This window comes from Neomonachus schauinslandi, chromosome 9 (genome assembly GCF_002201575.2).
Source record: "Neomonachus schauinslandi chromosome 9, ASM220157v2, whole genome shotgun sequence".
NCBI classification, from domain to species: Eukaryota; Metazoa; Chordata; class Mammalia; order Carnivora; family Phocidae; genus Neomonachus; species Neomonachus schauinslandi.
Genome location: NC_058411.1, coordinates 105,002,426 through 105,144,915, shown reverse-complemented (window position 1 = coordinate 105,144,915; position 142,490 = coordinate 105,002,426). Strand labels below are relative to the sequence as shown.

The 142,490-nt window shown below is 52.9% G+C and overlaps 1 protein-coding gene across 1 annotated transcript; it reads right to left on the bottom strand.

The window, feature by feature from the left end:
• Window positions 1-50,590: 50,590 nt before the first annotated feature.
• Window positions 50,591-123,715, bottom strand: SMAD6 (SMAD family member 6). The gene is made up of 4 exons (XM_021693979.2): window positions 122,597-123,715; window positions 115,059-115,115; window positions 111,232-111,309; window positions 50,591-51,201 (listed from the first exon to the last, which is right to left on the bottom strand). The coding sequence occupies exons 1-4, from the start codon at window positions 123,414-123,416 to the stop codon at window positions 50,660-50,662; spliced, it is 1,497 nt and encodes a 498-aa protein (XP_021549654.1). The 5' UTR covers window positions 123,417-123,715; the 3' UTR covers window positions 50,591-50,659.
• Window positions 123,716-142,490: the final 18,775 nt, after the last annotated feature.

Below are 142,490 nucleotides of genomic sequence, written 5' to 3'. Positions count from 1 at the left end.
GGCTGCAGAGCTTGGAGCCCACAGGTCTGACTGCAGAGCCATGGGGCCGCCAGCTGACTCGGCTGCTTTGTTCCAGGCCTGGAGTGGTCTGAGCGCAGCTGAGGACTGTGACTCCTTCTTTGCTAAGAAGCCACAGATAACACAGGCGACAGGGCCTGATAAAGCGTCTGTCAGAGGCTTCCTCCCAGACAGGCCCCGCTGTTCCCGCCGGCCCCAAGGGCCCCTATAGCCCAAGCCTGTCTCCAGAGGTCAGCCCCTCTCCGGGCTCTCAGCCTTCCCTGCCAGAGGCTGAGGGACAGGCTGGCAGACCCCTCCCCACTCATATCTTCAGTCTGACTCTCCAAAGTTCCTAAGGCCTCTGGGCCCAAGAGCAGAATAAACTAATCCTCTGATTTATTCCCATGAAGAGAATGTCAAGGAATGTGACTCTCTCAATGGAATTCCAGACCATGGCTCCTGGGGATTTAGGGGGGATGGGAGTTGGGGATCTGGAATCTCTTCCTAGAGCCCCTCAAATGACATCCTGAGTCATCTCTTTCATGTCGCAAGAGCCTACTCTATGATAGGTTCTATGATGGGGAGCGGGCGCACAGGAATAAAGACATGGTCCAAGACCACTGGAGCTTCCAGGAAGAGGGGACAGGAAGATCGACCCCACCCTGACCTGACCTGGGCCTGCACCCCAGGCCTACAAAGGAGCCTGGCCTGGAGAAGGAGGTGTATAAGGGGGTACCTAGCCAGCCTTGGAGGTACTGGGGTCCTGAGGCGAGACTCAGTGCCAAAGGGCTGGAGAGCTGAGACCCGAGGCACCCACGAGCAAGGAGTCTCCAGCCCGGTGGAGGCCCCGCCCTGGGGAGGATCCAGGTTGGCTGCTAGGGGAGTTGGAAGACACCTTTCCCAAGGCCCAGAGAATAGGATTTCGGAAGCCAGGCCTCACAGGTCCCGAGCAGCACTGGGTACTGCCAGGGAAGATGTCCCCCGATAATGGCAGCCTTGCTCCCTGGAACTGCATGGGGACACTGGGCTCCTGGTTGAACCACAGGGAGAGCGTGGGATGCAGGGTTGGGGCTGCCTGCCACATGATGACCAACCTCTATAAGGCCCTTATGCTCAGTAGACAATGGGAGCCAGAGCCCCCCCCGTCCCCGGCCTCTACCTTTCCCCTGCTGTGTGACCCAGGGCAAGCCGCTGGCCCTCTCTGACAAAAGCCCCAAGAGAGAGTCCCAGTCCAGAGCCAGTGTACCTAGAGGGAGAAGGCCTGGGCTGCCTCCTTTCCCCACGGAGGAGGAATGTCTTGCCTGCTCTGCTTGGAGTCCCGTGGAGAGTGGGGACCCAAGCACTGCCTTTCCCTGAATAGTGGGGACCCCACACAATTTCCCAGGCAGGCCTCTGGCTCATAAAGGAAGGGCCTGAGTTCCCAGACACGGGTGTCAAGAGAGGCCTCCCGCCCTCCCCGGGCCTCCAGCCGGCTCCCTGTGAACCTCTGCAACCACACAGCCTCAGCCTCAGTGCTCCTTCCTGACACCCCCCCCTCCAGCCCCCCAGATTGACGCTTCCTTCCCAGGCACCCTCGCCTGCTGTCTGCCTCCCTGCCAGAGCACGTCTTCCTCAGTGGTCCGGTCGGTCCGCCCTCAAGCAGGGCACCCGGCCCAGAGGTGACCACGGCAGACACAGCTCCTGCCCTCAAGGAGCTGCCCCCCCATGGCCAAAGGCAGACCACAGCCAATCTCACCAGCGCATAGAGAGCCACCAGTGAGTGGTAAGGGTGTGAAGAGACAGAACAGGCTCTGAGCGAGCAGGGGACATCAGGCCAGCCAGGGGAGGTCTTTCTGAGGGGGTGACATTGACAGGGATACCTAAAGGCAGGTGAGAAAGGACAGCAGATCAGTTCCAGTGCTGGCCCTGGGCTGGGACACACTCACCTCTGGAACCTCTCCCTCCCTCAGGCCTCTGCACCTCACCCCCAGGACCCCCAGGAGGACTCAAGCCAAGATCACACAGGCTGAAGACAGGGACAGTCTGTGGTATGTCTATACAAGGCAAAAGAAGGAATGGCATAAAGGCGAGGCGGGCGGGTCCTGGATTGTGGCTCTGAGATGGGAGGGGCCGAGGTGATGGGGTTCACAGCACCTGGCAGAGAAGCCCCCTCTCCACGCCAAGTTGATAATAAAAGTACTCCCCCCGTTAATACTATAGATATGCTTCCTTCCTCTTCGGAGCAGGAGGCAAGTCAGACATCCTGGCTTTTGTTTGGGAGGGGCCCCGTCCCTGTGAGCAGGAGGGGGGAGCTCGGCTGGGGGCACAGGCGCCCAGGCCTTCAGCCTCCCGTCCTTCCCTGTGCTGCCTGGCTCTGCTGCAGACTTCCTGTGTGGCCTTGGGGAAGTCACTGCCCTCTCTGGGCGTGGCACCGTACCTTGGGGGCGGGGTGAAGTAGTACAGCTGTCCCCAGCCAGCTGATCCTGGGGGCATCGGGATGTGGGTGAATGAGAGTTATAGGGGGCTGGGGCTTGGCACTCCATTGCAGGGTGAACCCGGGGTCCTGGGGCTCTTCGCCGGGGACTGTTGCCCATCTCAGAGGGCGGGGGTTGCTCTCAACACTACCTCATAGGCTGCCGGCCTGGAAAGCAGAGTACTTCCCACTCTGGGTCTCTACCACACATTAAACGTGGGGACCTGACCTGCAGCTAGTTGCCACATTCAATAATGATAAAGACTATAAAGATTATAAAGACTATCATCATGAAGCAAAGCACCAGAAAAAAAAATAAACCAAAAGGCAAAAAGTGAAAAGCAATGCAATCCCATTCCATCTCTCAGTTGCACCCCACAGCATCATCAGACCCCCACGGAAGCCTGCTCCGCGGCAGGACAGATGAGGCAGGGGCCTGGGGGCCAGAGGGCATTCCTTGTCCCTCAGAGAGCACTGGGGAAGTAGGGAATGTTCCCCGGTGCCTGTCCTGAGACAGGCATGTCTACCTTCTCGCTCTTGGTCACTCTTCACCAGCTCTCTGGGCGGTACATGGGTTTTTTCCTTTTTACCTTCTTATTGAAATAGAACATACAGCGCCATGCACACCGACCTCAAATTGTTCGAGGAACTCAAGTTCAGTGAACTTTTCACATACACATAAGCCTGCGTGACACCAACCAGATGATGACAGAAGACACTTCCAACGTGCCAGAAGTTTCCCTCAAGCCCCTCGCAGTCAGCAGCCCCCACGGGGAACTGCCACCCCAGCGTCTCCCAGCACAGATTGCTCTAGCCGTGGTTGAACTTATGAATGGAAGACCACATACCTGTCCTTCGTGTCTGGCTTCTTCCACGCAGCGAAATGCCAGGTTCATCCATGTTGTCGCATCCATCCGTAGTTTGTTAATGTTGTTGTGTGATATTCCATCGTGCGACGATACCGTACCTTATCCAGCCACTCTTCTGCTGAGGGACATTGGGGTTGATCCCCTTTGGGGCTACTGTGACCAACCCCTAGGAACCCCTTAGTGCCTTTTGGGCCTATGCGCATTTATTTCCCTTGGTTATGGACCTAGGAGTGTGCCTGCTGGGTCAGAAAGTGAGCGTACACTTGCCTTCACAGCTATTTAGACAGTAGGTATGTGTAGTCCCATTTTACAGATATGGAGATAGAGGTTCAGAGAATTTAAGCAGCTTATCCAAGCTCATGGAATTACTAAGTAGAGAGGCCTGGTCTGGAAGCCAGAGAGATTTTCCTGACTCCAAATTCTTTTCAGGAGGGGTCAGCTTTCTTGCCGATCTTTTTAATCCTGCTTTCTAGAACAGGTAAAGCAGGTGCGAGGGTGAAGAAAGCCAAATAAAAGGGGAAGGAGAAGGGTGACTCTGATGGCCTGCTCTGCCATTGGCCCCTCGGGATGTCCAGGCCATCCTGGAAGGCACAGCTCCACCCCGAGCAGACACAGAAGAGGTGGCGGGGGTCTCTGGAGCCACAAAGCCACGCACAGTCCATCCCCTCTGCTCTTCAGTCTCATTTCTTCCTTCTCCCTCCCCACGACTCCAGACACATCATCCTCCTTATCTTCCCTGAAAATGCCAAGTATGTCCTGCATCACGGCCTTTCCACCTCAGCTCCCACTGTCGGAACCTCTTGCTCCAGACACCCACATGGCACATCCCCCACTTGGTTGTGGTCTCTGCCCATCACCCAGTGTAAGAGAGCATCGCCATCACATGCTGTCCCTTTACCTTTTAAACTCTCTCTTCACTCTGTCTGACCTAATATCCTGTGTATCTTTGGTTTTTGCCTGTCCTCCATCACAGAATGTGAGCTCCAGAGAGCCCAGGCCTCACCACCTTGCTTTCTGTTCCACCTTCAACAGGCAGAGCAGGCCTGGCACCTGAGAGGCTCTCTGGAAATACTTGTTGAATGAATGAATGAGTGAATGAATGAACAAAAGAGTGAATGAATGAATGAGTGAATGAGTGAAAGAGTGAGTTAACGAATGAGTGAATGAATGAGTGAATGATTGAGTGAATGAATGAATTGGCAAATGAATGAGTAAATGAATGAATGCATGAATAGCAACCCCTTGGAGCAGCTACTGACAAAAATCACAGGCCCAGAGGATACTGTGTTTGCAGTCCCAGAGGCTGATGTTTAAGTCCTGAGATAAGGCTCCCAACAGGGCATTGGTCTAGAGCCCTTGAGTGGGGTGAGGCAGTACCAGTCTGATCATGGTGGCCTCTAGGCCCTGCCACAGCTCAACCATCACAGCAAATTCTCATGGGAGCCAGACAGACAAGGGCAACAATGTGCATCTGGGCACCTTCTGGGCTGGTGTTGCAGGATAAGGGGAATTTTTGATTCTTGGGTGAGGAGGAGGAGACAATGGCCACAAATCTCCCCAAATGCCTTTTCCCTTGTGGGGGCTCAGAGATCTTTAAAATAGGTGGGGCTGGGAATGATATGAGGGATCCAGAAAAGTCCCTATTTCCCCCATCCCTATCTACCCTTGCTTAGAATACATTCTTCATTCCCCACTGCTACTCGCCCGCCTGGGAAGCCTTTGCCGATTCACATTATGGCTCGGGGCCTCAGTTGCTTCCTTCTACAAAATGGGTGGAAGTTGGCCATGAAGTACAGTGAAGAAACAGCCCTGGAACAGAGGTCTGCTGCCATGAATTCTCATGTCCCAGGACTGCTGTGTGTCTCTGGCAAAGTCTTGCCCTCTCTGGGCTTCAGATTCCCTATGTGTCAAATGAGGTAACGTGGCAGAACTATCTCCAGGGACTGAAATCCCCGCTCAGGTGTGAGCGAAGTGACTGACCTCCTGTCCTTTTCCCAAGGAAGAGCAAGTTCATCCAGGGAGGCAGGGAGACGGAACCAAGGGAAGAGGAGAAGGACATGAACTATGAACCTGGCCAGGGTCACAGCTTTGCCCTGACCTGCGCTTGCTGGACATTTCCTTTCTGAACCTCACTGAGTGCCTGGGTGAGGGGTGGACAGTCCAGGCAGGTGGGTGGGGAGCTGTGTTCTACTGCTTCTCTTTGTGGAAACAGGGCTCTGAGTTCCAGAAAGTTACCAACATCAGACCACTAGCTAGGAACCGTCTCCCAGAGTTTGTCCAAGCTGCTCACTGCTCTACGACTTGTTTCCCTGTGACACCAAGACGGGGCCAAGGTAAGTCCGCTTTTCACTCCAAGCCACAAAGAGATCCAATTTTCAGATGAAGAAACCGAGATCTTCCCAGGAATCCCACAGACCATTCATTTGGCCATGCATCCTGGGCTTACAACACATCAGCGTTACCTCATTGAAGCTGCACACAGCTCTGCAAGGAACACACCATTATTGCAAGAACGACCACTCAGAAAGATCAAGTGACTCGTGCAAGGTCACACAGCCAGGGAGTAACAGGGCCAGAATTAAAACTCAGGTCTAACTCAAGAGCAGCTCTTCATGCTTCCTTCCTGTGGACTAGTGGAAGAAAGGAGCAATCTTGTGCTTCAGGAGCCCAGGAGCTTGAGAGACTATTTCTGCTGGCAAGGGGTGGGGAGGGGGAGCCAGGGCCTCTGCACCTGCTGTTTGCTTGGAACAAAAAGGCTTCCCTTAGAAAATGGCCTTGCTCACTGCCACACCTCACTCAGGTCTCAGGCCAAAGGGCATTTTACCATGAAGACCTTCTTTCTAGGACCACTGAGTCTAAAATAGAACCCCCCCTCCCCCACGATGCCTTTTCCCTTTATACCATAACACCAATCACCATCTGAAGCACTATCTTGTCTGATGTGTCTATTTATTTGTTTATTGTTTGTCTCCCTTGAGAATGGAAGATTTTATCTGTCTTATTTATCACTATAACCCCAAGGCCTAACACAGTGCATGGCACATAGTAGGTGTGCAATCAATATTTGCTGATGGAAGGCATGCATGATTGAGTGCCTTTTTCCCCAATAAGTGAAAGAAAACGGAGCATCTATTATCTGCTGGGCATGGAGGAGAGGGCAGATCCATGCACCTCTCGTTTCTTCCATAGCCGTTGTTAACCCATTTCATGGATGGAGGAACTGCGGCTCCCTCCAGCATCAAAGACCCACGGAGGGTGAGTGGCAGATTAAGCAGTCCATCAGGATTAGGGCCTTCGACCCCGTGGCGGTCTGGCTCCAAGCTCAGGGCTCCTTCTAAGCGTGGGGGCAGTGCCCAGAAAAGAGAAGAGATGCCAAAGGCCCCCAGAGCCCTGGCAGCGTGTTGTCGCGGTGTGGCCACCAGGCTCTGGCCTCACGCCTGGCAAGCCACACCCTGGGCCGAGCAGCTCCGAATTCCTCCCGCCCCACCCCCGCCCCCGCCTGGCGCCACCCCCCACCCCCACCCCTGCTACCCCCACCCCCACCCTCCCTTGAGCGTGGCCCGGGATCCTGCCCCAGCAGGGCCACCCCGTGGTCAGGACAGGAGAACCGGCCTCGGGCCGCTCGTGGACGCCCCCCAACCCCCGAGGTTCCCCCAGCCCCCCGGCCCGCCCGCCCCGAGCCCCCAGACTCGGGGCGCCCGCAGGCCCCGCGGGTCAGCGGGAACCGGCAATTTCCCGGCCGCCCGCCCCGCCGCCCGCTCTGTACTTAGCCTGATGACGGGTTCCCGCGGCCCTAATAGCGGGGCGGGCGGCGGGTTCAGGGCGGGCGAAGCCGGCCCAGCCGGTCCCGTGCTCGGCTCTCAGGCGGCCGCCGGGCCTGTGTCATCCACCAGGAATTTCTGTTTTCCCCTCCGCGGGGCTGGAAGAAAAAACAATAATTAGGTCACTGGGCAGGCGGCAGAGAGGGTGTGGGACAGGCCAGTGGCGCCCTGTTGGGCAGGGAAAGGGTCTGGGAGGACGATGGGGAAGGAGAGGCCCCCACGTGGCCCCTGTCCCCTTCCTGCCCTCCCCAGGATGCCAGATGATAGAAGCAAAGGCATTCCTGACCAGCGGTCACTCTCGGGTCCATTCATTGCAGGCATTTACTGGGCATCTCTGTGCACCTAATTCCGTGCTGGGCACTGCGGTCTGAGCGCTGAATAAGAGAGAAGGAAGGACTTGGTCGAAAAGTCCAACCAGCGGCCTGCAGTGCTACACAGTGGGAGGCCTGCTGCATAGGGCAGAGGAGTTTTAGGGGACTATGCCTGCCAGACAAGTGGGGGGGGGGGGGGTGCAGGTAGTTAGGGAATTTCTCCTCCAGGAAGTGGCACCTGCACAGAGCCCTGATTGAGGAATAAGGATTGGCCAAGCCAAGTGGAGGGGGAGGCAAGAAAGGTATTGGGGGTGGAAGGAACAGCATGTGCAAATGCTGGGAGGTAGGACAATGCATGTTATGGGACTGAATGTACAGTAGAGAGGCATCGCATGAACGTTTCATTCCGAATGTGACTTCACTGATTAAAGATGCGTATTTTTGGTCCAGTGAGGCCCCTAGACACAAAGCAGCTACTTTGGTGCTCAGCTGAAGACACAGCCACACTGGAGGAAAATTATGTTGGACTTCCTGAGAGGTGCTAGGTCTAGGTACTGTACCTTTGGGCAGGTTAAAAGATTTTCAAGGGTCATTTGGATTTAACACATTGCTTACCTTTTATTCTGACCTTAGGACAGCTCCCTGGGAAAGATGCGGGGCCAGAGCAACCTTATCCGGCTGTGTTGTCCCAAGTATGAGTGATGGGACCGGGGAGGTGGGCAGAATTGGTGCATAGAGGGTTCTTATGAGTCATGGTAGGGAATTTAGACTTTATCTTAAGGGAAATGGGGAACAATGGTGTAAAGCAGGGTGGGAGGGGACAGGATCAGATTTCTGAAAACTAATAGCTGATAATAACCACCATTGATCTAGCTCCCATTATGTGCGAGCAGAGGGCTAACTAAGTGTTTTACACACAGCATCTCACTAAGCTTGATGACAATCTGGTGAGACTGTTTCTTAGTCTCATTTTATAGAAGAGGAAATAGCCAGGGAGGTCATTTGCCCCAGGCCGCCTGCCAATGAAAGGCAGAACCCGAACTGAAACTTGCTAGACTATGTTCTGGGAGCTCTGGTGGGAAAGACGGAGGCTTTGTCCCTATCCTCAAGGAGCTTGTTCTCTGCTGGGGAACATGGGAGCGTGATGTATTGGTCAGAGCCAAGTCAGAGTGGAGTTTACTCTCTCCTAGGATGACCCGGGAGTAAACTGTCCAGGATCGGGACAGTGATCCTACTCCCGGAGGTTGTCTAGGTACCCAGGCCCCTCCTACCTTGTTGTCTGCCATCTTGATGTGTCCAAGTTGGCTCTCCACACTACACCCACATCCTGGGCAGGGGGAGGGGGAGGGAAGGAGCATGCCCTTTTTCCTTAGGGACCTCACTTCTGTATCTTCACCTCCACTGGCACCTGCAGCTGTATCTGTATCCAAATCCATATCTCCATAAAAACCTATGTCTGTGTCCATAGATCCACCAATTATCCACTGTCCAAAGCATCAGCTCTACATGTATTGTGTTACAGTGTCCGTGGGTCAGGAAGTCTGCATGACCTAGCTGGCCCTTTGCCTCGTGGTCTCTCATAGGCCAAAATCAAGCTGGCGGCCAGGCCTGCAGTCGTCTGAGCTTGACCAGGGATGGGTCTTTGTCCAAGCTCACTCCCGTGCTCGTTGGCAGGATTTGCTGCCTCAGGGGTTGCTGGACTGCCCACCCCGCTTCCTCACTGATCTTGCCAGCCTCTCGGGCTGCTGGCCAGAGGCCCCACTCAGGTCCCTGGTGTATGGGCCTCTCTCCTGGGCAGCTTACAACATGGCAGCTGGCTTCATTCAAAGAGAGCAAAAGGGTGTCCCGAATGAAAGCCGTGGTCTTTTTGTAACCTAATATCAGAAGCGGCATTCCATCACTTTTGCTGTATTCTGTTTGCTGGAGGCGGTCACGAAGCCTAGCCCACACCGACAGAGAGGGGATTATTACACAAGGGCATGAATACCGGGAGGCAGGGCCACTGGGGGTCACCTTGGAGGCGCCCCACCACTCTGAGCAAAGTCCTCGGAGGGAGGGAGCTCCAAATGGAGGGCGATCCTGGGAGAGGTCAGAGAGCGGTGCTACATGCTGGTGCTCCAGGGATTCCTAAGACAGGGTCCCCAGTGTCTGCACACCCTGATTTTTATCTTCCCTGCAGGGCCTGTCTGATGGGGAGGGGATGGTATTTGCAGCCAGCAGGCGCTGCATTCCAGGGCTGGGTACTTAACATTCCAGAGGAGTGCTCAGCTAATTATTGCCTTGCCCGTCCCAGGCCTGGACCACCCGGCTCCCCCCCAGCTCCTGTGGCTTGGCCAGAAGACTCTAGGAGCTTTGCACTTGGGTCATCTTGAGAGGCCCAGAGATGGGCTGGACTTACACGGGGTCACGTGGCAATGAGTCAGTGGCAAGGTCAGGCCTGGAGCCCAGGGCCTTTTCCCCCCATGGCCTGTGGACCATGGGCAAAGGCAGCAGGGGGCTCGGAGCTGAGCCTTTGGAGGGGAAGGTGGACTAAAGCAGGCCTCAGGAGAAGGGCTACTTCTCTGAGCCCCCATTTCCTTGCCTGTAAAAAGGGGAATTTCCCCAAGATCCCATAACATGTGACAAAGACTGTCTCCTTGGCCAAACCTCAGACAGGTTCCTCTGAGCCTCCTTTCCACTAGGCCTCATCCTGGGGCCTTGTCTTTGGCCCGCCCAGCCCAGTGTTAGCAAGAATCCCCCGACCCTGGATATCTGAACACCCTTTCCTGCCTTCAGTAAGAACCTTGTTAAGTCAGTTTAGTAAGAAGACCCATACTCTTGACATCAGCTCTTAGTGATGTTCTATCCACTGCCCCCTAATTCTGCTTGTTGACTATAAATCCCCAGCTGTCTTTGCTGTGTTCAGAGTGCAGCCCAGTCTCTCTCCCTACTGTGATAGCCTTACCAGCTATCCCAATGTTCCTGAATAAAATCTTCCTTGCCCACTGTTTTAATCATTTCAGCTAGTGTCAAAAATAATTTTTCTTTAAAACATGCATCTTGTTATATGTATTCTAGTCCTTTCCCCATGCAAAGGGGTTCCAGGAGGCACAACATTCCGACCGCTCCCTGGGTGCTGAAAGGAGAGTGTAGGCTTGAGGCAGGCAGTCCATTGTCCCAACACCAGGAACAAGCAAAGGGCTTGGGCAGCAGGAGGCCTTGGGCCTGAGAAAGGCCAGCGGAGCCAGAATTCTCTAGAAGCTCTTCCCACCTTCTACTCTGATAGTTGGGCCCACTCAGCTCTGAGGACTTTACAGCAAACACTGAGGGCCGAGGCAGCAAGATGGCATGAGGAAGTCCTCTGACAGGGGGTCAAGGGAACACGGGGCAGAGGCAGGAATTGAGGGGGACCTTGAAAGCCAAATAGGACTTAGCATGTGGAAGTGGAGGCAGGGCATTTCCAGCGAGGATGCAAGTCTGGAAGAGGCGTGGAAGTGGGGGGCATGAGGAGCTGCAGGCCCAGAGGATGGGACATCACAGAAGCGGGAGATGCCCATGGCGCTGAGGATTCTGGGAGGCTGCTTCGTGGCTCCATTGCCAGCTCCATCCGGGGCTCAGTGTCAGGATCCTCTAGCAAGAGCCACAGGCAGGCAGCCCGGGCTTCTCCTCCATCTAGGGGGATGCTCACCTGCTTTTCTCCTTTTCCCTCAGCATCCAATCCCTGGGGTTCCCTCAACCTCCCCCAAAGAGTGGGAGCTCTATTATAAATCATAAAATTTGTGCATAGGTTCACATACACACGGCACAAATGTGAAACTTCATACTCCCTCCCTATTTCCCCAGCTCCCATTCTCCTCCCTGAGGCGGTCTTGGCTCGTACCTTATATACACTTTTTGTTCTTAACGCAAATAGTAGTTTACTACGTTCACGGTAGTACAACTTGCTTCTTTCACTTACTATTGTATCTCGGATTGTTCCATGCCAATCTATGTCATTCTTTTGGCACCTGCATAGTATTCTGTTTTATCAATATATCAACATGTATTTAGCCTCCAAAATGGTAGCAGATTCATCCTGGCCCCTAGACTTTTGTCAACAAACATGTATAGAGTGTCTCCTAGGGCTCCGGCACTCAGTACATCCTAGAGATACCCCGGGGATTGCCACCAGTCCAGGCAAATTGGAGCTCCCAGGCTCATGGAGGCAACAGGATGACTAGGCATTGCAGACGAGAGTAACAGCAAAAGGGTCATTCCAGGAAAGGATGCTTCTTCATTGGGCTGGGAGAGAGGGAGGTCTCTGAACACTTCAATGGGCTCTCTTTGAAGGGTAATTTGGATTTAGGTGATAGGACAGGGAAGGATAGCATTCTAGGCCAAGGGAACTGTAGGAGCAAATTGGAAGAGAGGGGACAGCCCGTGGCTTGTCTGTGTGATGAATGAGGACCCAGGGCCTGTGGATGGAGGTGGGATGAGGCTGTTTGGAGCATGAGTCTGGGGAAGCCTTGACTTTCAGGAGCAGGCCACGGTCTGATTCCTCCTATTCTCCCAGATCCTTCTCTGCGGTCACCTCCTCTGGAAAAGGGGCCTCAGGGAAGAGATTGGAAAGAAAAGAGGCCTTTCAGGGAGGAGGCAGGGCAGAGGCAGCTCCAGGCCGGATGGAGCAGTGGCTAGTGATTATTGAGACCTGCGCTGTGCATTTACTTTAATTTAATTAATTTAACTTAATTTATTTTAATTTTTGCTACATTGACTTTATCTCCGAGCCATTGGAGAATTAGTTGCCAACATCATGGTATTTTCCCCTAAGTATTTCAGCAACTATTTCTTAAGAAGGAGGACATCTTCCTACACAACCCCTACATAGTGATGATACTCAGGACATTTAACATTTTCATACTCTTATCTAATGTTACTGTCCATATGCAAATGTGCCCCATTGTCTCAATAATGTCCTTTATAGATTCCCTGTCCTACCCAGGATCCAATCAAGGACCACGCTTCGCATCTCCTATAATCCGGAATCGTTCTCCAGACTTTTTCTTTCTTTATCCTTTCATGCCATTGGCCTTTTTTGAAAAGTCCAGGCCAGGTGCTTTGCAGAGTGTTGCTCTGTTCGGTTTGCCTGACATTTCCTCATGACTAGGGTCAGGTTCAATGTTTTCAGCAGGAATCTTGGTACCGTATGCTTCTCAGGTGCATTTGCCCCATGATGAGTTCTATTAAATCTGATCCCTGGGTGGAGTTGGACAGGATTTCCCACACAGCGCATGAGGCATGTCAAGGTCACCTATGCTTCCTTTTGCAAATAAATAACCCAAAGCTCAGAAGGGTCCAGTGACCTCCCCCCTGCACACACATGTGCACACACACGCACACACACACAGCTAGAATGAAGGAGGGCTAGGATGCTAACCCCATTCTGACTCTTTTTTCTTTTTAAAGATTTATTTATTTATTTATTTGAGCGCGAGGATGAGCGAGTGGGGGAGGGGCAGAGGGAGAGAATCATCAAGCAGACTCCGCGCTAAGCTGGGAGCCTGATGCGGGGCTGGATCTAACAACCCTGAGATCAGGACCTGAGTGAAAACCAAGAGTACGACGCTTAATCACCTTAGCCACTCAGGCGCCTGCCCCCCATTCTGACTCCTAAACACTGCTCTTTGCTGCCCCTCCTCAAGTAATACATAATCATTATAGATAAATTAGAAAATACAGAAAAGCTGAAAGAAAAATAAAAGAAACCCACTAGGATTCCATTACCTGGAGATTACTTTTGTTAACTTTTCCGTGAATATCTTTCTAGATGTTCGCCCATGTGAATACACACATATAAATATATATTTATTTTTACAAAAATGGGGTCCCCTTGTTGTCCAAGCGGCTGTTTTCATTTAATACAAGACAGCCTCAGAAAGGAAGGCACAGGGCCATGTTTGTCACCTGTTCTCCCTGTCCCTACTGCCTCAAGCCTGCCCCAGCAGTGCCAGAAACTCAACATGCTCTTGAAGGCCCCAAGAAGAGGATTGGGGTAAGTGGGCTTGTCGCGAGGTGGCCCCCAGGCCCCTTGGCTACAGGGACCCTAGGGGGTTGCAGGTGGAAGGTCAGAAGCACAAGGGCCAAGACCACCACCTCTCTGTCTCCACAGCTGGCAGCCCCCCCCACAGGGCAGCCTGAGTATCTTTCCTCATATGGGTGTCCCTCCAGTCCCTAAAGGTCGCAATTCAACCTGCTTTATGCTTTTAGCACCTCCTGGATGTCACGGGGCAAAACCAAGCCAAGCAGTTGCCTGGTGAAGTGGGTGGGGCCCCACACAAGGCAAGTAGAAACCCAAGCTCTGGTCTCGGCTCTGCCAAGACCACAGAGTAACCTGGGACAAGTCAAATTCCTCCACTTTCCTCATTCATTCACTCCACAGTCTGCTCTGCACACCTGGACAGGCCCAGGCTGGCTGATGGGGATTCGAGGTGGCGCCGTGATGAAAATCCGGGGGGTGAGGGGGCGTGCTGAACTAGAGTCAGGGAAGGGTCCGGGTGCGGGGGCCTGAGCCATGTACTATTGAAGTATTGTAAGAATAAGAATACCAAATTATGAATGTAGACTTGGTTACAGAGAATTTGAGGGGACAGCCACAAGTAAGGAGCCCTGAGGTTGGAATTTCTTTAACTTCTGGGTAAATTCACCTCTGGTAGGAGGGCTTCCAGAGAGTGGACCTTCCCCAGAGGCCTCTGGGCACTAGCTTCTCCCCACCACTGCCCCACTCACAGTCACTCTTCCCGGGCCTCTAGCTGGGACAACATGGGCTAATAATCATGGAGGACCCTGGAGCCTTGTCTGCTCTGGACTGTTTTTTTTTTTTAAGATTTTATTTATTTATTTGACAGAGAGAGACACAGCGAGAGAGGGAACACAAGGAGGGGGAGTGGGAGGGGGAGAAGCAGGCTTCCCGCGAAGCAGGGAGCCGGAAGCGGGGCTCGATCCCAGGACCCTGGGATCATGACCTGAGCCGAAGGCAGACGCTTAACGACTGAGCCACCCAGGCACCCCTGCTCTGGACTTTAACGAGAATGTCTTTAGTATAGATCCCCCTCTGTTGGCTCTTGGGGTTTAGGCAATACTCTGACCATCTTTCAGATTCCTTCTCACCACTTCATCAGGAAGGGCTGCCAGTCAGCATGCAAACCTCTTCTACTATCTATTGAGAGAATTACATGGTTTCCCTCGACTGTCAATGTAATGAACACTGTTGGTGGAGTTCCCAATACTGACCATCCTTGCATTCCTAAAATAAACTCCTATTGGATTATGAGGGACTCTTTTCATTTATTGTTGTGCTAGATTGCTTTTGCTAATATTTTACTTAGAATTCTTATATCTACATTCACAATGAAACCAGTCCTGAGTTTTTTTTAAGCTGTCCAGTCTATTGACCGCTAGGCAACTATTAACAAGAATGACTCAGACCTCTGTTCATTTGGAAGAATGTCCGTAATCTATTTAATGGAAAAACAAATTGTATGTGTCATATAGTACGACTCCGTTTCTTTTGAAAACTCTTCATTCATAGAATTCAAATGAACGAACTTTAAAAGATTTTCAAAGGGCAGGGATGGCTGGTCCCCGTTTCTGGAGAGCCTACCGGTCTACACACGGCTAAGCCTATACCTGAGAGTCTTCCTTGAGCCTGCTGGAGCTGCCAAGCCCCTTGCTATTTCTCTTAGGACCCATATCTTCCCATGATCCAGCCCGTGTTGAGTCATCTCTCTCTATCTGACCTTCTAAAGTCAACCACCCACCCCTGGGGAGGAGGGGGCCAAGCCTATCCCAGGTGTCAGCTTTGCCCTGCATGGCTGTTCAGCAGGAGAACCCAAACAAGGGCAAAGTGAATATGACGGAGAACAGAGGAAAGGTCACGGCCACCTGGGGTCTCAGGGAGGACCATTTCTGCCCCAGGCTATCCAGGCTATCCATTACTCACAGGCAGCCTCAGAGCCTTGGCAGGACATAGAATCAGCCTCCTCTACTAGCCAGCCTGGTCTAGGGGCACGGCTGGGCTTTGCCTGGGCTCCCCCAGGAGGCCACCTCCAGCCCAGTACTGAAAACTTAAAGCCCAACCAGCGGGCTCTTTCTCGAGATGTACAAACTTATTTAATAGAACAGAGTCCAATAAGCCCAGACTCATGGGCTATGCAGGAGGCCCAGCAGAACTCCCAGGCCAGTGACTTTCAAATGCAACCCCTAACAGCAGGTGGATTGAGCCAGCCCAAACTCAAGTTCCTGTCAGCTGTGTGACTCTAGGCAAGTCGCCTAGCCTCTTTGGGCCTCAGTGTTCTCGCCCATCAACTGGAAATAACAAGACCTACCTCACAGTCCTCATAAGGAGCTAAGGAAATCATGCAGGTGAAGCTGCTGGCTCAGGGAGTGGCAGTCATATAAAAATAGATCTCACTGTGCTCCTCCTTATATCAGGTGGGATTATTTTCATTGCAACAGAAACTCACCTACACTAGCTGGAGCAAGAAAAAGAAAATGTTGGAGGAAGGGGCAGGGAAGTCCCTGAAAGGAGCCAGGAGTGTCTCCCGGAATCCCAGCACAGGACCCAGTGGGCCTCAGGAAAGGGCGCTGTCAGGGCTGGGAGCCCCGTGGATGCCCAGCCAGGCCCCCTCCCTCTCCTACCTTGCCGCTGTCGGCCAGCTCGGTCCACTCCTCTGGTCAGTAGTGGAAATCAGGTCCGTCAACAGCTCCCGGCCTGACGTGGCCTCTAGATGTAAAGACAGCTGGCCTTAGCTGAGGTCTTTTGGTTCTGATCCCAAATTCTCTGCGGAAGACACTGATTGGCTCCACGTGGGTCAGGTGCTCACCACCTGGGGAGAATCAATGTGGCAAATCCCACTGGAAATGTGTGGTTAATGAGGGTGTGGAGCAGCTCCAGCAAAGGGACAACATGAGGCACAACGACAACAACAAATACAGGTGTCTCTTGTATGCTTCAGATTCTACCCACCCGGGACCCCCACCCCACCTCCCAGCACAGAAGCGAAGCAGATGGCCTCTTCCCCAGGCTGGCTGATGTTCTCGGTCTGTGAAACACATACCCACCCTCCCCGCTAACCCGCACAGAGCAGATACCGTAACTGGGAATCCAGATCACAAAGCCTCCAACTTGCCATTCTGCTTTGTAGTCGAGTGTATTAAAACACTTCATTTGAATCGGGTGGGCACGTGCTTCCCAGTGTGTCATGGGCTGCGTGCCCGGAGGCTGCCACCCCCTGAGCCCCTTTGCACCCTGGTTGCCTGCCTGCTCCCTGTGCACGTGTGAGTGAGGAGTCCTACCTGAGTGTTCACCTAGCACTCAGGCTGTCCAGCTCTCTCGGCCACCTCCGCCCACACCCCAGGTGCATGGAATCCTGGCCTGGCTCCAGTCTGCATGTGGAGCTCTGACCAAGGGGACAGGAAAGGCTGGGAGGTGAGGAAGGGGTGCGCAGGTGGCCAGGGGCGGAGGCCTGGGAAGCCCCAGCGCAGGCCTGAGAAGGCGCCCTGTGCAAGGCCCTTCGTGCAGAATCTCCACAGGACACACGTGTGTGCACAGCACCTGACCTCTTGCCGAGGCCTTTCCCAGCCACCAACCAGAACCTTCATTATGCCCTTGAGAAGTGGATCGCCACTTGACAGATGGGGAAACTGAGGATTCAAGTCACCCAGCATGTCCAAGGCCGAATTGGAGCTCCATGCCTAAACCTTGCACCACAGGAGTCTCCCATTCCTCTGCCTCCAAGCCCCAAGCTCGCCCTGTGCTTCATCCTGCCCGCTCCAAGGCGCCATCCTCTGTGGCTCCCTTTCTTCTCCAAGAGCACTGACTCCATGGTCCCAACCTGCCACGACACACATAGGTGTGATGTCATCTGTAGGGACGAGAGCTCTCATCCCTCAAGCATGTGGCCCCTGAGGCTTCAGACCCCCTGAATGAACATGACGGCTCTCCTCGAGGGCCACCCAAGTGCCCACACCAAGCCACCTCCCGGCCTTTGTGTACAGCCTTCCCCTGGCCTGGGGGCCCTCTCTCTGCAGCCCCTCCACTCAGCAGCTCCAGCTCCTCCGTGAGCTCGAGCTCCTCAAGGGCGTCTCAGTTTCTCCCAGGAGGCACTGGGTGGGAGGGAGCCTCCAGAGCAGCAGGAGAGCTGGGAATGGGTGTGCTTGCCCAACAGGAGGCTGGTGGAAATGCAAGTCCCCAGAACCAGCCATGAGGAACCCGTGAATGCCTCTGCAGAGAAGGAATGAGGATCTCTGAAGGCCTGGTGAAGACAGAACCAGCCATGTGCCCCACATACACAGGCCTCTGGACGTGCCATTCCTTCTCGTGGGAACCTAGACCTCCAGGTTCTAGGGGGGTCCCCAAATCCCCCTCGGTAATGGAATACCCACTTCTTAGCTAGCTGGGCACAAGGCCAGCCAGAATAAAGAATATGTTCTCAGTCCCCCTTGCAATTAGATCAGCCATGGGATGAAGCCTTGACAATAGCTTGTAAATGCAGTGTAGACATCTGGGAGTGTCCCTAATGAGCCAGGTTGCTGGAGCTCTTGCAGCCACCTTGCACCAGGAGGAGAGCATGGAGGGGAAGCTATGCATGTTGGAAAAACAAGATAGAAGGAGCCTGGGTGCCTGCTACCGTGGAGCAGCCTAGGAGCCCTGGGCCTTCCACCACCAGATTCCTACTTGGGTCAGACATAAGCTTCTATCTTGTTTAAGCTACTGTTATTTTCGTGTTTGTGTTTTGGTTTTGGTGGTGGTGGTTGCTTTTACTCAGAGCCGAGCATAAACCTAACTGATAAAGCCAGCAAACTCCTTGTCAGTCTTCAAAACCCAGCTCCATTGTTACCTCCCTTAGGAAGCCTTCTTAATTCCCAGGTAGGATAAACCACTCCCAGACTTGATCCTTCTCCCGTTTTTATTTTTATCCCTCTGTATTGCAACATACCTATTCAGGTGTCAGCGCTACTCCTAGTTGGTGAGACTGGGAGCTCCTTCAGGTCAAGAACACTGAACTATCCAGCTCAGAATCCCTGGAACCTACTACCTGCTATTCCTAGAAGCAGCAGCAAGGGGAGTCGTGGTGGTAGTAGAAGTAATAGTCGTAGTAAAACAATAGATAATATTTGTCAAGGGCTTACGATGAGTGAGGCACTATTTTTTTTTTTTTAAGATTTTATTTGTTTATTTGAGAGAGAGACACAGCGAGGGAGGGAACGCAAGCAGGGGGAGTGGGAGAGGGAGAAGCAGGCTTCCGGCAGAGCAGGGAGCCCGATGCGGAGCTCGATCCCAGGACCCTGGGATCATGACCTGAGCCGAAGGCAGATGCTTAACAACTGAGCCACCCAGGCGCCCCGAGTGAGGCACTATTTTAAGAGTTTATGTACATTACCTCATTTAATCCTCATAGGAACTCAATGAGTAGGTATGAGCATTAACCTCATTTTACAGATGTGAAACTGAGGCACAGGGAGGTTGAGTAACTTGCCCAAGGTCACACAGCTAGAAATGGGCAGAGCTGGGACTTAAATCCCAGCAGTCTGACTGGCCAGAGTCCAAACTCATAGTCTGTTATTCTTATCATAGGAGCTCCATTAGCTTGTCATAGGAGCACCTTCAAAATGGGATGTGAGGAAACCACACAACTCCCTTCCCTCCCCTTCCCTGGCAAGAATAAAACAGGAGAAAAGTGCTTGCCAGTTGACTGGGAACCATGGGAACAGAGCTCAGGGCTCTGGAGGAGGTGAGAAGTCCCAGAGACTCCCAGAAACTAGGCGTCTGCCAGGCCACCTGTCTCAGTCACCTCTGCCGCGTAACAAAACATCCCACAACTCAGCACTTGAAATGACAGTGCTCTAGTCCCGCTCTCGGTTCTGCAGGTAGGCTGCGTGGAGCCCCAGCTTCACGTGCGATCGGTGTGGCTGCGTTCAGCCGGGAGCTCGGCTGGCCCCAAACGTCCAAGAGGCCTCCCTCAAGGCCCCTGCGCTGGGGTTTCTCCACCCTCCTTCTGCATGCTTCCTTGTCCCTGTCCTTCTGCCCGAGCTTCTTAACATGGCGGCCGACTTCCAAATGAGAGAGAGAAAGCAGAAGGCCCTGGGCCATTTAAGGCTACACCTGGAATGGGCACAGAGGCACTTCCACCACATTCTCTTCATCAAGGAAAGTCATGTGGCGGAGGAGACGGGCAAAAGGGGAAATGTGCAAGAATTTTGCAAAGCCCCTGCTTGCCCTGAGTCGGCTAACGTCCCATCAGCCAAAGCAAATCACAGGGCAGAGTCCAGAGCCAAGGACTGCAGAACATTCTACCCTGGTAGCAGAGCATTGCAGATTTACTGAGCAAAGCATGTGGATACGGGGAGGGGTGAAAAATTGCGAGGTCATAAATATAATCAATCTTCCAACTTTAACTGGCTGATTTATCTTCACTGGGCTAAAAAGTCTGTCCCAAGTTGGTTGGAGTTTGGTTGGAGGAGATGAGCCAGGAAACTCAGCCATTCCAGTTCTGTGACCTTGAGAAAAACATTTGACTTCCACTAAAGTCTCAGTTGCTTCATTTGTGGAAAAGGGAAGAGGGAAGGCCCCTCCCTCCCGTCCCCCACCCCCCTACCGGCCATGGCACAGAATTAGGGTAAACAATTGAAATCTTGGGTCTGCTTAGTTTCCTCATCTGTAAAATGGAGATGACAATGGCCCACATGGACACAGCAAGGACCCAGGGAGTCAGCATCAAGGACTTAGGTCACTGCCAGATACCCAGCAAGTACTGACCTTTGGGAGGAGGTGGCCCTTGTTAGGCACTCCCCCAACACCCCATCCCTTTCCTTCCTGGCACCTGTTAAATCTGAATCTGTACTGATGTATGCGACTCATTGGCGAAAGTCTTTCTCCCCCACATAAAGCAAAAGCTCCAGGAGGGCAGGCCCCATACTCAGCATGGTATCCCTAGTGCCAGACACAAAGATGGTGCTCACGGAGTATTCATGGAATGAGTGGCTGCATGAACAGGTGGACAAATGGGAGGGAGAATGAAGCGGGGGGCATGGATGGAGACCCATTGGAAGGTTTGGCGAGACTGGAAAAGGCTTCATTATGTCTATTTCAAGGTCTACTACCAAGCCCAATCTCTTTCCTTCCACAAATCCTAAATTCATAGGGAACCTGCTCCACCCACTCCTAGACCCCACGTGTGGGGATATACCCTTCTCCTACGAGTTGATCTTTGGGGGTAACAGCCCACTCTGCATTCCCATCCTTTGATGCCCTGAGCCTGAGATCTCTCCCCACAATAGTGGGAAGGATCACATGAGCAAACCACTGATCACTCTCCCTACCCCTCATAACACGCCCCTACCCAGGGAGCTAATGTGGCTACTGTCCCCATTTCACAGAGGAGGAAACTGAGGTTGCTAAGTGACCAAGCAAGTCAGTTCTACACCCCACAGAAATAGCCAAGTAACCCTCCCAGAGCACGCAGGTGAGTGGGCGCTGAGCAGAAGCTTGGGGGTCCACTGCCCTGCCTGAGCCTTCACCCCTGGAGAGAAAGAACCTCAGGCTGGAAGGGCTGACACAGATGGTCATGAGGGGGCTGAGTGTAGGCAGTTTCAAAGTGCCTGCCCCAGCCATCACTCAAACCCGGAGATGCTACACTTGCGAAGCCCGCCGACTGGCCCCCTCAGCAGGGACCACAGCCGCCCCCGGGGGTGTCTTGCTTACTTCTGCCTACCACAGTGCTGATGGGCAGTTATGATGGCCTTGGATTATTTAGAAAAAGGAAAGGAGGATTTAATCCATGTTGTTTGGGAGTAACACTGACTTGCCTCCACTGAGCCCTGCAAGTCTCTTCTATGCACATGGAATAGCCCCCACCCCCGAGGTGAGGCTCGTTATTTCTTTTCTTTTTTTTTTTAGATTTATTTATTTATTTGAGAAAGAGGGAGAGAGCATGAGCCGGGGGGAGGAGCAGAAGAAGAGGGAGAGAGAGTCCGGAGCAGACCCTGTGCAGAGCGCAGAGCCCAATGCAGGGCTCTATCTCACAACCCTGAGATCCTGACCTGAGCCGAAACCAAAGAGTCAGTCAATCAACTGACTGCACCACCCAGGCATCCCTAAGGCTCATTATTTCCATTGGCCAAGTGGGAATCTGAGGCTGGAGATATTGGCCCAAAGTTACCCAACGGGGCAAGCGATAGAAGCTGGGGTATCTTAATAGGCAGTGACCTTGGAACCCTTTCCCACTCATTGGTGCAAACTCAGTTGCCCGGTCTGCCCCCAGGGAGGAAGAGGGAGAGGCCGTCATTCCCTTCCGATGGCATTTTTCTTCTTTCGCGATGAGTCTGGCCAACATAAAATCTTTCAATATATGCGCTCTCATGGCAGGGGTGTCGAGATGTAGAATCCTCCTCGGTGGATCTCCAGCTCTCGCGGGGGACTCGAGTTCCTCTCTGGAGGCCCCTGGCCTCTGCCACCATCCCCGGGGATCCGGGAGCCCAGCACCTCTGAGGTCAGGCCTCCCTTCTGGCTAAGCATGCTGGGTTCGGCCTCCCTGGAGCTCCCAGACCCTGTCCTCAGCGGGGAGGCAAAACTGTTCCCCACAGAGCCAGCGGCCTCCAACTTGTCTCTCCCTTTTCTGAGGCCAGTCGCCTCTCTCCTCCCAGGGAGATCAGATGTGCTCGCCTAATGGGGCTGTGGTTTCCCCTCTGGGCTCCAAAGCCAAACTCTGTGGAGTCTCCCATATCCCCCAGGCCTGCGAGAAGGAAGGCCGCTGAGCGTGTCCGGGGAAAGGGCTGCATCTGGTCTGCCTTAACCAGTAGCTGCCACTGCCTCGAACCCTGTCGAGGAGCAGGGCCGGATGTGGGGGGACCACGCAGGAGGACCTGGCGGGACAGAGCGCAGCTCCCCGCCTCCCCCTGGCCGTCTCGTCCCTCTCCTGAGGACCGCGAAGCTCCGAAGGCCCTTCGTGACGCTCAAGCCGGATGTCCCACTTGTTAGGGTGGAAGCTGAAGGCTGAGGGGGCTCAGGCAGTCTTGTGGCAGGTCCGAGAGGCACTCGGGGCTTCTGATACCAGTGAAGACTTCTTTCCACTGCCTCATGCCAGATGCTCAACACCCAGTGGGGCCAGGGCAAGGCCTTCTCCACGAGGGGGACCCTGCGCTTCCTTGTCTGTCCCTCCCACCGCCTCGACACGGCACAGACAGGCCGGTGGCTGCTGGCCGCCCCCCGGGGAGGAAGCAGAAACTGGCATCAGGGGCTCCCAGGACTTCAACATGAGGTGGGAGAAACACCCAACCCGTAAGAAGAAGTGATTCACAGAAGGCACGAGGCTCCCAAGCCACCAACAGAGCAAGGATCTCTCCGGACACATGCTTTTTGACCTGCCCACCCCAGGCCCATCTTCACAGACCAGTTGGGCCCGCACTGCCTGAGCTCCTGGCCCGAGCTGGTGCTCCCGCCCTCCAACCAGGCCCATGTGTGCCCTGGCGGGTTCTCACAATGGCCTCATTTCACAGAGGAGGGAACCGGGGGCTCCCCTCTCTGAGCATGGGGATGCTGGGTTGGGGGGAGTCTGGAACTCCCTCCAATTACTTCTCTCTACTTCTGAGGCTGAGCCAGGGCACATGAGATCCCCCTCCTGGGATGCACTGGCTCTGTTTCCTGGTGCTTCCAGACCTTCGTCTTGGGGCTCCACCCGCGGTCCAGCTGGGCCAGGGGCAGAGCGCATAATGGTCATGACCTGATTTTGTTTGTGTGCTTGTTCTTTAGCCCCGAAGAAGTCTTCAGAACAAAGTTTTATATAAATAAGAAAGAGAAGGGGTGTGTTTTTGGAGCTGAGTTTTCTCCCACCTCCCCATCCACACCCTGCCACCCTAATGATCTGACCTTTTTTAAGTACAATAAGTTTAAATAGTGCTGGAAAAAATGTAAACAATGCTCACTCTTTATCTGCACTGCCTGGCAAAAAAGAAAGAAAGAAAGAAAGTGAGAGGAAGGAAGAAAGAAAGAAAACTAGAGACGGGCTCCTGGCTGGCTCAGTCGGAGGAGCGTGAGACTCTGGATCTCGGGGTTGTAAGTTCGAGCCCCACATCGGGTGTAGCGATTACTTAAAGATTGAAAAAACATCTTAAAAAAAGAAAAAGAGAAAGAGAGAAAGGAAGAAAAGGAGGAAGGGAGGGGAGGAAGGGAGGAAGGGAGGAAGGGAGGGAGGGAGGCGAATAAAAATGAAAACGTCTCCAAACTCAGGAAAGCACAGATTAGAAGTAAGGGCATCAGGAAACCTTGACACTGCACGGTGCAGACTGTGTCTGGGAGTAGAGTTATGTTGGCTCCTTGCTGCACCGAAGGATCTTTAAGAAAGTGACGTCCTCAGGGCACACAGCCCAGTCTAACGTTAATTCTCTAAACCTTGGGCGATATATTTTTTATTTTTCCCCATTATGCTTCTGAAACAAAATTAGAAATATCGAGAAAGTTGGAGAAGTGAAGTGTCAGTATTCCTACCATCATATTGCAAGCACCTGCACACACACGCGCAATCGTAACATATACACACAATTTGGTACATTACTTTTTTAACTTTATGAAAGACCATCAGCCCTGCACTGAAAGCCCAGCTCTGGGCAAGTCACTTCAGCCCTCTGCAGCCCGGTTTTCTCATCCGTAAAAGCAGGCGATGGGCGCTACCCCGGAGAGCACAGAGAGGAGGTGTGCGGAGCGTCTGGCCCTAGTGAGTGAGCGGCTCCGCGGTGGTTGCTGTTAGTACGGCTGCTGAGCTGGGCGCTGCCCCACCCCCAGACCCCCTGTGAGCACAGGGGCACCCCTGAGGGCCCCCATACCGTATTCATTCCACAGCCACGTAGAGGTTTTGTGCTATAGGCCAGGCCCTGCACTGGATGACAAGGGCACACAAATGAATGTGACAGGTCTTGTCCTCAGTCCAGAGTTCAGTCCAGGAGAGGGGGCCAGATATACACACCGGCAGGTGAGAACATGGGTGATGACAGGTGCTGTGGGACTCTGCACAGAAGGTGATGGAGCAGCCGGCTCACGAGAGAAAAGGCGGTGTATAGAACCAACATGTGGGAGGGCACTTCAGGCAGAGAAAACAGCAGGTGCAAAGGCCCAGAGGCCCCAGAGAACACGGCCCAGCCTGGGGTTAGCAAATCCCCGACTCTGGCTAGCCAGCAGATGTTGATGAGAAACACGGTTCAGGGGTCTGAGCCTTGCATGACATGGGGAGAGGTTTGGGGTTCATCCTTAGACCAACAAGAAGGCTTTTAGTGGCCAGGAGCAGAAAACCCTGACGCAACCAGCTTAGCAAACAGGAGATGTAAGAGCTCATATGTCAAGGAGATGAGAGGAATGGCATCTGGGTTTAGTTAATTCAAGCAGCTCAACCACATCTTCCAGGACCCCATTAATTCCTGCCTCTGCTCTGCCATCTTGCATGTGTCACACTGTTCTGAGACGTGTCCCCTCATGGACCTAAGGTGGCTGCCTTCGTTCCAACATCACATGCAGACACCACAGTGTCCAGAGGTGCTCCATGGAGCTCGCCCGCCAAACCCCATCTCTCTCAATCAATCAAGGAACTCCTTCCAGAATTCCCTTAGCTTCCCTCCACTTACAGGAGGGCCAGGAGGCATCCCGTCCTGTCCCTGAACCAATCTCCATAATGAGCTGAGACCAGAGCCTCCCCTGGGAACCTCCAGTTGTGGGATAAGGAAGACAGAGGAACAGCTTGCTGCTCTGCCAGCAAAGAAGACAGGCATTCAGGAGTGGGTGCGGAGGGGGCATCCACAGCGTCTGGTAAAATCCTGAAAGCCCTGGTGCCTCAGTTTCCTCAACGATAAAATGGGAATAACGGTTTCTGCCCCGCAGGGTTACTTTTAAGAATAAAATCGCGTATCTCCTGGAAAGCCCATGCTCAAGTGCCTCAACGTATTAATCCGTCATCAATCTCAGTCATCACTAAATTATCCTTCTCCCTAATCCAGACTCTCATTCTCTAAGTTCAGCTAGGTCCCAGAGAGAAAAATGTGTAGTATGACAACTGGGGTGGGGGCGTCCCTTCTTCCCTCTCTGGGCCTCAGGTTGCTCATCTCCGCAATGAGATGATTGGGCCAAGTAACCTCTGCACCCTGACCTTTTCAGCCATGACCCTTTGTGCAGTCCACAAGCCACACCAGACTGCTCACTCGTTCTGGAACCCACCATGCTTCCGCTTGCTCAGCCTGTGTTCTCAGTTTAGAAAGGACACCTGTCTTTTGGAGGCTACCTCAAATGCCCCGTGTCGGAAACCCTTCCCACCCTGCACCCCTGAACTCAGCTGAGCCTGCCTCACACTGCACTCCCACCTGCCGGGAGCTGGGGGCACCCACTCCCCAAGGTTGGAAGTGTGATGCATCTCCTGGTGGGAGCCCTGGAGGGGAGCCTGTGTTTGAGGTCTGAGTCTCCCAGTGACCAGCAGGGGGTGGTACCAGCAAAGGGCTCTGTACTGTGTTCCTTCCTTCTTACTAACACCGTGAGTGAGCAGGGAATAATTTTTGAGGCCTAACCTTGAGTTGAGGAAGACTTCAGTCACCTCCCGTGGAATGTCTTATTTCATCCTTATAACATCTTATCCATGAGGTAGTTAATATTATCATCCCCACTCTATAGATGAAGGACCTGGGGCTCAGAGAGATTAAGTGACTGGCCCAAGGTCACACAGCAGGTGAGTGATGGAGCCAGAATTGTACCCCATGCCTATCGGGCTCCAGAGGCCCTGTTCCCTAAACAAGAACTTGATGTCTTAGGAAATGGAACCAAATGCCCATCCCCCAGATGTTACCCAGATGATGTTCTTTTCAATTTGTTAAGGTGGGTTCAATGGTCCTGTATGTGGTCTATCTTGGTGAATGTTCCATGTGAACTTGAGAAGAACATGCATTCTGCCATTGTTGGATGATGTTTTCTATAAATTGAATCCATTTGATTAACGGTGCTGTTTAGCTCAACTATGTCCTTACTGATGTTCTTCCCACTGGATCTGTCCATTACTGAGAGAGGGGTGTGAAGTACCCCAAAATAATGGTGATTTGTCTATTTCTCCTTGCAGTTCTTCCGGTGTTTGGCCTCATGTGCTTTGATATTCTCTTATTACGTGCTGCACGTTAAGGATTATTTTATCTCCTTGAAGAATTTATCCCTTTGTCATGATGCAATGCCCATTTTATCCCCGATCTATTTCCTTGTTTTGAAGTCTGCTTACTCTGAAATGACCATAGCTGCTCCAGCTTCCTCTGATTAGTGTTAGCATGGTATATCTTTCTCCACTCCTTTTCTTTTCATGTATGTGCCTCTATTTTTAAAGTGGGCTTCGTCCAACTCTTGGTTTCAGCTCAGATCGTGATCTCAGGGTCATGAGACCAAAACCCGCATTGGGATCCGCACTCAGTTGGGAGTCTGCTTGAGACTCTCTCTCCCTCTCCCTCCGCCCCTCCCCCATGCTCACTTGCTCTCTCGCTCTCAAATAAATAAATCTTTAAAAAATAAATAAGTCAATAAATAAATAATAAAGCAGGCTTCCTGTAAACAACAAATAGTCGAGTCCTGTTTTTTTTTTTTAATCCCTCTGATAGTCTCTGTTTTTTAATTGGTATATTTACACCATTCATATTTAAGGTGATACTAATATAGTTGGATTAGTATCGACCACATTTGTAACTGTTTTCTGTTTGATGCACTTGTTTCTTTTCTTAATCTTCCCCTCTATTTCTGCCTTATCTGGTTTTATGTGATTTCATTTTCTCCCCGTTCTTAGTATATCAATTAAATTTCTTTAAAAATTTTTTTAGTTGTTGCCCTAGTGTTTGCAACATACCTTTACAACGAATCTAAGTTTACTTTCAATAGCACAGTACTGCTTCATGGTATCTAATAGCAATATGCTCCCAGTCCCTCCCTCCCATCCCTCGTAATATTGCTGGTATTCATTTCACTTATCCAAAGGCTATAATCACCCAATACTTTTTTTTTTTTTGGCTACTATTTCTGCCATTTTTTCTTCGAACAGTTATCCATTAGATCAATTAAGAATAAGAAAAATAAGGGGCACCTGGGTGGCTCAGTAGATTAAACGTCCGACTCTTGGTTTTTGGCTCAGGTCATGGTCTCGGGGTCATGAGATTGAGCCCTGTGTCAGGCTCCTCGCTCATCGGGGAATCTGCTTAAGACTCTCTTCTCCTCCCTCTGCCTCCCGCTCTGCCCTTCCCTCCACTCCCCCCCTCTCTCTCTCTCTAAAATAAATAAATAAGTAAAATCTTTTAAAAAAAAGAATAAGAAAAATAAAAGATTTTATTTGATCTTCATTATCCCTTCTCTGATACTCTCCTTTCTCCATATAGATCCAAGTTTCCGACCTACATATTTTCCTTCTCTCCAAAGAACTTCTTTTAACATTGCTTGGAAGGCAGGCCTACTGGTGACAGATTCCCTTAGTTTTGGTGACAGGGTGTTCCCATCATGCACAGGTTACACCTATTATAATTGTCCCATGGTTCTCGGATATTCTGTTTCTTTTCCTTTTTTTCCCCCATTCTTTTTTCTCTTTGCATTTCAGTTTGGGAAGTTTCTACTGACATATCTTCATGCTCACTGATTCTTTCCTTGGCCAACCCACTCTGCTCACGGGCCCATCAAAGACATTCTTCATTTTTGTTAGTGTTTTTGATTTTCACATTCCCTTTTGATTCTTTCTTAAAGTTTCCATCTCTCTGCTTACATTACCCATGTGTTCTTGCATGTTATTTCCTTTTTCCACTGGGATATTAATCATAGTTATTTTAAACCTCCTATCTGTTTAATTCCAAAAGTCTTTGTGATGGCTGAGTCTGATTCCATTATTGGCTTCGTCTCTCCAGAGTGCTCTTCCTTGCCTTTTAGCACGCCTTAGAATTTTTTGTGGAAAGCTAGACGGGATATATCGGGTTATAGGAACCAAGGCAATTAGGCTTTTAGTATGAGGCTTTATGTTAATTTGGCTAAGAGCTGGACTAGGTTTAAGGTTTGCGGTAGCCGTAGGTGCCAGGGGCTTCGGCGTCCTAGAATTTCCTTGCTTGTTTGCTTCCTGCCCTGTTGTCTTTGGGTTTCCCTAAGAACTTCGTCTGAAAGAGAATCTGTGTCTTGCAGCTCTTTCTGTTGTAATCCACTGTTAGTACACTGAAGACCTGCTGCATTGGTGGTAAATGTGGGAGGGGAAGTGTTCTGTACTCTTTTATCATTAAATCTCGGACTTTTTTGTTGGCCTGAGTCCCTGGGCTATGACCTTCAGAAGCATATCTTAGCCTTTTTTGTTCCCCTTAAATGACACGGGAAGGCTAGAAAGGGCTGGGATTGTCTAATTGTCCTGCCCCCGATCAGACAAAGCTCTGGGAAAGCAGTTTCTTCTGAAGGGTAGGTCTTTGTTATGGGAAAAGCTCTGGGCATATTTCAAAGTGTTTATTTCTTCTGCCCAAAACAGAAGGGGTTTTTCTCTGATCTTCACCATGTGAACTGGGTAGGGCTCCTGGGGGTAAAGCCCATGAAAGTATGGGCGTGCCTAGGAGTGGGCCAAGTTTGTAACTTTCAACCCAGTCCATACTCAGCTTCCAGCAGGTTATCAAAATTACCATTTAATAGCAACAACGCAATAATAATAACACATTAATAAAGAGAATGGGAGGAAATTTTGGAGACGATGGGGATGTATATGGCATAGATGGTGTTGATGGGTTCATGGATGCATACTTATGTGCAAACGCATTGAGTTGTATATGATAAATATGTACAGCTTCCTGTATGTCAATCATACCTCAAAAATGTGTTTTTAAAATTATCACTGGGGGGGAGGGAGGATAAAAAATGACCACTTAAGTGTTCCTAAGAGTTACTGGCTCTGGTGGCTCTGCTTCAGATAAGCTGATCGTGGTTGATTCTCCGTATTCACCCCTCTCGCCAGGTTTCTGAGGGCCAGTTTGCCCATTGACCCTCATTCTCTGATGCATCTAAAAGCTGCTGACTTTCAGCTTTCTCTTGTTGTGAGGATGAGAGTGACAATTTCCAAGCTCTTCATGCATCAGAGCTGAAACCAGAGGTACCCTCCCCCACCCCTTGCTGGCATTTTAACACATCCACCAAATGCCTGCCATCCAATCATGGGACAGAGGACAGGCAAACTGTGCTGGCAGAGTAAATCCAGGAGCAGCTCAACCCACTACAGGTCCATTCAGCACACTTGCCCTGCTCCTGCAAGAAGGAGGCACCACCCTGGGGAAACTGAGGCCCTAGGGAAAGAGCCACGAGCCATGTCCCCAGGCCCCATCAGCTTTCCCACTCCTCTGCCAGTTCTAGTCTCCTGGATCCCCTTATCTCCTTGAGGGACCAGAAGGTAGGGAAGGTAGAAGCATGGGGCTGCAGGGGCTGCAGGGAAGGTAGAAGCATGGGGCTATGGGGAGTGGGTGTGAGACTGAGGTCAGGCTGGCTGGGCAGATCCGCCAAGTGCTAGCTCCACCCTTCACTGACTGACCTTGGGCTGCTCACTGCACTTCTGGGGCCTCAAGACTTTGTCAGCTGGGAAGGGAACAGTACTTTCCACTGTGGAGAGGAGGGAAATGCCTGGCACCAAACCGGGCACATCACAGGTATCCTACAAACACATTTCCTTCTGTCCCCACAGGACCCCCTGTCACCTCCGGAATCCAAGCCAGTCGCCCTGCGTTGGCGCCGAGTGTTCCTCCGTCAGCAACCCCTTTCTTCCAGCCCCGCCCCCCAGCCCCAGGGCCGCACAGACGAGGGAACAAAGGAAGGCTGAAAGCAAAGAGCTTGTGTTAATGGAGTTATGTGCCAAGTACCGCTGTAAGTCCTTTATGTGTATCGGCTGATTTAATCTACACAACACAAAATGCATCATCTAGGAAATAGTGTCACTCTTATTTCACAGAAAAGGAAAGTTGAGGCACCAAGAAGTCTACAGCAAGACTCACCATCAGTAAATGGCAGAACCCAGGAAGAGAGGGTAGAGGAAGTGAAGATCCCTGACCTTGGGAGGAGGACACTTGGCAGAGGCAGAGTCCCTCCCACTACCCTGGTTCGGCTGTGGTTTTTAAGGACTCGGGCTCCAGGGTTTACTGAGCGGATATTGGTGCTAAATGGGGAGCTGGAGCCCCAAGGGAGCTGGGCTCAGGCTGGTATGGATGCCAGATCCTGTCCTCCTGTCCCCCTCTGTGGCAGTTAGGGGCTTGGGGACATACCTCGGTGCCCTACCCAGTGCTTCTCCTGTGTGTCTGCTGCTTCTCAAGCTTGAAGATGCACAGGAACCCCCAGGGATCTTGTTAAAATGTAGATTTGGATTTAGTAAGTTTGGGTCGGGGCTCAAGACTCTGACTGTCTAACGGCTCCTGGGGGATGTTGTTACTGCTGGTCGAGGGACCACGCTTGGAGAAAAAGAATTTGCGAGGCCCCACGTCTCTCCAGCCCAGCTTCCTCCTGTCCCTTCTTGTTTCTCTCACTCTACCTGCCTGGTTCCCTCTGTGTTCCCCAGTTCTGGAGTAAGGGTTCTCCCCACTGCCACCTCTGAGATGGCCCGGCAGCCTCTGACGGGCCCTTAGGAAAAGCTTCCCAGCTACGTAGGGAAAGGTCAGCCTCATAAAGCAGTTACCCAGTGTGGGCCAAGTCTGTGCGTCTGGCCCAGCGCCTTCCATCACGCCCAGATCCCAGAACACTGGCTTCTGACTCCAAAGCAGCACTTGGATCATCTGTAAACTGGAGAAATGATCACAGAACCTGCCCTCACAGGGCAGATGTGGGAATGAAATGAGTTCGCACGTGTAAAGCTGTTAGCCGGGGACCTGGCTCCCACTAAGCATTACCTCTTAATTTTTTGAATGAATAACCAGCAGATGTGGATTCGAAGGTGACTTAGAGATCATGAAGCGCAGTAGGCTGCAAACCTGCCCGTGCATCAGAATGGCCTGCAGAGTTTGGTAAAACTCCACCCCCAGAGTTTCTGACTTAGGAGATCTGGGGTAGGGCCTGAGAATCTGCATTTCTGACCAGTTCCCCGGTGGTGCGGATGCTGCTGGTCCAGGAGGCCATGTTGAGATCGTGTCCGATCTGGGACAACTCCTGCCCCTGCCCGATGAGGAGGAGCCTAGAAGCCAAAGAGGGGGTGCTAGGCCGGGTCACCCCGGGAGGCAGGAGCCTTCCCACAAGCCTGGGCTCCACGGATGTCAGCGGGGCTCTTGTGAGGCCCGAGGCCCCTCCACAGGCCTCTCCTCCAAGCCTGCCCCCTCTTGTCTCTGGCCCAGCGCCCCGGCCCTCAGAAGGCCCCTCCGCCTGCCTTTGTTTGCATTCCTAGAGCCTGCGTCAGCCTGGGCAGTGGGCATGTCTATGCGGGAGCCTGGTGCAGTCCTGGTGGCTGGCCCCGAGCTCCAGGCCTCCTGGGCCCGGGGCCGCGGTGGCCACGCAGGGCTCACTTAGCAGGCCCGGTGACTCACGCTTCCTCCTGGATTCCGGGAAATGCTTTCCCGCTGCTGCCGCCGCCTCCTTTCTCTTGTTAAATGAGAACTTCTCTGCAGACTTCCACGGTAACCTCAGGATGGGGAGGCAGTGGGAAAAGATGGACAAACCCATTCCCCAGAGGGGCCCCAGGAATTCCCATCCCATCTCTCTCTCTCTCTCTCTCTCTCTCTCTCTCACACACACACACACACACACACACACACACTCCCACCCTCTTGCCAGCCCTGGCCTGAGCCCCCAGCCCACCACGGAGCTTTGGTCCAGCCGGGCCAGCCCCAGAAATGCTTGCTTTTATTAAAAAGGAATGGCCTCACAAAGGCATGACTGTAGGAGAGGTTGTAATTTGCCCAAATAAAACTTAATTTGATCCATGAAATAGCTGTGGTTTATTGTGTAATAGATGTGCTATGTGTTTCAATTTAATAGAAGCCAATATAATAGGGGGCCAGCTGGGGCCTCCAGAGTCCAGCCTCTTTCCCACCATGCACAGTAGGGCCACATAGCCCGCCCTGACGGCGGGACCCTCCACCAGATGAGGATGGAGAAGGGCTGCCCACAGACTCCTGGCCCAGACCAGGGAGGCCCGTGAGAGAAAGAGCCCAGGGACAGACAAGTAAGAGTGTTTGAAGGGCGAAAAAAAAAAAAAAGGAAAGAAATGAAAACCACCCTTTTTCCAAAGCAAGGCTGCAAGTGTGTGAGTCTGAGGAGGGGGCTGGGAGCTGAGTCACTTTCCTGTCCCCTGCTGTAGTGGGAGGGGCCCCGCCAGGGGCTGTGGGAGAAAGGAAAATGGTATGTCACCTGGAATGTGCTTGGGGGCTGTCCCTCTGAGAAAGCCTTCAGGGATAGTCCCGGGGGCCATGGCCCAGGGACTGCCTTGGCCCCCTGAGCCTTTGCACGCAGCTGCCTGTCCCCAGGCTCAGCATAATGGCAGCACAGGCTAGGGGAGAGAGCCAGGGGTGGGGGGCCCACTCGGGTCTCGGGAGGCTCCCAGAGAGCGTCCAGCCAGCACCCCCTGACCCCAGCCCGCCCTGGTAGTCCAGACGGAGGCCCAGAGAGGGTACGTGAGCTGCACAAGGTCCAAGAGCCAGGAAACAGCTCAGCTGGCTCTCATTCCATGAATCCTTATGACCTACTGGTGTGGGTCAGGGGCAGGGACAGGTAGGGTGGGCTGCCGGGCTGGTCTTCCCTCCCCCCAGGGCCATTGCCCCACTGATGGAGGCCAGTAAGGAAGAGAAAGGGGGCAGGAGAAGCGGGAGCTCACCTCTGTCACTGTCTCCCGTGAGCCCGGGGTCGCTCCACGCATGTCACGTGCATGATCTCATTTAACCCTCCTGACACGATATGGGAGGTATTAGTGGCTGGGGTGGGGCTTGTCCAAAATCATAGTTACCCCTGGACCTTCTGAGGCCTCCTGTGGGTGGAGACAGTGTCCCACGAGCAGCCGGGCCCATTCCCCAGTCTTTTCCAGCTCTGGGGGCTCTGATCCTGGGTCCAGGTTGCTCCTGACTCATTCTCCCCATAAAGCTTCTGTAAAAAGGCCTTTATTTGGCTCCATGTGATCTTGGACACACCTCTGAGCCCCAGTTTTCTCATTTGTAAAATGATAATAGTTGCATGTCCCCCACAGAGGCTGTTCTGGGGATTAAATGAGGTACCATATAAAAGCATCTAAGCTGCAGCTTGGCATTCAGTAGATACTCATTAAGTCCATCCGTTTCAAACAACTCACCCCGACAACACCATATGCCAGGTATGTTCTGGACATTGATTTGGGAGAGGGAACCGTCTGGATTTGAATTCTAACTGCCGTTTGCTTGCCGGGTATCCAGACAGGTCATTTAAACTGAGTCTCAGTTTCACCACCTATAAAGTGGGCAGAACACTACCTACTTCACAAGGACGGTGGAATAACTTAATGAGATAATACGTGGCATATAATAGGTACTCAGTAAATGACAGATGCTTTATTATTTCTTACCATCATTATTCCTCTTCTAAACTCTCTTCCGTGGCCTGACCTCCAGTGTGTACGACCCATATGCCTAGCGCAGCTCTGCCCCATGAGCTTGCCTGTGCTCTCCCTGCCCCCCACGGAGGGCTTAGTCTGTCTGCGAACTGGGGTTTCTGTGCTGAGGCTCAGAGAACCCTCCGCATCCCAAGAACCCCCAAAACAAATCGCACATGAATCTGATGACTGAACATAGTAGAAAGCAGTTACCTGGAGACACCTGCAGGACATGGCCTTCTGTTCTTTCAAGAACATGTCACCTGTTTGCCAAACCCACTGTTGGGCTGACATGGGTGGGTCTGCGGGGCATCTGGAAGGGTAGGAGCCTCATTAGTCAGGGTGGGGTCCTCTCTGAGAGCCAAATGAGGCGGAGATGTACCCCATCACCTCCTGAGCACTGGGGGCATCCTCCTCTCCTCCCCCCCTGCCCTGCCAACTCCCACCACTGCCTACTGGGCCATGGGGAGGGCAGTTAGAAAGTCATGCTGTGGCCCGGTCTTCTAAAGCCATGACGTGGGGCTTACACAAGATGGAAGCCCTCCAGCACTGTGGCTTCCTCAAGGCCCAGCAGACGTGTGTGTGGGGGGAGGGGGGTGTGTGTCCATTTTTTCCATAGTGTTTTGTGGAGTTCCCTTAATCTCAGTACCTTGCAGGGTGGGCCACAGGGTCAAGGGAGGGAGCCGAGTGTGGAAATGCACTATTGGATGATAGAAATGTGAGGATTCGCTCATTATCCTTCCATACACTCAGATTTCAATTAAGCAGAACCCTGGCAATTATAAATGTTTAATTTAGATTTAATGTCAAATCCCTTTTGGTGCCACATTTATTCTGGAGAATCTGTTTTTATAATTATATAATTTAGATTAAAGTTTAATGAAGCTCATACATGCTCACGACAGAAGATTTGAAAAATGTGGGAAATTTTTTTTTTTTTAAAGATTTTATTTATTTATTTGACAGAGAGAGAGAACTCAAGCAGGGGAGTGAGAGAGGGAGAAGCAGGCCTCCCGCGGAGCAGGGAGCCCGATGCGGGACTCGATCCCAGGACCCTGGGACCATGACCCGAGCCGAAGGCAGTTGCTCAACGACTGAGCCACCCAGGCGCCCTGAAAAATGTGGGAAATTCTAAAAGAGAAAAATGTGCAAATCATCCCTAACTCCACAACCCAGAAATATCCAGTTATATTATATATATATTAAAAAAACCAGAAATATTCATAGTTATATTTTATATATGTACATATACATATATATATATATATATATGCATCAATACAATAATAACAATGTGTATGCATACATCCGGTGCTTTGTATGAGCCAGGGGCTGAATTCAGTGCTCGCTGCATCATCTATGTATATAAGTAAATGAAGTATCATATTATCTATATCTAGGTTTATCACCTGGTTTTTTTTTTTTCCATTCTGCCTTATACCATGATAACTTTTCCAAATAATTAAAAATAATTCTAAAACATGATATTTTTCTTCATTAAAAAAACACACGCTTAAGACTGATGAATCATAGACCTGTACCCCTGAAACAAATACATTATATGTTAACCAAAAAAAAGCACACACGCACACTTATGGCAAATAGTCCAGAAAAATACAAAGTGCAAGGAAAACAAACCCACTTGCACCTTGATCTCCCCTCCCATCCTCCCAGGTGCAATTGCCTTAACAGTTAAGCATGAGTGTGTGTGTTTGTTTGTTAAGATTTATTTATTTATGAGAGAGAGAGAGAGAGAGAGAGACAGAGCTGGGGGAGGGAGAGAAAGAATCCGCAACACTCCCCGAGGAGCACGGAGCCCCATGCTTCGGGGCTTGATCCCAGGACCCTGAAGATCGTGACCTGAGCTGAAACCAAGAGTCGGACGCTCAACTGACTGAGCCACCCAGGCGCCCCGGTTAAGCATGAGTTTTAAAGGCTGTGTGATATTTTGTCCCATAGATGTGCCATCATTTCCGTAGTTCCCTGTTATTGGATATTTTAGAGTTTTTGCTGTTATATTAAATATATATATATATATATTTCTCAGGAAAGATCCCCAGAGACAGAATTGCTGGAACAAAGGGCATAAACATCTTTAAGGCTTTCGAGCTGTATTGAGAAACTGATTTCTTGAACGCCACCCCATTTAGAGTGCCATCGGCAGAGAAGAGCATTCATCTTGCTCGTCTCACTTTATCTCAGCCCCATTGAGCACTATTTTTTGACGTATATATAGTTTGGGTAAAGCAATACGTGAAAAATACCATCTTGCTATTTCAAACGAATCGTTTGTTTTCTAACGAGGTTACTTACTTTGAAACATAAACATAAACTTAGTCACTTACATTTTTCCTTTTGTTAATTTTCTTTTCAGGTCCACTGCCTATGTTTTTTCTACTGAGGTTTTTAGATTTTCTTTCTTTTTGATTTGCAAGCGCTCTTTACATATTTGTTTTTATTTTAATTCCATCTATGGTATGTTTGGATGTACAGAAGTTCCCAATTTTAAGCAAGCAGATATATACATCTTTTCCATGATAATTTCTTCCATTACCGCCATGCTTAGAGAGGCCCCTCCCAGCCAGAGATCAAAATCATCAACATTTTATTCTAGTTATTTCATGGTTTCATTGTTTTCACATTTTGCAGTCTCATCCATCTGGAATTTGTTCTGCTCTCTAGTGCGAGGTGAAGATGTAGCTTTCTCTTGTGTCCCCGCCCCCGACCATCCCGTGCGTGTTCCCAGCACGGCTCACCCTTCCCTAGCACAAGGGGACCTGGGGAAGTGCACGGCCCCAGGCATTCCGCTGTCACCACCGAAGACACATGCTTGCCCCATACCCTCGACTTACACTCACTGTGCCCAGAAACTAACAGGACACAGTTACCACCCTCAGGCAGCTCCCAAGCCAGCCACAGACAATTGCCACAAACAGCTTGAATGGGAGGGAAGTCTGGGTGCTGTGTGAGACTCAGCTGTCAGGGTTGACCTGGGCCAGGTGAGGGGGTAGCCATCAGGAGATGGGTCCCAGAGGAAAGGACAGGTCAGCCAAAGCACCGAGGAGTGAAGATATTAAAGGACACAAAGGCAGCCAACAAACAGGTAACACAAAGGGGTCTGGCTGGCTGGGGCTGGGGGGCGGGGAGGAGACAATCCTCACTATATGCCATCTTGTACCACGTGCATGTGCCTCCTAATAAATACATGAAATCTGCCTAAGGATTACTACTTTTAATGAATAGAAAGGAGTTTGACAATCAAGGCAATGGAGCAGGTGAGGGGCATCTAGAAAGAGGGAACAGCATACACAGAAGCTTGGAGTCACAAATCAGCCTGGCCCATTTAGGGAACATTCTTATTTAGGGAACAGGTTCCACCGAGAGGGGGTGGGGGGCTGCAGACCAAGGAGGGCCTTGTACGTCCCATAAGGAGCTGGACTTCGGTGGGCAGCCAACAGGTAGCTTTATGCAGGGGAAGGACTTGGCCAGGGCTGCGTTCTAAGAAGATCCCTCTGGCTGAGGCCTAGAGGGGAAGAAAAGGAGCTCCTGGAGGCCTGTGGAGGGACCCATCATGAGACAGTTGTAGTGACGTCAAAGAAAGGTTATGATGTACGAAGAGCCATGGTGGTCTGGGGCTGCCCCTCTCAGTCCCTCCTTGGAGAGAAGTCCAGCCTGTGGCACCTGGCCGCCAGTCACTTTGGAATCCCACCCACAGGGGAGGATTCTGGGCCCCCTGCGCCCAGGCCCCAGTCTCAGAGTGCTTGGCTTCTCCGAGGGTGAAAGCCAAGTGTATAAAAAACCAAGGAGCCCAAAGGCAACCAGACTCTGAATTAAGCACAATCTCAATCCAAACCCTGCCTCAGTCCCTTACCTCCCATGAGACCTTAGGCAAATGACTGAGCTCCTCTGAGTCTCATTTGTCCATACCTGTAAAATGGGAGAGACAGATATATAAAGAGGGTTAGTGAGTGTCCAGTGGGAGTATTCCATTAGATAATGTATGTAAGTTTCCCACACGTGGGAGGGGCTCAGGCCATGTAGGTACAGTCCCACTGCCCTAAAGGGGATGAGTATTTTAAAGGGAGAGTCTAGGAAAGGCACCGCTTACCCCAGAGGACTGTCCAGAATTTCAGGCACAGGAAGGCAGCTTCCATCACAGCTGACAACAGCTCATAAGGGAATCCCGGCCCAGGCCCTGTGTCTGATTGGCCCTTTCTGCTTTCTTTCCATCCCAGGCCCTCCACCAAGCCCTTCATTCTCTTCTACTGGTCCATGTCTCAGACCACATCAATGTGCACATCCGTACCTCTAGGTTTCCAAAGCACTTTCTGCTCCTGAGTTCATTTGTTCTTTGCGACCTGTCTGGGGTCTTAGACCCATTTCACAGATGAAGAAACTGAGGCCAGCCTCCCCATATGGGGAGGCGGTATTAGGGAGCCCACTGGTTACTCCAAGCTCCCCCAGCTTGCTAAACCTCCCAACCAGAGCCAGGGCCCCGGCTGACAGGCATGAAATTCTATGGACCAGTGTCCATGAGTCACAGGAAGAATCCCAGCACCTCGGAGGAGGGAAAACTAGCGAGGTACAACCTGAAAAGCACAGAAAAAAGAGGCAGGTAGACCTGGTTACAACCTGCACCATCCCTTGGCTGTGGGACCTTAGGCAACGGCTTGACTTCTCTGAGCTTTTGCTTCTCATCGGTAGGGCAGACATCATCCCACAGACGCCGAGGCATCACGCTGGGGGTGGGCCAGGGCAGACGTCTGGAGGCGCTGGGGTTGGGGCTACCTTACGCTGTTTCTCCTACATCGTGGTTGGGGAGGAAGGTTCAGAAAATTGGCTAACGAATCAGAGTTGGAGCTGCCTGGCGGGGGATGGCTAACCCAGCAGTGGGGAGACGGAAGGCACTCGCACGAGTGTGGGGGACTGCACAAGGCCCGGCCCATGGCGGGCGGTGGGGGAGGCTCTGACGTCTAAGGAGCTCCTTTCCCAGGTTCTGGGACTTCTGCTCTTCCTCCATGGCCAGTGAGTTCTAGTCTAGGGCCGATACCGCTCCATTGGTTTGGGTTTTTTTAAGATTTATTTACTTATTTGAGAGAGAGAGATTTTGAGCGAGTACGAGGAGGGGCAGAGGGAGAGAGAGAAACTTTAGCGGACTCCTCGCTGAGCCTGGAGCCCGACGTGGGGCCCAATCTCACGACGCTCACATCAGGACCTGAGTCACCGTTTCTCCAGTCACACCTATTTGTACCCAGACCTTTCTCTCAGAAGGACCAGGTGCAAGGTGGTCCAAATACCAGTGACAGGGTATTTTTTATAAAATTTAACCAGAATTCAGTTTGAATCCTCCTTTGGCCACACTACCAAGCATAAGGTTGCATTAATGAGGCTGGCTATTCGGGGAATGTTAAGAAGTAGCATGTCTGGGAATGGTTAGGACGGAATGGCAACATTCTCAGACCAGGTTTCTATAACCCATCACCCTTCTCATCCTGGTCATTCCCCAGGAGGTGGCGCCGCAGATGAGCCCTTTCTGGGGACAGCCACAATCGATGACCAACCTGCCTTAGTCAGGAGTTTGGACCAAGAGGAGGTGAGGGAAATTGAGTGGGGGAACTTTGACTCACCAAGACCATCCCTGCGAACGGGAGCGAGCGGGAAAGGTCACCAAACCCCTTGCCTGTCAGCCCCTTATGGAGTGCCTTCTGGGGTAAAAGGCACACCGTAGTCACCGTGTAAATGGCCCCGAGAGCTAAAAGCATGACACGATTCGTTTCAAGGGCCACAATGTTGTAGCTGGAATTGGTGGGCTGATCGGACTGGAACACCACACCATAACCTGGAAAAGTGTCAACAGCAAGGAGGCACCCGCCCGTAGTCACAAGACAGGGTCAAAGTTTCGGGGACACACCCGCCGCGAGGCAGCCAGGTCAGCTTTTGGCGAGAGTTCCAAGCGTGGCGTGCAGCGTAGAAGCAAGGAGTCCCTTACTTGTATGGGTCTCTGAGGGGAGGGGTCTGGCCGAGTTTGGCAGGGTGATAGGTCCAGGCAGCGACCGGGGGGGGGGGGGCGGTCTGGGCAGGGCAGCCACGCGGTCAGTCTCATCAGACCACACGCTCTCAGCAGGGGCATCTGCAGGAATGACGCACCCAGTTCAATCAGCAGCTCCAACCTCTTCCCACAGTTTGTGATCCCGTGGAGGGGGGGCTTCCATCTACCAGCCTCTGGTTTTCCAAGCGGTAGATGAAACAACCCGGTCATGGGCTCTACCCAGAGGACAGGAAAAAGACACAGAGCTTCATGGATTGGAGTGTTGGCTGGAGCGGTGAGGACGTTGACTTCCGCCCACCGAGCAGAGTGGCAGTGCCCATTTTCGGTTCTGCAGAGCTGGCACCAAGGCGGAATGGCCACGGCAGTCAGTGGCCACCATCGGGACAAACCCAACCCCAGAGCCTTGGGTTTCCTCTGAGACTTTGTCTGTCTTGGGCTAATTTCCCCAAGAAGGTCAACTTTCCCTTATGGCAGCAGGACCCGCCAAGAGACCTTTTCTTGTTGTCTCTGAATGGATCTGAAGTTGGCACCGTGGACTGCAAGAGGGGCCGGGTCATCCTTCTTCCTTAGCCGGTGTGACGCACCCACCCTCTTGTCTCCAAGTGAAGCAGCCAGAGTTCTAAGAACCCCTTTGGTTTCTGCCCACAGCAGTTGTGAATTCCCCTCCTGTCCCCTGGTGTGAGTGCCCGTCTGAAACTGCTGCCTGAAAGGAGCAGCTCCTCTGCCCCCCGGGGCGGTCCTAGTCGTAGCTGTTGGCACGGGGAGGAGGTGAGACCGGCCATAGGCTGGTGAGGAGGTCCCACCCCCGGAGGAGAGTCAGCTGCAACCGGGGCACGGTTTGGGCCACTCTCTGCGCCTCTTCCCGGTGCTCAGCCTGCAACCGCCTCCCCAGTTTCTGCTCATCAAAAGGCAGTAAAACAGAGGGTCATTGATTGCCCACTTGGCCATACAATTTGGTCAACATGTTTGCTACTGATTTTCATGGACTTCCCCCAAAATCCCATTCATTGTCTTGTGACGCCCTCATCTTTCCTCTTCCAGCACCCCATCCTCATCACTGTCAAGAACTGTGAGGATCTGAGATTTTACCCTATTTGCAACATAACAAGTTTGCTTGCCCCCTTTCCTGGATGCTGGCAGAGGACCCCAGATTCCTGAGTCCGAGACAACAGGTCTCTATTACTCATAGCACAGCTAATAGCATGAGCACCGTGCTTGCCTTGGTTTCCATGTGCAAAGAGAGAAGGTGACAGCTGCACACTCAGTGGGGGGCTTTCTAGGGGAGGAACCCTGAGCTTCAGGAACCCAAAACTTTTAGGACAGTTGGGCAGTCAACACGCCTGCCCTTTGCACAAAGGGGCACCTTCTAAGGCTGTTGGCTGTCATGTATCCTTTAAGAGATAATCTAGAACAAAGGCCTTTGCTTGCAGGATTTCCAGAGAGACCCATGGAGAATTGTTTCCCAACGCTCCATGCTTTATCATTTGGTCCCTACGTGGGAGAGGGTATCCTCGCCATTTCATGTATGAAATGAGAAGGCCAAAGCCCAGATGAAGCACGTGAAATGCCCGAGGTCGTGGAGACTGGGAAATGGTGGAGGCAGGATTGAAACCTTCGTCTGCAGGCTTTCACTTCTCTCCAGAGCTGGCCCTCTATCCTCAGCAGCAGCAGCTCCAGGGCATAAGGCTTGACGGTGAAAGCAGCAAAATCTCTGTGTTAAAAGATGGTCTTCGGCGGCTCTGTGGATGTCGGATCCCAAGTATCTCCTCCCTCCCCAACCCTGGCAAATTCAAGATCAGACTTACTTCAAAGGCCTGTGTCTTCTTCTGGTCCCTTGGGAGCCCACATCCACGGCCTAGAAACGGTCACAGAAGATGTCCGATGACACTGCCTGCTTGGGCTGGAGCCAGGCCAGCCAGAGCCCTCCCCTCGCGGAGCACCCCTGGGACTGTCCAGGTTTGGACTCAGACACAATGGGATCCCAAATGTGTGAACTGACAATTCCTCAACTTAAAACCCTCAAGCTGCGTCTCCTTCCCTGCAAACCACGGCGGGGACACCCTTTAGCATGGCTAGAGCTTGGCAGAGATCCTGACTGTGGTCCCAGATGAGGCCAAGTGGCCCCAGGGGTCAGACCTCAGTCCCCTGGAGCCCCAGAGCGAGGAGAGCCCAGGAGCCAGCCAAGGCCCGTCACCAAGGCAGACCCGGCGCCACTCGGCTTTCTGGGGATCTGATGTGGTTTTTGATGTTCATTGACATTATATTTGGGGCAGCACAAAGCAGAGGATTCTTAAAGAGTCAATATAGCTGCTGCCAGGGCCAGGAATGGAACCATCCTCACTCCATGGGTACAGGAGGATAGGAAACAAGGCATGGGGGGAGTCCATTTCCAAAGGGTCTACTTCCTATACACATACTTATACATTTTTTTTTTAAGATTTTATTTATTTATTTGAGAGAGAGAGAATGAGAGAGAGCACAGGAGAGAGGGGAGGGTCAGAGGGAGAAGCAGACTCCCCGCCGAGCAGGGAGCCCGATGCGGGATTCGATCCAGGGACTCCAGGATCATGACCTGAGCCGAAGGCAGTCGCTTAACCAACTGAGCCACCCAGGCGCCCCCTATACACATACTTAGAAAACACCAGAATGGGGCACCTGGGTGGCTCAGTCGGTTAGGCATCCGACTCTTGGTTTCGGGTCAGGTCCTGATCTTAGGGTCATGATCTCAGGGTCATGAGATTGAGCCCTGCTTCAGGCTCTGCACTCAGCGGGGAGTCTGCTTATCCCTCCTGCCCCCTCTGCCCCTCCCCTCATTTCTGCATGCTCGCTCGCGCGCTCTCTCTCTCTCTTTCAAATAAATAAAAATAAATAAATAAAATCCTAAAAAAAAAACACCAAAATGCTGCCCATCTTAGACAATTTTTTTTTAAGATTTTATTTATTTCTTTGAGAGAGAGAAAGTGGGAGGACACGCAGGGAGGGGCAGAGGGAGAGGGAGAGAGAGAATCTCAAGCCGACTCCGCACTGAGTGCAGCAGAGCTGGTCATGGGGCTTGATCCCACAACCCCGAGATCATGACCTAAGCCAAAGCCAAGAGTCAGATGCTTAACCAACTGAGCCACCCAGGCGCCCCTCATCTTAGGCAATTTAAGGAACTTGGCCAACACTGAATGACCTATGGAAGAGACTTTTTCTCTCCTCTACAAAAGATCATGCATGGATATGTTTTTGTTAAAACAATAAGGAAAGCGCGTTTAGGGCTGTGTGCACGCATGCAGTGTTGTTTGTGTGTGTGTTTTTCCAGCATTCCTAAAGCTACATTTCGTTCATTGCTCGATGATGAGGAATAGAAAGCGAAACTATTAAAAATAAACATTTCCAATTTGCCGGTTCAAACAAAACTGACCAAAAAAGAAAAAAAAAAAAGCTGGCGACAAACATAATATTTAAAAAATTCAACAAATGCTAGATGTTACTCACTACAAGCAGGCCCTATTCTAATTGCTTCACACATATAAACTCATTTAATTTAATCTTCCTAACCATGCTGTGAGGTGGGTACTATTTTTACATCCATTCTAACAAATGACAAAACTGAGGCTCAGAGACTTTAAGTGACTTGCCCAAGGTCACTAAGCTGGAGGCACAGCTGGGCCTGGAGCCCGGGGAGTTGACTTCAAAGCCTTCATGCTCAGCAGCTGAGCAAAGTCAAGTTGAGTTCTGCCACTCGCAGGGCAGAGGGTAGGAACACCAGCTCCGGGACCAGAGAGATCAAGGTAGGAATCCTAAGGGGCGCCTGGGTGGCTCAGTCATCGAGGTAGGAATCCTAGCTCTGATACTTACTAGCTGTGTGACCTTGGGCAACTTACTTAACTTCTCTGAGCCTCATCTATAAAAGGGATAAGGATCAGAATGAGATGATACAAAGTGCGTAGTATATAGCACATCCCTCAGGAAATGATAACATTATTATTACTATTGCCAAACAAAGTAAGTATTCTGCTACCAGCGACTGAGAGTCGGCCCCAGCCGCCCCTCTTGGGTCGTAAGATTTTGTGGTGCCCAGCAGGGACTCTCTAGAGGCACCAGAGAGCCATCTAGTTTAGACCTTTTGTTTTCGAGGGGAAACTGAGGCCCAAACAGAATGCGGGCCCCCTCATAGCATCACTCAGCCAGGTCTCCTCCAGGCCAGGGAGGTCACATTAAAAGCCATCTACCTCCTCCACTTGGCCCATAGGCTCCCGGTGGCACAGTCGGAAATTGGAGGCATTTTATCTACACTCCACCAGCTTCACCATGAGCTTCTCTGCAAATGATTAAAATGGCAAATTTTATGTTCTGCTCACTTTGCCACAATAACATAAAAAAAGAGCATGCGGAAGATGGAAACATTCCAGAAGTGGATGGTGGTGATAACTGTATGACAATGCAAATGTACTTAATGCCACTGAACTGTATACTTAAAAATGGTTTAACTAGCCAATTTTATGCTTTATCTGTTGTACCACAAATACAAACAGACAAAACCAAAACTGATCGGCACCTCTACCCTTCTTGCCTCTCAACTGCTTTGCTCAGGCCAGTGTTGGCTTCACCGAAACATTTGCAGCATCGCTAAGAGGCCAGCTCTGGAAGGAGCTCCAAATCATGAGCTTGGCCCCCACTGGCCACTGTCTCGCTGTGTGACCCCGGTTGGCATGCTGTCCCTCGCTGGACCTCAGTTCTGTGATAGTGATGGGACTAGAGGCACTCCAAGGACCTTTCCAGTTTGTTGAGTCTATATTCTAAGCCATCAAAGGAATACCCACCCCCAAACCAGGAATTCTTACCACCACACCCCTGAGAAGGTAGAATAAGGCTGCAGGACGCGAGCCCCAAGAACCTGGAGCCTGAGGATAAGTGAGGGTTCTCAGGGGTCTGGAAGGAGAAGCCAGCTGGAGTTGTCATAGAGACATAGGAAAATAATAAACACACCCCTCTGGATGCCCACTGGGTCCCTGAGAGTTTATCAAACATGCCCACATCCATTACCTCTGTGACCCTTTTATTCCACAAACATCCAGGGAGTCCATCCTCTGTGCCCAGCATGGGGCTGACCCAGGGCTGTGGCGGCAAACGGGACATGAGCTCTCTGGCTTCCAGGAGAGAGGAAAGGGGCAGCAATGTGACCAGAGCTTGGATTGGGCAGGCGGGGTCAGGTCAGGAGGAGGGACGGCTTGGCCAAAGGCGCCGGAGAGAGAGAGATCTGAAATGTGCTGTCTGAAGGGGGTTGGCAAGGTAGAGATGGGGCGGGGCCTCCCAGGCCACTCTAAGAGGGCATTCTCCATCCCGAGGGTACAGGGAGTCATCAGGGAGGTCACCGACCTGCGGAGGAGGGGCACCACCAGATTTGGGTGCACAGCATCACTCGGGGTGGAGAGTAGGTTGGAAGAGGCAGGAGAGGGGCAGGAGGCCCAGGGAAGAGGCCGCAGCAGCTGTCTGGGGGAACCCCTGGTGTCCCCGACGACAGATGTCCCAGTGGATCACGTACGTCCTTTCTCACGGAGGAAGCAGAGGTTCGCGCAGGTCAAGTGATTGCCCGATGCCAACAGCAAGTTAAGGGATCTGGATTTGGGTTCTTAATACTTGTTCAGTCCCCAGCCAGAGCTTTCCTTACCAGCCCGAGCTACCTTCCAGGCCCCAGATGATACTAGTGAGTTTAATTTGTAAGTGTACTTGCTGAGAGCTTAATACAAGCCAGTTCTGAGTGCCTAACGTGCGTTCATTCATTTGTCCTCCCAACAATCCTGGGAGGTGAGTACTCTTATTAATATTCATATGGGGAAACTGAGGCACAGAAAGATTAAGTAACTTACCTCAGATCACATAACTGGTAAGCAGCAGAGTCAGGACTGGGACAAGGCAGCTTCCACCACTAAGCCCCCTGAACCCTGTGAGTGGGGAGTGGGGGATGGGAGCTTCCAGAACAGGGGTAGGAGGGCATGAGGGGAGTTCTGGGAAGGGAACAGAGGTGTGTGCCGGCCCTCCAGAGCACGGATGCAATCTGCCGGACACAGGGAGCCGCCTGACCAGGAGTCCTGAGACCTGAGGTTTAGGCTCAGCTCTGCCCTGAACCTGCTGTGTGACCTCAGGCTGCTCACACCCTTCTCTGGGCCTTGGGTTTTGTCACCTGAAGCATGGATCAAGATCTCCAGGCTCACCCCTCTGTTTCTCTCACTCCTAGATCAACCCCTCTACCCCCACACCCACCCCCCCAGGCACTAAAGCAAGGGAGGGACTGGAGGCGGGGGTGGGCTGTGGAACGGAGAGAGGGGGCAGTGGAGGGACTCCCTTCTCTAAAAGCCTAGCAGGAGCAGGAAATCCCACCGTCCCCCTTCCAGGCCTGAGCTCGGGTTTGGAGGCAGTGAGCCGCACCCACCCCGCTTCCCAGGGCCTGCAGGGACCAGGCTCCCACCACACTCTCCGGAGACCGGGCCTTGTTTAGAAAGTGTCTCCTTTGGAGCCTGAGTCACCGGATCCCTGGGTGGTCTGGGGGAAACCGCAGAGTTACTGCGAGTACCTAACCGTGACTGGGAGGGGAGGGGGAGGGGGGCCTGCCCCTCTGTGACCTCGGCCCCTCAGCCTCTTGTGTCTGGGACTCGGTTTTCCCACCCGTAAACGGAGGGGCTGGGAGTCTCAGACCCACCACCTCTCCATGACACTCATGGCCACCCAAGGACTGAAGGGGGTTGGCCAGGTAGAGGCGGGGCAGGGCCACCCAGGCCACTCTAAGAGGGCATTCTCCATCCCGAGGGTACAGGGAGTCATCAGGGAGGTCACCGACCTGTGGAGGAGGGGCACCACCAGATTTGGGTGCACTGCATCACTCGGGTGGAGAGTAGGTTGGAAGAGGCAGGAGAGGGGCAGGAGGCCCAGGGAAGAGGCTGCAGGACGGGGCAGGCCTGGGAGCAAAAGAGCTGTGAGGTCGACGGCCCAGGGCCCCGGAACCCAGCGCTCCATGCTGGCCACTCTGCCTGAGGGACAGGCCTGCTCCTGCACAGCCCGTTGACAAGCAGCACCCAGGAGGAGCCCGAGCTGGCCTCTGACACAGAGGGCTTATTCCTTCCCAGGGAGCGTGGGCGAATGACAGCGTTCGTGTGAGCATCGGTTTCTCCATCTGTGTGGGGACATGATGGAGACCACGCTCGCCAAGGCGCCGCTGGAGACCAGGAACACGAACAGTTCTTAGCGTGTGGAAAGGGCTCACCAGCAGGGCCTGTTACCAGTCATTGCCTTGACGAGAAACCCAGTGACTCCTCGCCCACCCCCACGTGGAACAGCTCAGCTTGGCTCAGGGCTCGAGAGGAGGACCAAGGCCTGGGCCGACGGGACAGCAGAGCAGGGGTTGGGCCCCCGGAGGCTCAGGCCTGAGGGTGGCGGTGGGGAGTGAAAGGGCCTGGCAGGGCAACCAGGAGAAAGTTTTCCTTGAAGGACAGCATGGCCCGTGAGGCTTCATTCTAGAATCATTGTCATCTGGCTGAGTGGGCACCCTGAGAATCTGGAATAGGGCAAAAGGACGTCACTATCTGGTCTGCACAGAGTAGACCCTGTGGTGGGAAGTAGGCAATCCGGGTCGTATCCAAACATCCACGATTATGGGATTGAGGTAAGCACTTCCCTGCTCTGGGCCTCAGTTTCCTCATCTATGAAATGGGTGGGAGTGTCAATCCCTGTCCCTCTTGCTCCCTGATAAAGGGGGATTGTGATCGTTACTTCCACATCTAGGCATCATGGGGTGACCAGCTGCTTCCCCGGAGAGCAAAGAGTCCCTCTCTAGAGACTGGTGTTGGTGAGCCCTATGCGCTGGGGGGCCCCGGTGCGTGCAGGTAGGTCTCAGCTCACTCATTCCTGCCTGCAGCCTAGCCTTCCTGCTGGGAAGCCCCTACAAAGTGCTTTCTAAAGGCCTGCACAGGGACACCTGGGTGGCTCAGTCGGTTAAGCGCCTGCCTTCCGCTCAGGTCATGATCCCGGGGTCCTGGAATCGAGTCCCGCGTCAGGCTCCCTGCTCAGCAGGGAACATGCTTCTCCCTCTGCCTGCCATTCTCCCCGCTTGTGCTCTCTTTCTCTGACAAATAAATCAAATCTTAAAAAAAAAAAACAAAAAAAAAAAACAAGGCCCTCACAGACCCTGGCCCACTCAGAAGCCAGCGTCCCACCCCCCACCACCTGTCACCCCAGCTCCGAGTCCTAATATCTGAGGGCCCGCCTCCCTTTCCAGTCCCAGCCCTGTATTCCCAACAGCTGATATACACTGATGATGGACCAGGAATTGTGTGATGTCCTTATTTCTCCCAATTCGAACCCACTTCTCAGGCAGGAGCAGTGTTAGCCCCATCTTACCCACCTTATGGTAATACCGAGGCCTGATGAGAAGTCTCCAGAGTCACTCTAGGGGCAGACACCAGATTTGAACTCAGGCAACCTGGCTCCAGAGCATGAGTGTCTGAAGACTACCTTCTCCTGCCTCCTAGGTGTTGCATGCAACGGATGCCTCCTGGTCTCTTCCAGGCCCACGGCGTCACCCCTTTGCTCCTGTCCCCTCTGCCACCCTTAGCCTGTCACTTGCTCGTGAAGACCAGAGCCGTAACACCCCCACAGAACCGGCTCCTTGTTCCGTCTTGCACTCCGCTAACTGCCTGAGCCCGAAGTGCCCCCCACACTGACCCCACACCAAGAATACCCCAGTAAGGCAGGCACCCCCGATGGGCATCTTCAGGACAGGGCCTCAGTGTGGGGCGCCCTGCTGTGTCCGGGGGTTGGCACTGTCAGAAGCACCGGTATGCCTCGGTAAGGGGACAGGATTAGCAGGGGTGGGGACAAGGGTCCATCGGTAAATAACTTTGGGAAGCAAAGTAAAACGGTGCACTTCTCAGAGGATGTGGTGGCCACGATCCCCGCCTCCTGTCATTCACATTCTCCTGTAGCCCCTCCCTCATCATCAGCAAGAACCGTTCAGCGATCAATAGAATATGGCAAAGAGATGCATGTCACTTTCGAGCTAAGGTGATAAAGGATGGCAGCTTCACTCCTGGTCTCTCTCATTCGGATCCTTTGCTCTGGGGGAAGCCATGTCATGAGTAGCCCAGTGGAGAGGCCTGTGTGGTGAGGGACTGAGGCCTCCAGCCAACAGCCACGTGAGTGAGCTTGGACGCGGGTCGTCCGGCTCCTGACAAGCCTCAGATGACTGCAGCCCTGGCCGACAGCTTGACTACAACCTCACGAGACCCTGAACCAGAACCACCCAGCTGAGCTGCTCCTGCATTCTTGAACACAAGAAACTGGGAGAGATAAGAAATGTTAGTTTCAAGCTGCTACGTTTTAGGATAATTTATTACGCAGCGATAGATAATACACATGACTTCTCCGAGCACTTAATATGCTGATGTAAATCTCCAAGAAAGAAGATATACAATGTAACATTCCCCTTAGTTATCTGGCCAAGGAAGCCTTCTTTTTTTTTTGAGTTTTCTCAAGAGAGAAAACTGATTTAATATGGCTCTGGTCCTACAATTAAATGTGACTTCTAACCCTGATCTGTTATGAGCTAGTCATTTGCTCTTCCAGAATCTCAACTTTTCCCTTTTATAGAGTAGAAAGAAACGACCTGCCTTTGCATAAATCATAAATACAACCCCAGATGGCCTAGTTCTGAGCTCTTTGGTGAGGGGTGCGAGAGTGGGTTGACTAGGTCTTAAAAGGAGCTTCACCCTGGGGCTTAGGTGGGTTTTCGAAGGTGGCAGGTGGGCCCGAGGCCCAATGTATCTTTCTTCCTCAGGCCATTTCCCCAGAGTGATGAGAATTAGTGTCTTCTTGCAGCTTGTGCACAGTTCAGAGATGGGAGGCATGGACCTGAGCCTCCCCCATCAGACCTAGAAAGCTCCCTGCCCCCACCCCGACACACACCCCCAACCTGTGGACACAGTGCAGCCATGGGCAGGAGGGAACATGAGAACCTTCTCTGGCCTCAACAGTAAACATATGTCCTTCCTCCGTTCTCAATTTAACCCCTCTACTCTTTCCCTAGTAGAAGACTGAAATCAAGTTTCAGGATGCTGGCTGGGTCAGAGACCCACGGAAGCCCTGCATGTCCCTCTTTGTTAAAAAAAAGACATTAAAAAAAAAAAAAAAAAAAAAAACCATAATGCGAATACTTTATTATCAATGAGTGACTGGTATTAGCTTTTTGTCTGGGCATTAATATTTCCAAAACCATACACCAAACCCAGGCTTTTCCACCTAGCTCTGCTGTATCATTTTCTTTAAAAAACAAAAAAACAAAACAAAACAAAAACAAATAATAATAATAAAGAAGAGGAGGAAGGAGGAAAAGAAAGAAAATATATTTGTATTGAAAGAATTATAAGCCAAAGTGCGTCTTTCTTGTTTTGTCCATATACACACATTGCACCATACATAAATAATTACATTGTAAAAATGACTCCATAATTACAAGTATAATATATATTTCCATATAATATATAAAACTTTATATTAAATCTAGGTAGATGATATTTGGGGGGGTGTCGTCCGTGGGGGGCTGTGTCTCTGGGCGCTGGGGCAGGTCGCGGCGGGCCGCTATCTGTGGGTGTTGAGGAGGACCTCGAGCCAGCAGGGGCAGGAGGTGATGAACTGCCGTGAGTAGCAGGGCCCCCAGCCCTTGGCGAAGCTGATGCGGACGCTGTTGGGGTCGTAGGGGCCGTCGGCGGCGTCGGGCTCGGGCCCGTGCTGGAGCAGGCCCGAGCGCTCGAAGTCGAACACCTTGATGGAGTAGCCGGGCGGCACCTTGCGCACGACGAGGGCGCGGCCGCCGGGCGCGTCCAGCGTGGGCGAGTTGACGAAGATGGGGTGCTCGCCGCGGTTGTAGGCCCACACACCGTCGGGCTCCTTGCTGAGCACGATGCCGAAGCCGATCTTGCTGCGCGTGCGCCGCACCGACTCGCTGCGCTGCTCCAGGTTGAGCTGGCCCAGGCAGAAGCCGCTGCCCTGAGGTAGGTCGTAGAAGATGCTCACGGCCTGGTCGTACACCGCGTAGAGGCGGCCCACACGTGTCCGGTGCTCCCAGTAGGCCACGCTACACCAGTGGCTCGGCTTGGTGGCATCCGGAGACATGCTGGCGTCTGCGGGGCAAGCACAGGGCACGGGGGGCGGTTAATGGGGGGGGCACGTGGGGGGCAGAGGGGAGCAGAGGTGGCGCCGGTTGCTGGAGGGGGCGGGTCGGTGGGGTTTCCGGCGTTCAGCAGACCTGCGGGCACCGACGCCTGCCGGGTTGTCCTCAAGAACTGTAGCTCGCAGGAGAACAGCCCCCGACGCACACGCAAAGGGGAGACCCGCGGTCAGGAGCCCACAGAGAAGGCAAGTCGCCCACTGTGTGCTCCGGGCTCTGGGTACACAGACATGAACCACACCCGGCTCCTGCCCGTAGAATTTTCCAAGCTCAAGCTAGCAGGAGAGAGGGACAACACCGCCCCCCCCCCCCAACACACACACACACCCAAAGGAGGGGCTGAACACCGAGTACCTACAATGTTCCAGGTGCTGCACACTGCCCTTCTGACTCACTGGGTCCTCCCCTCACTCCCTGAGGAGGCCACCTTCTCCTCATTTTACAGCTGAGGATCCAAGACTTGGCAGACACCAGCAGCCTGCCAAAGGCCACACAGCTAGTGCGTGGCCCGGCCTGGGTCTGAGCCCCGCCAGTCCAAGCCTCCACCTGAACAGAGTGGGGTTAAGCTATTAGGGGGCGTAAATCACCACTCGAAGGGGACCCGGGCACAGGAAGACACGGTGGGGTGGGGGAGTTGGCCCCCAGAATCCCTTCCAGCCCAGAATGTTCCCAGCCTTGGCCTTGAGCATGATGCCTAGTTTCCCAGTAACCCCCACCCTCCACCCCTCAAGGTGGCTCTCTTGGCATTAAGTGCAGATTTTCACCCGAACTGCAGCCCCTTCCGTGAGACAGGGAAGCTGAGGGTCTCCGAATGTTAAAGCAAATTGCCCCGCAAGGGCTCCAGGGATCGCCAGCTCTCAAAGGTGTGTGCTGCTCCTCTCTGAGCCTCAGTTTCCCCATGGACAGCAAAGGGGTGGCCTGGATGACTGGAATTCCCTTCCCCTCCAGCTTGAGGCATGTCTGCATGTCCACAGGTCTGGATGAACAATTTTCTGACACCAGACCGAAGGCCACACAGAGGCCTGGGCAGCCCCATCTTTGCCGCTCCCGTGTGTGGCCAGCTTCTCAGATTCTGAAACCTGGTCTTTCAGAATCTGGTCTTTCCTTTGAGCTCAGAGTTCTGGGAAGCAGGTGGGCATCCGTGACTGCCCCGTGGGGGGACATGTTCCCACACGGCCCTTGGATGGGGCTCATGCACAGAGGGAGCGGTTCTCCCGAGAATGGGATGAGAGCACAGTGAGGCACTTCACGGTGTGGCTTCTCCTAGGGAAACTGATCAAAGTCCAACCAAACCCGAGGAAGAAAACACTGCTAACAACTTCATTCAGGAGCCTGGGCGAGGTCAGCTGTCTGCCTTCAGCCCAGCCCCGCCTAGAAGCCCCAGAGCGGCAGGGTGACAGGGCCCCTCCGATCCTCCCATGCGCTGGCAGGCCCACCCAGCCACCTAGCAGGAAAGTGTCTTCCTGAAGGGCGTCCTGTAGGCTGCCAACTCCGCTGAGGCCTTGGACTGGGCAGAGCCCCAAAGGGCGTGCCCCTCACCCTCTGCCTGGTGTTGAGGTCCCAGACACAGGTCCCCAGGTCACTCCTGATAATGTATTAATTTGCCTCCAAGTCCCCTCCAGGTTCTGGCCAGTGTGCGGGGGGGGAGAAAAGACACTGGTCCTTGCCCTCAGCTGACTCGCCCCTTGGCCAGCAGGTAGAGAAACAGCTCTAGCTTGGGTGGGCGACCAAGCTGCAGGCAACTAGGCAGGTCCCAGCAGGTGGGCAGCCAAGAACACTGCAAGCTATGGCCCCTCTCTCCATCCATCCATCCATCCATCCACCCATCCGGTACAGGTCTGGGAGTTTCCAAGAGGTAGGAAAGCAGCACGATCCCGGCCCGGCCGTGAAACTCCAGCGCCGGTCTTCTCATGAGCAGTGAGAGTCCCTTTAGTGTACCAGAAACAGAGAGGGAGGGAAGCAAACACCTGTGCCTGCAGAATGCTGGGTGACAGGAGAGGACACACGTCACTGAGAGCCTTGCATCAGCCAGGCACCTTCTTCCCAACAGCCTTGGTTCACCTCTATTACCAGCCCATTCCACAGGTGAGGAAACTGAGGCCCAGGGAGGTGCCATGAGCTGGTCGAGGGTACACATGAGAGATTGCCAGGGCCAGCCTCAGTGCCAGGCCACACTCCGGGGGGGCGGGGGGGCCGTCTCCACACTCCGGGTAGACTCCCCGCTGAAGCCCCTGCACTGAACAAGTCCCCTCCCTTCTCTAAGCCTCAGGGTTCCTGTGTGTGACCAGACTGCTCTAACGGTCTGAATCCTAGAGGTGCTCACCCACAAGCCGGTGAGTCACCCCCCCCCCCCCCCACCCCGTGAAAGGCCTTCGCTCCCCGAGGGCGCACCGCAGCTTCACTGAGTGAGGCTTACTGCTATCCCCCCTCTACAGATAAGGCTCAGAGGGCCACTCAGTCATAAAGTGGCAGCTCTGCCCCAGGGTGGAGCCACTCCATCATAAAAGGTGAAGAAGCACTTTGGCAGTCAGAAACAGGGGGTGGGGAGGAGGGGGAGGAGGGAGGTTGAGAGTAATGGAATTGAGGGCGGGTGGGGGGGGATACTTCCTGTCCCCCTCCTCTTAGCTCCTTCCACCCCAGCCAAGCCAAATGCCCCTCATCATCTACCCCCACCTCATCAATACCCATGTTCCAGCCTTGCTCTAGCACTCCTCATGGGGATCGGCTCCTGTGCTTGGGAAATGAACCCCACAGAGCTGCCTGGGCCCGGCCTCACCTCCTGCGCCCTCTCTGGTTAAGCAAACTGGGTAACACTTCATCACACCTGGGCTCCTGGCCAAGTCTTTCAAATTCCAGAAGATAGACGCTGCCTCTGAGAAGCCCTCTCTGGTTTCTCCCTCCCACGCACCTGCGGCCTTCAATGCAGTCACTCCCTAGGCCTGAGCAGGTGTCTGTGCTGTTGGTCAGTGCCCCTGGCCGGTCTAAACTTTCCAGTAGGAAGGGGTGGGCCTCCATCCTCTCTACCTCTGTCCCAAGACTGCATGGATCCCTAGGGTGCTCGAAGAACATGCTAAAAGGGAAGGAGGAAGGAACTAAAATTCATCCTAAGGGTCAGCCCACTGCCCTGACCCCCAGCTCCCATTGGATCCTGCCCAACAGGTGGGGCCGGTGGTCTCAGGCCCCAAGGGATGGTGGGCAAGGACTGAGGTCTGAGGTCTCCCGAGAGCAAGCCAGCAAGTGAGCACATCACCATGCTCGGGGCTCCCTGTCCCCACCCAGCTCTTGGGTTCTTCGGGCTCCAGAGTTTGAGGGACCCACTGACATCATCTTGTCCAGGGAGCCCCAACACTTTGGGTTTTCACAAACCAATACATTGTTTAACAGAGGGACTCTGAATGTACAGGGTTACTACTGTTTTATTTTGTCATGTACAGACTTATTAAAAACCCCAAGACCATCGACTACCACTAGCACAAAAGAAAGTATAATTTGATACTAATGAAATAGTTAGGACCTAAATCAGAAATGTAAAAGTTAACACAATTAGATTATAAGAAATTTTCTTATCTCTTTCATTGTGGACCAGTGAAAACGTAGAACAGAGACTGGCCTGTGAGAACCACTAATTGAATCCAATGTCCTTGTGCCCCAAGGACGGCACCCCAGGGGTCCAGGGGGACTCACCGAAGCACACACAGCAACAGATAGCAGAACTGGGACCAGAACTTGGGACCCTAGAACTCTAATCCAATGCTTGTCACATGAGCCAAAGGGTTTCAGAGTAAGACGGACCTAAGGCTCTCACCACTGACTGGATGTGTGGCCATGGACCAGCCCCTGAGTGTCCCTAAGTCTCAGTCTCCCCACTTGTAAAATGGACTTATTCATAATCCAGCGTCTCATTTATATAGTCCATCTTTGGATTTTCTGGAAACTCCAGCAGCAGATCAGTTGGGTGCAGAAAGAAGTGGCTGTCTGTTTACCGGCCCCAGAGCTGGCCCTAACCCTTCAAAGGCCAGGCAGGGCTCCTTAGGGGGTGTCGGGGGTCATGACCCAGGGTCACCACCATGGGAGGGTACAACAGGATAGTGGATGGCAGCATCCCTCACTGTACTGATGGGAAGGTTTAGCTTCTAGCCTGGAACCCGAGGTTAAAGAGAGGTGCTCACCAGCATAGGAATGAGGAATGGAGCAAGAATAGCTTAATGTCTAGAATAAAGTCAAGGGCCACTGTGGCTCGGTTTACACACACACACACACACACACACACACACACACATACACACCCCCGTGTGGATTCGGGTCTCAGGCAGTGTGGCTGATACAAGCTGACCTGCTTGCTCCCTGCAAATGAGAAGGCCGGCCCCCCAAACCTCTGCCCTCCCCATGGTGGCAGAGCCCCACTCCACCACTGTGCTCCTCGTCCTCAGCCTGGCTGCCGCTCAGGGTGCGAGGGGACAGTCTTTTGCAGAAGATCTTTTTCTCCTCGTGGCTCCAAGGCTGTGGTCCCGCCATCAACCTAATTAGGAACCAGCTCCTTAATTGCAAATAAATACCAGGGAGTCAGACCCGAGTGCACAACATCAAAGATGACCGCGCTCTGACCGAAACTCTTGCTCACTACCCCCTGCTCGGGGCCTGGCCTAGTTCCCAGCCAGACTCTGGGTCCTGGCTCGGAGGGCTCTGGGGTGGGGGGGGGGGGGGGGGGGGGGGGGGGATGCGGTCGGGCGCTGTGTCTGGGGCAGAGTGGCCCCAGGCTGGGGGGGCGGGGGGTCAGGAGTCCTGCAGTCAGGGGTCCTGCCTCTGGGCCTGCACTGGGCAGTTCATCTTCCTTCTCCGGGCCTCAGGCTTCCCATGTGAATCATGAGCTCGAGATCTCTGTGATTTAGTGAATATTCACAACAGCTCCACCTGCAGTCACCAAACCAGGCAGATGGCTCAGGTGTCCATCAACGGGAGGATGGGTATTAGGGCCTGAATATTTGTGAACCCCTGAAATTCAGATACTGAAATCCTAACCCCCCAGTGCGATAGCCTTTGAAGGTGGGGCCTTTGGGAGGTGATTCGAACCCTCATTAATGGGATTAGTGGCCTTAGAAGAGAGGCCCAGGAGAGCTCCCTCACCTTCTGCCCTCCTGGGGACACAGCAAGAACACGGCCATCTAAGAACCAGGAGCTGGGCCCTCACTAGACACCAACACTGCCAGCACCTTGATCTTGGGCTCCCCAGCCCCAGGAATGGTAAGAAATAAATACGTGTTGTTGAAGCCCCCCAGGCTATGGCTTTTTTGTTATAGCAGCCCAAACAGACTAAGGTCATGGAAACACAGAAATAACAGACATCCGTACAATGGAACGCGACTCACGGATAAAAAGGAACGACCTAGTGCAACACACAACACCCGTGGGTGAATCTCAAATGTATTGTGCTAAGTGAAAGAAGCCAGACACAGAAGATAGGCTGTTTGTTTCTATTTATAGAACATCCTCGAGTAGACAAAACTAACCTACAGTGATAGAAATCAGAACAGGGTTTACCTCTGGGGAGCGGGAATGACTGGGAGGGGGCGTGAAGGAACATTCTGGAATGATGGACATGTTTGATATCTGGCTCGGTACCGTAGGAACTGGGGTGTACACACCGTCCGAACGCACCACCTATACTCAGAGGAGGGGTGCATTTCCATGTAGGTGCATTTCCAAGGTGCATTCCTTGAAAGAATGAAAATGTGCTGCTAGGCCAGCCCCCTGTGGCTGTCTTGGAGTGGCCTCAGCAGGGCTCTGCAGTGGCCCAGGGGACAGCCGCTGTGTTTCCAGACTAGGCAGGGGTGGCCCAGCCTCCCGGTGGTGCCCACATTCCTGCCACCAGAGGGTGGTGGACGCCTGCGGTGGGCAGGAGGAGACTGGCCCACAATAGGCGCTCTCCCCTACACCGGAGCCAGCCCCTCCAATGGTTGGCATTCCTTCCTCTCGGCCTCTCTGCCCAGTGAGGGTGCTGCGAGCCCAACGTGTAATTTGGGGAGGCGGGGGCTGCTGGGGCACCAAGGGGCCGACTGCAGCCTGGGGGGTGGCGGGAAGAGCTGAAATCCCAAGAAAAGCCTTTAGCTTCTTCGAATCAGCAGTTTTCTGTCAAAACAAAGGGCAGGAACGTTCCTATGTGCTCCCCCGTGGGCTGCACTCTCCAAAAGCCTGAGCATACGCAATGCAGCTTGTTTTCCTCGTGATCCCCCCCTTTCCATTTGGCCAAACTGCCTCGGACTGGGCCATCCTGTGAAGGGAACCAGAGATGTGCCCAGATTCAAGTCTCTGGGCCCTCAGGCTCTGAGAGAGAGACAGGAAGGCTCGCAGCATTGGCAGGCTGGGCCGCCGCGTCCTCCTCGTCTCCAGGGTCTTGGCCGGGCAGCCCATACTCCTCCGTGTTCAAAGCCTTTGTTGCTGCTTCCCCCCCACTTGGGGCCACAACAGCCTCCCTGCCTCCCCTAGGGCTGGGTGGAAAGGGCTGACCCGGCCACACCTCACATGAGCACAGAGCCGGGGCAGACAGACCCAGACCCCACTGAGGGCTGGGAAGCGAGACTCAGAGGCCCAGAGAGGTGAAGTGACTTGCCCAGGGTCACCCAGTAAGTTGGGGACAGAGCCAGAGAGGAGCCCCAGTGTGTGTGTGTGGGGGGGGGTGCTGGCTTTTCCAGTCCCCTTTTCGCGGGTCGCACTGGGGCCTCCTGCCCTCCTGGAAAGCTCCTTTCTTCTGTCCCATGTCATGCCTGTGGCTTCAAGTTCCCGCCCAACCGGCAGCTTTTTCATCTGCGGCTCCCAGGCCTGGGAGTAATTATGTGGCCCTGCATCTGGTTAACCTAACACCCCTTTAAAAGCCCTGTTTGCCCATTAGATAAGTAGTTTTTGTAATCAAACTTAAGGGGAGAAAAGGAGTTTCCACTTAACCTTCCTTTGTCATTTTAAGCTGCAGAAATGGCTTTGGGTTTTGCAGCAAGTCCAGAGATGCAGCATTAATTAGAGGCTCTTTTTTTTTTTTTTTTCTTTTGTTAAGGGAGGGGGAGACCAGTCCTTTATCCGCTGGGCTCTGGCAGTAAAAGCAGAGAAGGAATGCGCACGGGGCCATGTCATGTTAATGGTCAACAGCTTAGAACGAGCCTCTCTGCTGAACTCTTTCCAAAAGCAGGGCCCAGCTGACAGGAGTTTCCTCTTATTCGCTCCCACTCGCCCCTCCCCACCCCCCACCTCAGCTCCAGCACCTTTGGCTCTTAGAGGAAGCCCGGCTTCCAAGAGGAAGTTCCTAATCGGTCATTACATCACGGGCGGTCTGGCCACCGCTGCCGCCTGCCCGGGGTCCACCTCAGGGGCTCTCTCGGCTGCTGGTCTCCGGGGCCGAGGGCTGAGCTGGCCACCCCCCTGCAGGCAGTCGGTGGCTGCTCTGCTCCGGGATGGCCTCCCCCCACCCCCCAAGGCAGGGATGAGATGGAAATGCCAAGGGGGAATGACAGCAGGGGAGGAGGGAGGCCAGGAAACAGACAGGCTACGGGGCCCAAACTGACAACTTTGCAGAGGCAAAAACTGAGGCTCGGAAGAGGTCAAGTGACTTGTCAAGGCACGGTGGAAATTCGCCACACGGCCGGGACCCATCGGGTGTCTCCTGCACAGGGCTGGATTTAAGAGCGTGGGCTCAGGAGCACAGCTTCCTGCATGTGAATCTCAGCTCTGCCACTCACCAGCTCTGACATCTTGGGCACACGAGTTTACCTCCCCAGGCCTCAGTTTCCTGATCTGTGAAATGGGGATGCAACCATTGCTTATTTCATTGGGCAGCTGGGATTCATTTCAAGGGCATCAAATAATGCCTGGTTCGAAATAGGCACTCCAGAAATAACAGCTGTTCTTATTTTTCCTGATATTATTAACCACCGTAAATCTTATCTCTATATATTATTTGTATACATTATTTAATAGACTGAGTCAGCTCGTTGGTTCATAAAGGTATTCACATTAGGTAATGATATTTACAAAGATAAGACATGCCAATGGAGTTGAGAATCAAGGGGAAATAGTAGTAGTAGTAATAACAATAATAAAATAAACCAGCCAATAATACTAATAAACCAGCCACCATTTAATGAACATTTACCACATGCCAGGCAGAATATGAAGCACTTTAAATGCACTATTTCGACATACTGGCAAGTCACTTTACACTCCCACCACCCCTTTCAGTCATTCCCATTTCAAGATGAAGGAACCGAGGCCCAGATGTCAGGCAATGTGTCCATAGCCCTCAGCTAGGAAGTTGCGAAGCTGGGATTTGAGCTCGACTATCTAGGCTTTGATTAGACAGGGGACTCTGTGTTACTCTCGGGGTTGCCACCCGGAGGAGTGATGCCACAGGACTGCACAATGACCACCCAGCCAGGTCCACTCTGAGCTGGAATGGGAAGGCTCTATAGAGACTGGACATTAAAAGGGGTCCTTGGGGGCGCCTGGGTGGTTCAGTCGGTTAAGGGCCTGACTTCGACTCAGGTCATGATCGCAGGGTGCTGGGATCCCTGCTCAGTGCGGAGTCTGCTTGTCCCTCTCCCGCTCCCTCTGTCCATCCCCCACTCATCATGTGCACGCGCGCTTTCCCTCTCTAATAAATAAAATCTTTAAAAAGAGGGGGAGTCCCTGGATGTGGCAACGTGGGAGGCCACCACCCCACCACATGCCGCCCACCTTACCATTACCAGAGGGCAGTGGGGTTTTCAAAAAGCATGCCTTAGAACAGCTAACCCGATGAGCGTTTTCTAGATGTTACAGTGCAGAATGGTGATCTTGGGAAAGGGCTACTAACCCCAGGTGAGTCCCTGAGGGGGGGGGGGGAGGGGCCGGGCGCTCGGGCTCTTTATCCATTCTCTCTTTAGAAACTCCCAAGTCCAAGAGATGGAATCATCCCCCTTCTCAGAGGACGGACCCCAGGTTGGAGAGGCCACAAGGCAATGCAGGGTGGGAATCCTGACTGGCTGGCCTCACACTCTCTATTGGGCCCTCCATGCTGCCTCATCTGCCCTTTCTGCTCTTTGGGGTGGTCCCCAGAGCCTCCGCCCTGGATGGGCTTAGGAGGGAGGGTGTGCAAGGATAGTCGGTGGCCACAGGCCATAACCAGCCTTCTCTAGGGAAAGACCTGTGGGGCACTGCAGGAAGGCCTTTCTTCCAGCCTTGGCGGCCTGACCCTGGCCTGCTCGGCCCCACATCGCTGGTGGAACAAAGTAGCAGCCTGGGCTGAGGTGGGTAAGGTTTCCACTCCTTTATCCTGTGAGGTATTCAAACAAGTCCTGAAAAGTGAACTCCTTGTGCACCCCTGACAGAAAACAAGTTCCCACCCGGGCCCTAACACACAGGCCTGCTCAGCCTTCCCCCCACCCCCACCCCCACCCCACTTTCCCTGGGACCTACTGCTTCAAGGGGGACAAAGCTGGGGCCCTGCTGCCATCAGCATCTGTCTCGCTCTGCCACCCCGACGAGATGTTCCAGGCTCCCTGCACCGAGGGAGGAGTGGCTTCCCCCAGGGTCTCTGTGCCCGGTCCCAGCTCCCGTCTTACAACACTGTGGGCAGCTTCAGCCTCTGAGAGCCACCCTGGGGCTGCCATCAGCCTGGGGGACCAGACGACACCAGAAACACCGTGCACCTGCCTGGACCAGCCTGGCCCTCCTAAAGGAAACCCAGGCACCTAAGCCAGAGACAGAAGACCCCAAGGAAGCAGGGCTGGGACCGAGTCGGGGTGGGGGAGAGAATTCTGGTTCCCTGGGCCTTGCGAGGGAAGGACGGAGAAGTGTCTATGAGGGGAGAGACAGCGATAAGCAGCTTATAAAATCAGCCCATATTTTCAAGAAGGAACCAGTTTCTGCAACAAAAGCCTCTGAACTTTGCTCCCATTCCAAGTCCTCTTTTGTCTTATCACCAAGTCAGACTCTGAATCTGTTTGTTTGTTTTCTTACCCAGAGACCTACTGGGGTGGGGAAGCCTTGCTTTTCATATTGCCCCTGGAAAGATTCTAAAATAACACTCTTTGTGCAAGATCATGAAGCTGGGCACCTCCTGGGTCCCCAGGAAAGAGGTGGAAGTTATGAGAAGGGAAGGGGCCCCCCCCAATCCTCCCTGCCTGCAGGTGGGCCCTGTTGATGGCCCAATTCCCAAATTCACACACAAACTGGGCCCCTCCCCGGCCTTCAGGGTTCTCAGTCAGCTAAGACGGGTTTTCGTTTCTTCTTCTTCTTTTTTTTTTTAGATTTTATTTATTTATCTGTGAGAGAGAGAGAGAAAGAGCATGCACAAGATGCGGGACTCGATCCCCGAACCCCAGGACCATGACCTGAGCCAAAGGCAGATGCTTCACGGACTGAGCCACCCAGGCGCCCCATAAGCCAGGTTTTCATCTTCAAGCTTTAGTTGCCAACATTCGCTGATTCAACCCAACCTTGACTTCCCTGTTGAATCTGAGACCCCAGAGAACAAAATCGGCCCTTTGGGGGTTCAGATGGGGACAGCCTAGGCATGCAGCAGAGGTGCAGGATGCGGTCTGTGGCAGATGGTGGGGTGCTCCAGGGAAGCCCGTCTCCGGGCATGTTCCTGCCCTGCAGGCTCCCGGAGCCGGGAGAATTTGGGGCACCTCTGCTTTTCCTTTCTCTCCCAAATACAATTGGAGTTTTACTGGAAAACCTCCTGCCCCAGACTTCTGCTTGGACCCAATATAAAGCCATAAAAGCAAAGTACCCCCAAATCACCCTCCATCAGCCTGTCTCAGCTCTCAGGGGCAGGAACCCAGTGCTGGTATAGAAACAGCCTGAGGGATAAGCAGGTGAGGCCCCCCACAGCCTGGACCCCTCAAATCCCTGGCCCTACCACCTTCTGCCATTGGGGTCCCTTAGCTCCCTGTGCAGTGGACACCCTACTCTGCATGTACTCTGTCCCACCCTACTCTCCCTTGATCTGGCAGCCTCCTGAGACTGCAAGTCTGCAAACTTGCAAAACTGGCACAAATCCAAACAGCTCTGTTACTGTGGGCAGATGCCGACATCTCTGAGAGCCAGGACCAGGGACACACTTTTGGGGATCAATATGAAAATGAAAACGCAGGGCTCCTTGTTCAAAAATTATTCAGGGGGCTCCTGGGTGGCTCAGTCGCTTAAGCGTCCGACTCTTGATCTCAGCTCAGGTCTTGATCTCAGCTAAGGTCCGGGAGTTCAAGCCCCTCTTTGGGCTCCGCGCTGGGGGTGGAGCCTACTTAAAAAAATGATTCAGAATTTCAGGGGTGAAGGCAGTGCACTGAGCTGAGCGGAGGCCCCGCCTGAGCACCGGTCCTTGAGTGAGGCCCGTGGTGCACACCAAGAAGGTGGCCCTGAGGAGTGCTGGTTTCCCTCGCAGAGTGCCTCACTCAAAGGGAGTTCGTGAAGGCCCTCACGACAGTTTCCTCCCCTAAGCCCCAACCAACATTTGTCAGACTCCTGCTCAAACATCAAGACCCCGACATCACCTCCTTTGAAAAGCCTTCCTCAGTCCCTGCGTGTGACCACATCCTGTTTGATGCTGCCGTCAGAAGCCCGGGGAGATCATCTGGGCTGAACCCAACTGATGGCAATGCCCAGTGACTTCTAGAACTGCCTCTCCCCATGGAGGGCTGCTGGCAGCCACAGGGACCCGAGTGATGCTGCCGTCAGGAGGGCACGCGTCTCCACGCCTGGGATGAGGCTGCCCTCGGCTCTGCCTCTCCTCCCCTGGGCCCTGGCGCCCAGCTCCCGACAGTGGGGTGCCAAATGGATTTTACAGCCGAGAGCAGGGAAGGCAAATCCATGGGTCTCCCCTGGGTTTGAAAAAGGTGAGCAGCCACACCTGTTCCCAGTTGACAGGTGACAACACTGATGCTCAGAGGCCAGGACACTGAGGCGGGGGGGCGAGGCATCGCTCCTACTTGCTGATCCTCAAGAAGCAGCCTGGCTGATGGAATCCCGGATGAGTTCACTGTGCGCAAGGCTTGTTTCAGTACCCCCCCACCCCCCCAAAATCGCCTACAGTCTACAGTCATCTGTGTTGGCAATGGGGGTGGATTTCACTTCTGCGGCTTGCTAAGTCAATGAGGGTGAAGGGAACAGAGGGCATGGCTCTGAATGGAAGAGCCGAAGAACAGGGCGGGAGGCTGGTTTTCTTGTTTGCATAGCTCTCAAAAATAAGCCTCATCTAACATCAGCCTGTTGTTATTTACCAACAAGACAGTGTCATGTGACCTCTGCAAGTCAAACACACCTGCCTTGATTTTACACTGAAGATGCAGGTTAGGATAAGCACCCCCAAATTAAAGTACCAAAGGCAGGGGTGTTCAAGTCCAAAAATAATCCCCGCATTAAATCCTTTTCTTTAAAATATCCTTTTGCAACACAACGGTATATAAACCACACCTCTTCAGTGAATGCAGAGTCCAGCCTGCTGGGTTTTCTTAAAGTGAGGGTTGCCTGGATCACTCTCGTGTATTTCTAGAACAAACAGGAGGGCTTTGTAATAAGCAAAAAACTAATATTGACCGGACAGATCATTAAGCCACAATTAATACTAATATTTGCCGTAAAGAACGCAATAACCTGAGATTTAAAATGTTCCCTGCAGAAATGTTGCAAAAGGGCTTGGCAGCAGCTCACCCCTGTGACCAGGTCTCCCGTCTGTGGCCGTGTTACTGTGCGTGCTTGAAGCAGCCTCGGCCCAGGCTCCCAGCTGCCCGTCAAGGGCCGGCTTGTGGGATCCGGGGCAGGAGGTGCAGGGGAGGGAAGGAGCTAGTCAGTCTGTCCATCCCATCAGGCTAGCAGGTGGACACAGTCCCACAGCCCTGGCCCCACGCTTCAACCCCCAGTCCAATACTGGTGTCCACAGCAGCAGGAGGGCAAGCTTGGCTCCCGCGGCCCCGACAGCCCAAGCCAAGAAAGGTGGCTCTGTCCCCCCATCAGTGGTGACGGTGACAGTGGGATGCTATTCTGAAATGTGGAGGGTTTTCCAATTCTCCGAGCCCCTTCATAAGTGACCCCGTTTTAGGTTATGAAATCTAAAGCTCAGAGGGGTGGGGTGACTGCCCCCTGGTCCTCAAGGGTTAACAAGGAAGCAGATCAGGGCTTGTCCGCGTTTTCTGAGGCCGATGCGCTCCTTCTAGCCATCAGCTCAGGAACAGTTGTGTATTTCTCAAAGTAATCCTTCAGCCTGTGTCTGAACACACACGGGCTCACACGGCAGGACTCAAGTCACGAGAGCGATGGTCCTGTCAACTGTGCTTCCATCTGGTCTCCCACGGCTAACCTTTCCGCTCAGAGGGGCATAGGGCTTGTTTGCCATGATCCAGTTCATAATCCTTGATTTCTTCTAGAAAAGACAAGAAGCCCAGGGAGACATCTGAGCTGAACCCCACTGAGGGCAATGCCCCGTGCCTTCTAGAACTGCCTCCCCCTGTGGAGGGCTGCTGGCAGCCATAGGGACCCGAGTGCTAGTGGGAGAAAGGAGTGTCTTTCCTGAGTCATGGGCAGGCACGGAGGGACTCCTGGGGAAGGAGGGTGAACAACTGTGTCTGCACCCCAGCAAGCAGCACACACCTGGCGCCGCCGCGTGGGCCCAGCAGAGCTCTGCTGAGGGACCACCCTGCTCACAGCTGCCGTAGGCATCCCCTGCCATTACTGGGTTGTCCCTGAGGCCTCATCTCTGGTCCCTCCCTGGGAATCCAGCTGCTAGTGAGCATCTACTGTCTACAAGCCGCATCTCCTTTAACCCGGAGAACGATCCCGGGTATACTCTTACAGACTACGGAGGCTCAGGGAGGTTAAGCCCCCTGCTCAAGGTCACACAGCCGATTAGTGGGATTTGAACTCCAGGCAGCCAGACTCCACAGCCACTGTTCCCTCCATTCCTCCTCAAAGAGTGTGTCCCAGCGGGCACTCAGCTTCTAGCCTAGACCCAGCTTGGCCAGGCGGCCAGGGCAGTCCCTCTCCCTGCTGTCTCCCACGGGTGTGCCTCGCGCCTCCTGCACCGAGGCTGGCACGGGCCACACGGCCCCCCACCCTTTCCTTGTCCCTTCCAGTGGGCACGAATGGTCCTGCAGGCCGCCAGCGTCTGCATTCCTGGAGTGCATGCCCACACGGGGCCCACTAAGGAGGAGCCGAAGTAATTCAGCCCATAAATCATGGCCATTGTGAATTTCCCTTTTAGCCACAGGCAAAGTCAAACTTTTCCTCCCCCCACTGTAGTTAACCACTCTTTGTTCACTCTATCTCTCGCAGCTCCGCCTGGCTGGGGGCCAGCTCTCAATTATTAATTAATCTGGGAGGCGCAGGTTGCATTCCTGGCCACCTAACCGCTTCCTCCTCGGTCAGTCGGAGCTCACAGGCCAGGCCCACTGAGTGGTATCAAGCCTCACACAACATCCCAGCCCTATCTTGTGGCCAGAGCTGCAAGAAAGGACGCTGAAAACCAGAGTTAAAAATAACAGCACCAAACCTAACCCCCCAGAAGTCTTCTTTTCCGGCTCCATCCCAAGCTGGGTGCCACCATTACCCTAAAACCATGGCATGCCTCAGTTTCTCGTCTGTGCCATGGGGAGAAGATGCAAGGCTGCTGTCTGTGTGGGCATGTGGGCAGGAAGGGGATAACGGTGAGCCCTCCCCTGATAATACTCACTAGCCAGAAAGGGGGACCCCAAGACTTGAAGCTGAGAGGCCAGCAGAGGCTGGGCTGGGGAAGGTGTTGCCTCTAATTCCCTCTGCTCTCTTGCTCTACCCTCACTGGAGGAAGAATGACAGGCAGCTGGGTGACAGAAGGCAGGGGACGCTACACTTGAGCTCAGGTTTATTCAAGTCATCCAGACGTCTGCAGAGACGGTGAGGAAGAGGATGGACGTGTGGGGCCGTCTTTGTCTGGGTCAAGTTATTGGGAGGCCTTTGCATGGGGTAAACGCCCCAAGAAATCTGGGCACCCACAGAACAAGGTGACCACCCTTGGTGTGAACTTGTAGCCCTCCGTGATAGTGAGATCCGGCTGTGAAATCAGAGCACGGGGCTCCTAAAACCAGTGCCGCATCCTTGGACCAAATAGCATCTTTCATTCCCGACTGGAAGTAATGTGGAAAGGCTCAGGCCAGGGCTGGCTGCCAGAACGCTGATGGTGATCCATGGCACTAGTGAAGGACAAAAATGGTAGAGGGAACACATCAGATCATAAAAAAAGGATGAACATCCGTTGTTGCTGGAAAGTGCCATCGAGTATCCGATCCTGGTCATCTTCCTCCCTTTCTCCTTCCTCCACTGGCCCCATACACACCCTACCATATGCCAACTTCACCTGGAGTGTCCACAGGCCAGTCAAGCTCCGGGGACAACACCGGAGGGTATGGTCTGGGAAAGACCTTGGAAATCTCACGCTTCATCTACTCCATAACATGTCTGCTTTTGATCTGATAAAGACACATGATTTGTCCCCAGAGTCTTCACACAACATTGACACTCTGAGGAGGAAGGGACACTTTGGGCTTCCCTTACCCTAAGCGCTGAGGCTTTTGGATAAAGCACACATGCTGCCAAGATAAATTATTGTGCACATATAATAAAGTACCATTAATTAGGACTCATAAATCCAGAGTTTGTAATAATTCCAAAAGCAGCTGGGTTGAAGTTAAAAAAAAAAAGTTTTGATAAACAAATGCAAAATATAAATAAGGTTCAGGAGAACTGTTTATCCTATGAGGACTGTATAAACAACTGGCATACCAATTACAAATCACGCTTATCTGTTCACTCAAGCACATCTCCAAATGACCTCCAACAGGAAACATTATCCGGTTAGCATCACAGTCCGTGGTATTTGAAAATCACAAAACTTGGTTTCGTAGACAGCCTTTCCATTCGCCCACCATCCAATCTGCCTGCACTGGTGAGGCGTGCCTGAGTTGTCACTGTTCCCTTTCTAGGTATCTGGGAAGCCACCTGGACCGCCGAGCCCCCGGCACCCGGGGGCCCTTCAGCGAGTGGCCACCCAGGAAGGAGTGGTGGCCCTTGGCTCCAGCTGGCCAACTGGCCACCCAGTTATCTCCGTGCCCATCTTAAAGAAGCAGCATTTCCTAAGGCGTTGGGCCCGGGGACCCAGCCAACTGGGGCAAGTGCGCGTGAGAGCGGGGGGCGGGGGGGCACCCCGTGTCCAAGCCCCTCAGGTGCCCACAGCAGTAGGTGAACCAAGGTCGGTCGTGGCCTCCTTGGTGATTTACACACAAGCCAGGCTCCATGCTTTCTCCCTGGGAGGCAGCTGCATTTTCCACTCTGGGGCATCGATACTGTCTTCTGGGGAGCAGGCAAGGTGAGAGGCCCGGGAGCGTGGGGTGGCAGGAAGAGGCCCCGGGTGAGGCTGGGAAGCCATCAAGCTGAGAGGGTGTGTTGGTCCTGGCCCGCGAGGGAGAGACTGCAAGGCCCCAGAGAGGCGGGCAGGGGGCCAAGCTGGAAATACCGAGGGCCGCTCCAGCTCCAGCAGTCGGCCCTGCCAAGTCGGGGAGGCGGCACTGACGGGGGAATGGCAGGTTCCGGCCGGGCGGGTCCCCAAGGCCACCGAGTCAGGAGCAACCGCCTGTGTCACCGGGCATGTGGGGGCTCGAGCCATGCCAGGGAGACCCAGAGCCGCCAGTCTCCCTGGGGTGCCTCTGTCCTGGCGCTACCCCGCAGCCTGCCAGCCTAAGGACCCCTGGGGAATGCAGAGCCCCTGCGAGTGGTGCTGACCTTGGGCGGGGAGTCAGGCCCGGCCTCCAGGCCAGAAGAGTTTTCTTCTCCCTCTACCTTCTGCCTCCAAGTTCTGGAGGGGTTCCACAGAGCCCCCCACCCCCCGCCCCGAGACCACTGCCCACAGGGGAACTACAGCTACTGGCCTTGTGAGTGTTTCAGACGTCTTCTGGATCACCAAGACCCTGATAGCATCCGCTGGGTGATGGAACCAGCCGAGGAGGGGCTCCCGAGGCTAGCAGGGGCTTCTCTCTACGGAGTCCCTTGCAGGGGACTCAGCTTGTGGGGCAGGGAAGCCAGGCGTACTGGTGGGCCCTTTTTCTCTGCTGCCCCAACTCCTCTGCACCTCCCTCTCGGGCTTCAAAAGTTTCTATCAGTTAAGACCAACAAAAACACTGAGGCAGGGGCTTGCACGTGCGTGCATCCTGAAACCAGAGAGACATTCTGCCGCCGACACCACGGGCTCTGTCATTGACCCACAGACGAAAGATCTTCGTCCAGACGTTTGGGATCTGAGCGGGACTTGGTTCAACCCTTGCCCTCCTCTTGGCCTTTACCGTAAAACCAGCAGATGGACCCACCTACTTACAGAAACCCACCAAGAACCACATCCTAGCAGGTCATTCCCGCCAGTCTGAGCCTCTCTACCTTCTCAAAGCGCCCCCTCCCGACAGCTCCCACCCAGCCACGAGAGCAGTCCTGGCGGGGGTGGGGGGGGTACCGAACATGTGGAGCTCCACCCCAAAACCCTGGAAGCAAATTCCCTGAGGGGAAAGAGTGGGTCGGATGTTTTCAGGAACCACTCATTGTGGGTTTGGGGTCCAGCCAACAGAAGTACCACGGAGATGTGAGAAGAGCCCTTGCTGAGGAGGCTGGCTCCTCCCTCATGCTCACTAAGCGCCTACTGTGTGCAAGGGTACAACACAAGGTCCCTGGAGGGACAGGTCCTTCTGTGGCGAAGGACGTGCCGGAGGCTGAAGCGAGGACAAGATGACAGAGATGTCAAAGGAAATCAGAGAGACTCTTGTTTTTGTAAACATCATTCCTTCTGGTCAGTTCCAAGTTATTTAGTGGGCTCTACACACATATTTCTTCCCTCAAACCAAAATAGCCCTCCCTAAGACTTCCAGTCTGAGAGGAGTAAAAGAAACAGCATGAACATTCTTTGCAGCGGGCCTATAGGAGGTGAGCACCCGCCTGGGCCTGTAGCTAACTGCAAGCCCGTGCAAGGCCCCACCCCCCTTGAGTTTGGAGGGTCGTGTCCCTGCTCTCAACTCAGGATGGGCTCTGTCACCTGGGGAAGCCACCCACCAGCCCAATGGGTCCTGTGAAGGTCTGGGAGTTGAGGGTGAGGTGGGCACTCCACTCTTGGACTGGTGGAAATTCTGAAAATTAGAGAGTGCCAGGGAACATACTTTCTAAGAGCAACCTCATGCTTATTTCAAAGAGAAACTTGGAGGAAGTGAGGGGCAATCAAAGGATTCTTGGGGAATTGCTAAACGTCAGGGCTACAGACCATTCGGCCCAACGCCCTCCCCTTACAGAAGAGGAAACTGAGGCTCAGAGAGCAGAAATCACTTGCCAGAGGTCAGGCAGCGGGGCCAGGCCTCACAGCTAGGGCTCCCTGTCTCTGAGGAAGGACTCGGTCCTCGGTACCACGGGGCTCAAGGAACAAATAATCCTGATGAGGCCAGCCAACACGAATTATTTTTGCAAAAGGGTCTGTTTGTTTGTTCTTGTGGGTAACAGGGAGAGAGTCCTTCCTCACGCTGCTGTCAGAGCAACCCCCACCTCTGCCTGAGGAGTGACCCGCCCCGGCTGGCCGGCACCACCACAGACTCTCAGGCAAAGGATGTGCGTTGCAAAAATGGGGCAAAGTTTCCTATTCTGAAGATAACATTGTAAGACACAGGAAGTCTGCGAGCAGAGCCTGCGTTTCCAGAAAGGTCTCTGCACACCCGTTCGCAACCACTTCCATTGTACAGGGCTTCTAGAGATTCGAGGCTGGGGGATGGGGAAGGAGGCGTGGGGACAGGACTGGGAAGGGACAGCAGCTACTGCCCATGTTAAGGGTCCAGAGAGGGCTTTCTCGTTCCCCAGGCTCACTGGGCCTCCCCACAACGCGGACCCCATCCCGAGGCCCAGCTTCCCACCCTGAAAGCTAAAAGGGTTAAAAGAGCCCGTGTTCCTCCTACTTTGTACCCTTATGTCCAGATTCCCAGGCCCCGCCCCTGGAGTTTCTGATTCATGGGTCTTGGGTGGAGCCCAGGAACCTATGCTTTTTAACAAGATTTAAGAGGCCCCTTTTCTGGCTGATATATCATGATCCCAAGAGTAGAGGGTTCAACAGCCTGGCATGGTAGTGAGAGAGCTGGGTTCCTCGAGGGAGGAATGACAGGGGCAGGAAGGAGACCAAACCAAAGGGACTTCCTAGCATCAGACGGACGTGGCGGTCCCAGCGCCAGGCCAGGAGGCCGGCAGGGAAGGCGACACTCTGGAGCCACCGCGGATGGCCCTGACTCAGTGTGTCTGGGTGTGCTCGAGGATAGAGCCTTGGGGCAGGGCGCACCTCCTCGTGAGACTTGGAATCCAGGACCTCCGTTCAAATCCCACCTCTGCAGCTTCCTAGATGTGGGTCTGGGACAAATGGCCTTAGCCTCTCAGGGCCTCAGGTTCCCCATCTGCGAAATGGGATCAAGAGCACCCACAACAAATAATTATTGGATGGAGACTTCCGTACTAATAGCCTCTGTGTCCTGCAAGCTGACCGTGTGCCAGGCACACCTAGTTCCCACCACAACCCTACGAGGTAATGTTGTTAGTGCCCCATTTAACAGACAAGGAGAGAACTGAGGCCTCTTGGCCAATCCAAGGAGGTGCCAAGGTGCATAAACATTCAGTCTGACCTCCCCGTTTCCAGCAGGTGTGCAGCAGGCAGTGAGGCTCTCCACAGACGCTGACTTCCTCCCACGGGCACCTTCTAGAACCTACGCTGTGCACAATACTGTTCTCCTGGGGTGTCAGGAGACCAGTCGCACCTCTGCCTTTAGAGCTCCAAGTCCAGGGAAGAGAGGATGCAGCTACAAAAGAGCACCATAATGCTCATTTATAAATGAGGGCATGAGGCCAAGAAGGCCCGACCCCCAAATCCATCTAGGGGAGGACAGCTGAGCAGAAGGGGGTGGAAGGGAGGGGAAAGAAAGCATTGCTCTGGGGGTGAGGACTGGCCTGGGCCAAGGCACTCGGACAGGGGACGACAAGGCACAAACAGCCTCCCGTGGCCGGATTACACAACACGGAAAGGTTCGTGGAGAAAAAAAGAGCGTAAGAGGTTGGCTAGGGCCAGACTATGCAAGACCTTGAATATACGACTGGGGTTGAGCGCTTGGGTTGTGGTGTGGGCACAGTGAGCCATGGAAAGGTGGTGGGCAAGGAGGGTCAGGGCCCTGACGGTTCCCCACTGTTTCATGGGTGTACACCCCACGCCCCAAAAGACCATTTACTCCTTATGGGCAGGAACGCTGGCTACAACTGGGTGTGATTAATACGAGAAGACAGGTAGGTGGATTTTACAAGTGGGAACTCTAGGACCGTACAAAGCACTCAGCGCTGAAGATAGGGAGCTTTTTCTCTTGATCTTTATTTGTCAAGCCCATTTAGAGGATAAGACAGACTACTCTAGTTTATTTTTATTTTTTTTATTTTTATTTTTTTTTAAATTCTTTTTTTTTTTCTTTAAAGATTCTACTTATTTTTTAGAGAGCGAGCGAGAGAGAAACAGCATGAGAGGGGAGAGGGTCAGAGGGAGAAGCAGGCTCCCCGCCGAGCGGGGAGCCCGATGCGGGACTCGATCCCAGGACCCCGGGATCATGACCTGAGCTGAAGGCAGACGCTTAACCATCTGAGCCACCCAGGCGCCCAGACTACTCTAGTTTAAAAAATCCAAGGCGTGAGCAAAGACCTGGTACAGTACAGTGAGACAAGCATCTGTAAATACATATTTATCAACAAGTTTATAATGTTGTTCACGATTCTGTGTCTCTGTCTACTGGATCTGTCAACTTCTGAAAGTACTGTGTCATCAAGCCCTAATCTTCTGAGGGCTTGTCAAATTCTTTTTTTATTTCTGTCTATCATTGATTTAGAGATTTCAAAGCTACGCTGTTGGTGTATAAAGGTTCTCGGTTATTATATCTTACTGACCGTTTTAGCCTTGATCTAAGTCAGGAATCAGCAAAAGCCAAATCTGGCCCACCACTTGTTCTTATAAATAAAGTTTTACTGGAACACAGATATGCTCACTGTTTCATGCATTGTCTGTGGATGCCACAACAGCAGCGTGGAGAGTGGGACAGAGACGGCAGAGCCTGCAAAGCTGAAAATGTTTATTATCTGGCCCTTTGCAGAAAAGTCTGCCAACCCTTGATCAGTGTGTAAAATTTTGCCTCTTGGTTCCTTTTAACGCTCTTCACCTGGAATTCTATCTTCTCCTATTAATACTGTTGTACCTGCTTTCTTTTGGTGTTTATCTTTCCTTTTCCACTTTCTGTAGTTTTGACCTGCTTACATCATTTTGTTTAGGTGTGTCTCTTCTGGAAATCCAGCGTATGGTTGAGAGCATTTGTCACATTTACTGTCACTAGCGTCTGGACTTGCCATATGGTTACCCATTTTTGTTTGTTTGTTTAAATCTACCATGTTTTGTTGTTTAGAGTAGTTAACTCTCAGGAGGAAAGTGAGGGGGGGAGGAAGACTTCTGCTCTATCAGTGTATTCTGAATTTTATATAACGAGAATATAACTCTAGGACTTGTGCAATGACACATGATTTTATATTTACCAACAAAAAGGAGTTTGAAAGAACCAAGAGTCATGAACATACAAGGATCCATATGATGAATTCGGTCAACAAAAGTTCCAGTCACACTTTCCTTCCCACCACCTCCCCCCGCAGACACAAAGACGACAACTTTTATATAAATGGAGTTGATCTGATGCGCAGTTTGCTTCAGGGAGGGTCCCGGCCCTCTCTGACTGACCAGAAACTGGGCAATGGCTCCCTGAGGTCACCAGTGGCCCCGGCGGCCGGCCCTCCCACGCTGGCCCCAGCCAGGCCATCTCCACGTTTCCAGAGGGCTCCGGCCCCAGTGCCCGGCCCACTGCACTCCCCGCGGCTCCGCTGTCTTGCCAGCATTTCCTTCAGCTCGGTGAACATTCCGGCATCCAGGGCGTGTGTGCGGAATGCGTGCTTGGGGCGCCCCCAGCACGGAACTGCTAGCCCTGATGTCCTGCCAGCCCCACCCCCAGACCAGCCTTCGGCTCCCTCCAGAAGCAGGAGACCTCCAAGAGACTGTGTGCCAGGCCCTGAGAGGGGTCAGAGTCCAGATGGACCAGCCCCCCAACCCACCCCGCCCTGCCTGGGGAGTCAGGGACAGACCCGTCCTGAGGGGGTGGGATGCCCCCCCACCGCAGGAGCCAGCAGGGATGATGTCCTGGCTTCAGGCTGTGGGCCTCTGCCCCACGGTGCTAAATCATTTGTCCACTGTCTCCTGACTCCACGTGAGTCCCTGTCATTCTGGGTGACTCCTCCTCAAGGAAAGGGTGGCTGGAGGAGGTCCCAGTGGAAAGGGAAGGGGCATTTCCTGCTGTCTCTGACACAGCTGCTGGACACCCAAAGACACCTCTCCTCCCATGTCCTACTCTGGGTATCGAAGTTGGAAGGGGCTGAGGATTTTATAAAAGCATTCCCTGGACACCTGCTGTGCTATATGCTAGACCTTCTCAAGTCCTCCTCCTCCTCTGTGAGATCATCACAACAGTCTGGGAGACAAGGACTACCGCCCGCACAGTACAGATGGGGAAACTGAGGCTCAGAGAGACGAAGCGATGTTCCCAGGTCACAGAAGCTAGTTGGCAGCAGAAGCCCTGCCCCAAACCCCAAGAGCCTCAGGACTCTTAGTGAGGGATTTTTCCACTATGCACAGCTGCCTCAAGATAGACATGAAGCAGAAATTCCCTCCCAACTCGGGAGGGTCAAGCCCAGAGCTTCCTGGGAGAAGGAGAAAAGTTTCTTCCTAGGGAGAAGAAACAGCCAAAATAGCCATAAGACAAGAACCCCCAGTCCCTCACTCTCACCTCTGTCCAGAGGAGCCAGCTTATGCCTCAAGCCACTCTGCTCCTAATTTGCTGTGTGACTTGAGGCAAGTCGCTTCCCCAGTCTGAGCGTCCATTTCTAGAAAACAAGGGGTTCGGACTACAAGAAACTCTGATGTTCCTTCCAGCTCCATCAGCCCAATTCCACCCATTCCTAAACCTGATTGAGTCTCCACTGGAAGATTCTGCTGTTGTAGGGGACCCCTCCCCTTTGTGGGTATGTGGGATGGAGGGGAGGGCGGACAGAGCAATGGAAAACAAATATTTTCAAGGGATGGGAGTAAACACCGCTGTTGGCATGGCAGAGCCTGTGGAGTTGCTGAACTAGAATCCTGAAACCGTTAAAAATAGGAAAAGAAACGGTACAGTTCACATATTTTGCAAAGCTAAGTTAAATCAACATCTGCAAAAAATATCCCCGTTAAACGGAATAGCAGGATTTCATTAAGTAAATTGCAAGTTGGCAAAAATTCTGAAAGAAAGGGGAAAAGCCACGGGCTGGCCTGTAATTTAAACCTTATTTTAACTGTGACAGCATGACTGCAAAGGGCTCCGTTTCCAAACAAAAGGAAAAAAATAAAATAAAACCTAAAAAAAAAAAATTTTTTTTTTTTAAAGGGCCTCCTGCACTCCCAGGCACGCCCCTCCCCCTAGCTTCCACGGACCCACAATATTTTCAGTAATTATAACGTTACCTAGTTTTCCCATGGATGTAACAAATGAGGGACAGAGAGAAGGGGGAGGTGTGGGGAAGAGGGAGGAAAAAGTGAGCACACAAAGTCACCATTGTCACCTCTAATTAGTTTTTTTTTTACCAAAATGGCTTGAAGCACAGAACTCTGGGAATCTTTTTCTTCCTCCAGGAGGCCTTTCTGTTTAACCCCACTGTGGGTTCCCCTGGCTTGAAGCCCCATAGGGAGGTGGGGGCCAAGGCTCATGCACCAGGGAGGAGGGATTACCCACCCTGTGCTGCCATTCACCCAGCCCCTCACCTGGGCCGGGGCTCCTCCTTCCCTGGGCCTCAGCCCCTGGTCCCTAAAATGGGGAGGGGGGTGTGGCTGCTCGCCCAGGTCAGTGCGGGGAGATGAGTGGTGAGCACCCGCGAAGCCCAGCGATGGGCTGTGGGCTCTCCCACCTAGAGCCCAGAGAGCCTTTCTTCAGGGACGCAGACCGTGGCCGTTTCACAGACTGGAAAGCAATCCCGGATCCTGCCCTATATCCTCCACCCAGCACCCCAGCCTCCTGCTCTGGGGCTCCCTGGGGGGTCGTCCAAGGATGAGCTTAGCAGAATAATATGCTCATCATCAAAAGAGACTGGATCGGGAAGGGATCATCTACTTGGTTCCTCAAATGTGTTTTCTTACTTAGCCGTGTGCAATTCTGCCCGTCCCCGCTCCCCCACACAGAATCTCACGGTGAAGCCCAGGATCTAAGGTGCTTTTAAAAGTACAGCTTTTCCACGCCTCATGCTTTGAGGCAGCATCCCAAAAGTTTGAAAAGCCACAGATCCAAGGTGTCACCTCTCCCGGGACAAAAGAGGAAACTGAGGCCTCGCAACAAAGAGTGACCGTGGTCTGTGGGCTTCAGGGCGGGCGTGGCCCTGCACTCATGCTGAGTCCGTGAACCCACGAGGGCCTGCCGGGCACCTTCCTGTGAGCAAACAGGAATTTCTGTCGGACCCCTGGCCTGGTGGTGACTGCTCGACAGGAAAAGTGACCCTCAGGGCTGGGCCATGACCCCCAAACCCTTAAGGAGCTTTTGAAGAGTAAGGACAGTACTGGAACCAATAAAGAGACAGTTCCTTTCTGCACACCACTGATCTGCTGCCGGAGCTTCCAGAAAATCCAAAGACGGACTGAATGAGTATGTAATCCTTAGAGGCCCAGACAGGGAAAGGGGCTTGCCTAAGGTCACACAGCATGGGAGTGGCAGAGGGGGGATTAGGGATAAGAACAAAGCAGCCCTTCCCTAGCCCCAAGTCTTACCTCCTTGGTAAGATGAGACACACTGCAGCCCCAAACCAAAGAAGCTCCCCTGCCCCCCAAATCCTCCTGCAGGGAGCCTACGGGCTCATCTTGTCCTCTGCACTGTTGTCTCAAATAGACCTTTAACCCTGGCGCTGTTACCTTGGTGAATGTGTAATGACATGGGTCTTTTCTCTGAACCTCAGTGAACTCACCTGTAAAATGGGGATTATAATTACTACACTCCTCCCCCCAACCCACGGTGGTAAGGATTAAGGGAGACACTCCGTATAAAATACCCAACTCCGTGCTCAACAGCCAGTAGGCACTTAGCCCGCACCACGCTACAATGCCTGGCAGAAGGCACCCGCCGATAACATCACGGCCGAGGGACAGAAAATAAAGCAGGCGCATGCATTTACAGAGCTCCTGCCAAGTCCCGCCCATTGTACTTCCCGTGAGGATTCGAGGTGCGCTGCGTGTGTTTGGGGTCAAGCCGAAGGTGGTCAGGGAAGAACTAAGTGTGAACCCCCACCTACCGCAACCGGTAGCCGAGTCCTCCTGCAGGGGGGGCGAGGGCCCGCCCACTCCCCAGGTAGTGTCACCTGCAGCCTGGCAAACTTTGACCTTTTGGCAAGTAGGAGTTTGAGCTCAACCCCTGCCTTTGATTTCAGGAGAGCACAAGCAAGAGGCCAGCCCAACTCGGTGAGAGTGGCGGTGGCTGAGGGAGTCCTCAGAACACAACAGAGCCAGATGGAGAGAGACAAGAGGGCTCTCAGAGGACCAGATAACAATATCACCCGTTTATGGAGCACTTACTATATTCAAGTGTTATTAACTCATTCCCCTGAGGTCAGACTACCATTATCCCGCCTTTTATAGGACAGATGAGCCTGTGACCAGCCATGGGGAGTGGCAAGACTGGCACATGACCCCAGAGCACGAGCTCCCAAGCACCCCCCATGCTGCCTTTTGGGACCCCTGATGATGAAGGTGGGCAGGGCCAGGAAGCGGAGTGAGGAAATGGGAGTCTAGCGTCACCCAGCTGGAGCGCTTTCCCTCAGCAAAACCCTGTCCCCACAAATCTCCCAAAGAGCGATGAAGCCCTTGCAAGAAGAGGAGAGAAACATTTTGGAAGTTTCCTCCTCGAGTCTGTGAGGACCTTTGGAATGCGGGTGCCTGAGCTGTGCAAGGTGGGGGCAAGTACCGGATCCCATTAACCATCCTACCATGGTGACAGGCTAGAGGTCCACCCCGGTCGCTCCTGGCCAGGGATCATCGGCAGTTTCGGCCCAGTCCCCAGTACCGTGGGACTTTGAGGAAGTCATTTACTTCCCTTCTTAGAGCCTCAGGTACCCTGTCTGTGGGATGACATCTGGATGACGCCTGCCATCTCAGGCCCATGAAGCAGGACCCTTAGAAAAGGCTGCCCAGGGGTTGGGGAGAGGAGCAGGCATGCGAGGCCCACACCTGCTTGCCCCTGGCGTATGTCAGAGGCTCCCAAGGGAGCCAAGGCAGGAGGAGTAGGGAGGTGGAGAGATGGTGCCCAAGGAGTGCTGCTGAGGGTTCTGGGGCTCCTTGGAGATGCCCAACTCACAGAAGGCCCAACTCTGTCCAGATCCCACAGCTAGGATGACACCAGGACAGGCTGGGGGATGAGGTGGCTGGTACTGGGACCGTCCCCTTCCACCCTGGGCATGCCCTATTACAGGACTGCTCACAGCCTCACCACCTCTTGCAGATCTCAGACCCTAAAAGTGCCAGGAAGGTCTGATCAGGCCTTGGGGTCTTTGTGGCAGTGACACGGGAGGCTGGGAAGAGGTGGGAGGGAGCCAAGGGGCTTTAAAACCCGATCCTGAGATCCTGAACAAGCCATCTCCCCTCTCTGGGGCCCAATGACCTCATCTGCAAAATGGCAGTAATTAAACAACCTTTCCAGGGTTTTCTGTTGTAAGAATGCTCTAAGACAACATGCATAAAGTATGGCGCGTGTGCTACATGTCTGGCAAATGCTATGTCATCCCCCAACACCTTCTCCCTGGAGTATCCCTCGCTTGCCTCCTGCCCAGAGTGAAACGTCACCTCCTCCACGAAGCCTTCCCACACTCTCCTAGGCAATCCCTGCTGGGATCCGTTCAAAGCTTTATTACACATTGCTGGACATAATCTTTAATCATGTACCCGCCTCCATTAACTGTGAACTTTTTGAGAGAAGAGGCTAGAGCTGCAGCGGGGAGCGGGGAGTGATGTGAGACCATCTAGCCTAGGCCAAGAACTCAGAGCACAGAGGTGATGGGACGCCCAACAGTGACACAGCAAGCCAGGGCCAGCAGGAGCTTTGAACCCCAGTCTTCTGAGCACCGGCCCACGGCTTTCTCTCCAGAACCCTCCCCGCAACGTCTGTCTCTGTCAGAAACCTCACAGGAAAAGCTTCCAGCACCAGCCCCGGCCAACCTGACCCACTTGAGTCTCGTGTATGGCCGAGAGATCACTGCCCTAGGTGTCCCACGACCCGGGTGAGCTTCCTGGGCCTCAATTACCCCAGCTTGAAAATGGGCGATGCCGGTTTGCACCTTAAGTTTTCTTAAGGAGCAAATGAAAAGCTGGGTTGTAAACTGCTTTTTTAAAAAGGCACCATCCAAAAAAAAAAAGAAAAAGGAAAAGAAAAAAAGGCACCATTAAATGCAAGGGATTTTTATTGTTTATAATCAACTACAATAAAACATACTTTACATAGCAGCTTCCTACGGAAGGAGTAGGAAGAAAAGCAAGCTGGCCATCCAGGGCCTGGCTGAACTTCTAATTGTCAATAAGTCACTGTGTGACTCGGGGAAGTCACTGGTGTCTCTGGGACCGTTTCCTCTTCTCAACAAAACAAAGGTTTGAGCTGGCTGACGGCCAAAGCCCCTCCAGCACGGCTATCCCGCTCCATGGCCAGCATGGTTCAGGCACTGAGGATACAGACTGCACAAACCAAGAGCTCAAGTTAAGTGCATAAGGCCCTGAGTGAGCTACATATCTTGATGCAACAACCTGCCCGAGACAGGTGCGTGCCACAGCCAGAGAACATGCTGGTCCACCTCCACCCTGGTAGGGCTTCCCCTCCTCCCTGCCCCCAGGCTGGCTTTGCAATCTGCTCTGACCTTGACACACACCTGTCATGTCAGGAAGGCAGTGTGGTCCAGGCACTCGGGAGACCTGGGTTTCAGGCTTAGTTTCTATGAACCTCGGTGTCCTCTTGCGAAACAGGCTGCGACAGACCCCATCCCACCTGCCATCGCACAGCCCGTGCTCAAGAAACACTGGTTGAACAAGCTGAGCTTCTTTGGCGCTCTGCCCACATCCCCTCAGCCCCCACGCAGCCAGGGCATGGCCTAACTTCCTCATGCCGACACCTGCTTCTGCCCGAAGCCACGCCCTGGCCACCGGGGGCTTGCTTTGCCTGATGACTGCGAAGTGCGAAGTGCGAGGAAGGAGCACTCCAGGCCTGGAGGATGAATGCCCCAGCTCCCTCGCCCCTTGGGTGGGATCTCTGAGGGGGAGCTGGATACTGTCTCCCAAGTTCGCAGCAGGATTCAGCTCCAAGTGCTCATAGAGGTACCTGGCTTCCTCGTGCTGCCCGCACTGCCCCTCCCCACTCTCCTGCTGCCGCTTCCTGAGTCCAGCCCGCACCCCCACGAACTGTGCACTCGAATTTTTGTCTCAGGGTCTGCTTCTGGGAACAGCCAAGCTAAGAAAACCCTGCTTGGGCACCACACATATCGTAGCTTGCAGGAGCCGTTTCCAAGCCGAGGCTCCTGGAGAGACAGGAAGTGCCACAGGATCAGGGGCTGGGTCTTCTCTGCTTCGCACTCCCATGCCAGGCACAGGCCAAGCTCCTGAGAGGTGCCCGTAAGTGCCCATTCACTGAGTAGTCACCGGCCACACTGAACACTCGCCCTTGTCCTGAGGAGCCCCCACTCTAGCTGGGAGGTGAGACATAAAACAGTTGGTGAAGATACCAAAAAAGAGGTATTTGGTACCAGGGGCGTTCCTAGGCATCTAGGGAAAGGTTATGAGTCACCGACAGATGACCTGGCCAAGGTCACACGGCTCCTGTCTTATTGTGAAAACCGACTACGAGGAGCCCCTCAAGGGCAGGGTTGAGCAGAGCCTCTCTGTGTCCCCCACAGCAGCTCAGAGCATGCCCCGGACGGGCCAGGCACCTGGGAAGGGCCCCTGGTTAATCTTTGAGGAGCGAACATTCAAGGGAGTGCCTATGTGTGCTTCTCATTTATACACATTAACCTCGAAGCACAGGCCCTGGCCAAGTGTGGCACGTGGGCTGCAGACCCATGATCCTCCCCGTCTCGCTCAGACGCCGAGCCCAATGTGTCAGCAGGCCCTCGCCGGCTCCGCTGTCCCGGCAACTTGGAACCCCTGTGCACACACACAGACTCAACCCCAGCACACGGCGTGGGGCCAGGCCTCCTTCGGCAGGTATCAGCCCAGGCCACCTCCCGGGATTAGAGTCAGAAAGTCCCTAATCCAAGGGGATTCAATGAGACAACTTGTAGCAAAGCACTAAGCACATGGCCCAGCCCTGGGAGGGGCCCCGTGGCCACTCACTGTGTTGGTGACCTCTGGTTGCCTCGACCCGGGAGGGCCTTCAGGAGCTCCTGCTCCGATCATTTTTAACCAGGAAGGCATCACGTTAGCACCTGGGGAACCTGGGCACCAGTCATGTGTCCTGGGACAAAGATCCAGAGACTCTATCTAATCCAAGCCTCTCTTTTAACAGAGGAGAAACTAGAGGAGAAACTGAGTCTCAGGGAGGGGTTGGTGACTGACCCCGGCTTCCGAAGCAAACACCAAGTCAGGGCATTTGGAAAAGCCCACCTCATCTCTACAGCTCTCTCTACAGCTTTGCAAGGAAACTCCCAGGCCAGTCTCGTTTTCCTGATGATCTCGGGCAAAAGTGAGTTGGGATGCAGCAGGGAAGGGGAAAAGCCGGGGGAGGGGCGGGAGCGCGACCCCTCCCCCCAGGAGGCTGGCAATCTAATGAAGTGAAGAGAAAGATTCAGGTGGCAGTTCAAACGCTCACATTTTAAAGATGAAAGTGTGCGATTCAATTAAATGTTTAAGTAGTGTTTTCTCATACTAAATCACTGAAACGTTTGTGCATTCCTTGAATTTCTCAGGGCACTGTTCATTTTTATTTATTGTTGTAACCCAATGCCCTTAGCAGTGTGAATGGTGCTATTCGAAGGAAACTAGTTTTGCAACGGGGAAAGCTGTCCCAGGTCTCTTAAAAGGTTCATTATGTGCGTGGTAATTCAGTTCTATTAATAATCCCGGACTATATAGGCAGGGCTTACTTTCCATTTAGCATTATATTTTCCACAATTCTGTAAACAGCTCCTCCACACAAACCATTCTGATATTCAATTCCTCCCTGTTTTTTCCCCTAACCACCCTTTTCTCTGGGCTTACTCCTTATAAAAAAAAAAGAAGAAGAAAAAAAAAGGAAAGAAAGAAATCACCAAGCGCACATATTTTTTCAATTAAGCCATGCTTGGTGCCAAAATATATGGATCCCACTAATAGCCATAAGTAATCTTAAGGTCTTTTCCCCAAATATTTTGATTATTTTACAAATCCCCCAAGGAATGTGCTCTTAGGGTGATTTATGGAACCCGGGCGGGATTCATGATGTGGGGAGAGGTCTGGATGCAGGGGGGCAAGTTAGGGTCTGGGGGTGGCTGTGTGTGCCCTCCAAACACGGCTTAGTGCTGGGGCAGAGGAGAGGGGGGACCCAAAAGGCTCTGGGGGGGACTTTCAGCCATGTCTGCAGGGGTGAGAAGGGTGGGTGAGTGGCTCCCACACAGGACAGATGGCTACAGTCAAGCTTCTGAGGAAATGGTGGCTGGAGCAGAAGTGACCATGAGGATAACCTCGGCTGTCTGATGACCCCCGAGTAACCTGCGTTTGCCCTGCATTCCAAGGTGGGGTGTTCTGTTCAACCTCTATCAAATGCACGCCACTCACTTTTCAACTTTTTAATAAGTATACGTGACTAAGGGGGAAAACCAGGTGTCAGGAAAAAAACAAAACCGGAATGAAGAACCTGCTGTGAATAATCTTCAGGTGAAAAAGCAAAGCTAGCAGATGGATGGGAGGGTGCCAGTGGCCCAGTGGGCTGTGTAAACAGCATCTCCAGCCCCCTAGCCATGAAGTCCCTCAAGCAATGGGGAACGCCCCAGAGGACAGGGCCAGGGACCCTCAAAGCCCTGCTGCTGGGATGGGCAGGCTGGGCCCTCCACAGGGTTGCTGAGGAGTCTGATCAGAGCTTCTTGCTCACCAAGGGGGCCGAAAATAAGGATGGGCTCGTTAGCAGGGGCAGATGAGACCCCAGGGCAGGGGGGCGGTGGGTGTGACAGCAAGGGGCTAGGCCTTGAAAGCCAGAGGCCCAAGGCCCATCTACACGCCACTGGCTGGCTGCATGACCTCAGCAAACCATGCACCCCCTGCCAAGCCTCAGTCTCCCCACTTGCCAAGTGGAGCTAAGAATTTTGTCTTCCTGGCCGGAGCCTCTCATAGAAGATCAATTGGATCCTTGAATTGTTCTTTGTAAACTGAAAACCAGGCCAAAGGAATTTCGCATTATTATTATTGTCATACCAATAACTGACACACAAAACATCCAAATGCATTTGCATCTCCCAGAAAGTAGCCTGAATATAACCTTCCCTTATTTATGCTTTAAAACAAGATTAACCCGGGCGCCTGGGTGGCTCAGTTGGTTGAGCGACTGCCTTCGGCTCAGGTCATGATCCTGGAGTCCCTGGATCGAGTCCCGCATCGGGCTCCCTGCTCGGCAGGGAGTCTGCTTCTCCCTCTGACCCTCCTCCCTCTCATGCTCCCTGTATCTCATTCTCTCTGTCTCAAATAAATAAATAAAATCTTAAAAAAAAAAAAAAAAAAACAAGATTAACCCTTCAGAGCCAGTGCCTTCGAATTCTGGGGTCACCCCCCCAACCCAACTCTGGGGAATTCAATTCTTCACACTTAACTCTGACTCAACTGTCCCATGAATCCCCAGTGGGGCGACACTGGATTCACTAGAGGGTCACCATCATGGTTCATGTCTGGAGGCCAAGCCCCTCTGCGCTTCCTCCCTCCGCTGCTGTCAGATTGAAGCCCATCGCTGATGGGACAGTTTAATCACCATGCCCACCAAGGGCATGAAGTTGGCCGCAGCCAGAAATGGCCAAGCCTCAGTTTGACAAAACTCAAGGTACCAAAGCACAGGCAGTCACCATCTCAGCCTCCCACGTAGCAAGAGGGTGTCCCCAAAATGACATCGTCCCTGAATGAGCAAACGAGCAGATGCCTCTTCATCAGCAGGTACGCACCAATCCCAACCCCCGGCCCCCCACTGCCAACCCCAGGAACCCCCCATGCCAGCGCAAACCCAGAGAGGAGCTCGGAGCTTCTGTGTCAGCAGCATGAACAATAGGGTGAAGTCAGGGTCCTTGAGGATGTGGAAGAAACAGCTCACCGGGAAGGGAGACCTTTAACTTCCAGAAACCGTACACGTCCCATTCTATACATTGTCCCACATGCCAGGAGAGAACCCCAGGGTCACGGGGCCTCCTGAATCCCAGGTTTGCTGGGGCCAGAGAACCCCCAGCCTTGCAGACATGTAATAGGACAGGAGTCACCAAAGTTACATGGCTGCTGTGTCCCTTTCTCTCTGCAGGTCCAGCGTTTGCCACGAAACCTCTCACTGTATGAGGGTGCTTGGGGAGGTCCCGGGGGCGGAGAGCAGAGGCTGGTGACCGTATCTTCCCCTGGCTCCCAGCACCTCCTGCTGATTCACAGGGAGCCTCAGCCTCTTATCAGGACCCGCCAGCCAGGCACCAGCACACATCCCCACTGGCCGCACCTTCCACCCGGAGCAGGCCTTTGTCTCTGGCTCCAAACTGGCTGCAGGAAGTGGGGCGCAAGGGAGGGGTGGGGGTGCCACAAGGGGCCTCCCCACCAGATGCCGTGTGATCCTCTCCTGGAGACAGAGGAGCAGAGGGTGCAAAGGAGCTCAAGAGATCGTCTCCCACGCACCCACTCACTGGGTGGATGAGCCAGCTGAGACCGCAGAGAGGAAAGGGGACTTGTCTAAGGTCCCACGGCAAGTGGGAGGCAGAGGCTGGGCCTGAGCCCCAGCGGCCCCAGGCTAATTCTCTGTCCTGTGCTAAGCCGCCGCCGCCGCCCCGGGGCTCCAAGCAAGAAGCTTCGTTTTTCTGGCCCTTAGTGCCCTCACCGACGAAATGGGCTTGGCGCTCAGATCTTGAGGCTACAAGTGCAAGATGGCAAAGTGTTTTGCCAAAGTAAAAGTGCCTTACTCCAGGAGGAAGAGCTTCTCTTAGCTTAATCAGAGGGGAAGTGTGGGGAATCAAGTGGAGGAGAACAGGCCAGGAGGGAGAAGGGAGCCACCAAGAGCAGTTTGACTGTGGGGCCCTGGAGGGGAGTGGGGTAGGGTGGCAGTGGGGGAGTCAAGCTGAGGGGCAGAGGTATGCCCGCCTGGGACTGCCAGAGGAGCCTCCAGGGTTGGGAAGCCATGGGGGGCAGGGGTGGGGAGTAGAGGGGCTGGTGCTCAGGACTTGAAAAGCAGGATGTATAGCTGGGGCCTCTCCTCTCTCAAACAAACAATCCACCACCTTATTCAAAACATCGGTGTCCACCGATGGAGAGTGCTGGATTACCTTATTTCCAGATCCCCTCCTTAGAGAAGAGCCACCAGCCACCTGAGAGAGCCCTGCTGAGGGCTGGGGCAGGACCAGGGCTGGGCAGAGGTCACCCTCGAGGCCCCCATCTTACTGGATGTATGGGGCAAACATCTTGCCACATGACACCCTTCCCTGCCTCCGTCCTGTCCACAGACACCCAGATTCTCGGCCAGAGAGCCAGAGGGGCCCTGAGAACAAAGTCCAGGCCCTTAAGAAAATCAAGGCTCAGACAGGGGGGCAACTATCCCGCTTACACAGAAGTGGGGGCACAAAATCAGCACCCCAATGATGGCTCATCCCACTTCCTTGCAGAGATCTGGACCACCCCTTCACCACCTTCTTGGACTTGTCTGTCCCGCGGAGCCTTGGTCCGCCCGGCCAGTATTTATGGAGAACGGACACTGTTCTAGGCTCAGGGTAGAGCCAGCTGTGAACAAGACTCAAACCCTACTTCAAAGAGCTCACGCCGGCTTCCGTTGGTAACAAGCTGCTTTTCGTTATTCGACAAATATTCACCGCACGTCTCGTCCTTCCAAGCACTGAACCAGATGCTAGGGATGGAGGTGGCCCGGGCAGCCATGGCCCTGCCCTCAGCCTGAACTTGTCCTCTGCCCAGGGCTCATGCTCTGGTGGCCTTTCAGGTGTTCACCGCCTTCCCTGTCCCGGTGGATGGGACCATGGACCAGCTCTCGGCTTTTCTGCATGTTCCCGAGTGGCCTGGCCCAAAGGCAGGCCTCAGAGCATCCACTCAAAAACTGGGAGTGGACTATTTACCAAATGCCTCCCTTCCTCTGGCAGGAAGTCGCTCCCAGTGCAGTGGGTTTGTTTTTTTTTTTTTTTTTTCCAACTCTTTCTGGGCTCATGGTTTGGAAATAGCAAAGGGTTGTGAGTTACAAGATCCGGGCCCTGTCTCTTCCACGGCTGCTGGGGGAGAAAACGGATACGGCCTTTCCGGAGGGCACTCTGACCTTAAATGTGCATGGCCTTTGACCTAGCAGTCCCACTTCTAGGGACTTATCCTAAGGAAGTAACCAGCGATGCACACAGACATATGCATAAGGATGCTCGCCAAGCCACCGTATTTATGATCATAAAAAAAAAATCGCTGTGACAACCTCCATGTCCAGGCCCAGGGGATTGGTGAGTAAATACTGCACAGCCGTGAGATGGAATACTAAGCACCCATTAAAAGTCACACAGACTATTTGCCGAATTAAGGAAATGTTCTCGATGTTGCCAGGCGTCCAGCTATATGTACTCTGTGTGGCTTCCTTCTTTTCATTTGGCAACACATTGTATAGAGCAGATTTCTGCTGCCTGTCTTTGCTAAGAAAGAGAACAAGAAAAATAATATTCCAAGCTAATTAAAAAATAATGATTTCCTTTTAGGGTGGCAGGGTTAAGGATTACTTGTGTTTCCTTCATGCTTGTTTTCTAAATGTTCTGCATTGATCATGTGTTACTTTAAAAAAAGGGGGGGGGCAAGAAAGAGGAAGTGCTATTGCAATGGGCAGAACTTGGGCCTGGCTCCTTCACTAACAGGCTGTATGAACAAGCCACGGGATGTCTTTGGGAGCCTCCTTCACTCATCTGTATAACAAGGCTGTTGACCGCCAGGAAGACAGTATCTGCTCAGGTCTTCGCATGCATCATCTCATTTCACACTCACAAAACCCCTTTCAGGTAGAGACCCATTTTACAGATGCAGAAACTGACTCCATGCCAGCCCAGAGGCCTCTGCGCACCCTCCAAGCCCTACCACCAGCCACCCCAAGAGAATGCCACCCAAGTCAACCTTGTGGGATTGGCTGGGAGTGGGGGTTTGGGTGGGACCCTGGGAGAAAACTGCCCCACCACAGAGCCCCCAACCATTCTAAGAAAGTGAACCCTCAGCTGCTCCATTCTCACTGCAAACTGCAGGGGACTCTGGGAATCCCACAGGAATGAGGCCCTGCAGGTGGGTCCATCCATCCGCTCAGCCTTCCCTGGGGAGCTGCCACATCCAGGGCAGGGGTGACTCATGGAAGGGCAGGGCTAGAAAGTAAGAGTGATGTCCTATGTAGAAACTGAGGCCCACGGAGAGAAAGGTCAAGCAGGAGTGTGGCCCACCACATGCAAACGATGGAGGGGTGGCTGCTGGGGACTGCCAGACCTGCCAGAGCTCCGAGGAAAAGAATTTTGGAGCAGACGATTCAGGCAAGAACTCAGTAAAAGCACCCAAGCCCAGAGGCACAGCCATGTCTTTGCAGAGGCAAAGGCCATGTCTACTGATCCATGGGGCTTCCTTAAGTCAGGCTGGGGGCTCAGGAAGAGACGCTGACTGTGGACAGGGTGAGAAACACCCACGATGACCCTGAGAGCCATGAGGTACCTCGGGCAAGGGGCACAGAGCCATCTGGCCACCCCTGCCCCAGGGGAAGGGTCACCCAGCAAGAGTGCTAGAGGCTGAGTCCCATTCTGTCCGAGGGGCTAGCTGGACACCCCGTGGAGCCTCGAGGCCACAAACATCAGGGCTGCAGAGAAGCTTGTGCAGGTTCTCGCTGCCTGAGGGGGAGTGGCCCGCCCGAGACCACCAGATACATCCTCAGCCAGGGCGGAGCCTCCTGTGCTATCTACAGGAAGCTGAGGGCACCCAGAGAAAGAGCTTGGCCCTTGACCCCCGTGACAAAGTCCTGTCTGCTAGGGAGTGAAGTTCCCAGGGGCCCCAAGTTGCTTGGAGGGGAATTCACACAGGGTGGGCGTGGTGTGGGTGGGTCACAGTGTCTGGAGCAGGGGTGTGTGATCAGGGCAGTGAGAGGATGCTGACACCCACAGAGGTGGGCTGAGAAAGAGGAGAAGGGTGTCCCTGGGGTGGGAGGAGCCCCATGGGCCATCACTGCACAAAGGTCCTGGCTGTGAGCCCAAAAAGCCGCCCCAGCCACCCTCAGAATCCCAAGCTTGGAGTTAAAGGGTCACCAGATCTGAGTAAGGGAGGGCTCACTGGCTTACAAGGTATGACGTGCACTGGACAGAGATGGGGGAAGAGCCTCTGCTCCCCTCAGAGGTTGGGGGGGAAACAGGACCCCCCTCTCCCCCAACCTGGCCCCCTCCTCTCAGAGACCCCTCCCCTTAGCTAACGGAGGTCCTGAACACCTGCTTCCCTCAGCAGGGAGTGGCCTCACTGCCTGGCACCCAAGGGTCCAACTCAACCCCTCAGGGACACTGGCTTGCAGAGGTCCCCAGAGGGATGGGTGGCAACAGAATGTCTTGGGGGCCCTTATTCAAAATGGACATTCCTTCTGGAATTCCATAGGGGTGATGTTGCATAACACTGAAAATATACCAAGAACCAATGAACTGCACACTTTACCACGGTGAGTTGTATGTTAGGTTAATTTAATATCAGTTTTTTAAATTACCCCAGAAATGTTCACTGCTGGGCCCTACCCTGGAGATTCTGACTCAGTAGGCCTGGCAATCTGCATTTAACACATGCCCCAGGTAATTACGGTTCCCGGAAAGGACTGGAAACTCTCAACCCCAGGACCCTGGTTTCCATAATGCTGGGCCTGAAAGTTACACATCCTCCTGTCGATCTCTTCTTCATTTTACAGATGGGGAAATTGAGGCCCGGAGCAGGAAAAAGAGCCAAAGCCCTTGCAGGATCCTACTGGAATTCGAACAATCCTTCCCTCACTAAGAGCAGGGTCCACTACAGTGAGGGTCACTGCGAGGCAAAGTCCCTTGGCAGTTCTGCTCAGATGGGTGGAGTGACCCTACCGTTTGGCAGATAAGGGAGGGGAAGCTGGAGGACCTTTCCTGTCTGCTGCCCTGCACAGAGTTCACAGAGCAAAGACGTCCACCATCTCCCCACCTGGCCCTAAAGGAATCAGAAAGCCAGAGGAGATGGAGATTTTTTTTTTATTATTGTTATTTTTTAAATACGAATTCTTTCCAGCCGGAAGGCAGAGGGATGAGGGCCGTTAGAGGCCTCAGGCCGCCGGCACTCAGCCAGCCTCATAAATGTCTGGCAGCTGGAGGGAGACTCAGCTCATTGCTATCGAAATGAGCTCGTTACTGCTAATTTCCCTGGCTCACCAACTGATGTATCCAGTGTGTTCCTGAATCCCTAAAGACATTTCCTAAGCCACCCTCAAGGGATCTGCTAAGAGTCATGGAGCGTAGGCAGAACTTCAGGGTGGCCTCAGTTTCCCCAACCAAAGTGTGGGCAGAAGAAAAGGGAGCAAAGATAGTTCATTCAACTGCAGCTAGGTCAACTGCAGTTCGGGTCAACCATTCTGCGCCCCCACCCCCCCCCGCCGGCCCCAGGGCGGCTCATTCCTGCAGGTGAAAGGGGAGATGGGAGGTCAGTACAATCTTACTGCTGACACTCAGACTAACCCTCACCACTTACCAAGTACCCACTGTGTTCGCTAGGACAGTACTGGGCACCTGGGATATATTCTCTTTTCATTTACTCAACAACCAAGCAAACAGGGCATTAATCATTCTCATTTTACAGACGAAGAAACCAAGACTCAGAAAGGTTATGGAACGTGCCCAAAGTCATACAGCTAGAGAATGGCCAGGCCTTCCTCTAAAGCCAATACTCTGTGAAGCAAGAAGAGGCCAAGCATGGCAGGGAAGACACTCACCCCACAAACACACAATCTGGGCAGGGTGTTTGAAGGCTCCTCCCTACGGGGAGTTCAAAGAGGAGGGCAAACACTCACTTGTCACCCCACACTGGGGTGACCAGGGAAGGCTTCCTGGAAGAGCCCCACCATTCACGCCCAGGGCTTTGGAAGCTCAAAGGAGGCAGTGACTCACGCTACCCAGGCTGGATGTCCACCTCCCTGGGGCCGGGTCCAGGCAGGGAGCAATGCAGCCCAGAGGAGCGGCAAGAACCCAAGAGAGAACCCAAGGAGCCAGAGCCCCAGCCCACCCCGTGGGCAGGGCCCTCCTCACAGCTGGGGTTCATCTTCCCACCTGGGGGGGCCAGGTGTCCGACTTACCAGCTGCTAATTCAGTGCGGATAGAAGCCTAGGCTGGAATAGAACGCAGCCATGAAAAAGAATGTTTATGAAGAGTGTTAATGACACGGGAAGATATTTATATAATGCTGTGGGGGAAAGGCAGGACACAAAATTGTATTTTTTTTAACAGAAAAAAAAATTTAAACAGAATAAGCCAAATATTAACAGTGATTATCTCTGGAGGGTAGGATCATGGTCTGCTTCCCTGCATCTCTTTGTACTTTTCTGTGCTTTCCAAAGTTTCCATAATGAGCCATATGTTTCTCGGGAAAACAAAAGCCACGAGTTTTAAGCTAACCAAAATGATGTCGCTGGCAGCCTTCCCCGGCCCCCTCCCTCACCAAGGGCCCTCTGCGCGGTGCGCCCGCGTCCCTGAGCAGCACCACCTGCCTCCAGGCGAAGGACCAGGGAGCCACACCGGGACACAGACGGCTGGGGTAAGGGCTCTCTCTGCAGGAGGCCCTGTGAGTGGCCATCTGAGACCCCGGGGAGATGGACACATGATGCCAGATGTCCACTGGCCACCTCTAGTGTCCTCAAGGCTGCCAGGTCAAGTGATCCACACCTGGGTTCTGTCTGTAGCCAAGTGAGGGCCTGCGGTCCCCGGAGGAGCACCCACGTAGCCTCCAAGACGCCACCTAAGTACGCCCGGCGGCCACCGTCCGCCACCATGCTCAAAAAGAAGGGGCCTGCTCCCTCCGCTCTTCAGTCCATCCTCAGAGCCTGTCCTCTGCACCCACAGGCAGCCAAAGCCCCACACAGAACTGCTCCCTGGGCAAGGCAGGGCTGCCAGAAAACGTTTGGAAGCGTGGGGGTGCAATGCGGAAAAGCGATTCTAATCTGACAGTCCCCAAGGAAGGCGGGAGAGGAAACGTCACCCTCTATAGCACGGTGTCCCCACAGCACGGACATACACACACGAGGCAGGAGCCCAAGCACAGAGAGGGAGCTCCGCAAGGTGGCTGTGTTGTTCTCCTTCTGAACTTCCTGGATGGCTGGGATGCCCGCTTCATGCACCACACCCCCAATGTTCACATGAACCGACAGATTGGTAAGAGTGGCCCATGGGCCATCACCTGGTGTCGCGCTCGGAGCCCGAGCCCGGCCACATCCCCCTGCCACACACATTCAGCTGTGTCCTCGCCAACCTCTCCTGCCTGACCTCCCCTGGCTCCATGGTTCTCTCTGCCCCTCAAGAATAAGAGCTCCCAGGGGGCAGGGGGGCTGTTTTATTTATCCGTGCCCCTAGCTGGTGATGTAAAAAATCATCCCTCGGTTACATTTTCAACAGAATTGAAGAGGAGGCTTTAAAGACCCATCCTCCTTTTGCAAGACGAAGAGAGCTCTGTGCATGGATGGATGGTGCTGGTGGTTATACAACAACGTGAATGTACTTGAAGCCACTGAACTGGACACTTAAAAACGGTTAAAATGATAAGTTTTATGCTATGTGTATTTTATCACAATTTTTTTAAAAGCCATTCTTTTAATACCAAAAGAGCAAGAGCCCTAGGCCTCTCCTAAGTGGGGTCCTGGCCCCCTCCCGCCTCTCCAGCCACTCAGCCTCCTCCTGGGCCATGGCCTGTTTCAGAAAGGGGGAGGCTGCCCCCCTCACTTCCTTCCGTGTTTATCCAGAGGAGTTCTGGGAAGCCGAGGCTCACCCCAGGCCGCTGGGGCCCAGCTCCAAGGCTCAGCGCCTGCCATAGGGGCCTTTTTCCACCTACCCAGGCCCCCAGCTGGCACTGCCCAACTTCCTGGCTCACTTGCTTTTTTTCCCCTCAAGTCATTATAAACCTGTTTACCTTTGGGCTGCACAGGGCCTAGGCTCCAGGCAAATGACCTTAAGTGTCAGCCAAGGAGACAAGCAGCAGGAAAGAGGGGACCCTCCTGGGGGCAATGGAGTCAAGAGGAAAGATGGGACCCCACTCCCTCAACAAAATCCTTCCTTCTCCCTCCAATTCAATACCCATTTATCAAGTGCCTCGCCGTGCCAAGCACCACCATCGGAAATGGATAAGTACCAAGCTAGCGGTGAGAGGGGCAAGCAGACCCCTCGCTTGTTCTTGCACAGAAGTGAACTGCTATCCCTGAGTCTTTGCCATGAGGTGATGGAGGATGGGGTGACCGGTTCTGCTGTGGGGGCCAGGGCAGGCTCCAGAGAGGAGGTGGCATGTGAGCTGGCCCTTGGGAAGGAATAGCAGGAGTTGGCCAGGTGGACAAAAACAGACCGGCAGGGCGTTCCAAGCAGAGGGAACGGCAAGGCAAGGGGGCCGTGAAAGAGCCCGGCGTGCAGGCAGTCTGGGGCCGAACTTTGGCCAGCGGGTGGCAGGGAGCCATGGGAGGATGCTGCATTGGGGAAGGTGATGAACAGGGCCGGGCTCCCTGCCTCTCCCAAACACATTCCTGGGCCCAACACAGGGCAGGGGCTCCGGGGTATGTTCCAGGTCACCAGAGGGCCCCCTCTTGGCCTCTGGTGTATTCCTTTCCACGTCCATGCACGTGGAGAGCTGGGGGTCCAGGCCAATGAGCCTTGGCCCTGGTTGCCTCTTCCATTCACCTAGGGTGCTTTAAAAAAGTACCAGACGGGGGGCGCCTGGGTGGCTCAGTCGTTAAGCGTCTGCCTTCGGCTCAGGTCATGATCCCAGGGTCCTGGGATCGAGCCCCGCATCGGGCTCCCTGCTCAGTGGGAAGCCTGCTTCTCCCTCTCCTGCTCCCCCTGCTTGTGTTCCCCTCTCTCGCTGTGTCTCTCTCTGTCAAATAAATAAATAAAAATCTTTAAAAATAAATAAATAAATAAAAAAGTACCAGACGTGGAGGGGTCCAACAGAGACTCGGACTGCATTGCTCTGGAGCGGGGCCCAGGCATCAGAATTTTCCAGAGCCGACCCCATGATTCTAACAGGCTCTGCTATCGGTGGCACCCTTATGAGGCCCTGGAAAGATGCTGCCTCCAAACACCTTTTGTGAGTGCTGTACGCATCGGGGTTGAAAAACGTAAGCGTTTTGTGTCAGCCCCATTTGGAGTGTAAATCTTAGCTCTCCACCTTATGGGATACATGACCTAGACAGCGCCATCAGGTAGAACGCAAGATGCCCATCAGAATTTGAATTTCAGGTACACAACAAATAACTTTTCCCCCAAATACAACGTGGGACATGCTTCCACTAAAACTTGTTGCTGCTGTTGATCTGAAATTCAACTCTCACTGGAAATCCTGTATTTTTTTTTAAGATTTTATTTATTTATTTGACAGAGAGAGACAGCGAGAGAGGGAACACAAGCAGGGGGAGTGGGAGAGGGAGAAGCAGGCTTCCTGCTGAGCAGAGAGCCCGATGTGGGGCTCGATCCCAGGACCCTGGGATCATGACCTGAGCCGAAGGCAGACGCTTAACGACTGAGCCACCCAGGCGCCCCGGAAATCCTGTATTTTTATTTGCTCACTCTGGCAACCCCTAGACCTAGGGCTACTCAATGTCTCTGAGTCTCGACTGCCCCGTTCAGATCAGGGAAGTCACCCAGGTGAAGGAAGGCAGTGAGGTGCTTGGCATAAAGCCAGCATGCAGCAGGTGGGAGTTCCTGTTTTTTTCTTTTTTCCATTATGAAAGTTTTCCACCATACACCCAAAGTAGAAAGACTAGTAACAAGAGACTCCCATCTATATCCATGTAGTGGGTGCCACTGCTTGTCTTACCCTGGTTCTCCTTTATCCCCGGCTACTGGGAGGTCGGGGCTGCTAATGGCTCCCAGATGCCCCTTATGGGTAGGATCGTCCTGGTCAGGTGTTTATAGCCCCCCAACGTGGGGGGGGGTGCGTGTGTTTACACACATGCGCATGCTGATGGCCAATGACAGACCCGGGAACAGAAGGCTAACCCCTTGGCTCACGGCGCCGTTCCGACTCCAGAGCTCCCGACGGGTGAGGTCTGAGGCTGGCCTCCAGCTGAGGCCACATCCTTGCTGCCCCATCCTGCCTCCCTCACCGCCTTCTCCTGAAAACATGCCCCCCCCATAAGCCACGTCTGTCCACATCCCCCTCGCAGGTTCTGCTTCTCAGAGCCGGACCTAAGCTAGCTCTCACTCAGATTCAACAATGATCGAGATGGCTTCATTCAGCTCCTTTTATTTAGTTATTTGCTTGTTTGTTTTGGCTGAAGTACCTCATATTATTTCCCCTACGTCCTTCATTATGCACCTCTAAAAAATAGGGGCAGTTAGGTTTTGACTTCCTTCCCTGACTTCCCTCCCGAAGGGGGAAGGCTCTTGTGGGGGAAAGAGCCTTAACTGTCAGCAGTGCCAAGGGACAGAGACCAGAGGCCAACTGGGCGGGCACCAGGGCAGCCGCTCTGGCTCCAGCCCAGCCCTGGACTACGGCATGGCTTTGGTGGCCAGCAAGCCATGGTCACCCCAGGTCCCACCTCTTTTGTGCAGATCGAGAGCTCTGGGACAGTGTCCCAGCATCCTCTTGGGGATGCTGCCAGGGTCTAAGTTTCTCTCTATCCTTAAAGGGGAGGATGGCATGCAACAGCCAACCCAGCTGTGCTCCCCACTGGCCAAAGCGCCGGCCTGCCCTTCTGCCTGGAACCTGGGCAGGCCCACCGACCAGGAGGCCCAGGTGCGATGGCCCACACTCGCCCAGGCCAAGGAGCCTGCTTGGAGGGAGGCAGCATGGATGGGTAAAAGGGCACACCAGCTTTTTTTCTTTTTTAATGGTAGTAAAATACATAATATGAAATTAACCACCATTTAACCATTTTTAAATGTACGGTTCAGTGGCACTGAGTACACTCAGGCCATTTTTCTCACCCCAACAGAAAGCCTGTGCCCATCAGCAGCTCCTCCCCGTCCCACCAGCTTTTGAGTTCAGAGAAAACTTGGGTCCGAGTCCCAGCTCCTTCACTTGCTCCATGTGTGACTCTGGGAGAGAAGTGAAACCTCTCTGAGCCTCAGTTTCTTCATCTGTAAAATGGGATGACTCAGAGAGGTGCCAGGAAAAGCCAAGCAAATAGGCATTAAATGCCGAGCTGCTGCTGGCACTATCCAACCACGGCCAGGCTGTGTCCTCGATGGCGGAGGATTCGCCTCCTCTCCCTTCCCCTCTGACCCCTGCTTGTACCCTTCAGGTTTCTGGGCTGTCCGCAGTGCTAAGGGGGAAAGGAGGCTGCTTCCCTCTCCTCAAGGCAGAGCAACTGGAACGAGCACTAATGGGTTCCAGTGTTTTCCTCAGCCATGCCCAGACCCGGTTCCAAACCAAAGAGTTATAAAGGCCTTTAAACTCCACACTTGGGGTGAGGTCAGCCAAAACCCGCATTTCCAAGCACGGTGCTTTTATACTTTGAAAACAGCCAAACGTGAACTGGCCACTTCTGAGGGTCACAGCGCCTGGCAGCCTCGTGGCTGCCATCACTGATGGCCGCTGCCCCAGCCTCTCCCTCCCTCCCAGCTGTGGAGTCACCTCCCGCTGGGCTGTCTTGCTGGGCTGCCTTTCCCCATCCGAATCAGGGGCGAGGGACTGGATTGGGGAATAAGAGACCCATCCTCTGGTCAGGGTCAGCCCCTGTGTGTGACCCCAGGCAAAGAACCCTCCCCTCTCAGTTCTGTGCAATAAGGACAGGGTTCCCTCGGCTCAGGACTCAGCTCCCTTCCAAAACTCCCACCCTGTAGTTTGTGTGAACATCAAGCTCAGAGCTGGAAGGGATCTCACCAGGTCATCTGATCCAGTTCTCTCCACTGCTTTCCATTTCACAGACTGAGGCTGTGGCAACTCACCCAAGACGCCACATGTCCTAGTAGGATAAACTCACACTTGACCATCTTAGGGAATGTCATGGGGCAGAAGTGATAATCCTGAGAGTCCAGGGGGAAGAAAAAAAATCTCCATTTTTTGCAGCTCTTCCTCGGAAACATGGTACCCAATACCAAGCACCGAAGCCATTAAAATCCTGTGCTTATAAAGTCAATATTTAAAAACTGTGTTTCTATATATTATTAATAATTGGAAAATGATTTACAATTTATAAAAGTACCAAGAAATGTGAACTACACTGGTAAAAATTTAACAATGATGTGCAAGATCTGTATTCTCTGGTGAGAGAAATCAAAGACCTAAATATATGTAGAGATATACCATACTCATGGATGGAAGGACTCAGTTTCGTCAAGATGTCAATACTGCCCAAACTGATGTATAGATTCAACACAATCCCAATCAAAATCCCTTTTTGTAGAAATCAACAACTGATGGTACAATTAATAGAAAAATGCAAATGCTTAGAATAGCCAAAACTCTGAAAAAGAATGAAGCCAGAGGATTCATGCTAACCGCTTTCAAAACTTACTATGAAGCCACAGTAATCAAGATAGCGTGGTACTGGAAAAAGGAAAGACGGGTAGAAAATGAAACACAACAGAGTCCAGAAAGAGAACACATGTAAGATCACCCGATCTTTGACAAAGGGGCCAACATGAGTCAAAAGAGGAAGGGCAGTCTTTTCAACAAATGGTACTAGAATAATTGGACTTCCATACACATACATACACACACACACGCACATGCACGCACACACACATATACACTTACATGTACACAGAACCTAGGCCCTTATCTCACACCTTATACAAAAATTAATTTATCATGGATTATAAACCTAAATATAAAACCTAAAACTACAAAACTTTTGGAAGCAAACATAGGAGAAAATCTTTATGACCATGGGTGTGGCAGAGTTCTTTATACAACACAAAAAGCATGAAAAGAAACAATTAATAAATTGGACTTCAGCACAATGAAAAACTTCTGTTCTTCAAAAGATTCCATTATGAAAATGAAAAGACAAGCCACAGACTAGGAGAAAGTATTTATAAAACACATATCTTTTAAAGGACAGAGAACCGTAACATATAAAGAACTCTCAAAATTCGATAAGAAAGCCATCAACCAAATAGAAAAAAATGTGCAAAGATCTGAACTGACACTTCACCAAAGATATATAGATAGCAGATAAGTATATGAAAAGATGTTTAACTTCATAGAAAGATGTGAATTAATACCGCAATGAGATACCACTACACATCTATTAGAATAACTCAAGTAAAAATTGACTGACCCCACCAAGCACTGGTGAGGACAGAGTAACTGGAACTCTCCTATGCTGCTAGTAAGATTGCAAAATGGTACAACCACTTGGGAAAACAGTGGAGCAGTTTTTTTATAAAGTTAAATATTCCTTTAACCATACACCCAGCAATCCCATTCCTAGGTATTTATCCAAGTGAAATGAAAACTTACATTCACACAGAAACCCTAACACACATGTTTATAGAGAGAAATACTGGAAATAACCCAAATGTCCATCCATGAAACAACATGGCTGAATCTCAAAGCATTTTTCTGAGTTAAAGAAAAAAAGTACAAAAGGCTACTTGCTGTATGATTAAATTCGTAGGACATTCTGGAAAAGGCAAAACTATAGAGACAGAAATCAGATCAGGGGTTTCCAGCAGCTGGGGGTAGGGATAAGGGCTGACCACAAAGGGACACCAAGGAACTTTTTGGGGTGATGGAAATGTTCTATATCTTTTAACTGTGTGACAGCAGTTACATTAACTGTCAAAATTCCTAGAACAGTACACTTTCAAAAAGTTTTACTGTATACAGATTACATCTTCATAAACCAAAACAAACACTAAACCCTATGCAGTCCCATAAGAGCTTGTCTTGTTTCTCCAACAAGTCGGTGAACTCAGGGACAGAACGAGGGGGTGGTTCCACCCGGAGAAGGGTAGCAGCTTGTCCAAGGACACAAGCTCTGGAGTCAGCCAGATCTGGGTTCAAACCCCACTTCTGCCACTAATTAGCTTGTTGCCCCCCGGGGCAAATGACTTCTCCCCTGTGAGCCTCAGTTTGCTCATCTATAAAATAGGATACATAGTAACACAACCTACCTTACTGAAAGGGCATAAGGAACAAGAAACATGTACCATGTCTGCCACATGTTTCACCCTCAAATTTTGGCCATTATTATTACTATTTCTACGACAATTGTTATTTCTGTGAAAGAGCCAGGACTGAGTTTCAGGGAATGGCTCCAAACCATGTCTTCCTGCACGAGATGGGCTATGCCAGGGACCAGAGCTACAGTTTCCTGGTCACACCCCTGAGGGACAGAGGCAGACCCAGGTCCTGTCCAGAAGGCATTCACACAGTCTGGTCGGGGACAGGGGATAAACTCAAAGCCAAGTCGACTCCCAGCAAGGGGAACAGTATGGAGGTGAAAACCACCAGAGGTTGAGGAAAAAAAAGAGAAGCCACTGTGGGCTGCCCAATCCCTGAAGGCTTCCTGGAAAAGGAAGGCTTTCAGTCAGCCTCAAAGGGCAAATGAGATGTGATTAAATCAAAGGAAAGGAGCTGTCCGGAAGGGGAGAACCAAAAGATCCCTCCAGCCCTCACGTCCCCCCCAGCCAATCCCTGGCAAAAAGCAGCAGGTAGCCCACAGCCTTGGCACTGCCTTCCAAGCAACAGCCTTGGGCCAAGGGGAGGTGCAGGCATGACAGCAGAAGCTCTGGGCACCATGTGTCAGCCGGGTACCCACATGTGTCCCCCATCTGGGCAGGAGGGTCCGATGGAGGGCTGGCCCGGAATGCTGGGCTTTCACTTTCCCCTCTTCTTTTTTTTCCCCCCTGGACCTGAATTTGGGTTTGTCTGGGGAGTGTTTTTGTAAGCCCGAGTGTTTTTCCTGCAGCCGAGGCCCGCCCCCTCCTGCCCCTCCTGGGCCGGAGCTGAGCAGTGGCCAGTGGAACTGCCTGGCTCAGGAGGGCCGCCTTTGATGCGTGCCCCTCTGCAGACTTCAATGTCGCTGTGTGCACGGCCCCTTTAATAAGTTATTTCCGTGGAAAACCCTGGTAACTCGGTCATGAATCAAGCCTATAAACACCTCAAACCCATCAAAGCACCCAAGAAAGGGAGGGGGTGGGCGGGCAGAGAAAAATCTCTTACGGTAACTCACACACTGCTCCCTCAGAAGGGCTCGGCTGCTCTGTTGTCAGAGGCCCCGCTAGGGCAGAGGCAGCCCGCCCAAACAACGACAGGTCACCCCGACGCCCGAGGAGCCCAGGCCCCGAAGGACACTGCCTGTCTGTGTGTCCCCGGGACGATGCGAGAGTCCCAGCCCGACGCCCAGCAAGATTTACAGCCCAGAGCGGCAAACCCGCCCGGCGGCTCCCGGGGCACAGGAATGTAATAGTTTGGCTACCGGTGAAAGGCCCGGTTTATTGGAAACACACTTCTTTTCCAATGTTTGGTTTCCTTTCACTCTTTTCTCCTTTTTGTTTTTCCCAGAGTGCACCACCCAGGCCCTTCGGAAAGGGCACAGAGCTAAAAATCCTACCCTAGGGGTGAAGCGGGGAGGTAGGGCATGGGACCCGAATCTGTTGGGAGCTGTGGGGCCAAGGTCAGGCACCACCCTCTCCGGTCTCATCTGTAAAATGGGTGGGATGAACCGAGTGTTCATCCTAGAAGGGTACAACAGCCTGGCAACACCTGGAATAAAGCTGACCACCCATGTAATGCACAGCCCAGTGATCCCACTCCCAGCTAGATGTCCTTATGTCCCCAGAAAAGCTCATCCAAGAATCCTTATTGTCGTGTCATGGGTAGGAGCCCAAAACTGGGACTGCCCAGGTGCCTATCAGTAGTCAGATGGATATGTCAGCCTAGGAGAACCATGGTGTGTGCCCATGGAATACTATCCAGCAATGAATAAGGGACCACAGGTATTCACAACAATACGGATGAGCCTCATGAACATTCTGCTGCGTCAAAGAGCCCACAGGCTCTGTGGGCTGGTGACTGCCAGAAGCAAGGGATGGAGGATGGCGGTTGAAGGGTACAAAATTCCAGTCATGAGATAAATATTCCTGGGGATATAATGTACAACGTTGTTAACAGCACTGGATTGTATATTTCAGAGTCGCTAAGGGAGTAGATCTTAAAAGTTCTCATCACAAGAAAAAAAACTGTCAGTAGGTGGTTATGAATGTTAACTAAATTTATGTGGTAATCATTTTGTAATATATACATACACCAAGTCATGCTGTACACCTCAAACTAATACAGTGGCCTATGTCTATTATATGTCAATTAAACAAAGGAAAAAAGAAGAGCCCAGAGTATAGGTTTCCATTTGTACCAGCTTCAGAAACAGGAAAATGAGCCTATGGTATTCCAAGTCAGAACAGAGCTCAGTTACCCATGCAGAGGGGGCGGTAGGGTGGGAAATGACTGGAAAGGGACATGAAAGGGGGCTTTTGAGGTCACATTACATTTCTTGATCTGGGCAATAGTAACACAAATATGCTCAGGGTGGAAAAACCGTTCACTTATGATATATGTGGTTTTCTGCACACATATTATATACATCAATAAAAAGTTTACATTACACAAATTACATTATACTCTTGGGCCATACAAACCCATCCTCTAAGGATACAGTCAATGCATCCATCAACCAAAAGTATTTCTGGGGCACCCAGCCGTGGCCCACCACAGAGAAAAGTCCGGCCGTCCCCAAAGTGGCGTTCAAGGCCCTGCCGTGGGCCTCACTTCTTACTGCCCTGCCAGGGTCACTCCCATTCCCAGAGAAGCATCTTCACATGGCCTTGCCTTTGCCCAGCAGGCCCCGCAACCTGGGGTGCCCTTTCCCCTGTGGCCTGGTGAAACCCTCCACCTGACCTTCGCCCCAGCTCCACTCCCAGCATCCCCTGCAGCCACCCTGGGCAGCTGCGGTCTCCGAGCCTACACTGTTCCCTTAGGAAACAGCATTTACCGTAACTGCCTCTCTAGGAAGTGGCCTTTTTTCCCCCAATCTTTCCAATTAGATTCTAAGTTTCCTGAGAAGGCCCCACCTTGGGGACCTTGTCCTTCGTGCAATTCTATCCAGCATGCTGATACTTGGTTACCAAGTCACCTCATCACCATTTACAGAAAAACAAATGCACACCAGGCAGCCCACATATGGGACCTCCATGGCGTCCATGAAGTGTTGCCAGGCCCACTTGTGACAAGTGGAATAAGGCTGCAAAAGGGAGGCTAAAGTGATGTACACTGCAGGTCTGTCTGGCCCCAAAGCCTGGGTCTTCCACCCCTGCCCTGCTGGGTCCCTGAGCAGCCCGTCATCGATACACCTGACTCCACACCCTACTTCAAGGTCCAGAAGCAGGCCTGGGCAGAGCTGAGTGGCGCATTTTACTTTTTAGTAAAGCTACTCACTCACACCAAGGAGGCATCAGGGCAACAAGGAGGGCAGAAGGGCTCAGGTGGGGCTGCCTCCAGCCATCCGAGAATCCGCCTTGCTACAGAAGATTAAAGCTACACCCGCCTCGTGGAGAAGCTGATCAGACGTCTGCTCGCCTCTAGCTGAGCGACTCTGAGCAAGTCACTTTAACCACCTCCCACACTCAGTTTTCTTACTGGAAAACTGGAAGTTACAACACCTGTTTTAAGATGCCTTGTGCACCCAGCCCCAGAAGTGATCAAGTATAGGCTGGGGGCCCAGCTACAGAAAAGGGTCCTGCCTTGAGGGGAAGATGGCCTGGATGCTCTAGGTCCCTCTAGATCTGGGTTCTTAACCCTGGCGGCATATTAGAATCACCTGGGGATTTTTTAAAAATCCTAATGGCCTGTCCCTCCCCGACCATTCCAGAATGCGGTCTGAGCTTTTGAAAAACTCTTCTGGGAACCCTAATGTGCAAAGAGGGTTGAGAACCAATGAGTTAGACCAACTGACCCATTTTACAGATGGAGAAGCCGAACAGAAGCAGTTTCACCAAGAGATGTGGGACGGAGCCAGGAGTGGGAGCTGGGGCTCCTGGCCCCTGGCCCAGGTATGGCGCTACCGTTACGCTCGGAAGGAAGCCCCTGGGGCTCTCTCCGGCCTCTGCCCTGTGAGGAACAGGGCAGGCAGCTAAGACACAGCTGGGCAGCCTGGTAGGAGGAGATGGGCCCTCTCTGCCATCCTCGGCTCCTCTCTCAGGTCAAACAGCAGTGGGGGCCCCAGAGGCAGGGCTCCCCCAACCCAAATCAGGGTTTCCTTGAGCCTGAGACAGACAACATGAGCTGAGAGAGTCCAGGGGTGCAAAGAAGCCATATCCCCATGAAATCTATTTTGTTTTAAACCCTCGGGGCGGGGGGGGGGGGGGGCTTCTGTGAATCACAGACACAATCCCAGTATCTACTGCACACCAGGCCCTGAGCTCTCTGGGCCTCCCAACCTCTGCCCCCCTGAGAGCAGCCTGGAGTCCCTGCTTTGTAAAGTGTCCCCTCCCCTCCTGCCAGGCTGGGGGTAGGCTGGAGTGACCCTCCACATCCCTCGGCCCAGTAGGGCAGAACCTGAGGCCCAGGCCAGATGTGCGCTTTGCAGAAGCCCACACAGCCACTGAGTATAAGGCTGGGCCCCCACACGGCGGCGGGGGAGCATATCTCCTCAGCGCGGATGATAGGACCGAGGAACGTGAGTAGAGACAGGCGGAGGGGTGGGGAGAGACACGATCTGGGACTTCCTGGGGTACACACATCCTGATGTGCTGACGCGGACAGCCGGTCTACAGAGGTGCCTCTGGGTGCCCCCATTTCAGCCTGTTCAGCCCAAGAGGCCAGGGCCAGAGCCAGAACAGGTGTACTTGGCCCCCACCCCCCTCCTAACACTCCTGCTGCCCACAGCTGCCCACCCCCGCCCCCGATGCCAGGCTGTGTGCTGGAGCCCACCTCCCCACCTTCTCCCCCACCTGGCACGGAAGGCCCAACAGCCCAGCGGCTCCCAGCTCTGTCCTGTGCTGGCACAACCCTGGACGACTCCGAGAGATTAAAATGGTTTCCAGGCTCCTATCTCTGAGCTCCTACCTCTCCTTTGAAAGGTCAATTAAAGTCCTGGCAATGATTCACCTTGCAGTCTGGGGCAGCGGCTTTGAGGTCTGCTCCAGACATGAGACCTCTGTTTTTCCAAACCCAGAAGCTTCTACCACAGGGTAAGCGCAGCGTCCCTCCCTCGGGCCAGAGCAGCCCCTGCTTTGCAGGGATGCCACCCGCAAGGCCTTCCCCTCTTCGGCTGAGGCTGCCAGGCCCTGACAGGAGTGGTGTGGGGGAAAGGGCCCATAAACACCAGGAATTCTTTCCACAAAGGGCAACTGGGAAAGCGATGCATCTCTGCTTCCCTTGGCAGCCAAGGGCCATGGAGGGAGAATGTTTAGTATAAAAACATCTGACAAAGTACCTTCAGGATATATTTTCTGCATCAAAGAAGGAGCTCTTGGCAACAGCCACTCTACCCTGACAAGGAAACTTTCGAGTGCGGCTCCTGATTGTTAGAGACGCCCAGGGAAAGCGTGCCACCGGGGACAGGGGGAGGGCGAGCCACAGAGCCCGGCAGACAGATGGTTATGATTAGGCTGGAGGCAACCAAGTGCATTTTCTGGAATTTCAGGTCTCCTCAGAAAACCTGCTGGTTCTCCCAGAGATAGAGGCTGCCCGAGGTGTAGCGAGGGGTAGGCACTGGCTGTCTCCAGGTCGAGCCAAATCACCGGGACAGGAACAGGACTCCCCCTTGGCCCAACAGCCCCTCTCAGAAACCTGCCCCCCCGGCCCCCACCATGCCACCAGTCATTCATGTATTCAGCCAGCAGCCATCCAAGGACCTGGTGAGCGTTGTTTGTGCCAGATCTTGGGTTCCCGGGGGCACAGAAGCAGCACAAGGAGCAAGAACCATGTCAGTCCTGCATCTTCCAGGGGGCAGAAAGGGCACCGTGCCAGACACGGGAAATCCCACAGGGGCCAGACGGCCTGAGTTCTGATCCCACTTCTACTGTTTTCTAGCACGATGACCTTGGGTATATTATTCAACGTCTCTGAGCCTCAGTTACTTCTCCTTTAATTTGGCTACTAAAGGTAGCAACCTCACAGCACTGTTGGGAGGATTCCATGAATGAATACAGGCATGGTACTTAGAGAGAGCCTGACACAGAGCTCTGCGTTAACTGTGATTCTCAAATATGTGTTATGATCTTATGTGTTCTCTCTCACTCTGGATCCCTTTGTTCCAGGCAAAAAAAAAAAAATCATTTATTCCTTCATTCATTTATTCTACAGTGACCCACGGCTATGGACTAGACCCCATGCTGGATGCCAGACAAGGTCCAGAGCCAAGTATATCCCGGAGTTCCTCTGGCCCCAATGACCACAGTCCCTCTGTTCCAGTCCATTCTTCCGGATTCAGGACAATCTCTCTGGATTCATATTTCCCTATTCCCCCATCTCTCACATATTAACCTTCTAGCCACAAATGAGTTCAGAACACACAGCTACTGCACACCTCCCTGCTTCTGCATGAGCTGTTCCTTCTATCCGACATGCCGTCTCTATCCTGTTGTCTTCTTGGTGAACTCCTAGTCATCCTACAAAACCCAACCCAGAATCACTTTCTCCTTGATGCTTACCCTGAACGGCCCATTCCCACTCCAACAGCATCCCCTGCTCTTGATGTTTCTGTGCTGGTGCCTCACCCATATCTCCACAGCACTTGAGCACAAGCAATCATTCACCATGCTTTGCTTGCTACCTACCTTTCCTTCTAGACCATTAGCTCCCAAAGGGGAAGGTCCAGGCTTTCTTCACTTTGTATCACCTGCCACTGGCATGCAGTAGGTTCTTAATAAATGATCAATACATTGACTTGTCATCCCAAAGCCTACCATCAGGAAACACACCAGCCCTGGGTTCCTTTGTCAGGGACCCCACAGGGTATAAGGCTGTGTGATCTCGGGCACATCAGTTGCCCTCTCTGGGCCTTGGATTCTTCATCAGTCAAGTGTACCCCTACTCCAGTCCCCAAGCTTTAGGGCTCCGGGGATGGAGGTGGGGGGTGCAGGACACCGAGCCCCTCCCTCTGCATGGCCTTGTCCCAAGCATAGTTTTGCTTCGGGACAATGATAGGAACCTCAGATACTGCAGGCCAGAAGCCCCAGCTCCGTGCACGACCCCGAGGCCCAGGAGCCGGTACCCTCTGCCCGGAACATAGCATTACCAAGGAGCCCCTGAGATCAGTGGCCCAATATACAGCTGAGCAAACTGAGACCGGGGAGGTGAGGTGCTTGCCCGAGGTCATACCACAGGGTAAAGCTCCAAGCCAAGCCTGGAAGCCACTCCAGCGTGCTGCTCACCATCCTACACTGCTTCCTGGCCAACCAGGTTGGCCAGAAAACACCCCCCCCACAACTGCCTGGTCCTCCCGGAACTGCTGCAGTCCCTGTCACTGCTGCCTTTTGCCCCCTGCCACCTCTACTCCAGCCTCAAACAACCAGCCCAGGAAGAATGGGTCCTTGTGTGACCTGCCCTGGAGTTTTTAAGGAGAGAAGGCTTTTTTTTTTTTTTTCCTCCCTTTGGTTGGTCAAAACTAAAAAAAAAAAAAACACATGGGAGAGGCTTGATGCAAGTTCCAAATGCTGCCCATGTTGGAACCAGAGGTGAATGGTCCTTTCCACCACCGCCCCCCCGCCCTGACAGAGGGCAAGGAGTCTGGGGCCATTTCTGAATTGGACATGGCAAGCTGCTCCTGACCCGGGAGCTCAGCGTCAGTCCTGGCCCACCACCTCCAGGCCGGAGCCTGACCTGGGGGTTAGGCAGAGCAAGTGTGGGCCACACCCAAAAGCCAGCTCTGAATCCGTGGGGATGGATCTGGGTTCAGGGCTAATTTTGCCAGGGTACCATCTGCCTCAAACCCCAGGTAAGACTTCCTTTCTGCTCTCTAAAACCGAGGGAAACCCTCTTTGCAGCTAAAACTCCCCCGACCCCTGCCCTCTCTCCCGTGCTCCCTCCTAAACCACCCACTTGGCGTGCAGCACCCCAGACCTACAGGCCATGAGCACTGTCATGTGACAGCGATGTTATCCAGGCTCTGCCTGTCACCCAGGCTCTGTCTGTCACCCAGGTGTGATCAGTTTGTAAAAACTGAGCTGGACACTTACCTATACACTCTATATTATAATAAAAAGTTTTTAAAAATATTACCCAGGCCCTGGCCTCCCCCTGCCTCATCTCCCACCAACACCTGGTGCTTTGCTTCCTAACCCTTCTAAATTCCTTTGCTTTTTCAGCCTCAGGCTGTTTTCACACCCCCAGACCTTGGCACCTGCTATTTCTTCTACCTGGAACACATCGACCCACCCCCAAACCTTGTCCCTTTTGTAGGCTCCTATTTATCCCATAAAACCCAACTTGGATATCACCTCTTCCAGGAAGTCTTTCTGGGCTGCCCCCCGACCACACCAAGAGTCAATCACTAACCTCTTCTTCCTCTAGACTGTCTCTTCTACTACTTCTCATTATCACCGAGTCTTCACCTGTCTGTGAGCACCACGAGGATAGAGATCATGTAATTTGTGTTTCTGAGCTCCCAGCTGTAAGCAGAGCGGCTCCCACGCCGTCGTGGCCACATCTACCATATGCCGTGTGCCAAGCCATGGCTGATCTTGTAAGGGCCTGCCCCAAAGTCCCAAAGCCAGGAAAGGGCACGGCTGGGACTTGAACCCAGGGCCTAGTGGTGCACAGCCCGTGCTCTTCAGCCGATTTTGCTGAAGAGGCTCAGCACACGCTGACTGAACTGAACTGAGCACCTTGGAGAACAAGGAGTTAGGGTCTCTTAGACGGGAGTGTCTGAGGAGAGCATCTTGGGCCTAGAAGGAGGAAGCAGCAGGAAACAGTACACCAGTGCTCCTCTCCCAGCTTCGGTAGGCGCTGACGATGAACACCAGACAGCACCAACCCCACAGGGTACCTGCTCAGAGAGCACAGAGATGAAGGGAGGCGGGTGTCTGGGCAGTGTGGACCCGCCGAGGCTGTGACCTGGCTCTACTTGCTTATGCCCGCTGTGCGGCCCTTGGCCGCTCTCCTACCCTCTCTGAGCCTCTGTTCCCAAACTCTGTCCGTCCATGGAATGCAGGAATCCTAGAGAATGGACTGTGCTCTCGAGAAGCTTACAGTCTGGCTGGTCGAGGAAAGACACCCACATGCAGCTGAGCTCCCAACCCCCCTACGTGAGCCTATGTAGCTCCCTGCCTTTACTGGACCTTTCCCTCTAAAAATGAGGGGCTCCCCCTCACTGGCACAGCTCTAAAGAAACAGCATGCTCTGACGACTGAGATACCAGCACGCACATCCAAGGTCAGACAAAGGGACAGCTCAGTCCCTATGACTGGCAGCTTATACCACACCTTGCATACAGTGGGTACTTAATAAAGCGCTCAGTTATCCAATAGGCACTAGAACAGGATACCAGAGGGGAGTCACTGGTTCCTGAAAGAGCCAGCCCAGTGCTGCACCCCCCAGCCCCATGGCATGGGAGTGAAGCAGGCCTGGCTTCTAAAGCAACACAGCACCTCAGGCTCTCATTTAATGGCCCAACGCTCACTCAGCACCCAGCACGCAGCCTGATCTGGCTGCTCCTCACCCAGGGCCTAATGCTCCTTGTGTGGTGCTCATTCTGTTCTAGCCTAGAGCAGCTGAACGCCAAGAGAACCCTGCCCTCCTCCCTCAACCCTCCTCAGAATGCTCATGCCTATGTGGCCCTTCGTCCCTCAATTCCTTGAATTATGGCATATTCTACCTTCACATTGCCAAGAAGGGTTGTCTCCCAGCCACTCACACCTTAGTATGAATTTAACTAGCTAACCTTATTGTCCTCCCCCAAACTAGACTGAAATCAAAGGAACAGGAGAAAGACAGAGGTATTGCCATGGGGGGGCGGGGGCGGAGAGCCTGAGGGGACTTTAGATAGTCAAGGGCAGCACCCCAGGCCCCGAGTTAGGCCAGGAATCCGGGTGTCAAGCTTCTGAAGGCACCCCAAAAGGGCCTTCTAGGCTTTCAAGACTCTGGGCATCAGTCTTTAGATCTAGTAGAAGCTCTGTATTCTGCCCCTCACTGAGCAATCTTGCTGGAGTCATCTGTCCCCTCTGAGCTTCAGTCTTCTGTTTAGCAGGGATCATGCACCTAGGAGCTACTCAACAGATTAGATGAGTGTCCTGTCAACCACGCAGCAGAGCGCTGCAACCAGACCCTCTCCTGTCCTGCCGCCCATGTGTCCCTGCCTGCCCCAGCCATGACTGTGCCTCAAAATGCCCACCATCCCCCTAAAGTGGCCTCAACCACAGGACAGGAAACTGAAGCAGAGACCTTGGAGCTGGATAAAAATAGGCAGACAGCGCAAGGCAACCGAGTGGGCTCTGTCCTGGGGCTGCAGACATTCTGCTCAAGAGAGGGGCCAGGCTCTCAGGAACAGGGGCCCCTCGGGACTCAGGGAGACAGAAGGGGCTGGGGAAGCTGGCCCGTGTGGGCTCAGGGTGGTCTGCACCACCCTGCCCAGTGGTGACAAGGATGAGCACTGAGCTCTATGCACCCCATCCCTGGTTCTTAAACAGGGCCAGGCTGTCCCCAGGCTCTTTGGATCACACTCCCTTGCCCCACCCCCCACCGGGGTGTGTCTCTGGGAGGGGGATGGGAGCCCTAGCTGCGGAATGCCAGGCAGGACCCTAAGGGCAGGAGGGCTGGGCAGTCACACCACTCAGGCTCCCAGCTGGAGCCTGCCACTTACAATTCAGGAATTTGGGCAGCTGGCCCAGCAGGGAGCCTCAGTTTCCCTATAAAATAGGGTGAATCACATCCGTCTCACTGGGTTGCCATAAGGAGTCAATGAGATGGAGAATGACCAGCTCTTAGCAAAGCGCTAAGTAGTGAGTGTCAATAAGGTCAACTGTTGTCAGTAGCAGCAGTTATTATCTGTCCTTGAACATCAAACACCCTGGCCAGGCCCAACACATTCTGCCCGTCAGCCTTCTGACCTCACCTCCTGCCCTGCCCTTGGGCAGGCCCCGCATTCCATCCCAGCCGGATGACTCCTGCCTTCATCCACTGAGACCTGTCACCCCTCTGGGCCTTCCCCTCACCCTGCAGCGCCTCCCTCCCCAAGCCTGTCCTCCAGGGTGACAGCTACCGCCGCCCCAAGCCTAGGAGCTCCCAGGAGGCGAGGGCAGTGCCAACCCACTGGCCCTCTGAATCCCACAGGACGAGTAAGCTGGAAAAGCTGACCAGCGAGCCCCCAGAACGGGAGGAGATGAGTGACGTTCCTGGAAGGTGCCTGGGTGACCACACGGGGAACGCTCCACTCACCTCCTGAGACAACCTCGAACTCCGACCAAAGCCCAGCAGACCCCATTTGATCCCCTCACCCCCACCCCTGAAACCCCAAACTTTCTCCCCAGTTCCCTCAGCCCCTCAGAATTCCAAGCCACTGGACGCCAAATTTTCTCATGCAAACCATGCGGGCCTCGTCCACAGTAAAGAGCAGCGGGGATCTGCTCACTGGCCAGTACCACACAGTGCTCTAGAATGACTGGGTGGTAATCCCAGACGTAGGGCCCCAAAGGCCGCCAAATCTAACAGCCCCCAGGGTCTCTGGACATGCCCCTCCAGAAGGCGCTCTCTCCTGGTTCTTGTAGGTGCTCTGGGGTCTGCTCCTTTCTGACTGAGCCACACACCCAGCCAGCTCTGGGAGGACAGAGATCCAAAGAGACTGTATCTGCAAACAGACCCAGACCGTGGAACTCTAAAGCATCTCCGCAAATGGCAGTTTCCACCATTAACCGGGTGGGGGTGGAAGCAGAGAATGTGGAAAAATTACCCATCCATCTAGACGACCGATGCCGATGCAATCCACCTAAATCAAATACATTCTGAGGGCTGGCAGGGGCACAGAATCATGCATTCAGAAATACTGTTAAGCCTCCTGCTTCAAAATTATAGGCACAGAAGAAAAAGAATGGATTAAAATACTAACTTCTTGTGCTCATTTGGTAAGGTCTTTCAGGGAAAGGCATTATAACCAAGTAGGGGCCAAAAGGCATAGAAGAAAACCCCAATCAGAGGGGCCACCAGAGACCAGAAGGCAAGGGGACCCACTATGGGACCCTGGGCAAGTCACTTCCTGCTCCAGCTTCTCGTTTTCCCATCTTTGAAACAGGTGTACCTGTTTGATCTCCCATGGTTGTGATGGAATACGGAACGAATGGGGAAGGGCTCGGACCTGGGAAATGGCCACGTGCAGCCAGCATCGTGTCCCCCTTAGAGTCATGGGATGAGGATGGCAAGAATGACAGCCAGAACTTCACACAGGGGAATGGAAGCTTTGGAGAAAAGGGGGACGGGACAGCAGTCAGGAGCACAGTGGCATGGTGGCGAATGACTCTGCCACTATGTGACCCGGGGCCAATACTTTACTGCTGTTCTGAGACCATGCATGTACAGGGCCGGAGCAGCGGACACGGCCAGAAGGAAACACTCCATAAACAGCTATGGTCACTGCTGTCGCCATTACGCCCCAGGAGTGGGGCAGGGGAAGGACAGCTCGGATGCACACAGAGGCTCTCACCCGGGGAGCCAGCCATGCCCACTTGGGAAGAAGCAGCACCAGCCCGAGTGGCTGTCACGCCACGCAGCACAGACCCAGGCCACAAGCCCCAGCTGTCTTCCTAGCACACCCATCCGCCATGCTCCCAAAGGGTTCCCACAGACCTCCGCACCAGAGTCCCTCCTGGCCCCCGATGACCCCAGGTCACGGCCAACCTCTCGTTTCTTAAGGAAAGCTAGGTTTAGCTATTCTCAGGAATGGGAGGATCCCTGTGGCCAACTTTTCATTGCAGGGGCTTGGGGGACTCCAAACTGGGGTTCTCTCTGCTTCCTAGCCCAGCATCCACCGCTCAGGGAGAGACATGGAAACCACCAGGCTTTGGCAAAATCCTCGCTTGCCAGACCCTCCCCCAAGCTCGTTCTACCCACTCGATTTCCCCTTCTTCTGACCTTCCACGTCTGTCCTTCCCCAGAGTGCGGAGAGGAGGCAAAAGCCACAAAGATAAATGTATACAAACACATGTGTTTTGGAGCCTCTCAGCAGCTGGGACAAGAGGCTCCCCTGCTAAACAGAGGGATGGAGGGTCATGCTGGGCTTTCACCAGTCCCACGAGAGACAAGGTGGAGACAACTGGTGAGCACATGGCCCAGCAAGCACTTTCCAAGTGACCAACTTTAGATCTCACTCGTACAGATCGTTCTTAACCCCAAGGACGCCGGCAACGAAGACAGTGAATCTTCCAATCCAAGAGGTGGGAGGAAATGGGAAAAGAAAAGGAGAGAGGAAATCAAAAAGGCCTCCATCAAGCTCCCCGCCCCCACCTGTCCCCTTCTGTGAAGTTCAACACAACAGCACCGTGCAAGGACAGAAATGCCAACCTGAGAATTCACCCGGGGCGGTGATGAGGGAGTTGGTGGCCTCCATTTCAGTGTAAGACAATGTGGAATCAGATAGATCTACGGAGGAAAGAGAAAGACAACTTAGTCGGCGGTGGGGCACTCCTCTCTTTTCTTCTCTCTCACGCATCTGTGTGTGTGTGTGTGCGTGTGCACGTGTGTGTGCACGCAAGTGCTTGCAAAGGGCACCGTGTTCCTCCCAGCTTTCTGATGCCACTCTGTAACCTCGTCCCATGATCACATGAGACCAAGCCAGCCAGCCCTGGAACTCCTCTGGAAAATGCTGAGTCTTGCAGCCTTGGCACCTGAAAAAGTCTCAACTACTCTGACCACAGAAATAACCCAAGTTCAGGGGACTGAGCAAGTAGCAACTTGGAGCCTCCGTGGGTAAGGTTAAATTAAGCCCCTAAACAATTCATAGTTGCTGCGCTTAATTACCACCATTAAAATTCTTAAAGTTGTTCCTTCTTGCTTCCTTCCTTCCTTCCTTCCTTCCTTCCTCCCGCTGGAGCTGGGAAAGCTCTGTTTTAACAAGTTACCAGCCACCCTCACTCTGTCCCACTTGCACCCCTCTAATTAAGGGCTCAAGCATTTGCTCCCAGATTAACTTTTTTTCCCCTCTTCCCTCCTCCATTCCTTAATATCCAAACCTGCTCACAGGGCAACTTTCAATGCCTGGACTGTGTTTTTGTTTTGTTTTGTTTTGTTTTTTTAAGGCTTTTTTTTTTTTTTAAGTAATTTTAAGTACTTCATATGGTGCGCATTATTTGTTTTCCCCTGTCTTCAGTGCAGTGAGTGAGATGGGGAAAGGAAAATCTTTTGCACGTTTTCTCTGGAACACTGAGCTGCTACCCAGACAAGCCGATGCCTTTTTGGGCAGGCGGACTCGCAAAATTTTTCCTCTGCTCCCAGCCACGAGGTGTTGTCCGTGTGAAGGAGTCATAAAGCATGTTCTGTGAGGCTGACAGCTCGTCACCTTCTTACCCAGCTCAACCCAGGTCTGGCTCAGCTGGTCCCACCTGGCTCAGGAGAGCCACTCCAAGCTGGGGATTCCTGGGACTAAAACCGTTAGCCAAGGCCCTGGCTAGCTAGAATTCCACTGGATCTGTAGGATTTTTTTTCCCCCTTTTACCACAAGGTTTGGGGAACGGGAAGATGAAACATTAACCAATTTGGGGTTTTTGTTTTGTTTTGTTTGTTTCCCACTTGCCAGATGCTGACTGGGTGTTCTGGGTTTTATTTTGTTTTTTTGGTCTCATGTGATCACAGAGGCTTAGAAGTGAACTGACTTTTTGTTTATGAAAAAGCAACAATGCAAGGAAAAGAAAATAATACAAAAAATAGCTCGGACTATTTATCGGGGCACGAAAAAGTTATCTGCTGGTAAAATGTGCTAGGAGGGAAATAAGGACAGATGTAAAATCTCTTTAAAATAAAAATAAGACCCACAATGCCCAAGTGGGAACTTCTTAAGAGAGTTTTGCTTTTCATATCTATTGGTCCCAAAGTGTTCAGCGCCCTGAGTCTTGCTGCTACTTCTTGTCTGAAGTAACATCATCGCAGGCTGAACCTTATTTCTAAGGGAGCCGCTAGAGAGCCCACGTGGACAGCTTAGTGAGTGAGGGTCCCCAGAGTGGGAATGGTTTCCACCTTTCAAGGCTCTTGAGGCCCTATTGTGCATTCTTCCAAAGCCTCCCATTTACTGCTTCTAGTGACCCCTGACATCGGAAGCAGGGCAGTGGCTGGTGGAGAAAAGAACACTCCCCACCTTGATCACTGCTCAAGCCCCACGGAGGGACCCTGTCTGGAAGCCGGGGTCCCAGGTTTGAGTCCCACCTCTGCCACCAGTCATAAAAATCAGGGCTCACCAACTTTTTCTGCAAAGGGCCCCCGTCATAAATAAAACTTTCAGCCTTGCGAGCCACAGGATCTCTGTGTCAGCAACTCAACTGTGTCGCTGGAGTATAGAAACAGCGAGAGACAATGTGGGAGTGGGGGAACACGGCCATGTTCCAGCAGGACTTTTTGTATGGATGCTAGACTTTGAATTTCATGTCATCTTCACGCGTCAGGAAATAGTACCCTTTTGATTTTTTTTTTTTTTAACCATCTAAAAAAGTGCAAACCAACCTTAGCTCACAAGCCATACAAAAACAGGTGGTAGGCCATAGTTTGCAGACTCCTGAGCTGTGTGACCACCAGCGGGTGTCACTTCCTCTTTCTAGGCCTCAGTTGTCCCATTTGTAAAATAACCGAGACACCTGTTGATTTCCAAATGGTCACTCTGCAGGGCCAGGCACTGTCCTGATTTTTGCTGCTTTATCTCAGGCTGACCCGCAAATCCTCAGTGCAATGATCCTTGACATTCAAACAGAGGGGCTGCATTTACTGAGAACATTTGTGTTGTTTGTTTGTTTGTTTGTTTTCTCCTTCCTCTAATGGAACTAGGGATCTTCTAAGCGACTAGTGCAATTATGTTGACTCGGAAAATGCTGAGACAGGCCCATGAGGGAGGGATGGAGAACGGACGAGTCGAACAGGGGGCTGCTTCGTGGGTTTCCGCCTCAGCCCTGCTGCTCATTAGCTGGGGGGCCCTCTTCGTCCCTCAGCCAGATCCCTCATCTGTGAAGTGACAGGGTCCCACCAGATGACCTCTTCGGTTCCCCGGAGAACTAAAAACAGCTCCTCCATCCACGGGATGACCAGACGTGGGGAGAAACAATGAGGAAGTTGCCATCATTAAACCACTGACTCAAACACCGTCATGGGACAGCCTCTGTCCCCCTTGACCGAAGAGGTCAAACTCCTGAGCGGACCTGGGGGGCGCTTCTCACTCCACAGGGGGGCCTGGAAAGCAAACTGGCCTGGATGCCTGAGAGTCTGTGCCACTTAGGAGTGACCTCCCAGACGATGCTGACAGAGGCTACTGGGAAGAGGCCTTTACCAAAAACAAAACAAAACCCACTTCTTGTGGTCACTTGGTGGAATGTATTAGCATCACTGCCATGCTAGCTGACTTCGAGAGCCTGAATCCCCCGGGAACTGCCTGGGAAACAAACTTGCTCTCCTGGTACTGGTAAAGCCAAACTAACTGGCCCCACCCCTGGGATCCTCCACTGGAGGGTACAGCAGGGCCAGAGAACAAGCCATCGCCACTTTCAAAACCACATGCCTCTACTCCAGAATCTGAGCTGCTCGTCTAGCCCCAAGGTTTTCCAGAACACCCGTTCTGCCTCCAAATGGGACCTGCCTAAAACGATGACCAGCTCCACTGAGCGCACGGAGGGGACGGACCATGCCAGCGACTTCCTGCACCGACACACAAGCTGTCTCCATGGTCCCACTGTTGTTTCTGCCCAGGTGAACTTCTTGGCTTAACATGGGGAGAAGCACACCACTCCTCTCCACAGTGACTTCATGCTCTACCTATCTGTCATAGTGCTAATTACTGCAAGCTAAAAGGAGAGCAACCGAGGGCTGGGGAAGGGAGAGAGGAAAAGGGAGAAACACCAACCCATCTCCAATGAGGTGCGTAAGCCAAAACCCATTCATCTCCCACAGGCCCATGTTTAAAGGTCACAGAGAGGTTAATGATGAGCGGAGGAATTTCGAGATGTAAATAGCCCGCTGCAGAGCCTGGGTCTGCTTTGGCCCAAGTGTAGGTGTGTTTGTAAAACTTCGCCCCAGCGCAAAGGCAGCCAGGCCTGCTTTTCGCCCCCTCCTTCCCTCCAGCCCTTCAGCACTGAGGCTGCACCCCCCCCCCGCCCCCAGATTGAAAGGGAGCTGGGTGGGAAGGAGGACACACTTACCCAGTGGCTTGTACTCGTCGCGAGGAGACAGCCGAGAATAGGGGGGTGGTGGTGATTCTGGAAGACAGGAGACACAACACGTCACGGCTGGGGCAGGGGAGGTCACACCTGGGGGTTCAACCTGGCTTTTGATGATTGGTGTCCTCAAATAATAAGCCCAGCCCCCAGAAAACTCTTTCCCCACCACCTCTCTTTACCCAACGGGGAAGGCCACAGGCTTGGGGTACAGACCCAGACTCAAGCCCTCATCTGCCCCCTTTGGCTGTGTGACCTCAGGCAAGTTACTACTTCCCTTCTCTGAGCCTGTCTCCTCAGCTCTGAAATAGGGATAATAACCATAAAGACCTGCCAGGTTTGCCAGGAGGGCAAACGAAGATAATATATGTAAAACAGCTCTTGGTACTCTGGAAAAGTACCTGTACAAACACTAACTGTTGTTACAACAAATGAAACATGGGTGCAGTGAGAGTCAGAGCTAGGATACCTGCCTGATAAAATGCTGGATGCTCTGTTAAATTTCAAGTTTGGATATATATGGCATAATTTCTAGTATACGTATGTCCCTCGCCCTGGTTGGGACATACGTATACTAAAAGATTATGTGCTGTTTTTAACAGAAATTCAAATTCAGCTAGGCATTCTGTCCTTTTATTGGCTAAATTTGGTAACTCTAATCAGAAGTGAGTGTAAGAGACACAGAAGCTCCTTTCCAAATAAGCTGCATTATAACTGACATTCTTCGGGGGCAGGGAGGAGGGCAAGACTGGCTAGAGCCCAGGAAGGCAACCCAGCTTCCCAGATGGGAGACCTTAAGCCAGTCACTTCCAGCTAGCTCTCGGCCTCAGCCTCCCCCTTTGTAAAGAGAAGGGGTGCACCCCAAGCTCTCCATGGCCTCCCGGCTCAGACCCTCTGTGATTCCTTATTGTCTATGGTATTTTTCTTTTGGTTTCCTTTCATTTGCCTAAAATACTCCTCCTTAAAAACATGTATTTTGTCTTCAGAAGAATTCCTTAGCCTCTTGCTTTAGGGGAAGTAACAATTTGCTAAACTAAGTAACAATTTGCATGAATGAAATGACCCTTCATTTTCCCTAAATGAAACTAAACACCATCAAATCGCAAAAGAAAACAAACCCTCAGTGGTAGTAAAGCGGTAATAACTATTATTAGGCAGGTATCAGTAATGACACAAGGGGTAATAAGTGTTTTTCGCAATTATAATAAGGCACAATTCGTTGTAGGAGCGTTTGTTTTCCTCTGCACACCCAGTGCAGCTTCACTTCTTCCCCACCCAGCTTCTCCAGCCTGAAATTACTTCAACAAAGTCAAGGCTCTGAGGTCTAGAAACAGGGAATCTTTTGTGGACAGGCGTTTGGGAGAAGGAAAAGTGAATCATGGAAGAGCCACTGGGAGAGAAGCAAACATTTGCTGAATGCCTGTGTCTTTCTCCACACCGGGCATTTTCAACTTCATTTATTGTAAGTAATTGCATTCTTTTGGATCTTAGGTACAGCGTGGTTAATCACGCTTCTGGGCACTTCTTATTTCGTCCTTTCTCAAAAATAAATAAGGTGGCCATTCTCATTCCCATTTTACAGATGAGAAGACTGACTTACCCAGTTTCCCCCCCATGGTGGAAATGGAATCGGGGCCCAGGCCCTGACTCTGCTCTACATCCCAAGGACACAGGCAACAAGAGGCACCCTGTATTACACCCCTTCACCCCAGTCATCAGTCCATCACGTGCACAGAAAGTGCTCGGTCAACATGTGCGGACAAAGACGATGGTGACCAGGATAATGGAGAGGTGGGGGCCTCTGCAGACAAAGGTGTGGAGAACGAAGACCTAGAGGCTGAAAGGAGTGACCCAAAGGAGCCCCCCAACAAGACTCCAGGAAGGCAACTATTTGCCTTCAGTAGGAGCCACTTGGCCCACTGGTCCTCAGGGTCTTGGAGGGGCGAGAGACCAGACCTGAGTGAAGACCGGCCTCTCAGGACAAGAGGCAAAATGCAAGTGGGGCTACAGCTCCACAGGGAAAGAGAACTGAGGCGGGCACTCCCACTGCACAGTGAGCACGGAGGCCTGGCCGGGGGAGGTGACTGCCCCAGGGCCACACAGCAAACTGGTGGGAGAACCAGAGCCACAGCCAGAAGCCAGGTCTCCTGATCCCCAGTCTGATGCCCTGTCCACTCCCCCACTCACTTATCGGAAGGCCTGTAATTCCTGTGTTAGGGTTCCTTCTGCAAAAATCTGATTGGCTGAGGCTCAGGCCACACATGGTGGGGCGCTCTGGACAACTGGCCTCCCAGATCTGTCCCCCAAGAGTGAAACTTGGCAGCAATGGGCAGTGGCGGCTGGAGTCAAGCCACTGTCACCAACCCCAGCATTTCTCCCAGGGGCTGTTTATCTGGGACCCAAAATGTGGAGGGGAAGAAGGGCTATCGAAGTCCCCTCTTGAAGGAGCCGCCTGAGACTCCCACCACCCACGGCCACTCCCGGGCTGGGTGTGTCCTAATGTGAATGAGGCAGAAAGCAAATCTATAAATTTGAAACGTCCCTCACACCAGCTTGTGAGGAACTGCAAAGCTTTTAGGAGGGACTTGACCAGGCCCCCATTTGCTCCAGCAAAATGGTTCGCACAGAACTGCTGAACAACTTTAGAGGCTGGAAGCTGAATGCTAAATTCCATCCTGGGCAAGTTAAAAAGTATGAAGGCTTATGGACTCCACCCCAAGACACAGGGATTTATAATGTCACATGTTCACCCAGCTCAACTGCTCCTTTTAACTGGTTCGGGCACCTGGGGTCCAGCCAGGTAAAGGACCTGTCCAAGGCCGCATAGAAAGGCAGGAGATGTTATTTTACTTCTGCAAAACAAAGCGGAAGGCCAGGTGGGGACCAATACCGAGTTACCTTTTTTTTCAAACAATTGAGTTCTCATTCACATACCCTAAGGTTCACTCTTTTAAAGTGTGTAATTCAGTGTTTTTTAGTATATTGAGAGTTGTGAGACCAACACCACCATGTAATTACTGGACATTTTCCTCACCCCAAAGAAGCCCTGTCCCGTTAGCAGTCAATCCCTATTCACTCAACCCCCAAACCCTAGACAACCACAAATCTACTTTCGGTCCCTATGGATCTGCTTATTCTGGACATTTCACACTAATAGGTTTACATAGTATGTGGCCCTTTGTGTCTGGCTTCTTTCCCTTGGCGTATGCTTTCAAGGCTCGCCCGAGCTGCAGCATCCACGAACTCTTTTATGGCTGAATGATATTCCGTTGTATGGCTGGTTAGCCATTCCTCAGCTAATGGACATTTAGACTTTCTCCATTTTTTGACTACTAGGAATAATAACAATGCTGCTATGACCAGTCCTGGGTGACCTTTAACTGGCACGGCCGCTTCACTCCCAACACTTCCCGGCCCCACGGCTCTGGGTGAGGGGAGCCCCAGGTCACTAACTCAGGTGGGCAAGGCGGGTACTCAGGTGGGAGACAAAAGGTCAGAAGAGCAAGTGTGGGCTGCCTCCAGGCCCTCTATCCAGTCCCCTCTTAGGAGCCACCTCAGCACTTACAGTAGTTGTACTGATTTTTCAGTAGTAACTTAGATGCTCTAAACTTGAAGGGGAGAGCTCCTAGAACCCTGCGGGCCCCTCTAAAAGAAATGGACATGAGAGAGAGACATCAGACACTCCAGCCTCAGGCATCAACTTCAGGAATCTCCTCCAACTTCCTTCAGAAGTAAGCAGTCAGCCAGGGGCCGAGCGTACCAGAAGGTTAGTGCTCAGCTCAGCTCAGCCCAGACGGGCCTCTGGTTAGCCCCCAGGGGGTACTTAGCCTTTTGGGATCTAGACCATAATTCTAAAGCCAGGAGAGTTCTCTGCCTCTCCCAGCGCCTGGTAATGTTTCAGTTTGGGACAATGCCTTCCACCCCCGTCTCTGCAGTCCAGCATCTTCCTTAGGAAAGGATCCACATGCATCCCTGGGCCTCCCAGTCGCCACCCTCCCAGGGCAACCGTCCCCTCCACCCCCAGAACCTGAAGGCTCAACCCCCAAGCCCGGGTTGGGAGCCTCAGAAAAGGAGCTCCTGGCGCTTTAAGGCCGGCAGAGCCTAATTGCCCAGATTCCCCCGGCAGCCAGATAAACAGCGCAGCCGGCTGGCGCCAGCAAGAAGCAAACTGCACATTATCACCCCTTCCTCACCTCCAAGGAGGAGCTCCGAGGAGCAGGGCGGGCAGGCCGAGGGGCCGCCAGAGGGGCGGGGCAGGGGCTTGGAAGCCCAACTTGAAATTGATCTCATTTCAAAGGGATAATGCCAGGCCAAATAAAAGGAAAACTTTTTAGCCCATTCTAATTCCTATAGTCCTGGCCTGGGAACCCTGTGTTTTCCTAGGCGGCCTCCTCCAGTCGTTTAGAAGTTCGCTCTTGCTCTGTCTCTTTCCCTGGCGCAATTTGGATAATAGTAATTTACTGAATATAATTACAGAAAAAAAAAAAAGTGGTGGAGCAAAGAGCAGGAGATTTATTCCAAAGTTAATGGATACTTTCAGGAGAAAGGAGCTGTATAAACACAGGTTAGAACTGTGATTAAAGTATTTCTCCACATTTCCGTCCACATAGGCACCGAGCTCAGCGAACTGGCTTTTCCCGGGACAGAAAGACACACAAGAGGGAAGGGGAGCCGGGCCTGACTCCCACGGGGACGGAGGTGCTGGACAGAGCCGGGCATAGAGGGAGGACCCCCACTCTCTGAGACAAGCATGGGGGAGAGAGCAGGGCAGGAGAGGCAGGCCTGGGTCCCCTGGAATCTGCCCATCAGACCCCAGGGATTCTGTCCAACGCCTCACTTTACACGTGGGAAAAGAGGCCCAAAGAGGGGAACTGGCCCCAGTGTCCCAAAGCAAGCTGATGGATGGGAGCAGGGTTCGCTCTGAGCAGCAGGGATCAGCACTGCCCAGAAAGGGGCCTCCTGGCCACCTGGGCTCCCTGTGGGGGTCCGGTGGGCACTGGGGTGACTGGTGGGGTGCCCCTCAGTTGGCCTGCTGGGTATTCGGGTGTACTCTCCAGCTACGTGCCTGCTCTCCCTGAGTGTGTCTGTCCATCTGTCTGTCTGCCTGCCTGCCCGCCCCACTGCCCCAGCCCTCTTCCCCCAGAGCCCTGGAAGGAGCAGTCTCCTTATCAGGATGCGCACGGCTGAGCTCCAGCTATGCACCCGCCCAGCTCCAGGAGCCAGGCTGGCGGCCAGGCAGCAAGGGTGGGGTGGGCAGCAAAGGGCTCCCCAGTTCTCAGTCCCAGCGGCCCAAGCCATCAGGCAGGGGATGAAGCAAGAGGGTCAACCTGGCACCTACTGAAAACTCTTCCCAGACCATCAGTCCTCCCAACTGCCCTGAGGGTGGCCTGAATGGGGGGAGGGGGGAGGGCTGGCAAAGAGGAACAGAACAGACACAGCCCCTGCAACAGTGCCTCCTTTTGGGATGAGGGAGGGAGTCAAGTACCAATGCTCAGTCTAGAATTAGATGTGGAGAATATTCCTAGAGCCACCCACTCACCAGTAGGGAGACTATGAGGGGAGGTTACTCATCCAAGGTCAAGCTTACTAGAGACCCTGGGACCAGGGCTTTGGGACGAACTGTTCCACTGCAGCTGTAACCCCCCAAATTGGCCAAACTCGAACCACCACCTAAGTTGACTTCTAATCCAGGGAGGGAGGGGTGTGCATCCCTTCTGGCTCACACACCTGAGCCTGCCTGGCACCTTGACTCTCAGCTGGCCCTCTCCTCCTCCTCCTCTCTGCCCACCTCCCCGACCCATCTCCAGATAGAATTATGGAGCTCCTGGAGGGGATCCTGTTACCTACACATCCCACAGCGCTCTGATAGTTCAGACCCAATGACCTGGCCCTTCTTCCCCCGTCTCTGCCCCATCTCCCCGGGGAAGATTATGTTTCTTAAGGGCATGGGTCCTACTCATATTTCTACTCTCCCTGCTATAGCACCCAGCGCCATGCCTGGCACAGAGTAAGTGCTCAACAAATATCTGTGGGCAGACTGACCTGGTAAGAGAGAAAGTAGTTGCCAAGACCTGCTAAAAGCACAGAGCGGGCCCCACCAATTATCTCCCACGCAACAAAAATGACTGGGGACAGGGCAACCACAAACAGGGCCCCCCTCTCCAGAGTTAGGGAGGAGACAGGGTGGCAGAGAGAAGGAAGCCACTTCCAGGAGAAGCTGTCTGGAAGAGGAACAAGGGGCACACAAAGCCTACCATGGGCCACAGGTCCGGAACTGCCAAAAGCCCTCGAGTCACGCCTGGAGTGACCATGTGGGGACCAGGGCAGCCAGGTCAATGCTGCTTCTCCCCCACCCCCACCCCCACCCCATTAGTGCTCTCTCTTCGGGAACCGCAGAGACACCTGCCTTTCCCCTCCAGCCACTACCCTACATGTGAATAAGACATCTGGGACAAATCCTGGGCCCACCGTCCCCTTCCACACTGGGAGTCCAGAGATCTGTGATCTGACCCTCTATGTGCTCCCAGGCTAGATGCTGACTCTCCAGAGGGGACAGAGACTGGAGGAGTTCAGAGCCCTCCCAGGCCCAACAGCCTTTAATCTTCCAGCAGTCCCACCCCCACAGGACCCCCAATGCCACCTGATGCATACACCCCTAAGATGCTATGGGCTGAAATGTGTGAGCCCTGCAGTGCAGAGGTCAGAGCAGGGGAACTGCAAGCTTCTGGCCTGCCAGAAGCCTCCACCTGTCCTTACCTCTGCTCCAGAACCCAGGGCCTGCTCAGGTAAGCAGGGCTGGGGGTAGGGTGTGTGCGGGAAATCCCAGGAAGAGAACAAAGAAGGGAGGCAGTTCGCAGAGGTAAGTAAAATTAATATCTGGCTTCCTCGCCTCCTCCACCTCTAGACCCTCAACTCTAGAAACACTGGACACAGAACTGACAATGAGGAGGATGGCGGGGGCCCTGATATTTGACACCCAAGGGATGCCGGGAGCAATCAGGGCAAGAAGGTGGTCTCCACTCTGAGAGAGCTTTGCTCCAAACTATACAAAGGAACCAGTGTGACAATTTATGAACACTTTTGTCTCTAGACATGAATTGTCTACGCCCAATTTCACAACTTGTATCTACCTGGACATAGGAAAGTACAGCATAGGAATAAGTATATGTACACAAATGCTACAGGCCTGGGCACAGACTGGGGGGGGGGGGGGGCTGGACGACACTCGTGTTCGGCTTCTCCTAGGCCTGCCCTCCTCTTTCACCGTCTATGAAGTTGCAGCCTACATTGGTCCTTTAAGCTGCAGAGCAAATTCGAATGCATACCCTTGCAAGTTTGCCCGAGTCTTAAGAAGAAGGTGCCATTGGACACGTGTGCCCCGATACCCACTTCCCGGGCCGTCCTGCCTCCAGGGGCACCGGCGGGTGCAGCCGCAGATCCGCCCGCCCGCGGTGTCCCGGACCGAAAGGCCTCGGAACGGGGCGGGGAGGGGAAGCCCAGCCCCCGCCGGCGCGCGCGCTCACCTGGCCCGCAGAGCCGGCTGAAGTGGTAGGGGTTGCAGCACACGGTGGGACCGTCGGCGGCGGCGGCGAAGCTGTGGCAGCCGCACAGGGGCTTCAGCTCCACGGCGTGCTGCAGGTCGGGCCAGCGGAAGAGGCGGCCGAGCAGCAGCTGCGGCGGCGCGGGCTGGCCGCCCAGGCGGAGGTCGGCGCGCGGCACCAGCACGCAGCCGCCCGGCACGCCGCCGCGGGACTCCACCGCCTCCAGCAGCGTGTCCAGCGAGCGCTCCTTGAGCCGCTTCAGCAGCGAGTACGTGACCGTCTTGAGTTCCTGCTCGAGCAGCAGCAGCCGCGAGCGGGCTTCGCGACTCCGCCCGCCGCCCGCCGCCTCCAGGACCGCCCCGGCCAGGGGGTCGCCGGCGTCCCGCGGCGCGCCCGCGGCGTCCCGCTCCGAGAAGAGACAGCAAGTCACCGTCTCGCAGTCACTTTCGGGCAGCCAGCCCGGGCCTCCCGGCCCCGCCACGTCCAGCGGGGAGCCCCCGGCGCCGGCCCCCGGCTCCGACATGGGCCTCGGGGGGCCCCCTGCGCGCCGGCGCCTCCCCGCGCCCTGGGCGCCTCGCTGTCCCACCGCGTCCCGGGGCCGCCGCGGGGCTACCGGGCGGACTTCGGAGCGGCCGCAGCCTCCGCCTTCTCGTGCCCGCGGGGCCGGCTCAGCTCGGCTGCCCAAGCTCCCATCCTCGTCGTCGACGCCGCCGCCGCCGCCGCCGCCGCCTTCCTCCCGGTCGGGGACCACACGACTTCGCCAAAGTCGCCGCACCAGCCCCGAGCGTTTGGACCTGAACATACGATATCCTTTGGCGCCGGGGGTGGGAGGGAGGCGGTCTCCGGTTACCGGGGGTCCGTTCCCTCAGCGAGGCGCCGGCTGCGCGGGCCGCAGCCCCACATGAAGCTCCGCCGCCGGGCGCCGTGCAGATCGCGCACAGCCTGTCGTCGAAGGGGCGCCGCAGGGCTGCAACATGAGGGAGCTCGCCGGGCCGGGACGGCGGGGAACACGCGCGCGCCGAGCCGCAGTCCGCGCGGGGCCAGCGGCTACATGGACCCCGGCGGCCCGGCTACTCAGCAACTCCAGCCCCGGCGCTGGAGGGGGACTGCAGGCGGCGCCCCGCCAGAAAGACCCCGCATGGGCCGGCGAGCCTTCAAAAGTTGCGCGGCTGGTCCATGAGCACAAAGCGCTCGCGCCGAATCCCCCAGGTGTCGGGGCAGCCCTGCTTTTAAAACCCAAGCGCTTAACTACATGGGCTTTTCCTGCAGGATCCGAAAGGCAGGCTTGTTGATACCCTCAGCTTCCTCCTTACTCCCTGCAAACAGAAAAGGAAAAAAAAAAAAAAAAAAAAGGAAAGAAAGAAAAAGAAACCCCAAACAAAACCAAAATCCTGGAATTGCATGCACGAAAAGCCAACTCCGTCTCAGGTCCCAGGCGCTAGATGCACTTGGAGCAAGTTTCTCCTGAACGCGGGTGTCAACACATGAGTGGAAACTAAAAATCCCAAAGAGCTGTTGGGAATCCTTAATTAAAAACGCAATCCACCGAGGCAGAGGTCGCTGCCCGCCCCACGCTGCGCTCGGACGCCCGGGGCGCCGCGGCTGCAGAGGTCGTCCCCCTCCCCCCTCCACAAAAAGTGCCTCCCGGTGGCCCCGCGGTCCCTGCGAGGTCTGGCGAGGCAGCGCCCGGCGGCTCTTTCTCTCGGCTCGGCTCCCTCGCTCGCTCCCCCGCTCGGCTCTCTCTCTCTTTTTTGTTCTCCTCAAACGCACACTGAGGGCCCCCGGAGGAGCGCCGCGGAGTCATTGGCTGCCTCCCATCATATGCCAGTCTAGACACTTTGGCGGCTCCGCGGCGCTGATTGTTGCGCAAACAAGGTTTCAAGTTTCTTAACTCTTAAAGGAGAACACGTCCCATTGCAGGGCCCGAGGCTCCGAGGGGCCGGCTCCCGGGGCGGGCCGAGCCCGGGCTCCCGCCCCACGCTCGCCCCGGCACCCCCGCCCCGAGCCTGACAGCGCCCACGGCCCGCTTTCTGGCCCGCGTTGCGCCGCGGGCACAGATACGAGCGAGCACACGCACACGCCCGCGCGCACACACACACACGCGAGTTACACAAACCACGGGTGAGCGGCCGAGGTCTCGGTAGACCCCCTGAGACTTGGATGCAAACGGGGCGCTTTGCCTCTCCCTGGCTTGTGCACAAACTTGCAAACACACATTGCACTTTAGAGTTGGTCCAAACCCCCATCCCAGGGAAGGCTCATAAAAATGGGTGTGCGTGTGTGCCTTCTTCCCGGCTTGAGTCCCTTGGGAGCAGGGGGAGGCTCATTTGTTGGGGTAGCAGGATCTTCCGTGATGGCACCAGGTCTCCACACCCCCTGCGCAGTCAGGGGTCGCTCTGCTGGGCCAAATGGGGGACTTGGGACGCTTGGCGCACGGGGACTCCAGGCTTGCGGGAGGTAGGGAGTTGCAGGGGGTGGGGTAAAGGCGGGGAGTGTCTCCTCTCCGACTCTTCACGGTCGCCACGGCCCTCCCTCGGAGCTAGGCGGACCGCCAGCCGTCCCGGGCCCCCTCGAGGCCGGGTGCTTCCTCCTCCCCTTCCCCCAACTGATTCTCTGCACCACCGAGAGGGATGTGGGTAGGGGTCGTGCTTTCCCCCGCTACGTTTCCCCAAGGAAATGCGGGTGGGTTGGGGGCAGGGTCCCGCCCGAGCGGGCCCGGGGCTGTCTGGAGGGGCGCGGCTGCAGTAGCGGGCCGCCCGGCGCAGGAAGGGTTAAGGCCGCTCCTGCCCCTGGAGCCGGCGCGGCGGGGTACCTCCTCGGGCGCGCTCGCTCGTCCGAGGGTGGCAAAAGTTCAAGCTTGTAAAGTCAGGATTGGTCCCGAGCGGAGGGAAAAAAGGCCTGGTCCCCCCCTCCCCCCCCGGGCGCGGCGCCGATTGGTCCGGCCGTGGGGCGGGCACCGCCCTCTCCCCGGCTCGCGGCGGCCCCGCCCCCGACACGACGCCCCGCCCCTTTCCGGGCAGGAGCCCTGCCCCGCACTGAATGAAAGAAATTCCGCTACTCTCATTGGCCCGGGGCTGGGCGCCATTCCCCCGCGGGGGCCGCGGGGGCCGCGGGAGCGCTGGCGTGCGGGTCTCCCCCGGGGGTGCCCACGTGCGGGGCTGGCCCCTTGAGTGTGCGGCCCTGAGAGTACCCCCGGGCCCCGAGTCTGCGTGAGCGCTGGGGGAAGGGCGATAGATTCTGGAAGGACTCAAAACCATTTGCTGAGCTTTTACCTGGAGCCAGGTACTGTTCGCGCTGGGCTCTCCGGGAGAAGTGGTTGTTCTCTCGAAAGGAGCTTCCTCACCCCCATCCCCTGATGCTTTGGCCAAATCAAAATAGCTGCCACCTTCTTGTTTGAAAAATGGGGATGACGATGCCTGCCCTGCGTTCTTCACTGGACCGTGAAGATCCTAGGAAATAGTGCATTTTAAGCGCACAAATCCAAGTGAACAGCAAGATGAATTTTCGCAGGTGAATACAACACTTGTGTAACCAACACCCAGAAGCCCCTCTCGTGGTCCCTTTCAGTCATTTCTCGGCCCCCGGGGTGGGGGGGGAATACAAAGAGAAACCCGATGCAATGTATTTTCTTTTATCAGGGTAGTTGCTGGTCTGGCTGTGGATTGCAGTAAGGACTCCTACTACGGGCAAGACAATGTTTCAGGCATCATAAGGATTCAGTCATTGAATTCCCGCAACAACCTTGATAGGTTCTATTACTATTTCCATTTTACAGATGAGGAAACCCAGGCGCAGGAACTTGCCATTTAATTTGCCACTGACAGGAAGATAGTGTTGAGAGTGCATAAACCAGTATGTATGCTCACCCTCAACAGCTAGAGAGTGGTGTGTGGGTCTGTGTTGCACACCCTCCAGGGCAGTGACTTTCAAAATGTGATCCATTGGACCTGCTGAATCAAAGTATGATGGGGTGAGGCCCCAAAGGCCACTTTACACTTTGGGGGGAGATATGGTTGTTACCACTATTTTACAGATAAGGACACTGAGGCACAGAGGCTTTAACGTGCACAAGCTTTTAGATAGTTGCAGAGGGGAGATTTGAACCCAACCAACTGGGGGGGGGGGCTGATTTGCAGGTATGTGGGAAGCAATGGTAATGGGGCAGCAGGCTGGGGGGGTTACCTTCCTAGGGAGGGCTACCTTCTTCTCTGGGCAGTAACTCAAAGTTTGGTTTCTGCTCTTGCTCATGCAGAGCTGTGACATTAGAGGTGGGGTGCCATTAGGTGCCTGCTGGATGCCATATGAGGAGCACTGAAACCAGAGTCTCATGTTCCTGAGTTCAGTACTGACCTTCCTTAAACCTCCCTTGGCTTTATGAGCCTCTGGGTCTTCGTCTGTAAAATGGGAATAGGAATCATGTTTGAGGCTGTTACCAAAATTAAACAACATGAGGACCCAGAGTCATCCCTCATTACAGGAAGATGCCTCTTAGTGGAGATAGTATCAGGAAGGGAAGGGCCGTGACAGCTCCATTGTCCTTGGATTCCCAGGGCCCATCCGGCCTAGCACCCGCCTGCACTGCCACCACTAGAGGGTGTGTGAGAGGCCGGCAGGGCAGGGCCTATGAGCTAAGGCCTAACTAAGGGCACCCTCCTAGATGGCCCTGTGCAAAACAAGCTCCAGTTCCCTGGGGATGTAGGAGAGGAGGAAAGTGGGGTCCCAGCTGCTGCTCCTCAAGTCTCTGCAGCCACATTTCTCACAAAGCAACTCACAAAGAATGAATCCTAACCCCTCAGCATCAAATCGACCCCCCCCGCCCCGTTATTCCAGTATTTTCCCAAAATACCCTGTGCTTTCGCTTTACAATGCTTCTCACCATTCATAACCACACAATTCCATGTCCATTCTCCTCTGCTTCTGGAATGTAAGCCCCACGTGGGGAAAGATGGTGACGCTATGAGGCACCAGCCACCCGCATCAGCACTGAGTGGAGTGGAGTCAGACACAGGCCATTTGAGACCACCCTGTGCCATCAAGGAAGGTCATTCACACAAGACAGCGTCTTGCCCCATTCCTTCTCTCCAGTCCCTAGCCCAATGCCTGTCACATAGTAGGCACTCATTAAGAATCTGTGAGGTGGTTGAATTCAAATCTCTCACTTAGCCAAGCTTCATGCTCATCATCATCCTGTACCAAACATTTATATGCACTATCTCATCAAATCCCCCCCAAAAAAACGACACAGTGAAGAAGTTATCATTCTTACTAGACCTGTTTTGTAGAGAAGGAAACAGAGCTTTAGTAATTTGTCTCTGGTCACACAGCCCATAGGTGGCAGAGTTGGGACTTGAACCCAAGCCTCCTTGAGGTGAGTGTTCATCTTCTTAACATCTGATCCTGGAAAAGAAAACGTGGTCCTTTGCCCTTGGGAAGTTTCCGTGTGAGCTGGGAAGACACAAGGCATGAAACAGCAGAAATCATGTAAGGCAGCACTTGCTTCTTGGTGGTGGGAAGAGGCGAGCTCCAGGGGTGACTGTTTAAAGGGCTAGGGATCCTGCAGTAAACAAAACACAAAATTCCTAAGCTCAAGGAGTCTAGTGGGAGGACAGACCATAAACAAAACAATCAGGTATATGGTGTTTTGGAAGGTAAAGGTGCCAAGGTTAAAAATAAGGCAGAGAAGAGGAGAGAGGAATGCCAGGAGAGGGTAGGTGTGGTTCAGAGAAAGTGGTCAGGAAACGCTTCCCTGGGAAGGTGACATTTGAACAAAGTCCTGGGGGGGGGGGGGGGGGGGGACCACTATGGCGAAACAATGTTCTAGGCACAGAGAACAGCAAGTACAAGGTTCCGAAGGTGGGAATGTGCCTGGCGTGTTCCAGGACCATCAGAGAGGTGATAATAGGTGAGAAATACTGGGGGACAGATGGAAGGGTCCCACAGGCCATTTGGGGGTCTTTGGCTAGTTCTCTGAGCAAGTAGAGCACCCCTAGAGGTTCTGAGAAGGGGAGGGTCATGTTCTGCCTTGTTTTAGCTGGCTCCCTCTAGTGGCCATGTGGAGACCAGACTGCGGGGGGACAGCTGGGAGCAGGGACCTGGTGAGAGGTTGTCCCTGTGGTCCAGGAGAGACCACGCTGGCTTGGGGACAGGCGGTTGGATCCTGGACATATTTGAAGATAGAACCAGCATGATCTGCTGTTACAGATCTGAGTGTGAAAGAACATCTCAACAGTGAACACATGTTATTGACGCTTATTTGCTTAATTTTTAAAATCAATTCACTCTTACTCCGCCTTGTCATAAGCAGTAATATCCATGGAGTCGCAAATGTGCTAGTTATATTTATCACTTTAAATACATAAAATATGTTTGCACATCAACTAAAATTAGCCCGGGGACCACCTGGATACATGCAATGCTGAGGATACCGATTTAACCAAGTGCTAATCTCACCCACTTTCAGGCTTTTTTGCTTGTTTATTTGCTTGCTTTTTTACTACTTTCTCGCAGAAAGGATGATTTTTTTTCCTGTCTATAATTAGGTCCTGTCTATAATTAGGGGACCCATTACCATAGCCCCTATGCTTTGAATGCTGGTTTTACTCTGGCCACTCCAAGCAACCTCTGCCCGGGCAGTACAGAGTGGTCGTTCTTCACCATTATTTTGTCAAACCCAACAGACCTGGGTTCAAATCCTCTTCAGCCACCTCTTAGCTGTGTGGCCTTGGGCAACTTCCTCCACCTCCTAGGATAACCCTTCCAACCAGATGCTATGCTCATGCCCAGGTGATAGATTCCAGATGGGGAGCTTGAGACATAAATGGTAAGAAAAATATTGGGAGACTGTTTTAAAGATTAAAATGCTTAACACAGTGTCTGGCACCTAATAAATGCTCAGTAAATGATAGTAGCTGTGATTAGTGAAATGAGCATGGAGTCAGTCTTTACCAGGGTAAGCCTGGGTAAACAGGGTTATTAAAACTAGCCTCTGGGAGACGCATCTGTAAAGTGTACCTACCTGCCCGAGGTAGGAGTGAGAGGAGTTAAGTTCTTCCACACAGTAGGACTCAGCAGCCCACCATGAGAAGTGACCCGGAGAAGGAAGGCCAGCTGTGTAAGGGAACTGAGAGAATCATCCCTTTCCAGTGCTACGGAGTACACCCTTTGGGCTGCACATAATCCTCCACTCTCTAAGCAGCCTTTCACCAGTGCAGAGCAGAAGGGGGCAGGGATGGGGGTGCCTGGGGAGAGCACCTAGTACCAGGTGAAGAGGGTTACTTACCCAAGATCACAGGGCCAACTGCAGGGAGCCAGGAATCCAGTCAAGGTTTTTCTGATTCCCAGGGTTCCTTGCTCCCCTTCCCAGTGCGCACGGGCCAAGTGCATATCAGATATGGTGCGGGAAGTAGGAGGGCAGGCTCTGGGGTCAGACTGCATGGCTTCTAATTCTGGTTCTGCCCCTTACAGAGTGGCCTTGGTCCCATTGCTGATGCTTGCTGAATTTCATCTCCCCCTCCGTAATGGCTGTACCTACGTCATAGAGGCCATTGTGAGTATTGACTGAGATTATTGCGCAAAGCATTTAGAGCTGTTACTCTCAGCTCCGTGTGGATGACACGGGAGAGAGGGCTGCGCCTTGAACATTATCAACTTTCAGAAATACAGAATGAATGAATGAATGAATGAATGGGTGAAGCGCTGCAAATCTCATGATCATTAAGAGGGCTGGAGGCGGTTGCGCAGAGGTCAGAGGGAGGACTGTGGATTTACCGCAGGGCAGCTGGGTTACCCCAACCCGTCGGTAATCCACGTCCTTCTCAGGCTGGGTGACTCGGGGGGCTTCTTGAAGTCAAAGAGTTCATTTGACTCAGAGATGTTAGAGAAGGGACATCTGGGTGGCTCAGTCAGTTAGCACCTGACTCTCCATCTCAGCTCAGATCTTGATCTCAGAGTCGTGAGTTCAAGGCCCATGTTGGGCTCCGCGCTGGGTGTGGAGCCTACTTACAAAAAAAGTTGGAGAAATTTATTTTTATATTGTAATGTATTCCACATTTAATATTAAAGCTAACCCAGATATATCAAGGAATAGAACACAAGATTCCCATGAGCTTTTGACAGAGAAGGAAGACTTCCAAAGAATGGCACCATTATCAGGATCAGACCACCGCCCCGACCTGACTCTGAGCCTCCTGGATGAGGCTCACTCCCTCAGCCTTCAGGGGAATACAGGGACCCTCACTGAAGAGATAACGCCCAGGAACAAGGCTCATTTTATACTTCAACAGGTTTCTACTGGGCACTTGCTAGAGGCCAAAGGCATTTTGTGACGATACATACAGTTATGTAATATCCCTCAGGGTCTGGGAATTTATTCAAAGACATGACTGCATTCAGCCATTCCTCTACACCACCATGGCCAGAGAGAGCCACTCAGGTCCCACCTCATATCCCCCTCCCACCACATGGACCCTAAACAAGAGAGGGCCTGCTCCTCGGAACACCTCACAGTTCCCCTGTGTCCTCTGTGACATCCAGTCTTCACACATGCTGATCCTTCTGCTGGAATGCCCTTCCTTCTTTTCCTCTGAACAAACATTTCCTCTCTCTCTCTCCCCAGTGAGAGGCCCAAGGCTAGTTTCCTTGCACTGTCCTGGCATTTTGACATCCCTCTTTCCTGGGGCTGGGAATGATTTGTCTGCATCTGAGAGCCCCTCAAGAGCTCAGCCTGAGTGCTCCTCATCTCTCTACTCCTCGCCGAGCACCCAGGAGGTGCTAGAAATGGGGGGAGTGGGGATTTCATTTTTGATCGATATGGCCAAATAGGCCTCCTCATAGAAGCTTCCCGACGTCCCCTCCCTGTAGCAATGCCCACAGCTGTTGACGCTGGGGCTCCGCTTTCTACAGCCTGCAGATGTGCCTGCTCGGGACTGAAATGCTGTATGTATACAGTTACGTCTGCACCACTCCAAGAGCGGGGAGTTACGCTCTCTCACGTCGCTTTGTAAGAAAGTGATTGTGAACCACCTTAACTTTATCAGTAGAGGATCTAGTTAAATAAATGATGGCCTATCATCCTGTTAAAAAGAGGCGGCCTTCAGGTTGAAAAGATCAAGATCCAAATGACCAACAACAATGCGGGCAGGATGCTACAATTTGCACAATTTTTTTTTAAAGTATCGTGTGCATATGCATACAGTGTCTTTGGGAAGACACAGGGTAAGCTGATCAAGGCGGCTGTCTGTGAGGTTGGAGAGGTTGGCTGGGGTTGGAAGCCAGGTGAGACGGAGGTTATTTTTCAACCCCTAACTGTTTGGTTGTTTTGTTTTGCTTGCTCGCTTGTTTTAAGTCATTCTATTAAATAGATATTGCTTACGCACGGTACAAAATCTAAACAAGACCAAAGGTTCCGTCCAAAAGAAGCCTCCCTCTCTTTCCTGCCTTCAGCCCTCCTGGTTTGCCCTCTTTGGTACCTTCTGGAATCTTTGCCCTGTGGACAGAATTACCCACTCAAAAATAATTAAATCCAATATATTTTTTAAAACAACTGAACTGGGGCTCCTGGGTGGTGTATTCAGTTAAGTGTCCGACTCTTGGTTTCAGCTCAGGTCGTGATCTCAGGGTTCTGGGATCGAGCCCCTCATGGGGCTCTGCACTCAAGCGTGGAGTCTGCCTGAATTTCTCTCCCTCCCTCTCCTTCTGTCCCTCTCCCCCTCTCCCCCCCCACACCACCCTGCTCTGGTGCTCCTGCTCTGTCTTTCTCTAAAATAAATAATCTTTCTCAAAAACCTGAATTATGAATATAGTAAACATTGGTTGAAGAAAGGAATAAATCAACAAAAGAATAGTGGTTGAAGAATTAAATACATGTGTGGCACCTGAGTGGCTCAGTGGGTTAAGCATCTGCCTTCGGCTCAGGTCATGGTCCCAGGGTCCTGGGATCGAGCTCCGTGTTGGGCTCCCTGCTCAGCAGGGAGCCTGCTTCTCCCTCTCCCATTCCCCCTGCTTGTGTTGCCTCTTTCACTGTCTCTCTCTCTGTGTCAAATAAAATCTTAAAAAAAAAAAAAAAAAAAGAATTAAATACACGAAACAACTCTATCCAAAGAGGGCCGGACCCAGTGACAGAAAAAATGATAAACACAAGAAGAGATCCAAGTAAGACTTGACCACCACTGGAGAGTGCGTCCTGTCTTGTCCTTGGTTTCCCGTATGTACGTCTTCTCTTCCTAGGCCAACCAAGACACGCCTGATGCTCTTGTTTCCTCCCCAGGGCTAGGCGCCCAGCAGGTATGTGATAAACATTTCTGGCCTCCATCCCCACGAGCACCAGCCGTGCTCTGTCAGGGAAGGGGCTGAGGGACGCAGTAGCCAGAGCCTGCCTTCCAGAGCCCAGGACTGTGTGCAGGGCTGCGCTGTGACTTCCGTGGGCCCTGGACACTTCCATCTTCCTGGCCCCTTCTTCCATTAAAAAAAAAAAAGGAAGTATATTTTACAAGTGTATTGGTATAAAGACAAATGTAGATTCGTTGTGATATATTTATTATTAGTCATTTTTTTCTTTCTGATTTCAGACAAAAATCAAAATGAAAACATCTCATCAGTCCCCAGAAATTATCGTGGGGCCCTAGGCCCTATGTCTCCTGTGCCTAAAGGAGGAAGTTGGCCCTGGGCCTGTGCCCTGGCCATGGCTGGTGGTCAAGAAGCAGGCTCTGGCTCCAGGGGCAGCCTGGCCCTATCCCAGCCAGCCACATGGGCCCTATCCCCGCTCCCGCCTCACCCACTGGGGCTCTGAAGGCAATCCCTAGGGTTTCCTGGGTTCAATGTGCCCCCTGCCAACATGCAGTGCCCCCATGATGATTAGGTGCTTGATAATCACCCAATATTACTGATTGATCTGTCCCCAGGATGGAGGAAGACTTCTGCAGGTGGATGTCAAGGACACCGACCACAGTCAGATAAAGACAGCTTAAAATTCTAAGTCAGGCCTCTCTGCTTTGGGGTTCTAGGCATTGACTATGCATTAGAATCACCTGGGAGCTTTAGAAACTACTAAAGCCTGGTCCCCACCCCAGAGCCATTAAATCAAAATATCTGAAGTGGAGCCAGGGCTTGTTTTTTTGTTTCAAGCTTCCCCCGGGGATTCTAACAGGGGGCAGGGCTGAGCATCGACTGGCGATTCCTGTGGATGGAAGGAGTGAGCTGGAGAATGCTCCGTCTTGTCCAGTAGATGACTTTTCACCCTGACAATGTCCAAGACCACGAACGCTCAGTGGCTGCAGGAGGCAGTGGGGCAGACATCACTTTTCTTATAGACAGTCCCCCCATCTTGAGCATCTTCAGACGGCAGCCAGGCTAGACTCCCCACCGTGGGTGCCCCTTCTGGCCCGGAACATTGCTGGACAGACACACTGACAGCAAAGGACCAGAGCATGGCTCCTGCCTAACAGGAGGGGAATAGCTAAGACCCAAGGACTTTCCCAGCAAGAACTGAGTGGGTTTCCCCAAGGGTGGGCTGTGGGCCCCCTCCACCTGAAGATCCGGCACAGTCACCCTGCCCTCCTGGGCCACTGAATCAGCATCTCTGGGTTAGGTCAGAAGCTGCATCTTTTACAAGCTCCGAAGGGGATGCCCATGCACAGGAACATTTTTAAGTTAGTTCTACATCTTGATGTAGGAGGGGGTCACGTCGTATACACATCTGTAAAACATCATCAAGGTTGATGCTTAAGGTGCACCTGACAAAAATAGAACAAAAACTGGGGCGCCCAGGTGGCTCAGTCGGTTAAGCGTCCAACTCTTGGTTTTTGGCTCAGGTCATGATCTCAAGGTCGTGAGATCGAGCCCCATGTCAGGCTCCCCGCTCAGCAGGGAGTCTGCTTGAGATTCTCTCCCTCTGTCTCTCTAATAAATAAAATCATAAATAAATAAAACAAAACCAAAAAAGAACCAGCCTACCATGTGTCTGGAGCTTTGGAATGGGAATCAGGGGAAGCTGCCTGGAGGAGGAGCTCTTTGTGCTAAGCCTAGACATGGAGAGGAGCAGGGAACAGCGCAGAGGGAGTTGGGAGGCCTATGGGGAAGGGACTTATAGCCATAGAAGCAGGGACGGCAGGTAGGAATGGAGACAGGGTTGGTTCTGGGGCCTAGTCAGGCAGCAGCCTCAACCCCACTCAGGGACAGGGTGTCCTCAGAGGCCCACAGGCTGCTGTGGTCAGCATAGGTAGCCCATGTAAACTCACAACTTGCTTCCAAGTGCACCCAGGTCATTCTCCCCAACAAGACGGCATTGTGTGGGGTTCCAATGCAGGGCAAGAAAAACAGAGAGCCCAATTGTCCCTGTCATAATGGGTATATAATTTATAATAATGTCAGCTATTAAAGGATTTTTAGTAATTAACTGACAGTGGTGTGCTATTTCACTGCATTTTTGCCTGCCATAATGATCTTGAACTTTGCAAGACGGTTTTGAACTTGCTCAAAATAAGCCCCGAATACAAAGAAGGGCGACATCATTCCAAATGAGGGGTAAGAGGGGTTGGACAAAATGGGGCTGTTCTCCTCTCAGGGAGAGGGGTGAGCTGTGTAGAACCAGGGAGATCTGAGGCCCACTGTCTTCCCAGTTAGCTGCACAACCAGTAAAATGCCTGCCAGGCCAGAGTGGTGAGTAAAAAGCAAGTCAGCTCTTTCTTAATAGTGTGTCAAGTTGCATTTTTTTCAATATACCTTGTTTGCATGATACACAGCTAGGAATATTTTTCTCTTCCCCCAGGAAATATACTTCCACTCTCATTTTTCTTGAAACACATGTCTCTGTTGCTATATCTTTTACTCTTGATTTTTTAACAGAGACATAGGAAATATTTCTTTTTCCTATTAATTCCACTAAGAAAGATAAAGCCAGCATGAGCCCAATGATAAATAATAACTGACACCGGAGGGGGGCATTAGGGAGTGGTGGGGTCTGTGGCAAATTGGAGAGCCCAGTGTAAGCAAAGCATCTGCTATTCTGGTCCAGACAATCAGGACTGCAAACCCCTGGCAGAGATTCATAGGTGCCTATGGCAACCTCAGTTCTCCCTCTTTCTCTTGAATAGCAGAACGAGGATTTATTTTCAGCTGGGCAAATTTTATCCTGGGGCAAAAAGACTACCTTGGCCTGAGCAGAGTCACATGATTATCTCCATCCTCCCTTGCACTTGGTATAGCCAGATGACTATTTCTGGCAGATAACATGTGAGTAGAAGCTTTGTGCAGGGATTCTGGAAAGGCAGTAGAAAGAGAGCCGACTCAGCTGGGAGGCACTGTTGTTTGCCTTTAACCTTTCCTTCTCTGGCCTGGAGTATGAATGTGCTGGCTGGAGCACTAGAAGCCATGATGGGGCATGAAGCAATCTTTGCAAGTGGGAGCTATACACTGTAGACAACAAAGCAGAGAGAAAAACGAGCCTAAGCCCCTAGTAATTAAATCCACAGCCCCAGTCCTGGGCTGCCTATTTATCTCCAGGCTTCTTTCATGGAAGAAACATCTATCTTCCTTAGGCTTCTGTTATTTTGAGTTTTTCTGTTATAATCCACCCAACTTAATCCTAATTAATACAACAATTAATACAACCACTATTACCAAAGAGTCCAATTTTTCAAAGTGAGCCAGGATTATACAGATTTGTATAGGACCTATCTTGATGTCATATAAGTTGGAAACCTTATAAAAAAATATTTAAAATACCAAACAGGCCAAACAAGCCATGTCTGAGCTGCATTCAGCCCAAGCCCCCCTCTGACCTAGCCCATTGATGGTGGGGGTCAGGACTGCTGACAAACTGTCAGTCCTCTTTACTGGAAACAGAGGATTGTGCTTCTCCACCAACTTGACTCAAGTATGGCCATGTGACTTGCTTTGGCCCATGAAATAGGAGCAGATGTGATATGAAACACTTCTGGGCAGGTGACTGAAGAGCCAGTGTGGGGTCTCCCATGTTCTGTGCACCCTGCTGCTGTCATTAGAGAGGGGTGTCCCCATGCAGCTTTCTTTAGCTCAATCTTCGAGAGACTTTGAATAACCCACCATGTAGTGCATAAACAAGAAATCAACACAGTTGTCATAAAGCCACTGGGATTCAGGGGCTTTTGTTACCACTGCATTACCTAGCCTCTCCTGACTGATCTGCCATCTGTGCCCTGGGTATCGATCCTGAGTGCGGCAGGAGGGAGGCATTAGGGAGTGGTGGAGTCTGTGGCAAATTGGAGAGTCCAGTGTAGGCAAAGCATCTGCTATTCTGGTCCAGACAATCAGGACTGCAAACCCCTGGCAGAGACTCATAGGGGTCTATGGCAACCTCAGTTCTCCCTCTTTCTCTTGAATAACAGAACGAGGATTTATTTTCAGCTGGGCAGATTTCATCCTGGGGAATTTTACAAAGTCCTCCATCAGTCTTTCTCCCTGTGGGCGAAATTTCCCTGTCTCTCTAGCCCTCTCATTCTTATTTTTTTCCCATTTATTCTTTCATTCATTCATACATTCATACATCAAACACATGGAGGGGGAGCCTTTTGTGCAGTCAACTCACTGGGTTGTTTCTCTTGCCAATATCCCTTTGGGCCCTTTCCAACCTCCCTCACATCCAACCCAGCGGTGGAAAGGAACAGGGAGAGAGGGGGAGGAAGTCTTTAGAGGGTAGCCTCTCAAGTCTAGGATTCGTGTCAGGGTTGACTGTTTTTTTTCTTCTTTTATCTGATTCAACCCTTACCACCTCCAGTGAGAAAACCAAGGCTCAGAGATGTTAACTAATTTGCCCAAAGTCACACAGTTAGAAAGCAGTAGACTCAGACTTGAAGCTGGTTATGACGACCTGCAAGGCCTGTGCCCCCCGCCACTCTAGCCCATCTGTAGTAGCTACGGGGCAGCTCCGCAAAGAGCCCATTGCCCACTTCTGACTCTTTCGTCACAGACTGAAAAAGCCTTTGCAATTCTTCATTGAATCTGCTGCAGTGGGTGAAAGCCCAGGGTCAGCAGAGGGAAACAGGGGGGCTTGGCCTGCAGGCTGTGGGAGGCTGAAGGGCTTGCACATGGGCCTGGAGATGGTGGGAGGCAGCTCTGTCCTTTAGGAAGCTTTGAGCTGCAAATAACGGGAAATACAACTCAAAGTGGTTCTAATGATAAGAACTTGTATTATTTCATGCAAAAAAAAAAAAAAAAGGAACCTCGGGTTCTCAGAGCATTTCCACGAGGTCATCAAGGACCTGGTTCTTTCCATCTCTTTGCTTTTCCATCCTCAGTGGGTTGGTTTTGACTGCGGCTGCCTCCCCCATCGTGGCAAGATAGCCGTTGCAGCTCCAGCCATCACAGCAGATACAATGAACAGCTCTCCTGCAGTCTCCTTCCTAAAAGTCAAGACCCTTTTCCCAGAAACTCCTAGCAGATATCCCCTCAAATCTCCTTTGCCAGATCAGGGTCACCGATTGACTTAAGCTACAAGAATTTCATCTGTTAGGTGGCCAGTTACCTTCCGCTCACCCCTCCCCCACTCGGCCCCCTCTGTGTCCTGGGAGGCTGGTGTGCAGGGACCACATCAACACGCAACCTTGCCCTCAGCCTTCAGGTTGGACTTGGCCAACGGGGGACACCAGAAAGTGCTCACAGGCAGGAAGAAGGCATGGTCAGGGTGCTCATTCCCCTGTGTCCTCCTTGCTGGGTGGTCATGGGTCATCTGCATCTTCTACCAAAGGCCACGGCTCCTGTAAGGCACCCCTCTCCATGCACACTCTCTCCTGGTTCTGGTTCCTGCTCCTGTCCTCAGGGACTTCTCCATCCCAGGGGGTGATAACAGCTGCCCCCCATTGCTAACCCAGGCCCATTCACCACCCCTGTGCAATGCCCAAACCCCTCACACCCCCTTGTAATTAGGCCTTTCTCCACTTCTCTCATTTGCCCATCTGAAGGTGCATTTTCTACTCTTCCCGAGACCTGACTACACTAGGCAGGGGATCAAGCTCCCTTTGAAGCCTTGACTCACTGTCTCCTGAGCCTCTTCCCAGAGGTCTCTATAGCACTGAACACTCAGTCCATCCCGGTAGCTGGCATCTCCCTATCCCCCATGCTAACTTCCCCATCTTTATCAACAGTACCACCAACCATTCAGGCTCCCAGGAACAAAACCTGGGTGTTGACTTCCACTCTCCCATTGCCCTGCCCCCAACCCAATCCGGAACAGTCTTCATTGATCCCGCCTCTACTGGTCTCTCCCATTCCTCACATTTTCCCAATTTCAGGCCTCCATCACGGCTCATCTGCCTCCTGACAACAGCCTCCTAAGTGATTTCCCTGCCTCTGATGCAGGCCACTGCCAGAAGAAACTTCCTCAGTCACATCTCTGATCATGATCGTGTTCTCCCACTCCAAACCTGCCCCTACTGCCTGCTAATTAAACTCCAAATGCCGGGGCGCCTGGGTGGCTCGGTCGTTAAGCGTCTGCCTTCGGCTCAGGTCATGATCCCAAGGTCCTGGGATCGAGCCCCGCATCGGGCTCCCTGCTCGGTGGGAAGCCTGCTTCTCCCTCTCCCACTCCCCCACTGCTTGTGTTCCCTCTCTCGCTGTCTCTCACTCTGTCAAATAAATAAATAAAATCTTTAAAAAACAAAACAAAACAAAACAAAAACTCCAAATGCCTTAACCTGGCCACAAAGCCCTACGCATTTAGGCCCCCACACAGCTTCCCAGCCCTATTTCCTACTGCAGGCATGAACCCCTGGCTACACAGGTTATATCAGTCAGCTACTGCTGGGTACAAAGTCAACTCAAGGCTCAGTCACTTAAAACGACAATGTATATTATTGCTACCAAGTCCAAGGTCAGCGGGAACTTCTGCTGCTCTGGGCCAGGCACAGCGGATCCTGGCTTGGCCCACTCACGCATCTGCAAGCAACTGACAGGTTGGCTAAGGGCTAGCTGGTCTAGGACGACCTCACGCCCATGTCTAGTTGTTGTCTGGGTGAAAAGAAGTGACTGGGCCACATGTCACTCATCACCCAGCCAACCAGTCTGGTGGGGGTACTAGTTATCTATAGCTGCATAACAAATTACACAGCTAAAAACAACAAACTGGTATTTTCTCACAGTCCCTTGGGGTCAGGAAGCCTAGTACCAATTAGCTGGATATCTGTGGCTCAAGGACTGTCACAGGGCCAAAGTCAAGGTATCAACTAGGGCTTCTGCCATCTCAGCACTCCAGGGATGGACCTACTTTTCAGCTCGCTCATGTGGATTTGGGTAGGTCTCAGGTCCTGGCTAGCTGTTGGCCAGAGGCTTCATTTTCTTGCCAGATGGGGTCCTCCATAGGACAGAGCACAGCAGCTGGATTCCCTCAAAGCGAGCCAGCAAGAGAACAAGAAAGGGAAAGCAAGATGGAAGTCATGCAGTCTTTTTGCCAGCTAATCTCAGAAACGCCAATTCATCTCTTTTGCTGCATTCTGTCCATTAGAAGGGAGGCACTAGGTCCAGCCAGCACTCGATGGGAGCAGACTACATACATAGGGCATTCATCTCAGGAGGTGGGGATTACTGGGAGCCATTTTAGAGGCTGCCTGTCGTACCTGAGCTTGGTCATAGACTGGTGGCAGGGTTTCAAAACCACAAGAGTGCCGAAGTGTGTAAGACCTCTCGTGGCCCAGGCTCAGAACGTGTATATGCTTGGCCAAAGCAAGCCATAGGGCCAAGTGCAGATTCAAGACATGGGGGAGACAGACTTCATCTCTTGTTGAGGAGAGCTGCCTAGTTACATTGCAAAGGGGATATGGACAAGGATGGAGAATTGTGTTCATTTTTGCAAAGAACCAAACAGGCTTTCCCACCAGTCCTCAAAAATGCTTTGTGCTTTCTAGCCTAAAGGCCATTGGGTACAGTTTCTTCTTCTCATACATCTGAGCCCCGCCTCTGCCTGTTATCATCCTGCCAGTCTTCAAGGACCAACTTATACCCTGTATTAGTTTCCTTTTGCTGCCATAACAAATGACCACAAACTTAGTGGCTTTAAACAACTCAGATTTTATTACTTTACAGTTCAGGGAGTCTGAAGTCCAAAATGGGTGTCACTGAGCTAAAATCAGAGCATTGGCAGGACTGTAAACCTTTCTAGGGGCTCAAGGGAGCTTTTCCATCTTCTAGAGGCAGCCCACATTCCTTGGTTCATATCCCCTTCCCTCATCTTTGGCACCAAGAATGGCTGGTGGAGTCTTTCTCCTCACATCACTTTGACACAAGTTCTCTCTCTCTCTCTCCTTCCATTCATAAGGACCCTTGTGATTACAGTGGGTCCCCAGTGACAAGCCAGGATAATCTCCCCATCTTGAGGTCAGCTGACTAGTAACCTCAAGTCCACCAGCAAGCACAATTCCCCTTTCCATGTAACCTACATATTCACAGGTTCCAGGTACCCCCTACACATGGACGCCTTTGCTGGGGGCCATTCCTCTGCCTACCACCCCCTCCCACAAACGCTGATGGCCACAGGATTTTGTTGAGCATGTACTATGTGCCCACCAATGTGCCCAGGGCTCCTTTCCCTGAATGATCCCACCTATTCTCACACCCCTACGAGGAAGGTTCTATCAGTGTTCTCATTTTACAAAGAAGTTAAGTAACTCCCCAGGGCCACCCAGAGAGCACATGCTGGATATCAGAACCTGAACTCAAGTCTGTTGAGCTCTGAAGCCAGAGTCCCAACCGTGCACTCATGCTGCCTCCTCTGAAGTCACCAGATCCCTTCAACTAGGTGTCCCTCCTCCTCTGTGCTCCCATAACCGAGAAAGGTTGGGCCTCTCTTTTAAGAGATACTCTTCTGAAGTCTCAGTTTTGGGCAGGCCACCTCCCCAGCTCAGGTGTCAAAGTCATAAGAGTAATTATTTAATGAAAATCTGCCATGTGCCAGAACCTTCTCATCCATCATTTCTCACACTCACTTCTAAGGCAGGTCTTACTTCCACTTTCCAGAGGAGGAAACAGGAGACTCAGGGGAAAGTCGGCCTCAGGGTTCGTTAGTGTCAGCACGGGGAGTGGAACCCTGGTCTAATCCCAAAGCCTGTTCTTGCTTTGCTAGGCTGCCTCTGCCCTTGGAAATGCCCACTGCTCTCTGTAAGCCAGTTAGAAACCCATCTTTCACTAGCTGGCTTTAAGCTGGACGTGTATGTAGCCCAGTGGTTAAATGGGAGATTCTGGAGCCATGCTGCTAGGGTTCAAATCTCAGCCCTCCTACTTTCTGCCTGGGTCTGCCTCAGTTTCCCCATCTGTAAAATGGATCTATTGATAGCACCTACCTCCTAAGGGCTGTTGGTGAGGAATAAACAAGCTAACGTATCTAACGTGCTTTTGACCGTCACAACCACAAGGTAAGCACTCCCAGGGTTAGTTGTCATCACGGGTGGGACTTGTCAGCCGGGGCTCATTCAAGGGCTCCTGCCCCAACGTCCAACCTCCACGCCGTCAGCCTCTGCTCCTGACTGACTAGGCAGCTCTCTTCAGTGAAACTTCATCACCCCAGACTACCTACACGGAAGGTTATCTAGAAGAGCAAAATAGATCACTGTTGACAAACCGCTTTGTAAACTGTAGAGGGGAGTGCCCACGTTGGCTATTAATGACCTTTACAAAGGACTCAACAAGCAGGCCAGAAAACCATAGACCCCTTTGGAGGACCCAGGGCGGCGGCCTTCTCAATGTGGGTCCCAGGGGAACGGAGGGCCAGCAGCTGTCCTATTTCCTCCTCCCCTTCCCTCGCACCACCCCCCCCATCCATCCTGGGGTGGCCGAGGCTGCAGGAATGCGATGGTATCTCAGCAAACAGACAGTCTGTTCCCAGAGGAGCTGGGCCGCCCCCAGGAGGCCCCACTCT

Bases quoted from the DNA above. Each gene is read 5' to 3' on its own strand.
- SMAD6 (XM_021693979.2), bottom strand. From the start codon at position 123,416: ATGTTCAGGTCCAAACGCTCGGGGCTGGTGCGGCGACTTTGGCGAAGT. The intron at 115,116-122,596 runs GTGAGCGCGCGC...CCTGTCTTCCAG, and splicing joins CAGCCGGCTCTGCGGGCCAG to AATCACCACCACCCCCCTAT. The intron at 111,310-115,058 runs GTAAGTGTGTCC...TTTCCTCCGTAG, and splicing joins CGACGAGTACAAGCCACTGG to ATCTATCTGATTCCACATTG.